Source organism: Eumetopias jubatus, unplaced genomic scaffold, assembly GCF_037043125.1.
Source record: "Eumetopias jubatus isolate StellerSeaLion01/CBP00866 unplaced genomic scaffold, mEumJub1_p1.0 scaffold_9, whole genome shotgun sequence".
In the NCBI taxonomy this organism is placed as follows: Eukaryota; Metazoa; Chordata; class Mammalia; order Carnivora; family Otariidae; genus Eumetopias; species Eumetopias jubatus.
This window is the reverse complement of record NW_028274815.1, coordinates 81906496-82050674: the sequence shown is the minus strand read 5'-3', so window position 1 is coordinate 82050674 and position 144179 is coordinate 81906496. Positions and strand designations below refer to the sequence as shown.

Genomic DNA, 144179 nt, shown 5'->3' with positions numbered 1-144179 from the left:
TCTTTCCTTCAATTTGATTCAACAAACATTTTAAGAATGCCTACACCACAAAAAAAAAAATATGCTAGGTAATTCCATTAAGTTGATGACAAAGAGAAGTTGACGAGATTTTTGTTTTTAATATTTGTACTACTTTTTTGAAAATGTGCACGTGCAAGTTCTTGATAAGACATTAATATCACAGTAAGGATAATGGGATAAAACCCATTTCATATCACTTTGAAGACTGGTGTTTGACCTATTAATAGGATTACAACTTCAGTTTTCAATATAGCTCTCTCTGACATTCACAAAACTTATCAAATTATTATGCTGAGTGGTCCTACATGAAGCAAGCGAGATCACACAATGTCACAGTGGAGTAAAGTGGATTGAAAGAGAGCATTATGGTGATCCTCAATGTGTGTCAGTGAGGAAAGTTCTCAGGGGATGGAACAGAGTCAAACTAGTGACACCTGTTGCTTGGTGTCTCTTATATCACTAAATCCAACCAGTCATTTAAGATCTCACATCTGGGGGCACCTGGGTGGTTCAGTCATTGAGCGTCTGCCTTTGACTCAGGTCATGGTCCTGGGGTCCTGGGATTGAGCCCCGCATCAGGCTCCCTGCACCACGGGAAGCCTGCTTCTCCCTCTCTCACTCCCCCTGCTTGTGTTCCCTCTCTCGCTGTGTCTCTCTCTGTCAAATAAATAAATAAAATCTTTAAAAAAAAACTCACATTTGATGTTTCTTGTATTACTCTTGCCCCACTGAACTTTCCTTCTCGAAATTCAAACAACACTTTTCCCCCCTACCACTTGTCTTTAGATGGAATGCTACATGGCATGATATTTTCATTTGTATCTAGGGCAAAAGGGGGAGACTTTTATCTTCTCCCGCCCTTGGATTGGGATTTACACCATCAGCTGCCTGGTTCTCTGCCTTTGAACTTGGACTAGAATGACACTACAGACATTTATAGGTCTCCAGCTTAGAGAGGGCAGATCATGGAACTTCTCAGCCTCTAAAACGCATGAGTCAATTCCTTATAGTAAATCTGTCTATCGTCTATCATCTATCGTCTATCCATCTATCCTCACGTGTGCCACTGGTTCTATTTCTCTAGAAAACCCTGACTAAGTCACTAGTACCCCCCCCCTTTTTTTCCCCAACTTAAAAAGAACGTTAGGTACATGTATTAGTCTGCTCAGGCGGCCGTAACAAAAGACCACAGACTGGACGGCTTAACCAACAGACATTCATTTTCTCACTGTTTTAAAGCTAGCAGTCTATGATCAAAGTGCCGGCAAATTCAGTGTGGGGAGGGCCCTCCTGTCTTACTGTGTCCTCACGCGGCCTTCCCTCTGTGTGCATGTGGAGGGAGAGCGCTCTGATCTCTCTTCTTTTTCTTATATGGACACCAATCTTATTGGATTAAGGGCCCACTGTTATGACCTCATTAAACCTTAATTACCTTCCTAAAGGTTTCTCATGCCATCGCATCAGGGTTAGGGCTTCAACATATCAATTTGGGGGTAGGGAAGATTCAATTCAGTCCCTAAAAATACATGCCTATTTCATATGAAGACTACATTTCCCAATCTCCCTTGAAACTAGGTTACTAAGTTCTCATCAACGAGACGGAAGTGTCATGAGAAAATTTCTGCGAACCAATTTAAGAAACAGCCCTTTGTTCCAGCTTCTTTATCCCTTCCTCCATCTCGAGCCTAGAACAGAGACTATGGGGACAAGGGTCACACCTTGGGAATGGCTGGAAACAACGAGGGTCCCTGAGGGCGTTGTGGAGTGGAGTTTCTAACTCTGCCTAGTCTATCCCTGACTTTGGAGAGTGTGAGAAATAAGTGTCATTGAAGTCATTACTCTTTGCCGTGTTTCTGCTATTTGCAGCCAAATGTAATCCTAACTAATATACCATATTTACATAGATGGAGTGAAGTAGAGATGTCAGGTAACTCTCAAATGCCTAGAATTTATACTTTAAAGTGGAAAGAAACTTTACAGTTTATTTAACATAGGGGTTTCCAAACTATGTGTCCCTTTGCTAAAACCAACGTAGCGTTAACTAAGAATTTTAACTCTCTTAAGAGCTCACATGTCTCCAGCTTACCTCAGGCTCAAGCCCCCCATCATTAACGCCAAGCTTGCTTTACACATTTCACTACCTGCCTGGCTTCTTACATATTTGAAATTGCAATGACTGATTTATTCTAATCCAAATCCTTTATTTTACATATGAAGAAGCAGAGACCAAGAAAAGCAAAGTAACCAGAGATTACACAAAAAGAAATATTAGCGTTCCAGGCTGCTGACTCTAGCCCAGGCCTCTTTCCATTGTTTGAGCACAAATAATCAATCCCGTTCGAATCTCCCTGGGAAGAAATGCCCACTGGGGGACCATTCTCTCTGTGTCCCAGCTTCCCTGTGGGCCTAGTCCCTTCCCACCAGATCATGTCCAGCAGGTGGGTCAGGGACAGGACACCTGGCCCCTCGGTAGGATTCCAAGAGGGCAGCTGAAGGCATATCCATGCCCGACCACCTGCAGCTTCCCTCCACGTCCGGGCACTACTGGAGAGGCTTCATGTCTATTTTTTTTTTTTTTTTTTTGGCAGCTCTTTCAGCACTCAGTTTTTATCACACAGATTGAGGGACCAGTGTATTACATTCTCAACTCTCTGTCATCTCCTATCACATTAATGTGATATCATTTTTGTCTATTAGAGTGCCATAACAAAAAAAAAAAAAAAAAGAGGTGTTAGAGCATGACAGCACCTGTCAGAAGGTTGCAAATACTCATTTGAAATATTGGATTAAACCAGTTTCGTGTGACATTAGTGGTGGCAACTTGTCCCTGTAGAGTGAGTTCATTTATTTGTACTATGTAAATGAAGGTGTTGCATGCAGGCTATCATTAAAGAAAATGTCCCGTCACAGAGTTATGGAATCAAACAATCAAAGCGTTGAGAAGAGCTTAGAGGCCATGCTACAGCATTCCTCTGCTCGGGTGGCTTGCTAGCTCCTCATTTTTCAGTGTTGACTTCACCAGTCACCTTGTCCATGAATACTTGCTAAGCTTCTCCAGCCAACTGGGTGAACATTGATAGTACTTTGGTTACCTTCAGATAGAGCTTTAGAAATACCATCTGGCTGCATGTGTATTTCTAATGTTTCCTTGACAATGGACTCCTCGAAAGAATAGGGATGATCTTGTCTGCATCCTCTTCAGTATAGCATCCAGGATCAGGCTTTCTTCATACCAAAATCATAGTTCTTATTGACTGATGATCTAGTGCAATCTTTTTTTTTTTTTTTTTAACTGAAACCAGTCAGTGAAAAAAGAATTATTCAACGGGGACAAATTATTTTGTCACATTCTTCAAAGCACACACGTCTTTACTGTACAGAGTAACAGTCTCATTCATGATTTATAAGGATGTATGCAGACTCTAAATTAAAAAATTTTAAATTAGGCCTTCAAAATCTAAAAATGGGATGTGAAGTTATCAATCTGGAATTTGAAGACTTTAGCTTACAGCCACATGATCTTACCAGGTGGTTGAACACATAATATTTACTTTCTTATGTCCCAACTATGATCTAAATCAGTGATGAAATGCTGGGAAGTATCTGCTCTTCCATCTAGTACTGGTGATTATCATGGTGGGGGTGCTGCCAAGGCAACACCAGCCACAGGAAGGCACAAGGGCCTAAGTCACTTTCAAAGCGGCCTGGGCCCTCAGTAGAATTACAGCCAGCTTCTAATGTTGATAACTGTGCCAGCCTCTTTTCCTGGTTTCCATCTTCTCTAACGTGGGATGCGAAAAGCGTAAAAGAAGGAAATTTGAGGTCAGCTCCATGCTCTGGGGTTCAATGAACAAAAATGACAAATTTAATAAAATCAAATAAATGTCATACAGTCTGATAAAGAAATAGAAACATTGCATTTCTTCAGAAGCTCCATTCTCCCCCCATCAAAGGAGACCACTACCCCAACTTGCATGGAAATCGCATCTTTGTTTTTCTTTGTACTTGTACCATATGAGCGTGCATATTGCTAAATACTCAGTTCAGTTTCACCTGCTCTGGAACTTCTTTTGCTCAGCCTTATGTTTGTGAAGTTCATCCATGTTTTGTTTCCAGCTGCAAGTTTGTTCATTTTCAATGATGTATATTATGCCACTATGTGAATATACACTGATTATCCATTTTACTGATGGTGGCAATGTGGGTTATTTTACTGTTCAATATTCATAGTGCTGTTAAAAACATTCTTATATATACATATATAAGAATAGCAATTGTAAAATAAAACAATATAGTTCCACAAAAAATAAGTTGACTTTCATCACAATTGCTTGGCATTCTAGATCGGTTTGGAAACAGTGACATATTTATGAAATTGGGCCTTGCAATTCACAAGCTTGCCCTAGCCCTTCATTCATTTAGGTCTTCTTTGATGGCTTTTTGTAAGATTTTATAGCTTTTTTTGTGTAGAGGTCTTGGACATCTTTCATTAGATGTATTTTTGGGGATAATCATCATATTTTAATTTCCTCATGATCTGTTGTTGGCAAATAAAATTGCAATTTATTTATGAATATTTTGTATATTATATAAATACACTGTATATTCATATATTTGTATGTTTTCTTTATTTTATTTTCTTTATTTATTTGAGAGAAAATGAGAGAGGGAATGAGCACAAGTGGAGGAGGGAAAGGGGGAGGGGCAGAGGGACAAGCAGACTCCTCCGCACCGAGCGGGGAGCCTGACCCGGGGCGGGATCCCAGGACCCTGAGATCACGATCCGTGCTGAAGGCCGACATGTAACTGCCTGAGCCACCCAGGCGCCCCTATTTGTATGTTTTATAGACTAAATGTTTATGTTCCCCTCAAGTTCATGTATTGAAGCCCTAACCTCCAATGTGCTGGCATTTGGAGGTGAGAACTTTGGGAGATAATTAGTTTAGATGAAGTCTCGAGGGTGGGACCTTCATGACGAGGTTAGTGCCCTTATAAGAAGAGGACTAAGAGAACTAGATTTCTCTCTCCCTTTCCCTCCTTCTCTCCTTTCTCTCTCTGTCTCTCAGTTTCTGTCCCTCTGTCTCTGTCTCTCTGTCTCTCTATCTCTGTATCTCTCCGTCTCTCCCTGTCTCGCTCTCTCTCTCTCTCTCTCTCTCTCATTCTGTCTCTCTGAGCTCACACGCCAAAGAAAGAAAGGCCACGTGAACACAGGCAGAAGGTGGCTGTATACAAGTCAGGAAGAGAGCCTTTGCCAAGAACCAAGTCTCCTGGCACCTTGATCTTGAACATCCCCGTCTCTAGAACTGTGAGAAATAAATGTCTGTTGTTTAACACCACCCTGTGGTATTTTGTTATAGCAGCCTAGATTGACTCAGTTACACTGGTCAGCCTTCTTGGTGAACGTATTAAGTATAATTTATCTACAGATTCTCCTAAAATCCCTACATATGTAATCATACTTATTTCGTATCATTGTGGCTTTTCTTAATGATTCCTTTCCAATTATTAGACTTATTTATTTTTCTTACCTGATTCTACTATTTGAGTACATCAAGTAAAAACTGAATGGAAATAGTGACAGCAAAACTCTTGTCATTTTCTGATCTCAAAGAGAAAGCTTTCACATTTCATCCTAAATATGGTGTTTGCTGTAGGCTTTTTATAGATCCTTTTCAAGTTAAGGAAGTTTTATTCTATTGCCAGTTTGCTGAGTTTTCCTAAAATTATAAATGCATGTCAAATTTTATTTTAAAATGTCTGCATCTCTGCAGATGATCATATGATTTTTCTCCTTTATGCTGTTAATATGATGAATTACATTGATTGATTTTCAAATAGTAAATCAACTTCACATTCCTGTAATATACCCAATTTGTCATAGTGGATTATCTGTTTTATAATTTGCAGGATTAGATTTGATATTATTCTGTTTAGAAGTTTTACATCTCTGAGTAAGAAAGACCTGTAATTTTCTTTTTTCATAGTGTCCTTGCCAAGTTTGATATCAAGGTTACATTGGCATCTTGAAATTAGCCCTGGAGTGTTCTCTCTTTTTCCCTCTATTCTCTGTAAGAATGTGTGAAATATTGGTAATATTTATTTCTCAAATGCTTGGTAAAATGCACTTTTTTTTTTTTTTAAGCAGACACCACACCCACCCAGTGTGGAGCCCAACATGGGGCTTGAACTCACGACCTTGAAATCAAGACCAGAGCTGATGACAAGAGTCTGATACTTAACCACCTGAGTCACCCAGGCACCACAGTAAAATGCATTCTTAAGCCATTTGGACCTGGAGTTTTATTTATGTGAAGGTTTATAATTACTCTTCAAATTCTTTTAAAGTGAAAGAATTATTAAGGTTTTAAATTTCTGCTTTAGTCGTTTTGGTAACTTGTGCTTTCCTACAAATTTAACCACTTCATAAAAACTTTCAAATTTATTGAAATAAATTTTTTTTATATTCTGCTCTGATATTTTTAATGATAATAGGATTTTTACTGGAGGATCCTTTGGTATTCTCGTGTTTGTTAATTGTGACTTCCCACTTTGTTTGTAGATCTACTTCACAGTTGTTTTTTAAAGTTCTAAACCCTTTCCAATTAGCTATCTATTATTATATATTACTACTTCAATTAATTATGAATTATTCTATTTTTGCTTTCTTTATATTTTCAGCTTGTTTCTTTCTCCCACTTTGAGTTTAATTTGTTATTCTTTTTCAAATGTTTGGCTTCAAAGTTTAGTTTGTGTATTTTTCAACTCTCTTCTTCTCTAACTGCTATAAATTTCAAAGTGTGACTTTAGTTCTATCGCACAAGCTTGATACGTACAGTAATTCTCTCACTCATTACCTAATTTTAATTGTGATTCCTTTGCTTTGATACACAGATTATTTTGGTTTTTTACTTCCAATTTAGGAGAACTTTGTGGGGCATTTTATTGTTGCTTTCTAGCCTAATGGTTGTGTGGTCAAAAATATACACTGCATGAATTTCAATCCCTTTAAATCTCTGGGCTTTGCTATGGAAACTGAATTGTTGTTTAGAACATGTACTGCTCCTTCCTCTGATGCTCCTCTCTGCAGTAAAATTACCCACCTGCTCCAACTGACATCAGTTTGAAGCCATATAACCTGATCTGTCCAACCATATGTAAGTGGAAGTGATGGGAGATACTTCTGAGATCGCTTTCTCCTCTGCCAAAAGATAGACAGAGACAGCTGTGCCAGCCTGAGTCATATAATGAAGACGTGGAGAAGAGCGAGAGGCATCTTCAATGATGTTTGGGGCCATTTGTGACTATAGCATAATCTAGAGTGGTAGGCCATGTGAGGAGAGCTTTCTATGACCTCTGCCTCCTGGAATGCATACTCTTGTGTAATGCCTCCCCTTGATAATTTAAGGACTTGTTTCCTGTAAACAGAATGCAGTGGGATGTCACTTCTGAGATTAGGTTACAAAAAAACAGTGGCCTCCACCTTGGCTACCTTCTCTTATCCTCTGGTTCTCTCTCTGTCTCTTTCTGTCTCTCTTTTTATCTCTTTCCTTCTTACTCTCTATCATTAGCTGCTGCCATATAATGAGGACACCCAGGCAGCCTATGCGGAGATCTGCATGGCAAGGAGCTGAGGCCTGCCAGCAACTCCATAAGTAAGTCTGGAAGCAGATCTGAGGTAAGCACACAAGTGAGCTAGGAAGTGGATTCTCTCTCTAGCCCCAGCTGAGACTTAAGACGATTGCAGCTCCAGGAAATATCTTGACTACAGCCTCCTAAGATTCTCTGAGCCAGAACCATCCGCTTAGCTCTCCCTGAACCCCTGACCCACAGAAAATATGAAATAATAAATGTTTATTGATTTAAGACACTACGTTTGGGGGTAATGTGTTATGTAGCAATAACTAAATAATACATATTTTGGTATCTGGAAATGGGATGCTGCCATAAAAAAAAAAATACCTTAAAATGTGGGAGTAGCTTTTGAACCAGACAGTTGGTGGAAGCTGGAAGGATTTTTAGGAACATGTTAGAGAAGCATAAATTTCCTTGAACAGACTGTTGGTAGCACCCTGGATTTTGAGGACACCGTGAGTGAGGACTTACAAGGAAATATGACAAACATATTTTTAGAAACTGGAGGAAGGGAGATCCTAGTTATATAGTGGTGGAAAGGTTTGCAACATTATCACCTGCAGTAACATGGAAAGTAGAACATATGTCAAATGAACTAAGGAGATTTCCAAGCAAGTTGTTGAAGGTACCAAATGGCTTCTTTTTGCTGCTTGAATGCAAAAGGAGAGAGATAAATTGTGGGAAGGACTGTTAATCACAAAGGAGCCAGGATTTGAAATTTCTCAGATCTTTAAGATGGCAAGTGATGCTAGAGTTAAGAAATGGCTTGCGAGTAAAGTTCAAATCCAGGGCACTGTTGGCAAAATATGGTCTAGAGATGAAGCTGAGTGTGGTATCATAAAATCTTCTGGTAAGACCTCAGAAAGATCAAAGTTGATGCCCTGGGGTAATATTTGGTCACACAAAAGGCCTTTTAAAAAGATTTAAGGGGTACCTCATAGATCCTCTCAACTGAACAACAGAACCTCTAAAAAGCTTAAGGTCTTATCTGAAAGGGATTTGGAGGTGTGGCTTTTGTTTAATGGAGTGACCCACGAAGAGATTCTAAGGGGGCCCACAAAGTTTTTGAGAGATATGTGTTAGGGAGAAATGTGAATAGCTTCGATCGTACAGTAAAGTCAGAGATGGTACAGAATAAAAAGACATTGCTCCCCACCCCCCAAATTCTATTGGCAGGAAGAAGCCGGAGAAACTACTCAGATGCAAACAAGTGCTACCATTCATGAAAAGGAAGAATGATTTCAAGGATGGAATCAAGAGCCATGAAGAATTTTTTCCAGGTTTGAGTCCTAATCAAGACACTTCCAATATTTTTCCCATCTAGATTTCAAAACTGCTATGGACCAACGACTTCTTTACAGCCTCAATTTTCCCCACTTTTAAACAAGAATATCTGTAGCAATTATCCTCTGCCTGTCTCACTACTGCATGTTGACTGTATGGGAGAACAGATAACTTTCATGCGTAGTTTCATAGATTTGCAAATAGAGAGGAGCTCAACTTGAGGAGTTGTACTTAAAGAACTAAATCTGAGGCACCTCACCTCACCACACCTGGACCTGATTCAGATAATGGCATTCTGAATTTTAAGCTGAGGTTATAATGGGGCAAGACTTTTGTGGGCTTGAGAGGGTGGGGATGTATTTTATAGGTTAGAGGGACAAGAATAATTGGGGGCCACAGGGAAGATTTATTAGGCATCCTATAAGACCTCCATTTCCTGGTAAGCATGCCCTTGTGTAATCCCTTCCCTTTGAGTGTGGGCTGGATTTAGTGACTTGCTCCTATTGCATAGAATGTGACAGAGCTGATGAGATGTCACTTCTGAAAGTACATTTCAGAAAAGATGGTGGCTTCTGTTTCGAACATGCTCTCTCATTCTCTTGGTTGTTGTTATGAGGATATGGGCTGCCATATATGAGATGTCCTATGGACAAGCCCATATAGTAAAGTATTTCTATCTGACCAAGAGCGAGAGAAGACCTGAGGCCCACCAATAACCAATGAGTGATTTTGGAAGTGGATCCTCCCCCAGTAAATTCTTGATATGATTGCAGCCCTGGCTGATACCTTGCTTGCAACCTTCTAAGAGACCTTGAGCCAAAAGCCCCCAGCTAAGCTACTCCCTGATTCTTGACCCACAGAAACCATATAGTAATAAGTATTTGTTATTTTAAGCCATTAAATTTTAGCACAATTTGTTATAGAACAGTAGATAACTAATACACCTAGGTCTAACTCAAGTTAAGTGATAACATTGTTTTATGACCTAGAGTATAGTAATTTTCATTAATGTTACATGCATGCTTAAAGCACACACACACACACACACACACACACACACAGTGCAGTTATTGAATGGCTTTTGAATTGGTAAAAAAAAAAAAAAACCTCTCAGTCATCCCTTTAAATTTTGCTCTGACCCATTTTCTCTTCCCTTTCCTATGGGATTCCAAATCCAACATTTATTAAAACTTCACAGTATAAACTCTATGTCTCTTACCCTCTAATTTTTCTAAAATTTGTCTTTCTGTGGTTGAATCTGCATGATTTCCTGTAAGTTATGACCCAGTTCATTTCTTCTCTCTTTAGCTGTTGTCTAATCCCTTCATAAAACCATCCACCAAGTTTTAAATTTCTGTTATTTTATTCTTTAATTCCAGAATGCCCACTGGTCACTGACAACTCCAATATCCTGACCCCTGGATAGTCTGTTTTTTTCCTTGGTTTCATGTTTGGGTTGTCTTATATCTCCAGGTCTCAATCAGATAAATTAATCAAATTTTTACTATTTCCTGGCTATTGTAGCTACAAAATTACATAGAGAAAGAAGTGTAGGCTTTCATAGATGTTTCATGTTTGCTTTTTCCAGATACCTGGGATTCATCCAGTTTCAGTGGTTGGGATGCTGTCCTCATAAGGATATTTCCCCTCAGTTGTAACAAGGGAGGGTCCAAACCCAAAGCTGAGGTAGTTTACTAGAGTGCTCCCTCTTCTAGCAAGTCCTGGATACCAATGTTGTTGTCTTAGTCCCAAGAGGTTATCAAAAGCAATGCTCAGTCTCTCCTGATTTCAGCCTCCCCCTTAATGAATCTTTATTTGTCCTTTGGAAGAAAGATGGCCAAAAGCCAATGTCAATGTTTTGGACTTCTCTCCTCCCTTTAATCCCAAATCACAATATAAATGATTACATCATTACCAAAACTAATAGGAAGCTCATTTGAATCACAGAGGCAAGGGGGAAAGGAACTAACATTTGTGATAAACTACTAGATGCCTCATGTTCATTTTATGACATCTCATTTATCACTTTTTACAGTGACCTGCAAGGTAATCCTCATCCTTATTTTTGTTATTGAAAAGCTGAGATTCATAGTGATAAATGAGTGGCCTAGGATTAGAGTCAGCCAATGGCAGAAACTAAACTTGTATACCAAGTTTGTCTGACTTCAAAGACCCAGTTTCTACTATGCTGTGATATTGTGAGTTACAAGAAATATATATTTGGTCTGGGGCGCCTGGGTGGCTCAGTCCATTAAGCGTTTGCCTTTGGCTCAGGTTATGGTCCCGTGGTCCTGGGGTCAAGTCCCTCATCAGGCTTCCTGCTCAGCGGGGAGTCTGCTTGTCTCTCTCCCTCTGCCCTCCCCCCCCCACCTGCCTCATGTTCTCTCTCTCTAATAGATAAACAGAACCTTTATTAAAAAAAGAAATATATATTTGGTCATTCAGATGACCAAAATATATCTCATATATTTGGTCTTTGCCCATGGTTCCTGGCTCACAGCAACTAAAACCGTTAGAATTTCCTGGGAGGTAAGAGTCCTAGGAGCATCTTTTGTTAGAATAATTGGTCTCTTGTCCTCAGTTCCTGAAATTGTTTCAGAGCCATAAAAGTGAAATGGGTGGGGGCGCCGGGGTGGCTCAGTCGGTTAAGCGACTGGGATCCAGCCCCACGTCGGGCTCCTTGCTGAGGGGGGAGCCCGCTTCTCCCCTGCCCGCCACTCTCCCTGCTCGTGCTTGTTCTCCCCCACTCTCTCCCTCTCTCTGTGTCAAATAAGTAAATAAAATCTTAAAAAAAAAAAGTGAAATGGGTGCCTTGTTATTCATAACAAGCCCCTTTCTACCATAACTGAGTTTATGTTAATAAGGTGCCTTGGTAAGCACCAGAAGGATGGGTGCTGATCACCAGGGGAACCACCCATGAATAGAGGTTGGAACTTTCAGTCCCACTCCCTGATTTCTGGGGAGTAGGGAGGCGCTGGAGGCTAATCGCTCCCCAGCGGCAAATGATTTAATCAATCATACCCATGTAATGAATCTCCATAAAAACCTCAAAGGAGGGGGCCTGGAAAGCTTCTGAGTTAGGGAGTCAGAAAACCTCCACTTGTCACCATGCTGGGCCTCAGGGTCCATGAGGACAAAAGCTCCTTTGCTCGGGACCTCACCCTATGCATCTTTTGATCTAACTGTTGACTTGCATCCTTTAATATTCTTTGTAATAGACCGGTAATCTCGTGAGTAAACCTGTTTGCTGAGTTCTGTGAGCAGCTCTAGCAAATTGATCAAACCCAAGAAGAGGGTGCAATTTATAACCAGTTGGTCGGAGTACAGGGGTGACAACCTGGACTTGACATTGGTATCTGAACGGGGGGTCAGTCTTGTGGGACTGAACACTTAGCCTGTGGAATCTGATGCTATCTCCAGGCAGACAGTGTGAGAATTGAGGTGAGCTGTAGGACACCCAGCTGAAGTCCAGAGAATTGTTCGTTGGTGTGAAAACGACCCCCCCACACACACATGTTGGAACTGGGTGCCGAGCCTCTATACGTTCTTTATGCTGACCTCTCATTAGGCTCCCATTAGTGTTAGAAAGGAGAGGTATTTTTAATATTTTAGATGCAAAGAACACAATAAGCCACAATCCATTCTGCTGGGACATACACTAGTTACGTGTCTTAGAGTTTGCAACTTTAAAAATCGTTCATTTCATAGCTCTACATCATATACTGTGCCAGTTACGCAGAGCCGCCAACAAGCGGTGGCTCAGTTGGTTAAGCGACTGCCTTCGGCTCAGGTCATGATCCCGGAGTCCCCGGATCGAGTCCCGCATCGGGCTCCCTGCTCGGCAGGGAGTCTGCTTCTCCCTCCGACCCTCCCGACCCTCTCATGTGCTCTCTCTCATTCTCTCTCTCAAATAAATAAATAAAATCTTTAAAAAAAAAATGATTTCATAATAAAGAGAAAGGCAAAGCCATAATTGTGGAATCTGGTCAAGAATAATCTCTGCTTGTGTTACTCAAAGACTGGTCTGCAGACAGCCTGGGCTGCTAGGTGTCTCCAGTGCCCTCTCTGTTGGAGCAGGGTCCACGCTCATCTGGCAGATGCCGAGCTCGTGCACTGAGTCACCTGGGGCCCCGAACCTACTGTCCTGGCACAGTAGGACACAGCAGGACGGGAGTCCATGAAACACGGGAAATTTCTAGAAAGTGTCTTTCATAGGAAATAATCCGAGAAGTGCCGATCATTTGCTAGTGTCGGTTTATGTGCTACTCCAGGTCGGTACCCCTGCCTTCCTCTCTGACTAGAGTCACCCTAGCAGTGGCTGAGTCTTGGACTGGTTATTCCTGCTGCAAGCCTAGAGCCCTAGGAGCCTATGCGTGGAGCCCCCTGGCACACCTGCCCTGGGGAAGCCTGATACCCACGGAGGCTGTCTTCTCCAGCGGCGACCTGAACAGGAAGCTGATTTGACCAGAAGTGGGGGGAACATCCCCGGGGGTAGCCGTAATAAATTGAAGATGAGAGACTAGAGAGAGCTGGTAGATAAATTTCTTTCCCTTTATCTCCCCAGGCAATAAGCTGAGATTGTTACAAAGTGAGGGCCAGCTCATCAGTAAATAGCACACATCCTCCCGTCTGTTTGCCCTCCGTTCCTCCTTTGTGTTTCTTTTTTCCCCTCACACCAGCTTCCCAGGGACCGCATACCCCAGTAAAGTATTAGCATGTAATTTTTTGTCTCAGGCTCTGTTTCTCCAGAAACTGGGCCAAGACATACATACTATGTAAAATAAACTCAAGAAACGCTTTTCTAATGCTTTACGACAATGGTTCTCAAAGTGTGGGCCTCAGACCAGCATCATTTGTGAAATTGTTAGAAATGCAAATTCTTGGGTCCCACATCAGAACGGATAAGTCAGAAACATTGGGGATGCGGCCCAGAGATCTGTTTTAGCAAGCCTTACAGATGATTCTCATGCATGCAAGTTTAAGAACCCCTGTTTCAAACTGGCACTTAGAACTGGAAAAAGTTTCTGCCTTTTAAAGTGTAACAGTATGCTAGAAGCTTAGCTCAAGGATAGATCCTTTCTTAGGTGATATTCATGATGTTAATTTGACAATATCATAATGGCATATAATCTAGTAACTAAAATGCAACATTTCTGTCATAGCAACAGCTCAGTGGAAAAAAGAAATTCTGCCTATCAAATTTGTCAAGACTTCTATTTTTTTTTAATCCCCACTTTCTTTTATGTTGTCTCTTCACTTCATAACTTAGACCAGCACAAAGAAAACACAGCCCTCTAGATCAATGCTCCTGCATTTTTAGAACAGGACCTCCCTTCAGTTGTGCAATTTATTATACCTTCCATTGCATCATTCATTCCTTCTTGCTCTCCCCTCTGAGATAGCTATCTACTATAAGAACAACTTTGTTTTAAATAAAGCATATTAAAACTAATTTTTAGACTTTCGCAACATTCCTGGAGAACCATAGAGTCCCCTGGGCTGTTGACAACATAGAGAACTCCTGCTCTGGGAACAGGGTAGAATCACCTGGGGAGTTTATAAACTTACTTGTGCATTGATCCCAGACCAAAGAAACTGATTTAATTGGTCTAGGGGTGGGACCTAGGTATTGTCTATTTCAAAAGCCCCGAGGGGGTATTCTAATATAAAAAAAGCTTTGAGGCCAATTCTTCTAACTTACAGTACACTTGCTTTTTGCTTCTTGACCCCATAAGCCCTGGGGCAAACACACTATTTTATGTGTTTCTTTCTGCCTTTCAAAGGCAATTTAAGAGGACAGCCCCCCACTACCAATACTGCATAATCATCAGGAGGAGTTCTAGTAAAATTACATTCTGGAAGTTGACGTCAAGGGACAAATCAGAGTCCATTTAAAATTACTCTCAAACTGCACCTCCCACAGATAGAGGATTTGTTAAAAAAAAAAAAAAAAAATCTTGTGGAATTGTTACTGCCCTGCTCCATGGTGGTGTCAGAGGAAACCTGTTCTCAAGAATCCCATCCCAGGGCCTGCAGCCTGGTTCTCTCCAAGGTAAACAGATGGCAGTGTGGGAGGGGTCTGCATGCTTGCCCTGAACAGGATGTAGTCGAAGCCGTAAAACTCCGGGTTCAGTCTCAGAGAGCTGGGGGCTAGCTCCTGGAAAGGTTTTGCAGACACAGGCACCCCTGAGCCGGCACCCCATATTCCACACCCCAGCCTTCGGGCTTCGCCTGCCAGTGGGTTTTTGTGGAAATGTTTGTGTTTGATTCTCACCTTCTATTCCCTTAGTGAAAATCCCATTATCTCTAACATCTGTGTGTCAAGAAAAGACATGAATTTTGTGTAACAACAGAAGGATACCATACTTGTTTTTCCAGGTAGCCTTAGGCAAAACCATTTCATCTCGCTTTCTTCGTTTATAATATAAAGACTTAAACTTGGTGCAGAAAGAAGGTAGATACTTTCGGGTGGGAAACTTTTGAAAGAAGATCTAAATCCCTATAGCACAGAAGGAAGCTTATGATGATATATTTAAAAAACAAAAACAAAAAACAGCCGGGGAGGGGGAAGGTACAAATTTGCCACTAAAATATTATTTGCAATTTATCATTTGTAGATAAATTCATGAAGTGAAAGAAAACCAGGAAGGTGACATACACGGCTTGTGTAAACCTTGAAATTGATTTCAGAGGCATCAGCGCTCACTACAAAAGAACTTCACAGTTTAATTAGGATGGCTCAAATCCAGCGTCTATATTTAGGATAAGCTGGAAATTACAGTGTAGAAATAAGAATCATCCAGCAACAGTTTAAATGGGAGGAGAAATCGATGGAAAAAGCAACACAGCTTTTCTCAGTTAACCATAAATTTCTTAACTTTTGTTTTTCATTGGACACAAATTGAATAATCTATAAGGATTTTACCTGATCAGCTGAGGAACGCATTTTTACTAAAATTCTCTAAATATGAACTTTTAAATCTGCACCTGCACATATTACCCCAATTCTCTTTAATACCTGTATGATCTGCTTAAGTACAGATCAATTTGGCATTTAACATATAACATATCAAAGGCATCTCATTAAAATTCCGAATGTATATAAACATATTTTATACCATTAATATTTTGGCTTCTTTTTTAAAGTGGTTGGCAGAGTTCTCATGGCACTATATCATTAATTCCTTAAATATTCCTGTTTTCTTCTCATCATTGGTATATCAGCAAATAAATTAGTTCAAACTCAAAATGTGACAGAAAGAACCATATGATTGATTTTTTTTATTTATTTATTTTTTTTACTTCAGGAAATGTTTGAACTGATTTTGTACAAGTTATATTGGCTTCACATCCAATAATTTATTAGAGGAGCACATGATTATTTATGACCATAATTATGGTTTTTGGATGTCGAACAGGGCGTTTTTCTTCTTCTTCTTTCTCTTCTTTACAGTGACCTGGGTCTGGGTTTAAATATGCTTGTCAGTAATTTCACTAAAAGCAATTTAAATGCTCTAAATAATACACTCAAAATTGTTAAGAAAATAAATCGCTTTAGTGAGCTGACCTCATCAACAAGGATGCTCTAATGCACAATGACTATAGAGCCAGGAAGACGCAGAAAGAAATTAGAATCACGGGAATAGAGTCTGAAATTCTTTCAAATTAAAGTTACTTGCCTTGGCTGAAGGTTTAATTTCAAATTACAAGGAAGAAAATACTCCAGGTAAAATAGCTCTTACTCACTTGTAACTAACAAATAAATTGCAGATAGCTGGTTTGGAGCTTGAGTGTGTACTCGTCACGTATTAGTGAATTACTTTCTCCTCATTTATTAATTTGCAATAGTTCAAACACTGCCCTACTCTCATTCCAATGTCAGGCGTCTTATTCAATACAATCACTCAAATTTAAAAATGGCCTGAACCTCACCAAACTGCAACTCTGAAGACCCAGGGTAATGAAGTTGAGTTTGCTTGCTTGTATGTTAATATGAATTGATGGCAACTATTTGGCAGGTACACCAATTAACTCATTTAATCCACATAGAGTCACTTAGGGATAGTCGTTCACATTCTCCGTATGAATAAACCGAGGTTAAATATGATTCAGCAATTTGGTGCCAAAGCCTTCATGTTGAACTCACATCCAGGTCAACATTATTGTTTCCTGTCCTGTGCCTGTCGCTGTTCTAGGCCTCTGATGAAGCAATTCTGGAAAGAGAGAGCTGATTGATCCAGGAGTTACCTGCTATTAGGATGAAAAAATGGGCACTTCTTATTTCCCTGAAACTCTCTTAGTAATTGAAGGTGAAACCAACAAAGCTGATTGTCCTCATTTGTGAGGAAAGCAGAAAGGGGAACTGGGTAAGGGGGATCAAGACTGAAATAAACATCTTGGGCTGCCATGATTTTCTATCAAATTAGCTAAAACATCCTGACTGTTTCATTGCTTATTTTAACTCAAACTGAGAATCTTCAGCCTCCAACCAAAAAACTTCCTTAGACTTTTTAACTAACTTTGGAGGAGAGATGGTGATTTCTATGACAGGGCAGGCAAACCAGACTGGTCAGATCTTGCCGGCCATCCTGACTGCAGGCACGGAGCCGACCCCAGGGACAGGGGCTGAGGACAAGATGAGCAGCCAGCTGGCTGGAAGCTATTCATTTCCATGTGTATGTGCTGCTGTGGCTGGCTGGCATCAGGAAAATGCAAAGAACACAAGGTAGAGGAGGGGCAAGGTCAGCGAAAACGTGGAGACTCACAGAGAAGAAAATGGGATGCCTAACACTGCCACCAGGTGGTCTTTCCTGGGAGAGGCTTATTACAATAAAAACAAAAACCTCCTCAGAGGTTTCCTTGCTAATGATCAGAGTCTAATCAAGTCTCAGATCTAACATCAGTTTTCATGTCAAATGGCACTGGGGGATTCAGTCAGCCAAAACCAGAATGCATGAATCTTTAGGACAAATAACCCATTTTCTTGAACAAATTAATGGGAAGGAAAAAAAGAGGGAAAGGGAGGTCCTGGGAAGGCAGGAAGAGAGGGAAAACTACTGCAAAAGATACTGAAGAGATACACCAATAAAATGCACTCAGTGTGTGCATCTCATTTGGATCCTGATTCAAACAAATCAACCATACATTTTTTTTAAGCCAGGTGAAAAGATGTGGACATAGCCTGGATATCAGATGATATTAAGGAATTAGTGTTAATTTTGCTGATACTAGTATTGAGGTTTATTTTTAAAAGAGGGGTGTATTAGGCAATAGATAGTAACCATTGGTGAAATAATATAGTATCGAGACTGTTTTAAAATATTTCCAAAAAAAAAAAGTGCGGCTGGGAACAGATGAAAGGAAATTGGAGGAATGTTGATTATCTGTGGAATCCAGGGAACAGACACGTGGGGGTTTGTTATATTGTTCTTTCTACTTGTGTGTTTGAAATTATCTTTAATAAAGAGGGTTTTTCTCCCAAAATATGCTAATTTACAGAGAAAATTATTGATCATTCTAAATTAAATATAATGCCATATAAAAATATACACTGTTTTTTTAATTCATACTGTGGCAAATTTTCTTGAGCTTATCACCATTCCCTTCACACACACATACGCTAATATCGCCCATGTTAGTTGCTACTCCATGTCACGTGTGTTGTTGTTAAATACTATACATCCAATCTTACAAAAGAAAGTTAGCTTTTGAATCAACAACTTAAGCAAAGCTTCCACAATTCCACTTTACAAATCTAACAGTATTGGGAGTCCATTTTGTCTTTTCCAGCCAAAGGCTTTTCTCAGTGAAACACTTTCAACTGCATAAGGTATATATTCCCCTCTTTACTCATGTCTATGACATGAAAAGATAGAAAACAAGCAAACGAGATGTCCATTTCTCTTTTTAAAATTCTCATTCCTTGAACACATCTTCATATACTTCTGGAGGGCTTGGGGAAAAGCAACTGTCTTTGGGGCGCATGGGTGGCTCAGTCGGTTAAGTGTCTGCCTTGGGCTCAGGTCATGGTCCCGGGGTCCTGGGATCGAGCCCTGCATTGGGCTCCCTGCTCCGCAGGAAGCCTGCTTCTCCCTCTCCCTCTGCTTGCGTTCCCTCTTTCACTGTCTCTCTCTCTCTCTCTCTGTCAGATAAATAAAATCTTTAAAAAAAAAAAAAGAAAGAAAAGCAACTGTCTTTGATAACAATAAAAGAGTATCTGAACTCTGAAAGTGAAATTAACATTTTGTAATTCACATTTTATTTTGTATTCAACTTTTTTGTTATACCCTTACAATACACCCTCATTTACATGTCAGGAAATGAAACAAACCAAAGCATTCTCACCAGATTGGGTACTAGTTCTGGTTTGAATTTCATAAGAATGAGAACTACAACCATAGTGCAATCACTGATTTACAAAAGGCTGTAAATATGAAGGACAAAGAGAATTTTCCAAACAGAGGTAAAAAGGGATTTTTTTTTTTACACTGAACTTTTAAAATTCTACTAAAAAAAAGTGCCTGCAAAAAATATTCTCTCCCTGCTTTATTTTGGTGGGCGGGCAGGGGGTTGGGAGGGGTAAACATAGGGAATATGATGAGTGCAATGGTAAGCCTCCTTGTTAAGAATGCTTTTTCTGTTTCTAAACCAAAAAGACCACTTCAGGTAGTTAAAGGTTGATAAGAAATCATTGGTTATATTTCAGTGTTCCCCAAATTGCCATTTCCCTCAAACCAAGAGAGGGCTTGTTCCTGCGTCCCAGCTGTCAGGAAGTCTCCTCCTCTGATCACAGACTTATGGAGAGGGACTTGCCAGCCCCTCTCTCTGTCTCTCCTTGAAGTGTGAAGCCGATCTATCCTCACCCAGAGGGCCAGGGCTCCTCACCACAGCCTGGGGGCAAATTCCAGCTTGGTCATCTACTAACTCGGTGAGCAGAGAAATTTCTTTTGTCTCCCATTTCCTGCTGCTCTAAAATGGACATAAATTATACCACTGTTGTGAGAATCCAGGAGACTCTACACCGCTAAAGTACTCACGGAAAATAACAGCTCGGAGAGCTCAGACAACCTGCCCACCCAGGCCGGCCCTGCGCACAAAGCAGTGACTATCGGGCTCCGCCTGGCGGCCACACGCCTTCCACCTGCCCTATTCCCACCGCGCCTTCTATTCCTTCTGCCTAGAAAACTTCTGCCTGCTTTGTGTCTTTTCCTGGCTTCACCATCAGCCCCTGGGAAGCTTCCCCTCCTCCCCACTTGCCCACGTAGAGTTAATCCCTGCTCCTGAGAAGGTGAAGTCGCCTTCAACATCTGACAATTCTTGAATTTTCGATTATGTATTGGTGGATGAGAATAGTTGATTGAAAACTAAATACCATGCGGGATTGACTGTAAATTTCAGCCGGGAAGGAAACTGTCTGCCCTGTTTCACTGCCACACTAGCGTGCTTGGCACACAGTAGGTCCTGAATAAACGTATAATAGGAATGTTTAGTCTCTGGAGAATATACCCAGTTTTAGAGAAATCTACTGGGAGGAAGTGCCTTCTTCGAAATTAGCAGCCAGTTGTAGATACTCATAGAGATGCAGAAAGATAAGGACAACACTGACTGCAATTTGTTGATCGCTTATCATGTCGTTTGGTCATCTTATGCTGCTTTTTCTAATCCTTAAAGCAACCCCAGAGAATTAGGAATTAACAATTATTCCCAGTTTACAGATGAGACCATTGAAATACAAGGAAGTTAAGTGAAGGTCCGAGGTCACACTGCTAGTGAGCGATGGAGCCATTCATGGACAAACTTGGGCAAATCGGGGACAGCTCTCCTTACCATGATGCCTGGCTGCCCATCTGGTACGTACAACAGTCTCCATCTACACCTCCATCTAGAGACATAAATCACAAGAGTCACATGGAGAAAAAAGTTCACATCTCCCAAACTATAACATAAGCACTTACTTTTGGGGGGTAATTCTTTCAGCTTGTAGAGCAGGACTATATGTTAATAGGTCCTTGATAAAAAATTGTTAAATGATCAAATAGAAGGCTTTTACCTAACATGCTGCCGAACGGGTTCCTAAAATATCACTGCCAGATTTATATAATTACTAGGAAAGAGTTCATTAGTATAGCATGCTTATAGGAGTACTCTTTTAAGAATTCTTACGATTCCTTTAAGAATACTTATAAAACTTAGAGCTGTGCAACTTTGGGCAAGTTACTTCACTTCTCTGTGCCTCAGTTTCTGCCGCTGAGAAATGGGATTAATAAGACTACCTGTTTTGTGTGGTTGTTGTGAAGGTGAAGTGAGAAAATCCATTGAATACATATGACCCTGAACAGCCATCACTCACTTCTGTACCATCATTTCTCACCCACTAATACTGTATTGAACACTAGGCGCTCAGGGACTGGGACACTGACTGCAAGGGATGAAGAAGAAGAACCCTCTGGATTTCCTAGCGAGCCCAGTCTTTGAATGTCACCTTTCAGAGCCACATTTTTCTGCTCCCAGAACACAGGCAACTTTCCCACCCTGGTCCACCTATTGCTGCTTTCTTCCTCAGGGAAGAGGGGCTGCGTTCTGTCAAGTGATCAGACCAGTTGTAGCCAAGAAAAACTGGAGGGGTCTCCGAAGAAGAGAAACAGAGCAGAATGAATGATGTCCCTGTTAGACTGGAAAGCCTTCTAGTGACTGGACCTTAGTTAAACGCCAGGGGAGTGGGGACCCCTCTCTTCCTCATCAGCTTCCACTCTCTTCCCCATCAGCTTCTGCACAGCCCCCCATCTCCCACCCCCCTGCCATGGCCAACTTTTGCCCTGCAAGACCAGAACAGAGATCCTCAGCCTGAGATGTCAGTCAGCAGCAGGCAAGGCAGGCCCACGCAGAAGACAGCCGGGAGGAAGAAAAGACATTTGGCCCAAGGCACTGGCCTGGCTCCAGCACTGAGTGACTGTCCCATCTCCCAGTCAGGACGGCCTGGTAAGCAAATCAGGCCTCCTGCCTGGATGCAATTAGCTATCGAGAGGCTCCTGGAATCTGTATGCAAATGTACCTATAATGCAACCTTAGTTATTTTCCAAAGCCATAATTTTGTTTTTAAAAAAAATCCTCATGCAGGGATAGAAATATCTGAGAAATGTGGCCTCTGCTGACCACCAGGTCACCATAGCGGTTCCTGGTCACAAACCACTATCCATTAATCACCCTGACAGGAGCAATTACAAAGCAGACGTTCTACAAAGGGAATGTCGCATTTCCCTGCTACAAGTGAACTGATGAGGGAATGGATAATTGGAAGCATTTCTGGAAAAACAAATACTATAACCCCCTGTTCCCTTTAATTATAAATATAAGCAGGTATGTATTTCTTCCATTCAGTCAATAAATATTTATAAGACATGGTATAGTAGGGGAGAAACATTTAAACAATAAGCACTTAGGAATAAGAGTAGCAGAGAAACATTTAAGCATAAGCATTTCAGAGAAAAACATTAAAAAACAAACTCAAGACTTGGGTTCTGCTTCCAAGTGGCTTGCAGCTAATTGGGAAGACGCATTACGTGCAAGCGAAAAGATAAATGGCCATCCAAACCCATATGTGATGAATGTTCAGTGAATAGTTTATACCAGCCGTGGTCTAAGAGCGTGGAGGAACGGGAGGTCCCTGAAGACCAGAGGAGTTTCAGGAAGGGGCTGGGACATCAGGGCTTTTGCAAGGCTTGAGTGACAGAGAGAAGAGGAAATTCCATGTAGAAAGGAGTGAAATTTATTAGGAGAGTCGCCTGGTTTTAGAGGAGAAATTTCTCAGGGAATTGTGAGCAGTAACGTGAATTAGGTAGGTTGGAACTATATCACGAACAGACTGAATCTCCAACAGTGTATCAGATTACGCTCTGTCATTTGCTAACAAGAGAGATTGATTCTGAGTGACTTGAATAAAAAGGAAAAGCAGACTATTTATTGGGGAATGTCAGGATTTCTTACGATGGAGTACACATGCGTAGTCAAGGCTCAGGATGGGCAGAACCAGGCTGCCTGGCAACCTCAGCATCGAGACTTTTTACCCTTTATGGGACTCAGTTTCCATACATCTGAACTCAAAGTCTCTCCATTTCAGATTTCAGATTCTTTGGAAATAGGATCTGTCTGCACACATTGGATCAGAAGCCCACACTCTTGTGCCAACAGCTGTGACCAAGGGGCAGTGCCAGTGACCCTTCTATATATCAGGACAGTCGAAGAAGGGGGCCAGGTCATGCTCCCGGCAACCAGCTAGAAGTGTTGATTGTAAGTGTGTACTAGATACCAGACATTTTGCTACGTAAGGTCATCACCTAATTATGAAACTAAGACCATTTTCTATGAAATGGGGAATCATGAAGATGTGCAGCAGAGAAGGAACAAAATACAAATATGGCTTTAAGAAGAGCATTCTATCAGTGAAGTGTGCTTTGGATTTAAAGACAGAACTGACTTGAGGTCTGAGATGTGTGAGTGATTCCCAACACACTCTGGGGTATACGTTCAAGCCATGTCATCCTGGGCCCCACACTCTGTAATTCTGATGGCATGGATCAAGGATGGGGCCATTTGTGTTTGGAGGGAAGTTCATGAGCATAGTCGGGAGCCAGGGAGAGAGGAAACCGGGCTAGTAATCCTGCCCACAAGCAATGGGAAAGCAGCAGGGGGAGGAGACAGGGTAGCATTCAAAAACGGCATTGCAGCTTCAGGAACCTATCAGGATCTGGCAGATGGCGACGACGGAGAAGTTGAGGTGAACCCAAAATTCAAAACTCAGGGAAAAGGACAGTACCATCAAACAGAATTTTAAAAGCAGAAAGGGGCCATGCAGATAATGATTCTGCATTCACGTCCTAGCAGGACACGTGAGCAGACGCAGTCGGGAGACATTGGGGCCCAAATGAGATAAGTGGGTTGTCTTTCTGGAGGTTATAACTCATACATGGGTAATAACGTATGAATGGAATCTATTCAAAATGAAATTAAAATATTAAGATAATAATGAATTCTAAACAGCATTTCAATGATGCATCTGGATTCAGATTTAACTAACCATACTAGGTGTTTTCATGAATATTATTTTATTTAACCTTCACAATTACCCTGTCATGGAACTGAGCCTCAGAGCTCTAAATTATGTAAATTGTTTGAGGTAACATACTGTGGGGATGGAGAAGCGAGAATCTGGACACCGATCTTTGGGTTCCTGAGTTCTTTCCATGACATCAAGTTACACCTCCCCCCAGTGAAGAAACAAACAAAATTACCTATCCAGACAACCAGCAGATAGGACAAAAATTGATGTTATTGGCACTGTGAAATGTACATATCTATCTTTTTAATATCCACATGGATAACTGTTCTGCTGCTTAAACTTGAAAATCCATGTGAACTACAAAGCTCAGAGACAACAGTCGGGACATAGTCATGGTGCTGCTGTCAGTGGGCGGGGGAGGGGGGCGGGGGGCGGGGAGTGTTTTTAATCCCTCTGTCTTTGCTTTGTGGCCTGTGTGTGATTTCGGTTCAAAGCCTTTCTTTTCTTTTTTTTTTTTTTAAGTATTCTTTTTTCTTAATGGAAGTATAGTGGACATATAATATAATGTTAGTTTCGGGGGTACCGCATAGTCATTTGACAATTACATGCTTTACAAAAGGCTCACCAGGTAAGTGTAGTTAGCATCTGTTGGTTCAAGGTCTTTGGCTTGAGGCTCAGCTCACTGAAATGCAGTTCCTTGCCTTTTTCCTATTTTAATAATTCCACAGTGACACCTGCTGGGGAGAAAGAACTGCTCAGCCCCGGGTCCCCCCACAGGAGAGCTCCATGGGGCTGCGGAGGGCGCTGTGCATGGTGTGGAGCAATGAGCTGCTGGTTCTCCCCGCCTGTCCTTCTCCGCAGAGCTGGTTGTGCCCCACATGAAAGTGCAGCTCTTCCAAGATTAATGCCCAGATTCCTGTTCCCCTCCAGCTGAGCCGGAGTTCTAGCCAGGTCCCCAAGCACTGAGACCGCCAAGGGCCTGGCAAGTGAGGGGGGCACCCTATATTCTATTCTAGCTCCTCTTTGCCTCTGCTTGTAACCCTGAGATCCACCCCAGCACCTGGCCCTCGCCACCACTGTTTGTTTCTCCATGGATCTCTGTGATACTGTTACTTAATAACAAAGCAAAATTGAAAAAAAAAAAGTCCCCTGGCATAACTGAGGAGACGCCTTCCCCAGAAAGTGCCAAAATGTTTTAGAAATAGAGGCAGACAACAGAATCGTCGCGTATTTCACTAGGCAGGATAGTAATTTATGTAATGTATTTTTAACTGTGAGAAGTGATGGGGGAAACCACTTAAATATAATGTGAATTGAAGATTTGTCAGTTATGTAGTTCATGCGGTGGCAGATCTGGAAAATGTTATAAAAATTGAAGGATTACCAACAGCGAATGCCTAAAATCGGAGCTCTTATTTGAGTTCTGACTCCCCCTATCGCTGGGAATTTTCTGCTTTCTGGGAATATTTTGCTTTCTGTGAAAGGAATTGCAGTTATATGCTGTCTGTCAAATGTTCTTTTTTTAAATCGCCTTTCTTCATTCTTGTTTTTATCCCTCAGTTCTGTCTCGGCCTGTCTGTGATACTTAGATGGCCTGACACTAGCTCAGTGCCCTGTTGTCTCTGAGTCACAACGTCATTGACCTGACCCCCACACATTCCCATATTTACTCTGGGTCCTGCCCTGTTTTCGGTGGATGGGGCCTTTGGAACTCAATGGGGCATTCATCCTAATCTGGATCCTCTGCACAGAAGAGTTAATTGGAATAAATAGTCTTTCATTTCTCCTCGAAATATGTGCCCTGTGTATCAAGGCCACAACAATCAGCAAAATACAGTCATCTTAAGCCCTGATGAGCTCACACTTGGGCACACACCTCCTTCCAAAGTCATCCAAAGATACAATCCCATCTCATGGCACTCACCACCACCCCCCCACCACCACCACCCCTCCCTCCCCCGCCATCCCCCAACCTTGAGATGTGCTCAAAAAAGCCCTTTGGAAAGTTCTTGGCTTTTCAACACAGACTTCTTTATAGATGAAATGAGCCCTCTAGTGGCGATTCTTCGAGTTCCAGCATCTCTTTTTAGGACTCTGAGGGTGCTGGTTCAGAATGTTTCTTCTTCCTTCTAAAGGTGCACCAGAGCCAGTTCTCACGATGAACTGATGTAAATCTTGCTCCTGGTTACTGCTTTTCCCCCAGCACCACTCTACATTCCTTTCCCCAGTTTGTGCATCCCTGAGAATCTTTCTTTTATCTGTTACAATCTGGGCAGTTCTGGTCACTGACAGGCTGCCAGAGGATCAGTCTCACTAAAGCTTGTTAAATTGTGGCCACGAGGACCCTCCGTCCCACGTTCCTGTGGTAGAATTGCTGGCTTCAGAAATCGCGTCCTGAGAATAATAGTGCCACACTGGCAATCCGTCAGTGGACTCACGAACACCTGTCTCTGAACAGAAATGTACTCAGACATGCGCCTGCTCACAGAGGATGTGAGTCATAGTTTGGCCACAAACTATAGCTACATTGCATTTGCGTTTCATGGTGTTTCAGTATTTCTAAAAAGTCATATAGTCTGCCATGTCAGTTACATCTACCACCCCCCTTTTTGCCTTTATGGTGCTCCAAACAAACTGGAAAGACACATTTTGACGGTTTAGGACAGGGTGCTAGCAAGTGAAGCCCTTCACAAGGGGTATGATGTGAAGTTGCTAAACGCAGAGAAATCAGAAATCAGTGCTAACTCAGATGTGTGCTGCAGTGGTTGTAAATTGCTCTGTCTCCTTCCAGTCTAAGTGTTTAAATCAATAGAGAAAATCCACACAGCCTTTTAAACAGCTTTGATGTTCTCTTGAATTCCTAATCAGTCAGAAAATGGTATGTATTTAGCACCCGCTGTTTATGCCCTATGAAACAAGCACAGTGACAAGAGCAAAAAGAAGAATATCCTAGTGACCAAAGTATTCATGGTCAAGTGAGAAAGAGAGCAAAGCAAACAGATGAACATCAACTGAGAACCTGTTTACCAGAAACATAAAAACACCCAAGCATATTTCCTACTGGTTACTCGATACTACATGGGGTATTACTAATCACGAATGCCTGGGATGCCTGGGTGGCTCAGTCAGTTAAGCGTCTGCCTTCGGCTTGTGTCATGATCCCAGGGTGCTGGGGTGGAGCCCCATGTCGGGCTCCCTGCTCAGCCGGGAGTCTGCTTCTCCCTCTGCCTGGTGCTCTCTCTCTCTCTCTCTCTCTGACAAATAAATAAATTAAATCTTAAAAAAAAAAAAACAACACTAATAATGAATGCCTGTTGTACTACCTTTGAGAAAAGAGTGGGTCCTTACCAGCTCTTGATTTTTCCCTTCCCTCCACTGTTTTGCATCCACAGTGTATCACAAATTCGTCCTCTCACCGCCCTTCCTCTGCCCACGGCTGGTTGCAGTCTCGTGGTCTCTCCACCTGAACAGCTGCAAGACCTCCCTGGGCTGGGATCCCTTACAGTCATGTTGCCCAGGTGCGATCATCCACAAAGCCCCAGAAGGGCTTCTAAAATGTGCATCTGCCTCATCCCTGCTTTAAAAGTCATCGCTGACTGCCTGGTGACCTCTTCCACAGTTTCCAAAGTGTTTTCAGGATTTTGGTTCCTTGAGATGTTACTACTGACAAACGAGAAGGAGTTGTCTACTTGGGGAATGGCAAATGTGCGCTGTGCATTACCAAGTCGGGCAGAGTGACAGTACGTGGGAGTTTCCACCCTGGAGTCCTCTGGAAAGCCTTCCCTTAATTCACCTGCAGCTGGATGAAGCCCCCTGCCCCCGCACATCCTTAACAGGTCAGACATACTCACCACATGGCATAACACTAAGGTAGTTATGAGATTTTATATCTTGTTAAATAGGAGCCCTTGAGAGAAAGAATCAGGTCCAATCACGGTTGTCATCCACTGCGCCAGGCAGTGGAACTAAGAACAATAAATAAATAAATAAATAAATAAATAAATAAATAAATAAATAAATAACACCTTTCTTGAATCAAGAAACTTAAACCCTAAGTTCACACTGCAGCTGTCAAAAGTGGTACCTGAGCTTCATAGTTTTCTGTTTTGAAACTTAAGACCTACAAAACCTAAATCATATGTGGGAAATGTAAACACAATGGCCCTCCATGGAGGCAGATTGGATAGTTAGGTTTATCAAGTCAAAATCTGTAAAAGGTGACTTGAAAATATTAATTAGTATTTTGTATTAATATTAATTTCACGGTGAAGTGAAATGTAGCCCACGAGCCCATGAAATTCTACTAGGAATTTCTTCCTACTGAAATATAAAGAGCCAGAACAATGCGTCTTGTTCATTTTCACTTAATTTTACCCTGATAAAATGAAGGTGTAAGTTAAGACAGAGGACTGTCTCCTACCTTATACAGATTTGGTACAAAAGTGAGAGAGAGGCTAACACTGGGGACAGGGTCAGCTTTATGGGCGAGTAGCAGTTGCAATCAGACCTGGCCCCACACTTGGACTGTGCTTGGATTAGTGCTCTGCTCTTGAAATTCTTAATAATTTTTCAACAAGGAGCTCCTCTTTTCCTTTTGCCCTGGGCCCCACAGATTATGCAGCCAACCCTGAGTGGGGAGCTCTCAGAAGCCACCTGTTGCCTCCTTCAACTGGCAACTTCCCTGGAAGTCCCCTACCCAGAGAGACTATAATCAGCCAGCATCCTTGGGTTTCTAGAAAGCATGAGAGTGCAACTAGAACCAAATCCACAGGAGACACGAATAGCCAGCCCATCAGCCCCTTTTCTGCTGCCCAATCAAGTGTGCAGCTAACCCACTGCTCTGCCACAGCTCATCACGGGTCTTTTGCTTCAGCCTCTGCCATGGCCTTAGAAACCACATCCCACAGCGGGGACTGGTGGTCCATCAAAGTGGCATTACAGTGGCTCCAGAGTCCAACATAGCCATCTCAGGGTATCACTACAGAAAACAATTCTACAAGGCCTGCACTGGCCGTCGGTGGTAAGAGTCCTCGCATTTTCAAGAGCAGAATCTCCACCTTATTCACAGCAGCAAATCATTCCCCATCCAGAAGTTAGTCAACACTTTACTATTTGCATTTTTCTGTTCTCTAATTCCAGTTAAGAACAAATCATTTCTCCTCTTTGTCTTAATGAGCAACTTTATAATTCTTGACATTTTTGGAATTACAACCCCCTACATTGGAAAAAAACAAAATCCACACACTTCACCTTCTTATGCCGAACATTTGCTTTTAAAACTGAATTGGGTTGGAACTAATGTTCTAAGAATCCTCAATTTTGTATGAAAAAATTAGAAACACCACAGGGTATCATAGAACTGGGAATGGAAAGCCCCTACGAAGACAATTAACAGTGGAGGGAGGTAGAGCAATAGCACAGAGCTCTCAACTGTGGCTGGCGTTCGTGCACAGGGTAGGCAACATATTTCAACTAGATAGCAAGGCGATGCTAGTTTTATGTGTTGCACTCAAGAGAGGTCCTCTGTCTTTAATCTGAGCATGAAATTAAGTACATTTATAATAAGCACTAGATCTGAGAAGCTTGGAATAGCCATCATCTATCAGGATTCCTCAGTATAAACCCAAGGACTGCACACCTTCTACCAGAGGCCAAACCTGACATGATTGACAGCTGAGTTATGTGTGATGCAGCGGACCAGGCTGATAGAGATGGGATTCTCTTCGTACATCTTACTCTAAATGGCCGTGACTTCCAGCGAGTCGTTTCACAGATCTGGAACGAAGGTCCTCCTCTGTAAGGAGGGGGTGAACATGAGACCCAGCCTGTCACAGGAACACAGCTTCACCTTGTGAGGGACTGCCTCTGAACCCTTGGCTTTGTCCTTGTTATTTATGGGACCTTAGGCAAGTCATGTAACCTCTCTAAACTTCCCTTTACTTCTCTGTAGAATAGAAAGACAAAATCATAACACTTATCAGATTTTGTAAAGATTAAATGAGATCATTATAGTGCTTAGCCCAGCGTCTGACACATATTAAGCATACAACATAAAGAGAGCATAAAGAGATACCACTGCGCACGTATTAGAATGGCCCACACCCAGAAAACGGACAGCACCAAATGCCAGGAAGGATTAGAGCAACAGGAACTCTCATTCATTGCTGGTGGTACAGCAAGGCGGAAAACAGTACAGCCACTTTGGAAGACAGTTGGGGCAGTTTGGAGAAGTTTCTTACAAAGCCGAACATACTTTCACCATCTAATCCGGCAATCATGCTCCTTGGTATTTACCCAAAGGAGCTGAAAACTTATGTCCACGCAAAAACTTGCACCCAGATATTTATAGCAGCTTTATTCACAATTACCAAACCTTGGACCCAGCAAAGGTGTCCTTCAGTAGGTGAATGGATAAAACAAACTGCAACACACCCACACAATAGAATAATATTCAGTGCTAAAAAGAAACAAGCTATCAAGTCGTGAGAAGACATGAAGGAACCTCACATGCATGTGACTAAGTGAAAGCAGACAATCTGTGGGGCGCCTGGGTAGCTCAGTTGGTTAAGCAACTGTCTTCCGCTCGGGTCATAATCCTGGAGTCCCGGGATCGAGTGCCACGTCGGGCTCCCTGCTCAGCGGAGGGTCTGCTTCTCCCTCTGACCCTCTTCCCTCTCATGCTCTCTGTCTCTCATTCTCTCTCTCAAATAAATAAATAAAAATCTTTTAAAAAAAAAAGAAAGCAGCCAATCTGAAAAGGCTACATATTGTATGGTTCTGCTTTAATTTTTTAAAGATTTATTTATTTGAGAGAGAGAGAGAGAGAGAGAGAGAAAGCATGCCCAAGCAGGGGAAGGGGCACAGGGCAAGGGAGAGAGAGAATTTTCAAGCAGCCTTCCCACTGAGTGCAGAGCCCACCACGGGGCTTGATCCCAAGACTCCGAGATCATGACCTGAGCCAAAATCAAGAGTTGGAGGACGCTTAACAGACTGAAACACCTAGGCGCCCCTCACAATATGACATGCTGGAAAAGGCAAAACTATGGAGACAGTAAAAAGATCAGTAGTTGCCAAGGGTAAAGAGGGAAGGAGAAATGCATAGGTGGAGCACAGAGGAATTTTAGGACAGTGAACTACTTTGTATGATACTGTAGGGTGGATACATGTTATATATTTGTCCAAATCCACTGAATGTATAATAGTAAGAGTGAACCCTAATGTAAACCATGGACTCTGGGTGATAATGATGTGTCAGTGGAGGTTCATCAACTGCAACAAATGTACCACTCTGGTGGGGGATGCCGACAAGGGAGAGGCTGTGTGTGTGTGTGTGTGTGTGTGTGTGTGTGTGTGTGGTGGGTGGGAAAACAGGGGTTACATGGGAAATCTCTGTATCTCCAGCTTAATATTGCTGTGAACTTAAACTGCTCTAAAAAAATAAAATCTATCAAAAAATGTTTAGCTGGGGCTATTTTTATCAATGATCCTTTCTAACTTCGGATTCTGATGGTATATGTAGCCAATACATATTTGTTGAATGAAGCTAATGTTTACCCAGCATTTGTGTTATCCTGGCCTCTGGTGGTGAATTTGCAGAGATGTCATAATTCTCACTATTGCATTTATCATTTCCATAGCACTTTTCCCAGTTTTGGTTTTCCCTGAGCTGTTATAATTATTGAGCCTTTCCCATCCCCCACCCTCCACAACTGCTTTGTGTGCAGCTGATTACTATTATTATCCTGGATTTCCAAAGAAGGAAACAGGCACAATGGGTCCTTATCTAGGAGGTGTTATTTGAGCATAAATAACACTTCAGTGAAACAGGTGAGGCACAATTTGCATCTTGGCATTAAATTAGGGGTAAACCCCAGGAATATTTTATTCCTGAAATAACAACCACCAAGTGGAAAAGCCAGAGTGACTAAGTAATGTCCCTTGGCTTTTATAATAACTTGGTAATACATTCAGAGTTCGAGGCACCTGCTCATAGACTGGACTTCTCTGGACCTGCCAGGGCCCCGAGCCTCTTTTGCTGGGTGAACTGAGTGTCAAGGCAGCTCAGTGGACTGAGATTCGCAGAACCTGGATCCTCTAACTCTGCATTGCTGTAGCCATATAAAGCAAGTCCTTGAGCCTTCATCAGGGATTTCTTTTGGCAGGGGGATGTTTTTTAATTTATGGAGTAGTCTGACTTTTCTACCTCCCAGGGCTAAGGAGAAAAAAAAGATATATGTGGCATATGTAGATAAAAAAGACAACTCCTAAGATGGTGACTGGATCAGCGCTTTCTTTGTCATGCATAAAGCTCATAAATGGATAATCCTTCAGCCTTAGAGCTGGGGCCTAGGCAAAGTGGGGTCAGGAGTAGACTCACAGACAGCTACAAACAGCCACAGTACTACCAGAGATGCATTTAGACCTATATTTAGACCATGATGATCACAACTCATAGGGCAAGAAAATTAAAAATGCAAGCCCCATCAAGGATTCGAAGCATTGAATTCTTGCTCAGTGCACATGCATACCATTCCAACTACATGTCTATTAAATCGTTAGCATAAGGCTGGCTAGGTTCCTTTGCCAACTCAGGCCCTGTTCACAAAAATGGAATAAGTTATATGTCATTGACTTAGCAGACCCCACTTTGATTAAGGTTACCCTCACCGGTAACGGGGCAGATTAATATCCTGTGTCTCAATGATGCTCTGAGAAGGGTACATTATCTCTGTTCTTTCCCTAAATCCATAGCTCCAATCTGACAAAACATGAGACAAAACCAAAATGAGAGACACCTGACAAGGTACTTGACTGGTACTCTTCAAAAGTGCCAAGGTCATGAAAGACAAGGAAAAACTGAGGAAAGGTCACAGACTAGAGGAGGCTAAGGAGACAGAGCAACCAAATTCAACTAAGAGTCCTAGTTCAGATCCAGGACAGAAAAATACTGGCAGAGGGAAGACAGAGGGAAGACTGGCAATATCCAAAAAAGGTACATAGTTTTAGTTAGTGGTATCGTACCAAGGTTGACCTCTTAAAAGTTGTACTGTGGTTTCATGAGATGTTAACATCGGAGGAAGCTGGTGAAGGTGTGTGTGGGAGTTCTCTATCTTCCCAACTGCTCTGTAGGTTTACATTTATTTCAGATTAAAACTTTTTTTTTTTTTTTTTTTAAGCATGGTGCTTGATTGTCCAGTTCCCGTGCACAATTCCAGGGAGATGCCCAAGCCAGGCCTGGATGTAGTGAGGAAGAGAAAGGACAGCTAAGCTGTTTAAATTGATGCAAGGGGTCAAAACTCACATGGCTTATTTCTACAAAAAGTATGCCCATAACTGACTTATACTAGACTGTGAACGAATAACAGAATTAGTTTGATGAGCGCCTACCGGCACTCTCTGATCCTTAGACCACCACTCCTCCTCCAACCTTCCACCTGCCTGAGAAAGAGGAGCTCCTCTGTGAAAGCATCCCATGTTCCAATTCAACCACTGCAAAGGCACCAGCCTTTTTCTTCTTACATTGTTCTCATGAAGTGTGCCGTTAGGGGCTCAGAATAATAAAGACCGCTGTCATAATTAAGCTCTGGGATGTATTTCAAAGACTCACAGACATTCGAAACGAGAAGGACCCAGCAGGTCATCCAAGCCCGTCTTCCTGCCAGTGCAGGATGGCTGTGTGCAATTTGGCAGATCTGTTATCAGGCTATACAAATTCTAAACTATTCAAAAAATTACCACATCGTATAAATTATGATAAAAAGTTTACCTTATTCCTGGGGGATTCTTGAGGGTAGGGGGGAAAAAAGTAAGTCATGAACAGCTCCCTAAAAACAATTACTGTTCTATTTAGAAAATACTTTCCAAGGTGAAAATGTGGTGATTTTCTGTTCAATGTGACAGCCTATGCTTATTGTTATGCAAGAGTAGCCTCTCTGCATCTGACAATTCAGAATTTAGCACTGACCCCAGCTGTCCCTCAAATGATATTATAAATGTGGTTTGCAATAGTTCCAACTTCTGGCTTATATCTAAGTGCTGGACTTGAACACAGTTGTATGTGATCATGTCTTTGGTTCTCACCTCTTTGTCCCAATGTCTCCATTCCTTGAGAATGAATTCTAGAACGAAACCCTCTAAAGACCTTCTGCACCTCATCAACTTGGGTGAGGCCTTTTCCAAACAGAATCATGAACTGACGGTGATGCACGTTCTGACTTATAAATCCAGTAGAAAAAAAGGCAACAAAAACTAAAATAATTATAAAAGAAGGAAGTATTTTCAATGCATGGAACTTGGGAGACTGAGGAGAATCATTGAAATGGCAGTGTTAATTCATAGCCCAAAAATACATCCTCAATATATGTTTTGATTATGTACAAAGTGGAAACTTGCCAGAATGAATATGCAGGCAAATACAGTCCAGTGAAAAATGTGACCACTGTATCTATCAAGACCAGATGTTTGTCTGTCATTCTTCCATGCGGGGCATAGGGAAATCGGGGCATGCCGACATGAAGTATGCCAATATTTTCCATTTTTCTTGAGTTTTCTCTTAGTATACACAATTCACCTTTGTATAATACATAAGAAAATGTAGTTCTGTGTCCTCTGAAATAAAAGGAGCATAGTATCAAAAACTTTGCCTAGTCCTTCTTTATAAGCACCATATTGTTTGGGCACATCATGTCTATAAGTCATGGCAGAAACTTATGTTTAGAAGCATATCCAAAGAACCAGAAGTTCTACATTTGAAACCCTTCTTCACTCTCCTTTTAACATGACTGCATGGGAAATGTATGCAGATAGGATCCTGTTGATAAGTGATTTGTGTTCCAAAAATTCATTTGTTGATTGGTTAAAACTTAGAATGCACTCTCCCAAAGCTCTAGTGTTGTAAACAATAGCTTACTTCACAGGGCAGCTCACAAAAGATCTTGAACTCATTATTAGAGCTGGTGTCCTGGCCTTGACCACCTCTACGTACAGAAATGCTTAAAAGTTAAGTGCTAAAAGCCCCATTAGTTTACACACCATCGGGGCTTAATGCCAGCAATCCAGCGCTTTTGAATCTGGAGTTCCTAGGCTATAGGGTACAATTGGTCATTTGTATGAAATGGTTGTCAAAAAATTGATGGTTCTTTAAGTCTGAGGATTGTGATGTTGAAAATAATGGGTAGAGGATCAGACACATGAAATTAGCAATAGCCATAAGACACCTACATCACTAATACAATGGCGGGGACAGATTAGAAATCAAATATTCTGTGAGACATAAACGCTTAGATGGAACTGGGTAAATAGGAAACCCTCAGCTGCTATGGCTTTCTTGATTCCCTCCGTGGTAGACAAGCAATATGAACATAATTCCTGTTACCCTTCAACTGTTCTCTCACAAGTAAAATGAACATTGACCTACTGGATGAGAAAAATGCTTCTAAGTTTTCCTTTCCTATTTTGGTTGGCTCTCTGAGTCACTGGAATAGGGACACTCCAGGCTAGTTTAAGTGGAGGAAGGGAGTGTTCAAGCAAAATGCATGGTGCAAGAAAGGAAAATCTTAGCAAAACAGCCAAGAACAGGACACATAACGAGCTAGGCTGCCTGGAGCCTAGAGTCTGGAGCAGGAAGGCAGGAGGCTCAGAGGGCCACAGCAGTAAAAGCCTCTAGATCTCATGGAAACCATCTGGTATTTTTTTTTTTTTTTAAGATTTTATTTATTCATTTGAGAGGAAAAGGATAAGCAGAGGGAGAGGGAGAAGCAGACTCCCCACTGAACAGGGAGCCTGACATGGGGCTCAATCCCAGAACCCCAAGATCATGACCCGAGCCAAAGGCAGACAGTTTACCATCTGAGCCACCCGGGCATCCCGGAAACCATCTGGTATTAATGAAACTCCTCTATGCTCTCCATGTGGATGGCTTTCTGACCTGGTGGCAAAAATCATCATGTACTTTCTGATGGTCTCTGTCCCCCTAAGCCTTCTGACTGAGTATGGCCCATCATTGTCTCCACTGTTCCCATTAACAGCTATTCAGGGGTGCCCGGGTGGCTCAGTCAGTGTCTGCCTTTGGCTCAGGTCATGATCCCAGGGTCCTGGGATCAAGTCCCACATCAGGCTCCCTGCTCAGCTTGGAGTCTGCTTCTCCCTCTACCCTTCCCTCTCTGCTCGTGATCTCTCTCTCTCTCAAATAAATAAAATATTAAACAAAACAAAACAACTGCTCATGTATCTTCCAGGCTTCTGCCCCTACTTCTTCCAAACACCTTTTGATATGTCCCAGTATAAAATTACTGGGAAGGCAACGGTTGGGAGATTAAAGGGAGGAGGGAAAGGAGAGAAAGAAGAATCCAACTGACCAACTTTTGCCCTGGGCTACAAGTCATTCGTCCTGAGCAGGGGGATAGGCTCTGGACTGGCTGTCCCTGGGCCAGGAGCCCCACCTCGACACAATTAGCTGTTCTGGTCCTGTGGCAAAAACCAGGGACCTGCTTCCTAGAAAGTATAAGAGGAGCCAGCTCTGTGACCTTATTGGCACCTTTTTTATGAAGTGTATTTCAACAAAGTCCTCCAAATAAATAAGAAATTCTTAATCCAGTGATGCTCAGTGTAGGTGAAGGAACTAACATTACCTGGTGAGAAACTTCAGCTACCCCATAACCTCAGCCCTTCACTTCAACTTCTCCTGCTGGGAACTGAAGGAATAACCTGCTAATTAGTATACATTAAAAGAGAAAGACAGAACCCAGTTAACTTCTGCTCTGTCCTAACTCTTTAAAGGAATGACTTTTATTTTTCTAAAGGACTATAAATGGGCCACAAAATATTTGCTTAATATAAATATTTACATGCTGCTTCAGTTTCTCCTAAGTGATCAGTCAAAGTGACCTTGCTCTGGGCCAAAATTTCACAACAGCTTGATCCATTCATTCACTTAGCCATTCAGCCATTGTTTATTGTTTATTGTTTATTGAGTACTGTGGACACTCTGTCAGGGAGGAGTTAGCAACACTCCTTACCTTGGGGATCACTCCCAGAATTAACTACCATGACCAACAGGTCACCAATCTGAGAAATGAGCCGGCTGACTTGTTTTTCCAGCTCTCTCAATGACTATTTATATTTTGCCGATAGAATAAAGAAGTAATACCTTTCCTAAGATTATGACGTGTATCAGCCATGAGTAGAAGCAGTGTCCTCATCCCCAATTTCCTATAAACACTAGCAATACTATTGGTTTCCTCCACCAAGGATAACTCTATGTGACCTGGGACAAATGTGACCCTCTCTGATCATTCCTCGGGTAGGCATTTTGATTTCTCTGGTTAACAGCTGTACAGAGCCTTCTCTCTTAACCAAGTCACATTCCAAAACATTTTTATTTCTCTAATCCTAAAACCACAAGTCACTGTTATCCAGTGTATGTACTAGTCAAATCATTTTGGAAGTTGCTTGTTTGTCTTTCTTGAGTATTATGTGAAATATAAATGTTGTATGATAATGAAGGTGAAGCTTGAATCTGCTCTTCTAATACTGAACACTCAGCCGCACTTCCAAATCTTATCTGAGGCTGCTTAGGCAGGGACAAAATGGTTTCTTTTCACGAAACGATCTTCAAAGATCAATGATGCACGAAGTACTTCGGTTCGAAAAGAAAAGAGAGGAAAGCAAAGAAAAAGGCAGCTCAGGATGGAGGGCCTTGAAGCTGGGGAATTTTTTGAAGTTGTTCACAAATGTGGTATCTACCCTTGACAGGTCATTTCATTCCATTTAGCACTTTGTATTCTCCACGTTTAGAAGCTCTTAGGCAAATGTAGAAGGGAGGAAAAGCTCACATATCTGATAATACAGTGTATCAGACTGACAACCCAACTGATTTTCCCCTGTGGTGCAAGCACGACACCGTTCCAAAAAGAAGTAACGCAAAAGAAAGAAAAAAGGATCCTAGAGATCACGCCTTCACATTTAATTTCAGAGAAGGAGACCTGAAGTTGATTTCTGTTTAGATCAGTTGTGTACCAGTTGGAACATGGGTGCCTAGCACTGCAGTGCAGTAATATGATCTGTGCTTTAAATAGCTGCCAAATAGCCATGTGGTGGCTGGCAGCATGCTACATGTTGCAAGGAGAGCGATCTGTTTCAAAGTGAAGTCACATAACAAGGGGACAAGTAAAGCCAATGTGCAGGAGAGCCGTTTTTCATTATCTTTCTGTGTTTTCCTTTTATAGATATTTAAATGTATTCCCCATTTTAAAGGGGCACTAATTCAATTTGGACTTTTTGGGGGGAGCATGGGTGGAGAGGGGTTGGCCGACCACATATGGAAACCCACCCAAGTGATTTCTGAGCTAACTTCTCTTCTTTGGTGGTCCGTTTTCTCTAAAGGGAACGTATTATTACAATTGTCACCCCTTCCCCCAAGTTTTTCTGGCTCTCATCACACTCCTAGGAAATCTTATACAAGGAGAGGCAGTGAAAAGGAAGATGTTCATAAGATGAATATATAGGAATAAGGTGGGGGGAAGGGTCCTTGAAAAACTGTATCCACTGACCCTTGAAAAGTAAAGTTAAGAAATCCTGGATCAGAAATTAGAGAAACATGGTAACTCAAAACTATGATAACAGCAACAATATCAAGAGTAGATAACATTTATTTAGCACCTATTCTGGTTCAGGCACTGTTCTAAACACCTTACACAAACATTTTACTGTCCTTACTTTGTGGGTAAGGAGACCGAGGCATAGAGAAGTCTATAATTGCTCAAGATCGTGCTACTCAGAGTGGAACTCGGATTCCAACCCTGGCCATCTTTCTCTGTCTCTCCAGAGACCTCTTGCTTACCTGGAAGGCCTCCATCCCTGCTCCCCTAATTGGCATTGAGTGGGAACTCTGTTAAAATTCCAGCTGCAGACTGGACATTGCCCTGGGGGCTTTGCCCAATTATATTGTTTGGAGAAAAATAAAGAGGCTCAGTAACTTGCTTGAGGGTACACAGATAGGTTTTAGACTCAGAATTCCACTATCTTTCCTCTGTCACATAGCTGGGTGTTTTCTCCAACACTGTGAGTGATAGCTTTCAATAACAAAACCAGGAAGCCATTTCTGCAAGGCAATATCAGCTCTCCACGTAGCGGTCTTTCTATTTTGTCCCCAGAATGGCATAAGCCTAATTAAAGTGGCTTCAGACTCCTACGGCCTCATACCAGATTGTAGGTCGCTGAGGTCATTGGGCATGTCACAGGGACCCTGACATAGATACTGTAACCATCCCATTTAATTCTTGAAGCCCAAGGACTACAACAAAGTGAGTGGTCAGTGGAGGATTTTAAAGTAGCTCACTTTGTGCGATTTGGTTTATCATTCATGAAACTAATCCAACATGTACCCATTCACAGAAATCTTTCTGTTTTTATTCAGATATGTTCAAAAACATTTTCCAACCGCTATTAGGGAGAAGCCAACTGGTATTACAGAAAGAACCTGGAGAATCCCAAACACCTAAAAACACATCTCCAACCCTTCTTAGCTGTGGGGCATTGGGCAAGTTACATACCCTTTCTGTTACCTTTCCTTCAACTCCCCAGGGGAATGACATCACAGACAATGTACAAAAAGCTACTGGCACATAAGAAATGCTCAAAAATCAGAGTAATCATCGTTCTTAATCTTGTCTTGATTTTCATTCAGTGGAAATTTAGAGAGCACTCGTTATTTTCCTGATACGATTTTCAGTTGTCCACCATTATTTAATTCATGAAAACCCAGGCGGATGGTCCCTACTAGTCCTCCTTTTTAAACTGTGTCCACATAGACAACAAGCAAAGTGACTCCAAAAACACTGACTGGGTTGGCATGCTTTTGAGTTGCACTGGCTTGGCTGTAATTGAAAGAGTGTAGTAATCTTTGAAATATTTAAAGACACAAACCTGTTCCAGCTATAGTATTAAGTAAAAAACTAAGTTTACAGAACTTTATTCTGTATGACCCTCTTCTGGCTACCTATCATAACCACCTATACCACTTGACTCTTCCGGTGGAATTATGGGTGAAATTTGTGTCTTTCTTTCTGCTTATTTACACTTTCTGAATTACCTAATGAATATGTATTACTTTTGTAAAGGAAAACAGCTTGGAGAATTAAAAGATTTCTTTAACGACTTTTTTTTTCCTGTCCTATTGTGTCTGTGAATAGGCAGTAACAGACCTTGGAAACTATTTTTCTGAAAGCTTGATAGGTGGTGAAATTGTAGGCTTTGGGGTTCACCATTTTATGATTAAGATGACAACATTATAAAACAACCAGATCAGTTTGGAAAATCTTGCTATCTATAAAAAATAATGTGGACAGATAAAAGTACTGGAAATCATGAACTATATTGATATTACTCTTGATCAATCAAAAACAACATCTACCAGCGTTAAGATGGAGCCCCTCTTCCTGGGTGCTAGTGGTCAGTCAGGCCAATTACAAAAGAGTAGAAACATACTCCCCTTAGAAAATAAACTCCTCTAATGTTACTACCAATGAATTAAGAAACACAAGAATCTCTTAGAATCCAAACAGAGTCAATTTTAAAAATCTTCATTCTGAACATTTTATCAATCTTCCTTCATATACTATACTTTTCCTTTTTATCTTAGGGTATTGTCCCAGATCAGAAATGGACAACCTAAAACAAATAATGTGGAATCCAGATCCAGGGTTCTAATGCAATATCCAGTATGTGTGTTGATTATTCTTAAAGCAGGAGGCTGAGGATTTCCCATCATGCCAGCAGACGGCTTTCTAACAGTCACGGGGATTCTTCTAGATTGGAACAAAACTAAGGCCATCAGATATAAACAAGAAATCTCCTTCTCAAATACTTATCTAGGGAAGCAAGTCAGGAAGCACCTAACTTCACTAGCGTGATGGAATCTTCTGGATAGGCAGCAACATCCTGACATACTGATTCTGCTGTCATTTTCTATTCCTACTCAAAATACTAACAGATCTATCTTTCAACTGTGTTCACTCCCTGGGGTCTCATTCATATGCTTGGCTGATAAGCAATGAAGAGTATTACATTTGACCTATACAAGGTGATTTGCTCAACTTTCTGTAACCCTGACACCTAACATTGGGACTAGTACATGGTAAACGTACAACAGGATTTTTTTGTGTGTTTGTGGGGTTTTTTTGCCAAGTGTAATATAGTGAGTGCGTTCTCCATCCTGGGTAACTTCAAATACATGACCTCCTTTAAGGGGAGGCAGGTACACTGTCCCTGCACACATTCATCAGCATGCCTCATGACCCCACTCTCATCATGATCCTTTCCCACAGCATCGCCCTCTATGCTGGACAGAATGATTTGCAAAATAGCCAAACTGGCTCTCATTTTCCCAGGTCTTAAGAATGCTTCCTCTGGACTTCATACTCCCTTCTCCCGAAGTTCATGACCCTTTGCTCTCCTTGAGGACAGTCTTCTAGAAGCTGCCCAGCATGTGTTCACATTCTCACCTCTCATCAGCTCCTCACACCAGTCAGATCCAGCTTCTGTCCCCACCACTATGCCAAGACTTCTGTCGTCATTGTCAAAAACAACCTCCAAGCTTCCATAGCCAGAGGTCCCCTTTCTTTCCCTGTCTCAGCCATCTTCTCAGCAGTGTTGGTAAAGTTCAAAACTCAGTCCCTTCTCAAAACATTCTCCCCCCCCCAGGTATTCCCCCACCACATTTCCTATTAATGCTTCCATGTCTCTTTCCGGCCTCTCTTCAGGCTCCACCTTCTCTTCACCCTATAAATGTTGGGTTCTCCAGTGCAAAGAGTTCTTTCTCTCACTAGCCATCTGCCCTCGCCGCCTCATCTTTCCCATGGCTTTAAATGTGGTGACTCCCAAATGTGAGTCTCCAGCTCAGATTGCTCCTCCGAGCTCCTGACTGCCATATACTAATGTTTCAACTTGGATATTTCATAACACCTCAAACATTACATCATCAAAATGGCCCACGGATTCTATTCCTTTCTCCCTCACACATATTCCCCCCTGACTTTCCTATTCCAGACTTCTCCATCTATCCATTGGCTTAGGTTAGAAATCTGAGTGATTTCTGGCTTGTCCCTCTCCTCATCCCATATCTGCTCCACCAGCAAGTTCTTTCAATTTTCTGCTTCAAGATATACTATAACAGCCACAAGGGGTCTAAATGATTGGGCCTTTACTTCTCCAACTTCATAACGGAACTCTCCCCTTCAATGTCCAGCCACACGAGCCAGCTTGCTGTTCTTAGAACACGTCAAGCTCTTTCCACGCTCAGACCTTATGCCACTAGTTTCCCTCCCTGAAAACCTCTCAGGCCACCATTCACCCCGATGGCCCCTTCCTCTCTTTTATGTATCGGAATACTCAGTGTTCTCTCCAATTCAGAATTCTCTCCTGACAAAGACCCTCCCTGACTACAATCATGGTTTTATGTCATTATGTCCTATGTATTATTCATTAGAGGACTTACAATTTATAAATCACAGTGGGGTTTTTTTTTGTTGTTGTTCATTTGCTTGTTATCTATATTGTTTCCTTGAATCCTAGCGTGAAGAATGAAAATACCACATCTGTCTTGTTTAGTAATATACACCCAATATTCAGCACCGTTTGTGACACATAGTATGCACACAATTATTATTTGCTGAGTAAACTAGTAAATATTTTAGATGAATATACTGAGCCAAAGTAAGGTGGAATAACTTGTCAAATTGTAAGTTTAAAATCCAGGGATTGGATTGCAGGTCTTCAGATGTAGATTTAAAAACCTTTCCCACCACACCAGAGGATCCTCCCTATAAGTGACCCAAATAAGGAGTTCATGAGGCATCCAGGTGGCTTACCCTTCTGCAGGAGGATTCAAAAAATTCAACCAAGGCATGCTGCTTTAGAAAGGAATTCTTTTATCTGGCAAAATTTACTACTATTAAGTAAATATTAATTAACAACTAGATATCAGTTGTTAGAAGGTGTTCAAAGACAGGGTCATTGCCATTAGGCATGCATAGGGTCAGACACAACCAATCCACCTGCATCATCACATATGCCCTGGATCCAAGGAAGAGAGGCTGTGATAGCATTCACTAAGTCTTCCCTGTATCCCTCACTCACCACTGGGATAGGCTTGCATTACCATAAAGATAAAATGTGCCCTCCCCTTCAGCAAGCCTTAAGAGTTCAGGAATGCCTGAGACAGATATTTGCGATATGCACATATAATATAAAATAAATATAGGTATTTATTATATATAAACATATATATTACATATACAAAATATTTTTATAAACACACATGTATTATATATATGTGTGTGTGTGTGTTTGTGTGCACATTCACACCTGTCTATTGACAAATACATATGTATTGTTATCTAAATCCATATATACACATGCATAAATATAAACATACATATAGGTATGTGGGTATTACAACACACACAGAGGTTAATCCAACTTTCTGTCTGACATTTCTCCAAGCATTTACATATACCCATAAAATTCTTGAGAAAAAAAGTCTTGTATTTTGGGAGAGTAAAGACGATATGTCAATACTGCATATAGTGTCTATATATGCCACACCAAAATATGAGGCAACAAGCATTATTCTTTATATATCATTCTTCTTAAAGCTGTATTGATCAAATACCTATTTGTTTAGCTAGCTTTCAATGACAATTCAATCTGTAAGCATTGGTAAATTTTTTAACAGTGGCAGTTTTTGTTTAGAATAAATGGAAAAAGAAATGCTAAGAAAAATAAAACCAATTGCCACATAAAGGGGGAACTATTTACATTTTTAGTGCATTATGTCACAATAACTTCTGGACTCCCAGAAGAATGGGAATATTAAAATTTTTGCGGCCTGTGTACTTATTTTATCCCAGTGAGACTTCTCTCCCCTAAATTATCTTCATAATAACTCAGCATCAGTACAGGATGCCAATTACTCCAACCACACCTATTTCATAAAGCCAATTTAGACTATCTCTGTCATTTGCGTAAACCAGAAAAACCATTACTTGAATTCAAAATCATTCTAATTTATTCACTTATAGAGGCCTTACAAATAGAACAGAATGGTTAGACATACCATATGATTCTCTATATCCAAAGGCACATCATTTTATAAAGCTCAACCAGCCAATTGCCCTTTCAATTGTTCGCAATCACAGCAACACACTAGTGGGAAACATGACCCTTCAGAAGCCAGAGCGGGACCCTTAGTACTCCCCCCGCTGTCATTTCCGACTTATTCTCTCCAATACTTCCCACCCCTACAGACTGGTCCAGGCTGATCTTAATGTTCCTGGAGACAGAGGTCCTAGCACCTCAGAAACTCTAAGCTCTAGTTGGATGTTCGTTCTTTCTTTCCTCTTACCCTGCTAACCGGGTTAAATGTTCCTGTGCTTGCTTTATGCTCATTATAATACATATGATGTTTAATATTTCCCCACCCTCCTTGGCTTTTAACATCTAATAAACCATCTTCTTAAGTTTTTGTTGGAATTTTTGTACCTACACTAGGTCATCACTGAGGAAATGTCTCTATGTATTTAATGCTTTCAGACAATCAGCAAAAATGTAGTTTCTATTTCGTCTCTGCTGTATGAGCTCCCCCTCATTCCTGGTGGCATCCCACCAAAATCAAATTGGGGACTCATCCTCTTAATATATTTCTTTCCATATAATCCCAGCACTATGGGTCTTTCCCCACAATGCTACCCCCATGAAGATGTATGTACAGCCTATTTTTACCAGCATCCCCTATCTGTCTAATCCTTAATGACATTCTAAGCCTCTTTGTAAGCCTAATTTGGTTTCTTTCATGAAAATATAAGTCAAATTATGTGTTGAACTGAATTGACCATCATCAATTGAGTAAAACAGTTTAAGTAGTACTCAGGGACATAAGCTCTGTTACTGTCCCCTGAAACTGATTTTTTAATTTTTATTTCTCTCAATTACATTGATTTCTTTTTTTATCTTTTTTATTGTTATGTTAATCACCATACATTACATCATTAGTTTTTGATGTAGTGTTCCATGATTCATTGTTTGTGCATAACCCCCAGTGCTCTACGCAGAACGTGCCCTCTTTAATACCCATCACCAGGCTAACCCATCCCCCCACCCCTCCCCTCTAGAACCTTTAGTTTGTTTTTCAGAGTCCATCGTCTCTCATGGTTCGTCTCCCCCTCCGATTTACTCCCCTTCATTCTAATTATATTGATTTCTATCATTCACTTTATCTCTTTCTATCCAAATTTATAATCCTGGGTAGATACACACACACACACACACACACACACACACACACGTACGTATGTACATATGAGTTGACAGATACATAGGTAAGAACCAAATACTGACACCTCATCCATCATATGCCTTTATAAGTGGATTTAATATTCAAATTCAATAAATACATTTCATACTTTAGTCATAAAAGTGACTAAAATGGCCAGTAATAGCATACTAGTAGAATTTTTTTTTTTTTTAGAAAAAATTTTTTAAGTCCTACTGTCAACCTCTAAATTGAACACTATTATTCAGCTTCTCTCTATGGTTTTTCCAGCTAGTCCCAGTGTAATGTTACCTGCTGCCCAACTGACTGAACCCCTAAACAAATACAGTATGGAAAGATCACAGCTTTCCCCAAAGTCCAAGGGCATGCCTCACCACCCTCTTACTTCACTCTTTCCAGAATATCACCAAAAAGGTATCTTATTTGTTACACTGGAACTTTATGATGCAAAATCAACACTCTTCAAAAAGGTTTTGGAAGCGCCTGAAAATTAGTCAATACACAGAATAGAGACACACATACTATCCTAAATCAGACATAAGGCTGTTACAAGAATATACTGCATATTTCTGCTATTTTCAAGTATATCACTTATTGACACAGCACATACAACTCACCTTCCTTCCTTCCACGGATTGCTGGTAAGTAGATCAGGAAATGCATCTGAATTAATGTGACTGATGAATTACAACTATGAAATACTTCCAAAGTATGTATCTGTGTAAAAGTGTCGTACACATCAGATATTCAGCCAATTGCCTTATGATAAATATATGGTAGCCACATAAATGCATTAGAAAATGAGGATAACCATCTGAAATTTATAAATATTCAAACCTTTACTGAAAGCAGCTTGTATGTGAAATTTAAATGACATATAATACACCAGAAAAAAGGCTCCATTCCAAAGTTCTACAAAAAGGAATTATATTTACAGATGACATGAACTAATCAAATACAGCTAGTGTTGTCGGGAAAACTTAATGGCATGCCATAACTTAATATCACAGTAAATATGCATAACAGAACCCATAATTATTTTTCTAATAATCAAGCCAAAAGCAAAGAAGTAAATGGAGCAATATAAAAATGAAAACAGAAAAAGACAAAGGCAAGTACCACAAAAAACATTTATAACTCAGATGGCTTGAGAAACCAGTTAAACCCCTGAAGCTTTTGGTTTTTTGTCTATTTTTGTGTTTTGCTTTTATCACATGCTAGTCTTCTCTGCCCCTAAATGCTAAAATGCCCTCATGATTCTGTAGATACCTCAGAGTATGGCCATTCCTCCAGAAATTCCTCCCACTGAAAAAGGTTAATGGAAAGTACAGATGTGTGGGGAAGACAGGCAATCTCTCCATCAGGGGAATGGCTGAATGGAAAGCAATAGCCCCCCTTCCCCCAGCATCTTCTAGGTGGTCACTCTTAATTTGCATCTGAGTCCTGCCTCAGATAATCACAACAGCTGCAGAGTAAAACACTGTGCCCAGAACAAAGCTCGCATACCATGAGGGTTCTCTGTTCCCTCACCAACACCAAACTGCTCCTTGGTGGAGGTTTCCAAAATGCCAATGCAACGTGGGCTTCTCAGATGGATTTGATTTCAATCACAATTAGTGCCAAACATCTTTGATATGCAAAATGTCTGCATGTCTACACTAGCAAATAAGAAGTATCCACCAACCAGCACCAAGTTTTCTTCCAAGATGTTAAAGTAATTAGCATATCTATAAATGTTAAAATACCTGTTGTAAAGATGAAGAAACTGAGAGTCAATAATTAAGGGAATCAAATGATCAGAAGAACTACAACCCATAAAACCTTGGGAAAAGTTAATATTTCATAGTCTTTAATAAAGCAAGGCTATTATCATTTCATATGGAAATATTTTGAAAGTTTATAGCTAGTGCATATTAAAAGCACATTTTATCAATAAATTTTCACATGCTGAACATATTAGCATATAATTTTAAGGAGGAATTTTAAAATATCAAACAGAACTAAGTACTAAGCTAAGGTGCCTGGTTTTTACATATTTTCAGCCATATTACATATAATTAATCCACTGAGCTCCTAAAAATCCAGTCTGCATTATATGTAATTTGGTGAACAGATTTGCCACTTTTAAACATAGTTTAAGGTTATGTAAGCATGCACAATTAAGGGAATAGAATTAAGTGACCAAACTCCTGTTGGTAAGAGAGTGGAGTAAGTACATGTCCTCAGTCAGGTTGTGGTCCATTTGAACTGATGGGTTTGCCTGGCTCTTGCCACAAGCACACTGTTATTTATTTTTAAGTCATAAATAATTATCTTACAGGAGTCAGTAATGTGTATGTGGAGATGCATGTGTGTGGAGAAGAAATGGGGTAAGTTCTCTGACAACATTTGTTTTCTGTTCTTAATTATTCCCCAAAGATTTTTTTTTTTTTAATAACAGAAGTGAATGCCAAGAAGGAAGCTTTAAATCAAATCTTCACTAGCCCAGGTGGTGGTGTCATGCCATTATCAGGCCTTTGTAACCTGTGTGAGCTCTAACAGTTGCAATGAGAGGGAAGCCCATGTTACCTGCTCCTTAGAGACCTAGGTTCTTGATAGCACCTACAGAGGATGGAAACGTGGATGTCTGGAAAGATTCTAAGACTTTCCTATTAGCAGAAATCACAAGTAAAATGTAAAAGCAAAATTCAAATACTAACTAAAGAGCTCATCTAATAATTCTACACTGGGATCACCAGAACAAAATGGAAAAAAAAAAAAAAGTGCTGTTTTAAAACCTCTCAAAAAAACGGTGGTGGCAACGGTTTGATTAGTGATGTGTCTGTATATGCCGTCCAATAACTAGAAACAGTAATCCAGCTAATAAAGAAAAAAATATCCCCGCTGGGGCCAGGAAAAATGACCAGCCATACAGAATAGAAGGGGTGAACTCCAAGCAGTCTCTCATTTTCATATTTTTGTAGCCTTCCATGTCAGCCACTGCCTGGACCCAGACGACATACAGCATCACCACCAGGGAGAACAGGATGCCTGAGAAGGACAAAACAAAAGACCTTTAGTCTTTCTGAAGATGTGTCCCAAGAACACTAACCAATCATTTGCCTGATGATATGTCTATAAAAATACCATTCTAGCCAAATCACCTACTTTGTGTCACACCCTTTATTATGTGTTTTATATGCACACTGCTTAGCTTTAATTTTAAAGCATTGTGATGGCAACATAAGAACAATGGCAACAGCTGACATGCCTTCATTGAGTACTACTCTATGCCAGGCTCTGTATTAGGTGTTTATGAACATAAGAGTCAAAGATCCGGCCTAGTGGAATTTCTCCTAACATTTCCCATCTGTACTATATGCCTGGTTTGGAGTGAGCACTGTAATACATTATTTATTTCAATTTGTACAATGAATTGATAAAATAGGTACTATTGACCCTCGGTTTTAAGGATATGCAAAAACAACCAGTAGTTTTCAGAGCCGCTTTTTAGCTCAGGTCTTTCCAACTATTATTATATTATTATAATACAGCCTAACTAGTGCTATGGGTAATTTTGTCAACGAAAACCAAAGCCAAAGTAAGTATCAGACAAAAACAGAGATGAAAGCACTGAACTAATTTAAAAGAATAGACATGATTCTTTCAAATTGAAATACAGATGCTGAAGATTGATTATAGCATAAAGGCAACATTGCCTGGAAAGAATGAGGAAAAAATTAATGAAAAAATTCTGTGGAATGTAAAACCACAGGTATAAGACCAAGAGCCTTATTAGACAAGAGAAAGGAACAGAAGAAGAATGGAGGGATGCAGGGAGGGAGCAATGTGACCAAAGAGCTTCATGAATGCTAAAACTTGAGAATACTGCAAAGCATATACTTTTCCACGTGGTGGTCACTGAAATAACAGAAGGGAGCAGCCCCACTGTGCTGAGCTGCAAACCCAGGAGAGTCAGCCAAGCTGATACACGGGTGAGTGAGTGACAGGTCCCACACACAAACCACGCAGCCTGAGGGATTCAAATTTGTCCCTGAGCAAAATATACTTGAGGTCATTTGCTAGTTTCCAAAAGTTCAATCCAAACATGTCAAGGACCTATTATAGTCTTGAATTAATGAACGAAACCATCAGGCATAAAATCTCCATATTCTAATTGCGAGTCAGTCTGAAAGGTAAACATAACCCTGTGACTAGGAGCAGAGAGGGAGGCATATTGGCAGGACAGAGTAGCTTTTAAGAGCCTAGCCATTAATCACCCTTCTCCAGTTAATTGTGCTCCCACAGTATTTAGGATGTCTTCTCTCTCTTGGGCCATCCACTGTGTAAAGAATCCTGAGAAGTACACACAAAAGAAGACGGGCTCATAAATATGCCAAGGTGAGTCTTAAACTTTCTCATAATCGTGATACAAACACAAAGCAATGAAGAATCAACATAGATGCTTCACTAATAAGAAACATCCTTCACACTGTGGTCTGTAATGTAAATGCAAATACTGGAGCACAGAAGAGTGCAATTTAACCACTGAACAACAGCTATGTCAGAGAGAAATAGTAAAGTCATAGCCGGCGAGCAAACTCCTTGCAAAACCGTACCTCAGATGCTGACAACAATATGGCAATGCCATGTGTTGTCGAGCAACTCTGTGCATTTCAATACATTTTTCTGCAAATATATAGACACTGCTCTCCCCTAATGTAAAGGTTTGGCTTAGTTATTTGCATACTATTTCCCTTATGCAAACACACTGCAAATCTTTGTTATTATTTGTTGATATGTTTCTTATCTCTCTTGCATCATGTGACTCTCTTGTGCTTTCAGATAGTTTTATAAAAACAGAAAATTGCCTTTGTGAGAACCAGTAGCCTTATGCATATTTTCTTTCAAAAGTTGCAAAACCCATTACTGAATTTAGAGTATTTAAAAAAAAATGTATTGTGGGGCGCCTGGGTGGCTCAGTCCTTAAGCGTCTGCCTTCGGCTCAGGTCATGGTCCCAGGGTCCTGGGATGGTGTCCCACATGGGGCTCCCTGCTCAGTGCGAAGCCTGCTTCTCCCTCTCCCACTCCCCCTGCTTGTGTTCCTGCTCTCGCTATCTCTCTCTCTGTCAAATAAATAAATAAAATCTTTTTAAAAAAATGTATCACAAGTAACCATGTGGATGATTCTTAATAAGGAAGAATGAACTTATATTTTAAAATTGCTGTTATCTGAAGAGCATTTACATCCTGAAAGCAATGAAAATAGGCGTTTCTATCACTACAATCTTTAACTTGTTCACTAATTGAAGATACTGCCATTTAATTCATATCATATCTGTTTATAATTACATCTTCCCATGGGGTAAAAGAGTGTTTCCCTACCTATTAAATTGCCAGTGTTTTATACCAGTGTGTATATGTGTGCATGTGCGCACTCACATGGAAAGAGACAAACAGAAAGTAAATGAACTAACAGACATTGGTAAGTATTTACACCAAAGGCCAATGGTTTAGCTGACATGACAGCAAGAATTTATGATGGGGGTTTTACATAATGCATCTGGCCAACAGAAGAGTCAGGAGACTATTACCTAGAGGTAGACTGATCAAACAAATAAATATATTGAGGTTAATTGGAGTCATGTTCTTCACTGCCTGAAAAGGGAGTTACAAATTTGAAAAGGGGGAAAGCTAAAATAAAGTCTATGGTGTTTGTTTGGAATTAAATGTATCAGTGTGAATTTATGACTCTAGATAGATACATAGATATAGAAGTAAAAGTGTGTGTGTGTGTTAAGATACACCCGTGTGTATACACCTACATATATTTCCTGGCTCTGTGTCCTGGGAGGATCTGGGAGCAATAACACCTCAGTAGCATGGAGCACACCAAGTATCTGGATACTTGGCTTCTAAATATCAGGAACCAGGCATCTCAAAGAAATAGGTGAATCCAGGCTGGGACAGAAAGTACAAGATAAGTCTGGAATGTCAGATATGCTCTCAGAATGGTGGGGGTGTTTCAGAAGCTAGCTCGAGAGGTTCCCCCTAGCCAGCTCTGAGGCAATCAGACTATCAGACCAATAATGATAATGGCACATGATACCTCACTGAATAAAAGAGAAATCCATGAGCCCACAGTGATATAAATAAATGAATGAATACATTAGGCAGGGAGAAGGGAAAGCTTTTCCTTAGAGAATGCTAACTTATAAATGTAGAAGGAATAGTTCAATTAGAAATCACCATTTGGCAATCATTTAAGTAATAATACAGGCAAGGGAAAAAAATGGATGCTAAAACTAGTAGATGAAATTTAGATGAGAAATAAATATTTACACAGGCTCAAAAATCTCTTCCCACAAAACACTTACCAATTGTAAAGGGGAAAACAGTAATTTCATACTGAAGAAACCTGGCAAATAGCACCTTACTCAAATGATCAGAGGGCATGTCCCCGGTGGCATGGCATGCTGATGTCACTAACCACCTTGTAAGATACAATGAGAATAACACAGCATCACTGCTATGATACAGCCAAAAATGAAGAGCCTAAATCCAATCAGAAGGAAACATCAAACACACCAACTCAGGAACATTCTAGAAAATCACAGGCCTGTACTCTTGTAGAGTCGAGGTCATGAAGGTCTAAGTAGGACTTATTCTGGTCTGATGGAGATTCAGATAACATTACTACTAAATGCAAAGCATGTTCCAGGACTGGAGGCTTTTGCTAGAAAAGACACTGAGATAGTTAGTGAAAGGTGAATGGAGTCTCTGGGTGAAGGGATTTTTCAATTTCTATGTACATCTGAAAATATTTCAAAACAAAAGACAAAATGAATGAATTAAAAAACACAAAAAAGCATGGTGGGAATCTGTGGTTATGTGCGTTAGAAAGGACATATACTGGCGGGAATGGGAGGAGAGTATGTGTGTTCATACACCCAGAAAGACACATTTTCTTTTGGTGGGCTATTGTGATGATTAATGAACAGTAATATTGCTGATTTGGTTCACCTACCAAGTGGAGAGTATCATTTGGGGGAACACTAATGGAAAAATACTATGTTAAAATCTTAATTATTATCCCTTGATTTCTTAAAGGACTCTCTCTCATTCGTGAAAACATAAGTAATAACTGTCCCTGAGTAACAAGTGAGTTACATGTCAAACCCACTTGCCACTGTGATTTTAGCAGGAATAGAAAATATTGCTAATATTCAGGTAATAATTTATTTTTAAATTGTTATATTTAAATTTGGTCATATTTTGAAAGCATAATTTATTTCCAATTAAATTTAAAAATACCTAATTGTTTGAAGACCAAAAAAATTCATAAAACAGCTCACTGCAGGCATAAAGTAAGATAGCAAATCCCAAGAAGATTTGTGATAATAAAACCATGGACAAATAATTAAGTCACAAGAAGAATGCATTGGTTCTCTTACTAATTAGCAATGTGTGGAAGAGCCACTCACGATTTTACAACTCTTACGAAGTTGGAAACTTCTCCTTCTAAATATCATGAATTCAATTTGGAAAGCATTTTATCTGAAACAAAGGTCACGTAGTCACAAAGGGCCATTAGGAATGCAATTGCTAATGATAAACAATATGGAAATGTTCACAATGTGGAAAAAAATACCAAAGAATTTCACCAACATCAAGTCACAGACTAAAAGTAAAACTGCATGTCCTCAATATTTTATGGAAGCAAGTATGGAAAAATAAACCAGATTTAAAAACACATTCTTAAGAAAATAAAATAAAATAATAAAAAAACATTCCTAGAGAAAAGTTAGCCACAGAAATGGAAACTTTTCAAAAAGACAGGCGAATATCCGGGGCAGAGCAAGATGGTGGAGGAGTAGGAGACCTGGATTTCATCTGGTCTCAGGAATTCAGCTGAATAGGGATCAAACCATCCTGAACACCTACAAACTCAACAGGAGATCGAACAGGAGAGTAGCAACAACTCTCTGAACAGAGAAGCGACCACTTACTGGAAGGTAGGACGTGCAGAGAAGTGAATCCGAGGCAATATTCGGGAGGATAGACGGCGGGGGAGGGGGCTGCCGTCAGCCACTTCTGGCAAGCGATAGAGCCCCGGAGAACAAAATCGGAACTTTTAGAAGTAGGTTCCGCTGAGGGACATCACCCCAGTGGCTAAGCGGGAGGTGGAAACCTTGCGGGACAGTGTGGACTCAGGACCCTCGGGGTCACAGAAAGACTGGGGCTGCCTGTGTGCGGCAGAGCTCCCAGGTATCAGAGCGGGGAAGCCGGCTGCAGAGACGGAGCCGAGGCGCGGGCTCTCAGCTTGGGGTTGCCATAAACTGTGATCCGCGGCCCAGTTGGGACCCTGAGCCTCCAGCAGGGACCCAACAAGCAGCAGAGCCGGGGAGACTCCCCTTCCTCCCCCAGGAGGAGCGGCGGGGGAGCAGCACCGCAGGGGTCTGCTGGGTTTAGAGACTCCACACGGGGTCAGGTGCCACAGATAGAAATGCTCGGTCACAGGCCGGGTGAGCACGGAGTGCGGCCAGAGACCAGGGAGACGGGAGTGATTGACTGCTGTTCTCTGGGGGCGCACTGAGGAGCGGGGCCCTGAGTTCTCAGCTCCTCCAGGCAGAGAGTGGGAGGCCACCATTTTCACCCTGGTCCTCCAAAGCTGTACCGAGAGCTTCCAGGGAACAAAATCTCCTGAGAGCAAACCCGAGCAGCTTGCTTAGCCTGGACCGACAAAGGGCGGGGCAATTCTGCCTCCGGCAAAGACATCTGGGAACCACAGCAACAGGCCCCTCCCCCAGAAGATCAGCACGAAGAGCCAGCAAGCCAAGACCAAGTTTACCGATCAAGAAGAACGGGAGAACTCCAGCGCTAGGGGAATAGTGCACATAGAATTCATGGCTATTTTACCATGATTCATTAGTTTTTCAAAGTTAATTTTTTAACCGTTTTTTGTTTTTTTTTTAATTTTTCTTTTTCCCTTTTTCAACCAACATCTTATCAATCCCTTTTTTAAAAAAACATTTTTTATTTTTCATTTTTAGAGTCATATTTTATCCCTTCATAGTAGTTACCCTTATTTTTGGCATATATATATAAGTTGTTCTTTCTTTAAAATTTTGATATAAGTTTCTTCTAACAGATCAAAATATACCCTAAATCACTAGTGTATGGCTTTGTTCTAGTGTCCTGACTGATCACAGTCTCTCCGATTTTTTTTCATTTCTTTTTTTGTTTTTAAATCTTCTTTCTACTTTCAAACAACTTCTTATCTTATCAATTCCGTTTATAAAACCTTTTATAAGTTTCATCTTTACAGTCATCTTCCATCCCTTCATTGTATCAACCCTTATTTTGTACATATATGTCTTTCTTCTTTCAAAATTTTAGGAGGCACTTTCTTCTAACAGACCAAAATACACCCAAAATCTAGTGTGTGGCACTGATCTATGCACTAGCCTGATCATTTTTGATCATATTCTGTTTTCTTTGTTTTGTTCTGTTTCTGTTTGTTTTTATCTTTTTCTTTTTCTTTTTTTTTTCTCTTTCTTTTACCTTTCTTTCCCTTTCTTTTCCCCTGGTTTCAAGTCTTTTCTGATGTGTATAGAGTATATTTGCTGGGGACGTTGTTAACCTGTTAGCATTTTGTTCTCTCATTCATCTATTCTCCTCTGGACAAAATGACAAGACGAAAAAAATCACCTCAACAAAAAGAACAAGAGGTAGTACCATCTGCCAAGGACCTACTCAATACAGACATTAGTACGATGTTGGACCTAGAGTTCAGAATCATGACTTTAAAGATACTAGCTGGGATTAAATAAAGCATGGAAGTTATTAGAGAAACCCTTTCTGGAGAAATAAAAGAACTAAAATCCAACCAGGTTGAAATCAAAAAGTCTATTAATGAGGTGCAATCAAAAATGGGGGCACAAACTGCTAGGATAAATGAGGCAGAAGAGAGAATCAGCGATATAGAAGACCAAATGATGGAAAATAAAGAGGCTGAGAAAAAGAGACAGAAACGACAGGATCACGAGGGCAGAATTCGAGAGATAAGCGATACGATAAGATGAAACAACATTAGAATAAATGGGATCCCAGAAGAAGAAGAAAGAGAGAGAGGGGCAGAGGGTATATTGGAGCAAATGATAGCAGAAAACTTCCCTAATGTGGGGAAGGAAACAGGCATCAAAATCCAGGAGGCACAGAGAACCCCTCTCAAAATCAATAATAATAGGTCAACATCCCGACATCTAATAATAAAACTTACAAGTCTCAGAGACAAAGAGAAAATCCTGAAAGCAGCTCGGGAGAAGAGATATGTAACCTACAATGGGAGAAACATTAGATTGGTAACAGACCTATCCACAGAGACCTGGCAGGCCAGAAAGGACTGGCAAGATATCTTCAGAGCACTAAACGAGAAAAATATGCAGCCAAGAATACTATAACCAGCTAGGCTGTCATTGAAAATAGAAGGAGAGGTAAAAAGCTTCCAGGACAAACAAAAACTAAAGGAATTTGCAAACACAAAACCAGCCCTACAAGAAATATTGAAAGGGGTCCTCTAAGCAAAGAGAGAGCCTAAAAGCAGCATAGATCAGAAAGGAACACAGACAATATACAGTCACAGTTACCTTACAGGCAATACAATGGCACTAAATTCCTATCGTTCAATAGTTACCCTGAATGTAAATAGGCTAAATGCCCCAATCAAAAGACACAGGCTATCAGATTGGATTAAAAAACAAGATCCATCGATATGCTGTCTGCAAGAGACTCATTTTAGACCCAAAGACACCCCCAGATTGAAAGTGAGGGCGTGGAAAACCATTTACCATGCTAATGGACACCAAAAGAGAGATGGGGTGGCAATTCTTATATCAGACAACTTAGATTTTAAAACAAAGACTGTAATAAGAGATGAAGAAGGACACTATATCTTACTTAAAGGGTCTATCAAACAAGAAGATCTAACAATTGTAAAAATCTATGCCCTTAACATGGGAGCAGCCAATTCTATAAGGCAATTAATAACAAAAGCAAAGAAACATATTGACAACAAGACAATAATAGTGGAGGACTTTAACACCCCCCTGACTGAAATGGACAGATCATCTAAGCAAAAGATCAACAAGGAAATAAAGACTTTAAATGACACATGGGACCAAATGGACTTCACAGACATATTCGGAACATTCCATCCCAAAGCAACAGAATACGCATTCTTCTCTAGTGCCCATGGAACATTCTCTAGAACTGATCACATCCTAGGTCACAAATCAGGTCTCAACTGACACCAAAAGACTGGGATCATTCCCTGCATATTTTCAGACCACAATGCTTTGAAACTAGAACTCAATCACAAGAGGAAAGTCGGAAAGTACTCAAATACATGGAGGCTAAAGAGCATCCTACTAAAGAATGAATGGGTCAACCAGGAAATTAAAGAAGAATTAAAGAAATTCGTGGAAACCAATGAAAATGAAAACAAAACTGTTCAAAATCTTTCGGATACAGCAAAGGCAGTCCTGAGAGGAAAGTATATAGCAATACAAGCCTTTCTCAAGAAACAAGAAAGGTCTCAAATACACAACCTAACCCTACACCTAAAGGAGCTGGAGAAAGAACAGCAAATAAAGCCTAAACCCAGCAGGAGAAGAGAAATAATAAAGATCAGAGCAGAAATCAATGAACTAGAAACCAAAAGAACGGGAGAACAGATCAACGAAACTAGGAGCTGGTTCTTTGAAAGAATTAACAAGATTGATAAACCGCTGGCCAGACTTATCAAAAAGAAAAGAGAAAGGACCCAAATCAACAAAATCATGAATGAAAGAGGAGAGATCACAACCAACACCAAAGAAATACAAACAATTAGAAGAACATATTATGAGCAACTCTATGCCAGCAAATTAGATAACCTGGAAGAAATGGGTGCATTCCTGGAGATGTATCAACTACCAAAACTGAACCAGGAAGAAATAGAAAACCTAAACAGACCTATAACCACTAAGGAAATGGAAGCAGTCATCAAAAATCTCCCAACAAACAAAAGCCCAGGGCCAGATAGCTTCCCAGGGGAATTCTATCAGACGTTTAAAGAAGAATTAATACCTATTCTCCTGAAACTGTTCCAAAATATAGAAATGGAAGGAAAACTTCCAAACTCATTTTATGAGGCCACCATTACCTTGATCCCCAAACCAGACAAAGACGTCATCAAAAAGGAGAATTACACAAGAATATCCTTGATGAACATGGATGCAAAAATTCTCACCAAAATACTAGCCAATAGGATCCAACAGTACATTAAAAGGATTATTCACCATGACCAAGTGGGATTTATCCCTGGGCTGCAAGGTTGGTTCAACATCCGCAAATCAATCAACGTGATACAATACATTAACAAAAGAAAGAACAAGAGTCATATGATCCTCTCAATAGATGTAGAAAAAGCATTTGACAAAGTACAGCATCCTTTCTTAATCAAAACTCTTCAGTGTATAGGGATAGAGTGTACATACCTCAATATCATAAAAGCCATCTATGAAAAACCGACAGCAAATATCATTCTCAATGGGGAATGCTGAGAGCTTTTCCCCTAAGGTCAGGAACGCGGCAGGGATGTCCACTATCACCACTGCTATTCAACATAGTATTAGAAGTCCTAGCCACAGCAATCAGACAACAAAAAGAAATCAAAGGCATCCAAATCGGCAAAGAAGAAGTCAAACTCTCACTCTTTGCAGATGATACGATACTGTATGTGGAAAACCCAAAAGACTCCACCCCAAAACTGCTAGAACTCATACAGGAATTCAGTAAAGTGGCAGGATATAAAATCAATGCACAGAAATCAGTGGCATTCCTATACACCAACAACAAGACAGAAGAGAGACAAGTTAAGGAGTCGATCCCATTTACTAACTGCACCCAAAACCATAAGATACCTAGGAATAAATTTAACCAAAGAGGCAAAAGATCTGTACTCAGAAAACTAGAAAATACTCATGAAAGAAATTGAGGAAGACACAAAGAAATGGAAAAACGTTCCATGCTCATGGATTGGAAGAACAAACATTGTGAAGATGTCAATGCTACCTAGAGCAATCTACACATTCAATGCAATCCCCATCAAAATACCATCCACTTTTTTCAAAGAACTGGAACAAATAATCCTAAAATTTGTATGGAACCGGAAGAGACCCTGAATAGCCAGACGAATGTTGAAAAAGAAAAGCAAAGCTGGCGGCAACACAATTCCGGGCTTCCAGCTCTATTACAAAGCTGTCATCATCAAGACAGTATGGTACTGGCACAAAAACAGACACATAGATCAATGGAACAGAAGATAGAGCCCAGAAATGGACTGTCAACTCTATGGTCAACTAATCTTTGACAAAGCAGGAAAGAATGTCCAATGGCAAAAAGACAGTCTCTTCAACAAATGGTGTTGGGAAAATTGGAAAGCCACATGCAGAAGAATGAAACTGACCATTTCCTTACATCACACACAAAAATAGGCTCCAAATTGTTGAAAGACCTAAACGTGAGACAGGAGTCCATCAAAATCCTAAAGGAGAACACAGTCAACAACCTCTTCCACCTCAGCCACAGCAACTTCTTCCTAGAAACATTGCCAAAGGCAAGGGAAGCAAGGGCAAAAATGAACTATTGGGATTTCATCAAGATAAAAAGCTTTTGCACAGCAAAAGAAACAGTCCACAAAACCAAGACAACCGACAGAATGGGAGAAAATATTTGCAAATGACATATCAGATAAAGGGCTAGTATCCAAAATCTATAAAGAGCTTATCAAACTCAACACCCAAAGAACAAATACTCCAATCAAGAAATGGGCAGAAGACATGAACAGACATTTTTCCAAAGAAGACATCCAAATGGCCAGCAGACACATGAAAAAGTGCTCAACATCGCTCGGCATCAGGGAAATCCAAATCAAAACCTCAATGAGATACCACCTCACACCAGTCAGAATGGCTAGAATTAACAAGTCAGGAAACGACAGATGTTGGCGAGGTTGCGGAGAAAGGGGAACCCTCCTACACTGTTGGTGGGAATGCAAGCTGGTGCAACCAGTCTGGAAAGCAGTATGGAGGTTCCTCAAACAGTTGAAAATAGAGCTACCATACGATCCAGCAGTTGCACTACTGGGTATTTACCCCAAAGATACAAAGGTAAGGATCCGAAGGGGTACATGCACCCCGATGTTTATAGCAGCAATGTCCACAATAGCCAAACTGTGGAAAGAGCCAAGATGTCCATCGACAGATGACTGGATAAAGAAGAAGTGGTATATATACACAATGGAATATTATGCAGCCATCCAAAGGAATGAGATCTTGCCATTTGCAACGACGTGGATGGAACTGGAGGGTGTTATGCTGAGTGAAATAAGTCAATCAGAGAAAGACATCTATCATATGACCTCGCTGATATGAGGAATTTTTAACCTCAGGAAACAAACTGAGGGTTGCTGGAGTGGTGGGGGGTGGGAGAGTTGGAGTGGCTGGGTTATAGACATTGGGGAGGGTATGTGCTATGGTGAGCGCTGTGAATTGTGCAAGACTGTTGAATCACAGATCTGTACTTCTGAAACAAATAATGCAATATATGTTAAGAAAAAAAAAAGAGGAAGAAGATAGCAGGAGGGGAAGAATGAAGGGGAGTAAGTCGGAGGGGGAGATGAACCATGAGAGACGAAGGACTCTGAAAAACAAACTGAGGTTTCTAGAGGGGAGGGGGGTGGGGGGATGTGTTAGCCCGATAATGGGTATTAAAGGGGGCACGTTCTGCGTGGAGCACTGGGTGTTATGCACAAACAATGAATGATGGAACACTACATCAAAAACTAATGATGTAATGTATGGTGATTAACATAACAATAAAAAAGTTAAAAAAATACAGGCAAATGTCAAACCTCTATATTCTTGCCTGAAATATATATACCTGTATTAAAAAACAAAAGCCTTTTGGAGTTACTGAAAAACAATAACCTTGATATTTAACTGCTTAGATATAACTGAACTGCCTTTGAAATGTGTTTTAACAACTTCAGTCATGGGCAGCTATTGGTTACTTGGGGAAGAATCATAAATTCAAGATGATTCCATTGGCCTCTTTTAGTCATGCTTGCACACAAATTCAGGGACAACTCATTTCAGCTTTCTACGGGCACAGGAAAGACCATGAATTCCATAGTCAAAAAAATGCATAATGAATGAAGTTAAAGTGAACAGTGAACAGTGAATTAGAATCAGAAAAATATTGCCTTTTCTCTAACTGGAGGCTGCATGCACTCTAGAGACAGGGCAATATTCAGCAAGAGCATGTAGAGAAACAGAGCTAGAATGTCAGCTTCATAAAATCTTAGGGATGATAGCAGCAGCTTACTCCTTCTGTCTATTTTCAGAGGATGAAATGAGGTCTGCAGTCACAAGGTCAAAGTAGCCTGTGGCATAACTCAAACGGACACCCTGATAGCAGATACAACACATTAGGATGAAGACATTCACAGACACCCTACAGTGGGGAAAAATTCCAAGGAGGTGGCAGGCAACGAGATTACTTTTGCAGGTGGAGCTCCCAGGAAGGTACACAGAGGGTTCACGCTAACTATAGAAATGAGGAAAAAACCTGGAGTGTGGGTAAGGGTACAAAGGACAACTGTGTTAACGGAATGGTGAACCTGGATCTGACATGCCCAGAAGAAAGAACAAAAAGGAAACTTGATAAGCTATGTATTTACTATCATTTTTGAAAAGGAAACATAGCAATTCATTAAGAAATACATAACGAATGCCTTCTCAGACCTGCAGAGGAGCACTGAGCAGCATAAGTGACCACGTCCCCACAGGGGGCCTTGGCAGAAGATCGGTAAACGGTCTTCATATAAACATTTCTGAAATTAGTCCATACTAATATTTGAAGGTATTATATTAAGCTCCAATAGTTTGAAGGTTGTTCTAATGGGTAAAAAGCATTGCAGGTTCATTGTTTCTCTTTCTCATTTTTTTAACTGAGGTATAATTTACATAGAGCAAAATGGATGAGTTTTAAGTATATGGTTTGATGAGTTTTGATAAATGTAAACATCAGTATACCCACAATCCATTAAAAATAGAACATATCCATCCCTGTCACTCCAGAGAGGTTCTTCAGGTCTCCTCACACCCCTCCCCCAAAGCATCTATAGCAGAGCTTTGCCCTTAGAACCTTGTAGAAATGAAATCATGACCATGTGCAGTCTTTTGTCTCTGGCTGTTCATACTCAACATGATGACAGAGAATTCACCCAGGTTGTGCATGTATTAGTAGTCCCTCTTTTTTACTGCTGAGCACCATTCCCATTGTATGAGCAGACCACAATTTGTTTATCCGTTTATCTCTTGATGATCATCTGGGTTCTTTCTAGGTTTTGGCTATAATGAATTAAGCCACAATGAATATTTTGGTTTGTGATGTTCTAACTCAAACAAAGAGTCTTGAAATGACCGATACATTTCCTTAGACAAATGGTTTTAAAAAAGGAAATAGGCAACAGTATCTTTTCTCAAATTTTATTTTATTATGTTATGTTAATCACCATATATTACACCATTAGTTTTTGATGTAGTGGTCCATGATTCATTGTTTGCGTATAACACCCAGTGCTCCATGCAGAACGTGACCTCTTTAATACCCATCACCAGGCTAACCCATCCCCCACCCCCCTCCCCTCTAGAACCCTCAGTTTGTTTCTCAGAGTCCATAGTCTCTCATAGTTTGTCTCCCCCTCCAATTCGCCCCCTTCATTTTTGCCTTCCTACTATCTTTTTTTTTTTAACATAGAATGTATTATTTGTTTCAGAGGCACAGGCCTGTGACTCAACAGTCTTACACAATTCACAGCACTCACCATAGCCCATACCTTCCCCAGTGTCTATCACCCAGCCACCCCATCCCTCCCAACCCCCACCACTACAGCAACCCTCAGTTTGTTTCCTGAGATTAAGAATTCCTCATATCAGTGAGATCATATGATATGTCTTTCTCTGATTGACTTATTTCGCTTAGCATAATACCCTTTAGTTCTATCCACATCACTGCAAATGGCAAGATTTTGTTTTTTGATGGCTGCATAATATTCCAGTGTGTGTGTGTGTGTGTGTGTGTGTGTGTGTGTGTGTGTGTGTGTATACACACACCACATCTTCTTTATCCAGTCATCTGTCGATGGACATCTTGGTTCTTTCCACAGTTTGGCTATTGTGGACATTGCTGCTATAAACATTGGTGTGCACATACCCCTTCGGATCACTACATTTGTATCTTTGGGGTAAATACCCAGTAGTGCAATTGCTGGATCGTATGGTAGCTCTATTTCCAACTGTTTGAGGAACCTCCATACTGTTTTCCAGAGTGATTGCACCAGCTTGCATTCTCACCAACAGTGTAGGAGGGTTCCCCTTTCTCCGCATCTTCGCCAACATCTGTCATTTCCTGACTTGTTAATTCTAGCCATTCTGACTGGTGTGAGGTGGTATCTCATTGAGGTTTTGATTTGGATTTCCCTGATGCCGAGCAATGTTGAACACTTTTTCATGTGTCGCATCAGCATATTTTTATGAAACATGATCTTATGCCAAACTGATAAAAGAGATGCTGGGCTTCCAGAGGCTGTGGCAGTGACCTGCAGTGCACCTGCTCAGACTCTCCCCCACCCCCCTTAAGAATACAGTCTTCCCTTCCTCAAGCATCAGTTTTGTCAACAAAACTTTTGACAGCTCTTGAATTTTGTTCACTGTGCAATTAAACTCTCCAAATGCTTGGAGCACCGGGATGTTTTGTGACTGTTTTCTGAGTCAGAGTTTTGTTTTTTGTTTTTTTTTTAAACTGCATTTTTGTATCATTTGAAATACACAAAATATGATGTATAAATGAATGTTATGAAGCTTCATTATAAAATGAAACCCTGCGAATTGGTCCCCAAAGTAGGAACCAGAATGCCACCCTGCATCGTTATTTTCTGAGACGTCTTTAGAAAGGCAGTTGCCCCTCAGGTATGTAGGGAGCATCTCTAGCCTTTAATTTAGAGGATATAAAAGCACAACCAAGGAGAAAGAGCTAGACCCTTTCTCAGAATGGGCAAGGGTTTAACCTCTTGGGATGGAATAACAGTGCTCCTTCATGATATGGATGACACTGGAGTCTATAAGCAGTATGCTTTTGAGGCCCAAATCCATAAAAGACTTTGGATAATGTCTGCAAATGACTTTATATATAGGGTCATTACATTTATGTATGTGTTTTAAAAACATAGAGTATTAACTTTTAAAAAAGTAAGCGCTTAGTGCCACAGTATTTGCAAATGAGTTTGGCATATGTTAACTTTTAATACAGTAGGAATCTTAAAAATTGCAGTGTTTGAGACCTTTCTCAAATTTTAAGAAAGCTTATGTGTCAGGCTAAAGGAGGAAATGTGGCCATTAGTGTAGGCTATTCTCACAGATCCATTCCAGAATCTAAAATGCATACTTATTTTTCTAAACATTACATGGGGAAAGGAAAATTTGCTAATTCTACATTTTCTCAAAAGTAAGACTTACTGCACCATAACATACTTTCAAAGTAGTTATGTATCTGTTAGTTCATTCACTAAAGTTTTTTTCGGGAAATACACTAGAAGTTCTTAAAAATAATTGTACTTTTGTAATAGTCCTTCTTTACATTAAAATGCTATTCCTTTCTCTTTCAATTATATTATGTTCATTTTTACATATCATTTCGCAGAAATTTTAAAACTGCTAATGCATAATGATCAACCATAAACAATTTTCACTCTTTATTTTCTCAGACTCACTTTCCACAGATTTTTCTCCAATTTCCTGAGATAGCCTGAATACCTTATATAGTTATAATTTCATGCCTGTATCTTCTCATTACATCTCTCTGACTTCCAAATATTCATAACTGCTCACACTTCACCACACTACTGTCCAAATATATTAACTGCCTCTTCCCTTTCATTTTCTGGCCTCATGTTTTTATTTAGTCAACCAAACCTATATAATGTCTATTGGATTTCTCAAATACTTATTACTTTCTTAGGTTGGCATAATCTTGGTAGGCATTCAACATCCTGCCTATCCCATACTCTGCACTCCCTTGAGAAACAGTTATTGACAGAAAATGATCAGGAGGGTTTATCCATCTGTACACATCATTAGGGACTGCATCTGGAAAGCGGATTTTCATTTAACACCAAGGAAGTGTTTACTCACAGTAGATGAATTTCACAAAGCAGGAGGTGGCTGAAGGGCACAGGACTGGCTTCTGACTGCCCTGGTTTAAATCTTACCTCAAAGGTGTACTGGCTGGAAAGCTTTACACTTGACGAGCTGAGTAACTTTGAACAAGTTCTGTACTTCTCCGTGTCTCAGCATCTTTGTTGGTAAAATAGAGGTCATGCAGGTGCCTACTGCAGAGAGCAGTCATAAGGAATTAATGGAGATAACGCACTTAGCAAGGTGCCTGGAACAGGGCAAGCGCAGAATAAGCATTGGCTAGTTTTGTTATTATCATTATTTTTATTGAGCTTTGGCATGAACTACTGCTAATGGCTAGCAAATATTATTCTCTGAAATCTTTTAAAGCATCAGAGCTTCTCATAGGACTGGGCTATTTTAGAGCTAGTCAAGAGGCAAGGGGATAAACTGCCACAGTGCCTTCCAGTTCCGAGATTCCGTGAGAAGTGAGGGAGATTGTCTGTCCATGTCTTACTAGAATCTTCCACCAGGTGGCACCAGTCACCCCACAGGCCCATCACTGAACATTTCAGAAAGGGTAACAGGTGAATCCAGACTTGCGCTCACTTATATATTTTAAGGACATTTTCTGTCTTAAGTGTCCAGTGAGCAAACTTCCTGTCCTTCCCCAACAATCTTTTAGTTACAGGAAGTAAAAATTCTTTCTAGGACAGACTTAACATATGTCAATCTGGTCATTCAGGGGAGTCTATTACTAATGTGTTTCTCTTTTGTACAAGTAAGTATAATGGGTGGGGGGAAAGGCCTCCGAAAATGCATAAAAATTTCAGTTAAAAAAGCAGTGTGCCTTATCCATTCACTACTAGTTATTTCTGAGCAAATTGACTATTTGGGGGAAGGGTGTGGAATAAAACAGAATATTTGCAAAGAAATTAAATGCCTTCTGGAACTAAGTTAATAGTAGATGTTAATGATACACATACTTTAAAGAAGGAGAGTGAAGCAGATGAAAATTCATTCTGCCTTTCCACCATACTAAACCCTAACCCCAAACCAGGGATGCTATTTATAAAGTGGAAAGCATCTTGTCACCCTACACATCTGAAAACTCCCTTTCAGTGTGGTGGTTAATTATATCCCATAATAAAATACCATGTGAGTAAAAGCATTCATTTGCCAGGACCTATAGATCTAGTTCTCCAAAAGAACCACACAGATACATTTGTAAAAGGGGGTGGGGGCCATTTACTCACGTTTCTAGTTCAAGGTTTTCCAGAAAGTTCCACTAAAGCTATTACTGAGCTGACCTCTCATACCCTAGATTCATCTGGGCAGGGGCTGGACCATCACCCAGAATGTCTCCAATGAGAACACATGTGCACACCAAGACCAGATAGGGGTAGAGACTCAGGAGCACACCAGCTCTCTCCAGAGAAACCACTCTGTGTCTCTTCATACTCCTCAGCCCTTCCCCAGCCTTCACCTGGCTGGGCTGTTGGAGGCTCACAGGACTGGGTCTCACTTGTCCCTTCTGAATTCTTCCTCTGGGGACCTGTCTCTTCACTGGAGCATCATACCTCTATCATACTGGTGCCCCATTCCAAACTGAGTGGGGATAAGTCTGATCCAACAGCCTGTTATGCACATTCTAACTGATAAGCAATGTGGGGAAAAATACTTTGAAGAACTGAGAAAGAAAAGTTATAGGATTTAAAGTATTTTTGTAAATAAAAATTCGTCAGAACTCTTTCCTCTTGAATACTGACCAATGTTGACTAATTTTAGCACTTGACATTTTGATGAAACGACATATGGAGGAAACTAAAATTCCACATCAGAATTTGAAGAGAGGCCTTCGACATTATTATGGTATCAATATCCAAAACAATACTTTTCCTGAACAAATTCCCAAATATGACAACTGAAGGCACAAAGCCAGGGTACAAAGCAAGTACTTCTAGAAACATAAGGGTAACTGGTTCTTCCAGAACTACTCAGAAAGCAGATCTAGTGTACAAAGCTTCTGGACTGAGCAAAAGAGAAATCCAAACTGCTGTTTTGTGTTTCATAAAAATCAGAGACAGTCACTACATTAAAAACTAATGATGTAATGTATGGTGATTAACATAACATAATAAAATTTAAAAACAAAAATCAGACAGGAATTCTACTACAACAAGCACATCTGGCTAATGTATCAGTAACCTACAGTTCTCATGAGTCACCCTTTTGTCTCCATGCACGCCTCCAACAGAACAGACCTGTGAATAAAAATGTGAAGTCCTAGACTTTGGTGAAATACTCTGTTCCCCACTAGGAGGTCATGCTTGTGATTTTCTCCTGAAAGCCTCCTTCAGGTGCACTAAGAAAGACACAGAAGCTTTAGAAAAGCCGTTCTGGCAAGAATTCACTGACCTTCCAGGCCTGTCCTGCTAGCACAGAGGCCCCTTTGCTTGTCCAGGGTAAGTGGCTGTTTATAGTCTGGATCTCTCATGATACAGACATGGAGACAGCAGGTGCAAGCAGGGAGATGCGTGTGCCTGTAAGTTTAGAACGCCTGCCTCTAGGCTGTCAGCAATTCTTCCCTAATCCCTTCCTGCTCATGGTCTTCTGTTTCCTCCACATACTCTTCTCTTGCTTTGCTTTATCTAGAGACGTAAGGAGCAAGGTATGATACTGAGTGCTTCCTGGAAGCCACGTGTTCAGTCTCAGCCAAAAAAAAAAAAAAAAAAAGGAACATCTGAAATATGTCCCTTGGCTTCTGTGACTGATTTTTTCTAGGATTTAGGTGAAAAAGTATCTTGCAGTTTGCATCCATCACATCTATCTTATTTCATATAGAAATAAATGTGGTTTGCTGATGAGCTACTACAAATTCCATTGCTCTTTTGAAAGAAAAAGGAAAACAAACCACAAGTCCAATTTTCCGATTCAGTAGTTTATATGATATTTTGTACTCAGAATTTTATATTCCCTTCATCTCCTCCCACCTTTCCTATGCCACTTTTTTAAGAGGGTTCACATCACTACACTTTTAGAAAGCATTGTCCTCCAGATCCAAAGGGAACAGGGATGAGCTGTGGAAGGATGTGCTTCCAGCAGTTTGTCCCACATGGCAGAGGATTTATAAAATTCACCCCAACTCACTCAGCTTATATCCCTGGTTACCAGTAACGGCTTGAGCAACAGCTGTCTGGGCAAGGAGCATCCTCTGTGGTCACAGAACGGGGCAGGAGTCAAATCACTACTTTGCCCCCAAAGGACAAATTGTTCCAAAGGACCAATTACACTGCAGAGGTACCCTTGGCTCCCATTAATACCTCCTGGGTCTAGAATTAAGAGCAATGGAATTTGTAGTAGCTCATCAGCAAACCACATTTATTTCTATATGAAATAAGACAGATGTGATGGATGCAAACTTCAAGATACTTTTTCGCCTAAATCCTAGAAAAAATCAGTCACAGAAGCCAAGGGACATATTTCAGATGTTCCTTTTTTTTTCCTTTGGCTGAGACTGAACTGCTATATTCCTCTGACTTACAAGATGTCCATGTAGTCTCACCAACATGAGGGTCCCACAAAGGATTTAGCCAAGATCCAGAAACTTTTCAGGCACCTCCACACAGGAGGGACTCTGTCTAGCTCTACATTCAGCTGAAAAACGTAAACCCACTTTGTCACTCAGGAAAAAGTGATTTCAATTACAAAAGAAAAACCTTTGCACCATAATATCTTGGTAAAATGCCAATTTTAAGTTTTATGGCTTACTACCCAGTGATGTCAGTATCCCAGAATTTCCAGATCACGTCATTATTCTTTCCAGTACATTTAGAAGTCTTACTCATGCACAGCAATTCCTGTCTTGACCTCGCTTTGCCCAGACACTAGGAAGTTTCAGCTATATAATAATTTCCTCCATATACTTTAAAAGTTTTGTAATGCTATGCCTACCCATTTTAATTTCTGCATCTTTCCTGTCATCTCTAACATCACAGGGATAGGAGAAGACAAGCGTCAGCCCCTTTGGATCTGAAAGTTCTCTGGGAGTCCACATTAAAACAAATTTCAGCATTTGTTTAGGCTTTGTAGAGTGTGTGATGAAACCCGTTGCAAAAGGGTCGGCGTTATAACATCCTGACAATTACCATATTCATGTATGTACCGTATGAGTACATACCAAATGCTTGTTCCAGAACTGAACCTCATCGGAGAACACACGGCCTAGCCTGCCTGAAGAGGAACTTGCCCAACTGCAAGGAGTGGCAACATATGCCCTCCACACTTTGCTCTGAGCCTGTTGACAGAGCAAGAGGAATACCCTGGACCCCGCCCCTTATTCACACGGACAACTGTGACATCAGCATGACTCAGCCATGCATGGAATGCTCAAAAACAGTCTTACTGCTAATGCCAAAGAGTCTTTGTGCATGCACATACCCAGCATTGGCCATTTGGAATTTGGCTATTCCCCGTTCTAAAGCCATCTGTCCAAATAAAGAGAGAGTGTACAATCTTGTTTGTGGCATTGATAAAGCTGCCACAGCAACCCCAGGCCCAAGCTGCACCTGTTCCTAGCTGACCAGCAGAGCACAGAGCGTTGGCACAGGGCAGCACGGGAGGCTCAGTGAGGCAGGGAATGACGAGGCAAGCCATAAAAAACAAAGAGATTCTAGAATACTAGGCCTATAGAATGGGATCTCTTCATTTTGAAAATATAAAATCTAACCAAAGAAAGCATTATAAATTCAATTCAGTTTAACTCAGTAGATGACTATATGCATGGTTCCATATTAAATGTGGCACACAAAAATTTGGCTGGCCGAAAAACCTAGCGTTTGCTACATATTTGCCAAGTGTTCATATAGCATAGCATGTAAGTTTCCACCTTCGACTCTGAAAGGCTAAGTTGCCTATTAACATTACCTGAGAATTTTGGTAATAAACAATGAAGAGACTTTAAAAATTCTTCTATCAAGAAGTACTGAAGCTGAAGGATGATTTATTGGCCCCATAACTGCCTTACAGAATTGTGTTTCATTGTGGAAATTGACACTAGACTATAAACTTCAATTATTCCTGAGAACATCACTTTTTCTGCCCAAGCTAATTTTGTCTCATCCAACAGAATCTCTCTCTGTGTTCTGTGGGAACAAATGGTCCTATACAAACAATAAAGAATTCTGCCATGAAGGAAATTAAAAGTCAAGTTTGAAAGGAAGTGTCCTCATAATTGTCCAGGTGGTTGTTTGCAGAATGGGTCCCAGAATACCATGGACACCTCTCAGTTCCCAGGGGGCTTTAGAAGAAGATCTGAGCAAGGGGAACCCCAGCCCCATTCCCACACACAGCAAAGATTCATCACAAAAAGAAAACCCACTGGTCACTGGCCTATGAGTACATACCAAATGCTTTTACCTTCCTACAGAGTTCTCAGCCAAATGTAATTCTTTGGATATACTACCTTCTTGCACAATTTAAAAATGACCAACTTTTGGGGCACGCGGTGGCTCAGTCGTTAAGCGTCTGCCTTTGGCTCAGGTCATGATCCCAGGACCCTGGGATCGAGCCCCGCATTGGGCTCCCTGCTCAGCGGGAAGCCTGCTTCTCCCTCTCCCACTCCCCCTGCTTGTGTTCCCTCTCTTGCTGTGTCTCTCCCTGTCAAATAAATAAAATCTTTAAAAATAAATAAATAAAAAATAAAAAGATAAAAATGACCAACTTTTTTTTTTTCAAAAGCATGAGACATACACACAGACACACAATTCTTTGATCAGACTAAACCAAGGATCAGAGCATTTCTGAGTTTGAAACAACCATGCTGTCCATGATTTGTACTAAACTCATGGTATTACAGTTGACACTTGAACACTGTGGGGTTAGGAGTGCCGACCTTTGTGCAGTTGAAAATCTGCCTGTAAATTTTAACTCTCCCAAAACTGAACCACAGTTGAAAATTTGCCTATAACTTCTTTTTTGCCTATAACTTTTGACACCACAAAAACTTAACTGTAGTTGAAAATTTGCCTATAGCTTTGACTCCCCTAAGATTTCATGACAGCCCACTGTTGACCAGAAAAGTCTTACTGATAACATAATCAATTAACATATACTTTGTAAATGTATTATACACTGTATTCTTACAATAAAGTAAGCTAAGAAAAGAAACATAAGAAAAACATAAAGAAAAAATAGATTTACAGGACTATACTGTAAATTTACAGGACTGTACTGGAAAAACATAAAAAAGAAAAAACAGATTTACAGGACTGTACTGTATTTATCAAAAAAAAAAAAGTCCGTGTATAAATAAATGGACCCACACAGTTCAAACCCATATTGTTCAAGGGTTAACTATACATATTTCCTTTATTGGAAAAGATTTAAAAAGAAAGGTAAGGAATGAGAAGAAACAAATATTTATACACTCTAGCAGACAGCTGTTATTTCTTGGAAGACCATGGAAAAATATGCACCTTCACAAGACCTTGGAACAAAGCAAAGGTAGAATGTGGTTTGGAGAAGGTAAAAACAGTCAGCTCAGAAAACGCTCAGTTTTCTGACATATAAGGGATTTGGTCTTATGGAATTATGAATTAAAGAAGAGAGATTATAAACTGAGATTAAAGTGAAAGAAGCCTGACACAAAAGGCCACACACTGTCTGAATCCACTGATATGAAATATCCAGAATAGGCAAACCCACAGAGATAGAAAGTAGATGAGTGTTAACTCAGGGTCGGGGGGAGGGAAGGAGGGGAGACAATAAGGTCCCTTTGTGAGGTGATAAAAATATTCTGGAATTAAGGGCACCTGGGTGGCTCAGTGGATTAAGCATCTGCCTTCAGCTCAGGTCATGATCTCAGGGTCCGGGGCTAGAGCCCCACATGGGGATCCCTGCTCAGTGGGAAGCCTGCTTCTCCCTTTCCCTCTGCCTGACGCTCACTCTGCTCACTCTGTCTCTCTCTCAAATAAATAAATAAAATCTTTAAAAAATAAATTCTGGAATCAGAGAGTGGTAATATTTGCACAACTCTGGAAATGTACTAAAAAACATTGCACTGGGTGTTATACGCAAAAAATGAATCATGGAACACTACATCAAAAAATATGATGAAATGTAAGTGATTAACATAACATAATAAAAAAATCCTTTAAAAAAAAACCACTGCATTATGTACTTTAAAATGGTGAATTTTGTAGGTAAATCCAGGCCCTTGAAAACAAGGTCCTTGAAAAAACCAGTGAGGAAAGGAATTGAATAAAAGACAAAAGAATGACAGAATAGGTTAAATAGGACTCTCATTCACAGAATGGGTTTTGGTTTTAGTGGGTTGTTTCTTTTTCTTTTTTCTTTTTTGAACTCTTTGAACAGAGGATACATATCTGATTATTCTTTTTATTCCCTCTACAGAATTAAGCACAATATTATGTAATAAGTGTGCTTAAAGGAACTGTTAATTGGTCATTTTATTAAATGATGATGGACAACATCAGGAGCTGTCTCTGCAATGATTTAGAGATGACAAAGCTATCCATTCTGTTTCTTTACTATCACTACCATTTCATACAGAAACACTTTGTCCTTCCGATTTGATGTTACAATATAGCATAGCCATGTACAATTTGGTCTTGGTCATAGTGATGTTTGTCTCATTTTCTAGAACTGTTATCTTTACAAATCACCTGTGCTTATATGTTTTCAGATTAATGTTCTGGCTTTTATTTTCCAATTAAACGAAAAACACTTGATATTCCTAAGACATAGCTAGTCAATTATTTTTCTATTTATACTATGATCACTGTAAAGGCATTAAAAAGACTAGTTGGAAAACTGACTAAAACAAACGCAGGTTTTGCCAAGGAGAGAATGTGTTTATATAATGCACATGAACCACAATTAAGAAAAGTGAGTGGTGACATTGTAGAAAGAGATGTTTTTTACCTGTAATAAATAAATCATGCCAGTTGGTAATATCATCTTGAGGCTATCTCTTTAAGAGTGCACAGAAAAGGTCTGGTCTCAGGAATTCAGCTGGATAGGGATCGTTCTGAACACCTACGAACTCAACAGGAGCTCGAAGGAAAGAATAGCAACAACTCTAAGCAGAAAAGCAACCACTTTCTGGAAGGTAGGCCTTGTAGTAAAGTGAATCCGAGGCATTATTCAGGAGGATAGATGGTGGGGGAGGGGGCCTCCGTTGGCCGCTTCTGGCAAGTACTAGAACCGTGGAGCACAAAATCGGAACTTTTAGAAGTCGGCTCCACTGAAGGACGTCACTCCAGTGGCTAAGCGGTGGATGAAACCCTCGCGGGACAGTGTGGTCTCAGGACCCTCGGGGTCACAGAAAGGCCGGGGGTGCCTGAGTGCAGCAGAGCTCCCAGGTATCAGAGCGGGGAAGCTGGCTGCAGAGATGGAGCGAAGAGGCAAGCCCCTCAGCTCAGGGTTGCCATAAACTGTGATCAGTGACAGTCGGGCCACTGCTCCTCCAGCAGGGACCCAACAAGCACCAGATCCGGAGAGACTCCCCTCCCTCCCCCCGGGAGGAGCGGCGCGGGAGCGCACCGCAGGGATCTGCTGGGTTTGGAGACTCCGCACGGGGTCAGGTGCCAGAGATAGAAATGCTCGGTCACAGGCCGGATGAGCACGGAGTGCTGCCGGGGACCAGGGAGATGGGAGTGACCAACTGCTTTTCTCTGGGGGCACACTGAGGAGTGGGGCCCTGAGCTCTTGGCTCCTCCAGGGCAGAGATTGGGAGGCCGCCATTTTCACTCGCGTCCTCCAAAACTGTACCGAGAGCTCGGAGGGAACAAAAGCTCCTGAGAGCAAACCCGAGCAGATAACTTAGCCGGGACCCAGCAAGGGTGGGGCAATTCCGCCTCCGGAAAAGACATTTAGGAACCACGGTAACAGGCCCCTCCCCCAAAAGATCAGCATGAACAGCCAGCCAAGACCAAGTTTACCGCTGAATGAGAACGGGAGAACTCCAGCGCTAGGGGAATACTGCACATAAAATTCATGGCTTTTTTACCATGATTCATTAGTCTTTCAAAGTTAATTTTTTTAACTTTTTTTTATTTTACTTTTTCCCTTTTCAAACCAAATTCTTATCAATCCCTTTTTTTAAAAAAAATTTTATTTTTCATCTTTAGAGTCACAGTCTATCCCTTCATAGTAGTTACCTTTACTTTGGCAAATATATATAAGTTGTTCTCTCTTTAAAATTTTGAGATACAGTTTCTTCTAATATATCAAAATATACCCTAAATCTCTAGTGTATGGCTTTGTTCTAGTCTCCTGCCTGATCACATTCTCTCCCCTTTTCTTTTCTTTCTTTCATTCCTTTTTTTTAAAACCTCTTCTTTATTTTTTCAAACACCTTCTGATCAATTCCTTTTTTAAAATTTTTTATAATTTTCATTTTTACAGTCATATTCCATCCCTTCATTGTATCAACCCTTATTTTGTACATATATAAGTCTTTCTTTCTTTAAAATTTTAGGAGGCACTTTCTTCTAACAGACCAAAATACACCCAAAATCTAGTGTGTGGCACTGATCTATGCACCAGCCTGATCATATTTGATCATATTCTGTTTTTTTTTTGTTTTGTTCTGTTTTTGTTTGTTTTGATCTTTTTCTTTTGCTTTTTTATTCCTCTCTTTCTTTTTTCTTTCTTTCCCTTTCTTTTCCCCTGGTATCAGATCTTTTCTGATTTGTTTAGAGTATATTTTCTGGGGACGTTGTTAACCTGTTAGCATTTTGTTCTCTCATTCATCTATTCTCCTCTGAACAAAATGACAAGATGAAAAAAATCACCTCAACAAAAAGAACAAGAGGTAGTACCATCTGCCAGGGACCTACTCATTACGGACATTAGTGTGATATCGGACCAGGAGCTCAGAATCAAGATTTTAAAGATACTAGCTGGGCTTAAATAAAACATGGAAGTTATTAGAGAAACCCTTTCTGGAGAAATAAAAGAACTAAAATCCAACCAAGTCAAAATCAAAAAGGCTATTAATGAGGTGCAATCAAAAATGGGGGCACTAACTGCTACGATAAATGAGGCAGAAGAGAGAATCAGCGATATAGAAGACCAAATGATGGATAATAAAGAAGCTGAGAAAAACAGAGATAAACAACTACTGGATCACGAGGGCAGAATTTGAGAGATAAGCGATACGATAAGACGAAACAACATTAGAATAATTGGGATCCCAGAAGAAGAAAGAGAGAGAGGGGCAGAAGGTATATTGGAGCAAATGATAGCAGAGAATTTCCCTAATGTGGGGGAAGGAAACAGGCATTAAAATCCAGGAGGCACAGAGAACCCCTCTCAAAATCTATAAAAATGGGTCAACACCCCAACATCTAATAGTAAAATTTACGAGTCTCAGTGACAAAGAGAAAATCTTGAAAGCATCTCAGGAGAAGAGATATGTAACCTATAATGGTAGAAACATTAGATCGGCAACAGACCTATCCACAGAGACCTGGCAGGCCAGAAATGACAGGTTGGATATCTTCAGAGCACTAAACGGCAAAAATATGCAGCCAAGAATACTATATCCATCTAGGCTGTCATTGAAAATAGGAGAGATCAAAAGTTTCCAGAACAAACAAAAACTAAAAGAATTTGCAAACACGAAGCAAGCCCTACCAGAAATATTGAAAGGGGTCCTCTAAGCAAAGAGAGAGCCTAAAAGTGACATAGACCAGAAAGGAACAGAGACAATATACAGTAACAGTCACCTTACAGGCAATACAATGGCACTAAATTCCTATCTTTCAATAGTTACCCTGAATGTAAATGGGCTAAATGCCCCAATCAAAAGACACAGGCTATCAGATTGGATTAAAAAACAAGATTCATTGATATGCTGTCTGCAAGAGTCTCATTTTAGACCCAAAGACACCCCCAGATTGAAAGTGAGGGCGTGGAAAACCATTTACCATGCTAATGGACACCAAAAGAAAGATGGGGTGGCAATTCTTATATCAGACAACTTAGATTTTAAAACAAAGACTGTAATAAGAGATGAAGAAGGACACCATATCTTACTTAAAGGGTCTACCCAACAAGAAGATCTAACAATTGTAAATATCTATGCCCGTAACATGGGAGCAGCCAATTATATAAGGCAATTAATAACAAAAGCAAAGAAACACATTGACAACAATACAATAATAGTGGGGACTTTAACATCCCCCTGACTGAAATGGACAGATCATCTAAGCAAAAGATCAACAAGGAAATAAAGACTTTAAATGACACACGGGACCAAATGGACTTCACAGACATATCCAAAGCAATGGAATACACATTCTTCTCTAGTGCCCATGGAACATTCTTCAGAATAGATCACATCCTATGTCACAAATCAGGTCTCACCGGGTACAAAAGATTGGGATTATTCCGTGCATATTTTCAGACCACAATGCTTTGGAAACTAGAACTCAATCCCAAGAGGAAAGTCAGAAAGAACTCAAATACATGGAGACTAAAGAGCATCCTAGTAAAGAATGAATGGGTTAACCAGGAAATTAAAGAAGAATTAAAAACAATTCATGGAAACCAATGAAAATGAAATCACAACTGTTCAAAATCTTTGGGATGCAGCAAAGGCAGTCCTGAGAGGAAAGTATATAGCAATACAAGCCTTTCTCAAGAAACAAGAAAGGTCTCAAATACACAACCTAACCCTACACCTAAAGGAGCTGGAGAAAAAACAGCAAATAAAGCCTAAACCCAGCAGGAGAAGAGAAATAATAAAAGTCAGGGGAGAAATCAATGAAATAGAAACCAAAAGAACAATAGAACAGATCAATAAAACTAGGAGCTGTTTCTTTGAAAGAATTAACAAGATTGATAAACCCCTGGCCAGACTGATCAAAAAGAAGAGGGAAATGACCCAAATCAACAAAATCATGAATGAAAGAAGAGAGATCACAACCAACACCAAAGAAATACAAACAGTTATAAGAACACATTATGAGCAACTCTATGCCAGCAAATTAGATAACCTGGAAGAAATGGATGCATTCCTAGAGATGCATCAACTACCAAAATTGAACCAGGAAGAAATAGAAAACCTAAACAGACCTATAACCCCTAAGGAAATGGAAGCAGTCATCCAAAATCTCCCAACAAACAAAAGCCCAGGGCCAGATGGCTTCCCAGGGGAATTCTACCAAACATAAAGAAGAATTAATACCTATTCTCCTAAAACTGTTCCAAAAAATAGAAATGGAAGGAAAACTTCCAAACTCATTTTATGAGGCCACCATTACCTTGATCCCCAAACCAGACAAATACCCCATCAAAAAGGAGAATTACAGACCGATATCCTTGATGAACATGGATGCAAAAATTCTCACCAAAATACTAGCCAATAGGATCCAACAGTACATTAAAAGGATTATTCACCTTGACCAAGTGGGATTTATCCCTGGGCTGCAAGGTTGGTTCAACATCCGCAAATCAATCAATGTGATACAATGCATTAACAAAAGAAAGAACAAGAATCATATGATCCTCTCAATAGATGCAGAAAAAGCATTTGACAAAGTACAGCATCCTTTCTTGATCAAAACTCTTCAGAGTATAGGGATAGAGGATACATACCTCAATATCATAAAAGCCATCTATGAAAAACCTACAGCGAATATCATTCTCAATGGGCAAAAACTGAGAGCTTTCCCCCTAAGGTCAGGAACGCAGCAGGGATGTCCACTATCACCACTGCTATTCAACATAATATTAGAAGTCCTAGCCACAACAGTCAGACAACAAAAAGAAATCAAAGGCATCCAAATCGGCAAGGAGGAAGTCAAACTCTCACTCTTTACAGATGATATGATACTTTATGTGGAAAACCCAAAAGATTCCATCCCAAAACTGCTAGAACTCATACAGGAATTCAGTAAATTGGTAGGATATAAAATCAATGCACAGAAATCCGTGGCATTCCTATACACCAACAACAAGACAGAAGAGAGAGAAATTACGGAGTCGATCCCATTTACAATTGCACCCAAAACAATAAGATACCCAGGAATACATCTAACCAAAGAGGCAAAGGATCTGTACTCAGAAAACTAGAAAATACTCATGAAAGAAATTGAGGAAGACACAAAGAAATGGAAAAACGTTCCATGCTCATGGATTGGAAGAACAAACATTGTGAAGATGTCAATGCTACTGAGAGCAATCTACACATTCAATGCAATCCCCATCAAAATACCATCCACTTTTTTCAAAGAACTGGAACAAATAATCCTAAAATTTGTATGGAACCAGAAAAGACCTCGAATAGCCAGAGGAATGTTGAAAAAGAAAAGCAAAGCTGGCGGCAACACAATTCCGGACTTCCAGCTCTATTACAAAGCTGTCATCATCAAGACAGTATGGCACTGGCACAAAAACAGACACATAGATCAATGGAACAGAATAGAGAGCCCAGAAATGGAACCTCAAGTCTATGGTCAACTAATCTTTGACAAAGCAGGAAAGAATGTCCAATGGAATAAAGACAGTCTCTTCAACAAATGGTGTTGGGAAAATTGGACAGCCACATGCAGAAGAATGAAATTGGACCATTTCCTTACACCACACACAAAAATAGACTCCAAATGGTTGAAAGACCTAAATGTGAGACAGGAGTCCATCAAAATCCTAAAGGAGAACACAGTCAACAACCTCTTCCACCTCAGCCACAGCAACTTCTTCCTAGAAACATCGCCAAAGGCAAGGGAAGCAAGGGCAAAAATGAACTCTTGGGACTTCATCGAGATAAAAAGCTTTTGCACAGCAGAAGAAACAGTCCACAAAACCAAAAGACAACCGACAGAATGGAAGAAAATATTTGCAAATGACATATCAGATAAAGGGCTAGTATCCAAAATCTATAAAGAACTTATCAAACTCAACACCCAAAGAACAAATACTCCAATCAAGAAATGGGCAGAAGACATGAACAGATATTTTTCCAAAGAAGACATCCAAATGGCCAACAGACACATGAAAAAGTGCTCAACATCACTCAGCATCAGGGAAATCCAAATCAAAACCTCAATGAGATACCACCTCACACCAGTCAGAATGGCTAAAATTAGCAAGTCAGGAAATGACGGATGTTGGCGGGGATGTGGAGAAAGGGGAACCCTCCTACACTGTTGGTGGAAATGCAAGCTGGTGCAACCCCTCTGGAAAACAGTATGGAGGTTCCTCAAACAGTTGAAAATAGAGCTACCATAGGATCCAGCAATTGCACTACTGGGTATTTACCCCAAAGATACAAATGTAGGGATCCGAAGGGGTACGTGCACCCCAATGTTTATAGCAGCAATGTCCACAATAGCCAAACTGTGGAAAGAGCCAAGATGTCCATCAACCGATCAATGGATAAAGAAGAAGTGGTATATATACACAATGTGAGTGAAATAAGTCAATCAGGGAAAGACATGTATCATATGACCTCGCTGATATGAGGAATTTTTAACCTCAGGAAACAAACTGAGGGTTGCTGGAGTGGTCGGGGGTGGGAGGGATGGGGTGGCTGGGTGATAGACATTGGGGAGGGTATGTGCTATGGTGAGTGCTGTGAATTGTGCAAGACTGTTGAATCACAGATCTGTACCTCTGAAACAAATAATGCAATATATGTTAAGAAAAAAAAGAAGAAGAAGAAGAAGATAGCAGGAGGGGAAGAATGAACGGGATAAATCAGAGGAGGAGACGAACCATGAGAGACGATGGACTCTGAAAAACAAACTGAGGGTTCTAGAGAGGAGGGGGTGGGGGGATCGGTCAGCCTGGTGATGGGTATTAAAGAGGGCACGTTCTGCATGGAGCGCTGGGTGTTATGCACAAACAATGAATCATGAAACACTACATCAAAAACTAATGATATAATGTATGGTGATTAATATAACAATAAAATAATTACAAAAAAAAAAGAGTGCAGAGAAAAGTTCACCCATATCCTGATGTTACAGAGAGACGTGCTATGAACCCATTTTACAGATAGAAAATAAATAGGTTAAAAGAGGCTAAAGAACAGAGCTTTCCCTTCTAGTGCCCTCTTCATACAATGTGGATACAGTGAGCAAATGCTGTGGAGCACGTGGAAAATGCAAATTCCCTGGGAAGGGTCTGCATATAATGGGCACTCAAGCAAAACTGCATATGAATTCATTGTATTACTACTACTAGAGGCCTGAAACCTGAAACTAGAAAAGGAAAATATGTGGCTATCGAGAAAAACCATGGCTGGAAATCATACCCTTTTCCTTGCACATACCTGCAGCAATGTACCCGCCTCCACCGGCTTTATAGAGAACGTGGCTTGCGAAGGGGGCTGCACAGATGATCAGAAAGCTCGCAGTCACCACGGCGACGACCCCCAGAAGCATCAGGACTGCCCAGAAACCACGGTAAACTGGAGACCCCACAGGGAAAAGGAGAAACGAAAGCCACATTTAGATTGTGAACCCCACTTAGATTGTACCACACAGTCAGTTTCTTTCCTCTTTATTGTTCTAATTTCAGTCATGGCACAGCTAGGCAGAATCCCAAGCCATGGGTCCTGAATGACGATCCAAAGGAAACCTTACTAGATAATTTTGTACTTAGTGATGTCAACCTTCAACTAACTCATGCTTGTTATTTGCACCACACACATGCTCAGTACACTCTTGGAGCTCATTTTCCTGACCATGTTTTCCATTTTAGAAGTGGAAATGTTCTAAAGTTTTGGAAAGAGTTCCCTTGAGTAAGTACCTAGTTGGGTCACAGCTAGGTGTTTCATACCAAACACACAAAGACATGAAAAGGCATTCACGTTTACAAACATTGCTTCTTACTACCACTGTCATCCCCTAGAAACTAATAATCACCTCAATCCCCTAACAAAAAAGTATACTTCTATTTAGATTGCGACTCTATTGGAAAATAGTCTTCAGGTAAGAAAAATGGCAAACAAAACCAAAATGAAAGGTTTGTATAGACTGAGATTTTAAATCAGATATATTTAAGGCACACTACTTTCTACCAATATTTTTCTTAGAAAGACTCGAAATGAGGGCACCTGGGTGGCTCAGTTGGTTGAGCGACTGCCTTCGGCTCAGGTCATGATCCTGGAGTCCCAGGATCAAGTCCCGCATCAGGCTCCCTGCTGAGCGGGGAGTCTGCTTCTCCCTCTGACCCTCCCCCCTTCATGCTCTCTCTATCTCATTCTCGCTCGAAAGAAAGAAAGAAAGAAAGAAAGAAAGAAAGAAAGAAAGAAAGAAAGAAAGAAAGAAAGAAAGAAAGAAAGAAAAGAAAGAAAGAAAGACTCGAAATGAGAAGTTAGAGTAGTCTCTTATGCATGGACCAGCATGGCTGAATTAATGGATGCAGCTGGTGACAAATGGATTGTGGGTTTGGTGATACATAGTAATCAAATAAAGAGGAATTCTAATGATCATTTTTGAGCGGGATAAGTACTGATCTATTAAACAAATTCATCATTTCCCAAGGGCTAAAACACTAACATAAGTTCCTTTTGGTGTAAATGAAGGAAAGCCCCATAAAGCATATTAGTCAAATTATATTTTTTAATGAAAACATAGAACTTTATATAAGAAAGCAAAAAAAATGATTTTTTTCCACAAGCCCACCTGGCAAAGAAAAAACTGTGTCCATCAGCTGGAATCTTAGAGCAAAGAGTATAGGAAGGTGGAAATTTGTGAGGAGGAGGCATTGCATTTAAATTGGAAATGAAGGCTGGCAAATGTGTGGACACATGTGAAAGACAGGGGTAAAAGGCCAGCTCATACCCCACATCCCATGCTGTTTGCCTGACAGTGGTTTCCAGGTTTGGGGTGCTGGGAATATTCTGTGGCTGCATTCAGGCTCCACAGGGAGCCAAGCAGTGGAGAAGTACTGATCACCTTTGAGTGTGGGAAGAGTGGCAAACAGTGAGCCAAACACATGCCATCCGGGTCATATAAGAATTTGCTGGAGAATTGGCAAGCGTCACATTTTACATCTTCATTCACACACACACAAAGATTTTCTTCACATTGGTGAGCCTCACATTTTACACTTGTATTCCCTTCATTTACTTAATTGTCTATCCATGTGGTAGGCTCTGTGGCAAGTACTAGGGGTGAAAACATGATTAAGAGGCAGTCCACAGAAAAAGAAGCCCATTCTGTGGCTCCCCTGACTTCAGCTAAAACGTGGGCACACTTGGCAAACAACTATCTGAGGAGTCTGAAAAGTAAATAGCAAGTGGATTAAGGAGAGAAGTCAAACCCTACGGAAAGATAAAACAGGCTACAAAGAGTTTTCTGAGTTTTTCCTTTTTTTCTCCTCCTGGATTTGGCCTGAAGGCAAGCCAAATTGGGAACTTTATAAAAGGTGCAAACAGCAAAACACAAAAACCAAAACAAAAAACCTGGACTTAAGATCATCATTCCGGATAGATCAGCAGGAAAAGCTGTCCCTCTAAGCCAGAGTCTGGGGAAAGTCCCCGTGTTAAATTTTCTCTTTTTATTCTCCCAGTCCTGCCTCGAGGCCTGAAAAGTAGATCTGCACTGCTACCCCAGGGGAGGCATGGACACCTAAGATCCCAAAAGACGATTCAACCTTTTGGCTATTTGAAGCAGAAAAATGGGGTGCCTGGGTGTTTCAATGGGTTGAGTGACCAACTCTTGGTTTTGGCTCATGGGATGGAGCCCCACATCGAGCCCCCCTGCATTAGGCTCTGTGCTCAGCAGGGAATCTGCTTGAAGATTCTCTTCCTCTGCCCCTCCCCCATCCACATTTTCTCTCTCTCTCTCTCTCTCTCTCTCTCAAATAAAAAAATAAACCTTTAAAAAAAAAAAATAGAAGCAGAAAAAGGGACGTCCAGCTTGCAAAGAGTGAAGGAACCACTGCTCTGGGGGTTTTCCTCTTTTTTTCACTGCTTTGTACTATGGTACAATTGCATGAAACTGGGCCATGGCCCAGGAGGCCAACTCTGAGAAACTAATCTTTCCAGCCAGGAAAACTGGAAAAGTGGGCTCTGGAAGCCTGAGGATGTGGAAGAAACCCCACAGATGAGAGAGAACCAGAGAAGAGAATCTTTAATTCTGTGTTTGAAACTACACAAGTGATGAGCTCACCCTCCAAATTGTACCTGCACAGAAAATGTCCAAAGAAGTACAATGAAGGCTTTGAGAACGGAATTACAGTATAAACATCACCCAAGTACCAGAGCAAGCCCTGAGTGATATACATGCCCCAACAGACCCAAACAGCACCTCAAAGTCTTTGAAAACTGAACTAACCTTGAAGGACAAATCATGCAGGTGGATTCCTTGTTCAAACAACAAATCAATATTCTCCAGAGAAGTTTCACAGTGTGCAAGGTCTAACAACATAATATTCAAAATGTCCAGGCTATAATCCAAAATTACGTGATATACTAACAACCATGAAAATCTGACCAAATCTCAAAGGAATGAGCAATCAGCAGTTGTCAAGACAGTTCAGATGTGTGAATTATTACACAGACTTTAAAGCAAATACTAGAATCATTTTCTATGAACTAAGGTGAACACTCTTGAAATGAAAGACAGAAATTCTTAAAAGAGAAATCGAGTCTATAAAAAAAAGAACTAAATTGCAGTGAAAAATATAGTATCTGAAACTTAAAATCCATGAAATGAGCTCAATAGCAGAATGGAGATGAGAAAGAACAAGTGAATTTGAGAGAGCAGAAGTTATCCAATTTGGGGCGCCTGGGTGGCTCAGTCGGTTAAGCATCTGCCTTCGGCTCAGGTTGATCCCAGGGTCCTGGGATCGAGTCCCACATTGGGCTCCCTGCTCCGCGAGAGGCCTGCTTCTCCCTCTCCCACTCCCCCTGCTTGTTTTCCCTCTCTCGCTGTGTCTCTCTGTCAAATAAATAAATCTTAAAAAAAAAAAAAAGAAAATATCCAATCTGAACAGAAAGAAAAGAAATTGAAATAAAAAATGACCAGAGTTAGGGATGGCCGGGTGGCTCAGTCGGTTAAGTGTCTGCCTTCGGCTCAGGTCATGATCTCAGGGTCCTGGGATCGAGTCCTGCATCGGGCTCCCTGCTCTGTGGGAAGCCTGCTTCTCCCTCTGCCTCTGCCTCTCCCTTTGCTCATGCACTCTCTCTTTCTTTCACTCACTCTCTCTCTCAAAGAAATAAATAAAACATTTTAAAAAATGGCTAGAGTCTCAGAGACTTGAGAGAAAATATCAAAAGATGTCACAATTGTGTCACTGGAGTCCCTAAGGCAGAGGCAGACCATATTGGTGCCAAATGAACATTCATAGAAATTATGCCTGAAAAATTCCCAGATTTGGTGAAAGATAAATTTATAGATACAAGAAACTCGACAAACTCCAAAGAACAAAAGTTGGGGGTAAAAAATCAGCCTAGACACATAATAATAAAATTACTGAAAACCTTAGATAAAGTTTTGAAAGTAGTCACAGGCAGGTAGGGGGGAAAACATATTGAATACAGGGGAACAGCAATCCCAAGGACCACATTTTCTCATCAGATACGTTGGAAGCCAGGAGAGAGGAGAACAACATCTTTAAGGCAACAAAAGAACTATCAATCTCAAATTCTCCTTCTAGTGAAAATATCTTTGAGGAATAAAGATGGGGAAAAAAGCCATTTCTCAAGGAGGAAGACAATTTATCAAAGCAGATTTGTTCTATAAAGACATAGGAAAAGGAATTTCTTTAGGTTGAAAGAAATGACACCAGGGTTCACTTGAAACTTGAGGAATAAAGGAAGAGAAACAGAAAAGGTGAATATCTGCATAAATATTACCTAGTATTTTTCTCATCTTAATTTCTTTAAAATATTCTTGACTGTTGAAATACAAAACTATATTGTCAGCACAATATGGTATAGACATGAAGGTTTTCAAATCAGAGTAACCTCAGTTAATTAGCACTTACATGTGATGTTACCTTGGGCCAGTTACTTAAGCTTCCCGAACAACTATCTCTTCTGTAAAATGCAGATGTTTGTATCCATCCTTCAGGGTTACTGGAAGAATTATTAATAATGTATGTGAAGTGTGTGACATAAAATAAGAAATCAATGAATGGCATTTATTTTGTGGTTGCTTTTATTTACATTATTATTTAAATTGCATGAACACTACACAGCAGGTGGTACTGTGTTCAGTAATAGGAAAGTGAATTATTTCCCTCAGAGAGCCTTGTATGCTGCTTTTATGCACCATCGACATTTGGAAATCCCTTTAGATTCCTGCACAAAGCGCAGTAGAGAAGTTGTGTTTGACACACTATCTTCCATGGGAAGTTTCCTTGTCCACTAACCTCTAAGAAGGCGTTGGCCATGTTTTAGAACATGCGACTCTACTCCTAAATACCCAAAATACAAACAAATGGGGTCAGATACCTAACACAAAGACAGCTCCAACACAGTGACCTCTGATCCATGTCTTATGACCTACGTTTTGTAAAGATGAGTTGGGCTAATCATTGTGATCCCTGGAGAATTGGAAAACTGGAAACATGAGGTGATTGGTAGCAAGGTTGAAGTTAAAAAGAAGCACTGGTCGCTGGGTCCAGAAGAGCCATACGCAGACAAGAGGGCAGGCATTATGAAGCAGGCCACAGAGAGGACAAAAACAGCAGGACACGCCTCTACACAGAGAAAAGAAAGACAGACTGAAAGAAGGAGAGAAAGCACCTGATGAGGGAAAGAGTAAAAGAGAGAAAACAGAAATGTGGATGGATGCTCCTCAGAGATGCTGTTGTTCCTGACAGCTGCCAGTTCCTGTCCTGTCCTTTGCTCTAACAAAATAGGCTGACTTTCAATTCTGAGTCCCTGGAAAAGGTAAGAGCAACAGATCTGCATTTAAGGGAAGGGGGAACCTCGCTGCCTGAGAGTTGTGACCATACAGAAATTGCTTCCAAGAGAGACTCCTTATTGCAGATACTGTGTGCTTTATTTTTCTGCTTGTGCTTCAGCATTCAAAAGTGCATAACTTCAAGCCTATTTCAAAATTTTGTGGAACTTCCTGTTCCTTAGCTAATTTTGTTACCTAGTTTGCATATGTGGCACACTTTGATTCCAGAATTAAAGTGCTCACTTGTAATTCAGAATCGTCCTGTGGAATTGGGTAGAGTTCTTCTCTGCCTCAGTAATTAGGCAATCAGAGATTCTTCAACATAAAGTTAATGAAGTATATGTGTTTTGAGAGTCAAACATGATACTGGGGTCCTTCCACTAATTGTGTGACTCTGACAGACCACAGTTTTCTAAAAGGAAAACGATACACTTCACATAAGCTTATAGAAAGAATTGAGAAAATACAAGGAAAGTAGCTGCATACAGTAAGTACTCACATATATTTGCTATTACTATTACTAATTTGTACTCACTCTGTAACAAAATGTCCTTGTCAACAATGTAGTTAACACATAAAACGTATCTATTAATCTCATGGATCTAGGAATCTAGGATGGGGACAAGTTTTAGTTCTAATATATCTACACCTTTGAAATTTTGGCAGGGAGGATGTTTGTGTTTGGTTAGTGGTTTGTACTGTTTAAGACCCCTAGATCATGAATATATCTCAGAGAATACTTCATTCATTTTCTTGTTCCTTATAGGAGCCGTAAAAACTGTGAAGTTTTGTCTTTGAAACCTTTGGACTGTGCCAAGTGAAAACATCTCTAAAAACCCATTTGTACCACTAAGTACAATTCAATTAACTTAAACAATATTGGATTTCTATTAATTCCTTCTAGAACAGGAAGCAAGATTTACAACGTAAATAGATTTACATGTAATCTATATCATCACAATTTGGGTTAATTAAAAGAAAGCATCATCTGAATCTGTGAAAGGCCAGAATTAATGACTACTTTCAAAGCATTGAAGTTCTGTTGATTCTAAATAAATTGGTGAATTGACCTAACAAAGTGCTCCTTGCTCGGGTGTTGTAATGAGGATGAGTAGTAATTACTCTAACAACAGATGTTATAGAAGTGGTTCTTCTAGAGCATCCAGTTCATTTTCCTAAATAGATTAAGCTTTTACCCTTACAGTATTTCTTTCACTACCAACTTACAGTATTTCTTTCACTACCAACTAACTTCATCCTTATAGATCTAGATTAAAAACCATCAGCCCAGGGTATCCTGAAATGTCCTCTCAGTATATTCCATATATGTCACTTCATATTTTTATAATGTTTTCACTAACATACAGTATTTTTCTAGTTTTCATTTGAGGACTATCCTTTTGCTTTTTCATGAAGCAAAGACACATCAAGTCATTAGAGATTGTCTAGTTTATTAAATAAGAGTGTATATGGAATGCAAAACTTTGTCCACAATGTGTTTTACTCATAAAAAGTATCTAACATAAAGAATATTAATGGCACTGCAAATTCAAATTTCAGATTGAAACATACATCAAAAGGAGTTCATAACTTGGATATACCTAAAAGATCAAATTCCAAAGTGACATAATTAGGAAGTGTAGGGAGACATCTATTAAGCATCCTTCAGGGAGGAAACATAAAAATCATCCCAAACTGTAGGACAATGACGGCCATGAAATAAAGCAGACTATTAATTGCATACATCAATATGTGTGCACAGGTATGCGTGTGTGTGTGTGTGTGTGAGTGCACGCACACACATTTTTGCATGTGTGCAGATTACCATGGACCACAAACGGGAAGCTAATGGCAGAATTATTATTTCCTCCAAAATCCATCTACAAGGTTAGAAAATAAAACCCTACGGTATTTCTTTTTCCACTAAGAATGTAATAAACGTGCCCTAAAACACATTAATTTTGATGATGCATAGAAGCAGCCTGAAGTTTTAACTCTGGATTATTTTATAAGAAGTTCCATTCCCAGCCATTCACACCCATCCAGCAATTCAAGCCAGTGTCTCCCAAGGGACCACAAAGAGAGACCCTGCCAGGCTTGCTTGGCAAATAGGTGTGTGGTTGACAACCATAAGTCACTTAACTTAGCAAACATACTTCAATGGCTCTCTAAGCACCAAAGACTGCTAGAGTAAGACATAAGCCTTGTCCTCACAAGTTCAGTCCAGTGAGGGAAAAACAAGTAAGTTTAACACTGGGTGATAGGTGCCCCAGCAAAGGCATGCACAGCACTTCACAGAGCCAGATGGACAACTGTCCTGAGAAGCCACTATTTCAGAGCCGAATGGTCATGAGTAAAGCCCTACTACAGTTCTGATTATAGTTGAACTGGCAGAAGGCAGGAGGAAGTTCAACCCAATCGGAGTAGGAAAGAGTTCCATGGATTGGGAAATAGAAAACAGCTCCCTGCAGCTGCCGCCCGTGTGGATGAAGGGACCAGGAAGCGCGGGACAGAAAGGTAGTCATGGTCTCATGCGCCACTTAGAAAGAGTTGGTCCTTATCATACTGGTCCTACGGAGCACCTGAAGGTCAGTTATCAGCAATGATAGCCATATTGGTATCCGAATACCACTCCTGTCGCTGTCCAGAGAATAAACTGGCAGGAAAAAGAACAGAACACAGAAAACTAGTTAGGTAGTTACTCTAGTTACCCAAGTGGGGCCTAAAGCCGGGAAGTCGGGATAGAGATGAAATCAACTTTAGTGATAAGCTCTTGTTACAGGAGGTGAGAAACCAGCAAGAATAAACCCTGTTTTCATGGATATTTTCATTTGTATGCCAGAACAGTTTGTTCTGTTAAGATATTGACAAATCTCCTCTTGATTCTGTAATATTATAATGTACACAACCAACCTTCCATACAGAGTATAGAGGGAAAAAGTCAACCCAAATGATCACAATTCCAAATTCGTAGTGTTTTGATAAATTATTTTATTGTGTATATAAAAATGTAAATATTGTATTTGCAGTTTAAAGATAAACTTAAGTGTTATTCATTTTTCAAAACTTGCTATCTTGCCTCAGACACCTCACAAAGCTAGTTCATAAAGCTAATCCTATGTTTCGACACATCCTCGAGCACACAGTGTGAAGTGCTATAAAATGTTTTATAAGAAGCCAAAACAAAACACGCCACCCCCCTCCACCATCCTCAGCAGCAAATGAGAACCTCCAGCATATGTTGCCGTAGCTTTAGGCAAGACGCTTCTGTTACACAGGCCAGCAAGCCTGTCCTGCATCTCCATACACTACTTGTCTTGGCAGCGTTGGGCAGGTCTAAAAATACAGTCATGCCTTCACCAAAGCAGAAGGACAGGCTGTATAGTGTGTCCGCATCTGAGCTTCACAACTGTGGACGTGCCAAGCCAAGTCACGTGCTCTCCATGGTCCATTGATTTTTTTTTTTTTTTCAGAACAAAAAGAACATTGAAAGGCCTGATGGAATTTATTTACCTCCCTACTGCAAACGCGGGCAGTGAAGGAATAGCTGAGAGGAAGGAGTGTCTTGGCTAGGTGGGGCAGAGGCTTCACCTCCCATGCTGGCTGTGACCTTGGCAAAGTCCCTGCAGCAGGAGAAGCGTGGGTTTCTTCACATGGTTTCAAGATCTTTCCAGGCTTGAGAGTGCATCCATGGTCACTATCTCATTTCTCCTAACGATCTTGGGGGGTAAGGAGGGGAGGCTTGCTGGCTGCAGGACTTTGCAGTATTAGAGGCAGAAGGGGTGGTGGCCATGGTAACAGCAGCATTCATACAGTGCAGCCTGATCATAGGAGCAGCTGGCCAGCTCAAGTTCACAGGAGTGAGGAACTAGAGGCACTCCAAAGTGAGGTGAAGGGGATCAGAATGTGTCACCCCAAAATATGCCACTTTGGGTAGATTATTTTGAGCTAGAAGCAAATGAGAATTAGTGAATGCAGAAAGAAACCTGTGGGGAGTTTTCCTTTTCTGACTAAAAGCAGAAATTCTTGAGAAATGAGGACTGCCACAAGTCTACTCTTCTGGGGGGAGTTTGATGGCCGCAAAGAAGAGAGCAAGTTGGGACCAAGGTGTGTCTGCAAACAAATCTACCAAAGTACCCTTATTGCCCCCAACATCCCCCATATATTTCCTAGTCACTTTCCTACTTTGCCACCCCATGCCGAAACCCCTTTCTCTTCTGTCTTGTCACATCACCACATTCATCATTCTTTGTCAAAAAGGCGTATAAGCTCTCAGGCCTATCTGCTTCTTTGGCTCTTCATTTCTCTATGAAGACTTCCATGTACCTTCATACTAATAAACCTTTTCTCATCTTCCTCTGTCTTTTTATAGTCTATTTTGCAGGGTCACAGTCACTGAACCTAAGGGGATAGAATAAAGTGTTTTCCTTCCCTACAGAGATATTATATACAAAGACACTCAGATCCTAATACAGGGGATCAGATTAGCCTCCAGCTCCAAGGTCTTCTTCTGACCCCTGCTGCCTCAGAGGGCCTAGATTGGCAGCCTCCATCCCTGCCTGAGCATCAGAGTTGCCTGGAGGATTTTAACATCATACCCAAGCCAGGATTCTAACCCAGTCCATCTAGGTGAGAATCTCTCAGGGTGGGCACATGTAATCATATTTTTTAAAGCCCCCTAGGAGAAAGGAATGTGCAGCCAGGTTGAGTTAAAGTTAAAATTAAATAAAGTTAAATAAAGTTAAAGTTAAAATTCCTCCTTATGGAGGAATTAGAATTTGGTACTAGGGGAAACACTCCAAAGATAGCTTTGAAGAAATTGTGATGGTGTCCCTGAGAAATTTATGGCTCTGGACTCTTGGGTCTCTCTGGAACTGTCAACTTGACTGTGAAGGTGCCGTACGCTATGCAGTGGCTCAGCCTTTCCACAGGTTTCCTCTGTCATCACAGCAATCCCTACTCTGTAGTTTACCCATAAGGCTGGAGAGGCTAAGGAAAGTTCCAAAAATTAAGTAGCCAGTAAATGACAAGGTCAAGATTTGAACTCAGGGCTGTCTGAGCTCAGTCTCAAACACCATTAGTTTCTGTATTCATTGTGGTATTTTTTTGTTGTTGTTTTTTCCAAATAAACTGGCATTCCTGCATCGAAGCCCTCCAGGCTGAAATCCCTCCCACTCTGGCTCCTCTCACCTGATCCTCCAGAAATGCTGAAATTTTACCAAAGTTTCCTGGGGGGAAATGCTCTTATGCCTCTAGGCTTTGATAGTCCTGTTTCCCCTCACTAGAATGAATAAGGCTTCCTACTTGTCACTTGAGATCCAGTCAACCTCTCTCCCTCCTTGAAGGGACATAGTGGAGTTACATCCTCATCTCCACCAAAAGGCAGGAGAGCGTAGAACCACTAGCAGTGTAGCTAGACTCGAGAGGTGGAATACCCTATACTGGGTGTGTGACCTTGAGCAAGTTATTAGCCTCTCCATGCCTTAGTTTCCTTCCCCAACAGATGATAATAACAATACCTATCTTATGGTGGAGGAAAAGCAGGTGTGTGCAAGGAGCTTAGTGTGAAGGCACAGAGAGAAACTTTGGTGGCAGGGGAAGTGGCTAGAGAAAGAAAGGAGGTAGATCACAATGGTCCATGTATGATACAGTCATTTTCCAGTGGAACATTTTTGGCCTATGTTATGTGAAACTTCCCCTACAAATGATATGAAAAATCACTGATTAAGTTAAATCAAATAGGCTTTTTGTCCACATGAAGCTTCTATCTATTAATAATCCAACCACTGGCAAGAGATTTGCAGTCTGGTTTGTGGGGGCAGTGTTTTCAGTGAGAAAGACAGACAAAGAGAAAAAGAGAAAAACACATACTCCATTTTCTTTCTTATAGAAATTTGTATTTTCCTGATTTTTTTTTCCCCTGAAGGAATAAAATATTATGATAAAGCCACCAAAAAAATCTGATGATACCTCATGGAAACCACCCTGCCCTGTGGGGAAAATGAAATGGACAAGGAAACCTTATGGAGGAATTAGAATAAAAAAGAAATGAAGCTGCAAAGTTTCTAGGAAGAAAATAAAGGTATTGAGATGAGAGCAATCACCAGCTGCTGAGGTGAAAGGGATGTGCAGGCAAGTAGTGGCCTGTCCCTGCTAGCAAATGCCTGGGAAAAATACATGGTCAGCTGAGGAGAAGGACCTGCACAGTCTGGGATGGGAACCACGCATGCGAGGAGTGCTAACTAGCACAGCCAGTGAAGAGGAGAGTCGCGTGGGGACAGACAAGATAGCTGGGACACAGCTGGCATCTCCGGCAGGGCAAAGCCTCATTTTACTCCAGAACAAACGTTCACACTTAGCTTGTTCATGAACAGACTGCCAGTCATATTTCCTCCACTTAGCAGGAAACATGCCCTTTGGTGTTCAAAGTCGGCATTCACCAAGTATAGTACATAAAACCCTCCTGGGCATCTTTCCCTGACTTGGCCTCTTCTAGCAGTCAATCTGAAGGAATGTGGCAGAAATGCCTACTGGCAGCCTTGAGTTCTCACCGACCTACCAACTATTTGCTGTGTGTTCCTTAGAAGCGAGTTACTTAACCAGCCTCCCTAATTTGCTGTTTGATTCTTGATAAAAAGGCAGTAGTCTCAGAAGTCACTTCCAGCTCTTCTGGTTAGAGTCCCAGTAAGTAGATGGTCAATATTTCCCTTTGATAATGAACTGCACAGATTGAACTTCCAAGTCTCCGCTTGAAAGGACCACATTCCAAAACTGCCCATTTTAAGCAGAAAATCATTGAAAAGATCAAACATAGCATCCCCATAGCTACTCTGTACATGATCTAGTGGGGGATTTGGTTTTATTTATTTATTTGCAGTGATGGGATCCATCTTTGGAAAACTTCCCTCTCTAGCTACTTAACACAGCAAACTGTTAAGCAAATACCGTCCATATTGCATAACAACAGCTGTTGCTCTGGAAACAAGTTAACACTTTGTTTTCCATAAATGTATCACTTCACTTAAGGATACTAAATCAATGCTTCTGGATGTGAAGAATAGCCTTGGCCATTCATAAACCTGATGTAATGAATTTGGTACTAGGGGAAACACTCCAAAGATCAATCATATTTTTAAATAATTACATTTAAAAGTCACTTTGATTTTACTTCTATACCCCTAAACTTGTTTGTAAAGAGTAATAAGTAGTAAAAGAAAAACTGACATTGACTCGCCATACCGAAACTAAAAAGTGAAATGATAGAACTTACCAATTCTTCTCTAATTAACCAATGGATTTTGCTTTAAGGTATATATATTGAAACATAATTTCCCCTACAATATTATCAGGAAGGTGGTTATGGAAATGCAAGCAGCTCATCGCAGAGCATGATCTTTGGATTGAGAAACCTAAACACTCACAGTTTCCTTGGCTTTGAAATGGCAGAAATAAATCCTACCTCAGTGCTGTCACCCGATCTAAGGGACCAATATATGTAATATCAAGTAAGGTGGGCTAGCACAAAGATGGCACATAGTAGGGGCTCCACATATGCTCCCCTCAATCCATTTAACTTGTAATAAGAAATGAAGTAAGCCATTCTGTTGTGATATCTTTGATTTTTAATAAGATAAATAAAATGTTGGGGCACCTGGGTGGCTCAGTCATTTAAGCATCTGACTCTTGATTTCGGCTCAGTTCATGATCTCAGGATTGTGAGATCCAGCCCCGCATTGGGCTCCACCCAACGTGGAGCCTACTTAAGATTATCTCTCTCTTTCTCCCTCTGTCCCTCCCACCTTTCTCTCCCTCTCTAAAAAAAAAAAAAAAGTAAAATGTTTCTTTTTTATACACCTGTTAATAGATTAGTAGGTTTAAATAAGCAAAAAAAAGAAATAACGATAGAAAAAAATAGCTTTGAAGAAATTGTGATGGTGTCTCTGAGAAATTTATGGTTCCAGTTACTGATAAATTCATTGGTTCTAATTCCTCATGCCAGCAGTGGAATTTATCAAGCAATATTTGTGCTTATCATTTACATATTATGACTTACAGATGGAAGAAAGAAAGAAGGGAGTGCAAAAACTGTAATCTGTTTAAAGGGAAATAAGAGTAGTGAGTCTTCGAGGAAGGAAACCCAGCTTGGGAAATGGGAGGTAAAGTTCTGGGGGCAGACCATTCAGCCCAGTGGTCAGACCACAGGCCATACCTCACACTGCCTCTTGGCAGCACTTGACCAAACTTACCACTCTCTCCTCTGAGAAGAATTTAACCATAGAGCATCCCTGGGCTCAGTCTGTGGACTGACCCCCTCACTCCCCAAATGGTCTCACCTTGTCCCATAGTTTTAAATATATCTCCACACAATGACTCCCTAAGGTGCAATGCCTGCCCAGACCTCCACCTTTAACACTAGATTCTGTGATCCAAGAGCCTACAAAACATCTGCACTGTGCAGCCTCAACTTGACATGTCCAAAACCCACCAAATCTTCCTCTTAAAAACCAGCTCTACCTCGGCCTTCTGCATCTCTAATAATAGCAGCAGCATTCCTCTGGTTGGTAAAGACAAAAAAGGGTCACCATTGACCTTGCTCTTTCCCCTCACACCCCACACCCAATCCATTAGCAAACCTGGTCAGCTTTTCCTTCAGTATATAATTAGATATAGTGAACTTCTGCTTTCTTCAATCACAACTAAAATCCCTGGAGATTATCTATGAAATAAACAGAAGCAGCTTCAGAAAGATAAATAGAAGAGGCAGACCAACTAGGGAGCTTGGATCCCAAGTAATGGCACAGTGGGGAGTTCTCTGAGTTTTCTTTTCACCTCATTCATCTTATACTTGATGCTAGAGATTAACCAGAAAATGGCAACAAACACAGGTCAATCTAGACAAAGTGCCAGGAAAGGAATAGTCCATCATGACAGAAAATGTTTAGACAAACACCACAGAAGAAGATTTCAACAAAGTCTGAGTGAGGAGCCTAGATTCCCTTCACCAGACTCCATGGACCACTCCAGCACCCATGCTAGGTGGTGTCTGGGAAGAAAGGGAGGTAAGACTTTCATTACCACCAGATGGTACCATTCAGCCCCCATCCTGTGGTGTCCATGGAGATAGAAAAGCCAGTAACCTGGAAATGACAACAATCACAGACAAGAAGAGCCCCAACAACAATGGTTTATCTAAAGGACAAGGTGAGGGGCTGCCTAGAAACTTTTAGGAAATATGCACTACTACACTAGTAAAACACCACAGAGTAAGACTTTTGCTCTCAACTCTACTCTCATCAGCAAGGACCAAGAAAGGAGTCTAGAATTTGACCCTTGACAGGCTATAACAAGGTGCCCCAAACCCTCCCCTTTACAAACACACACACACACATACACACACACACAAACACATACACACAAGGATGAAGGATGTGTTGGAAAAGGCTAAATAAGTAATCAGAACTTTCATCTCTGCAAGGATAATGAGGTGACCAATAACAGTGACAGGAGAGACCATGTGTGGAGCCTGGACTTTCACCCCTCTAAGGTGAAAATGAGACACTTCTTCCACCTACGGTGCTATCAGAGGAGGCCTAGCAGAGAGTCAGGACCTAAACCAACACCAAGTAGTAAGGAGAACCCCCCTGCATACTCCTTATGTCAGTGGAAGTCATGGAAGAGGCTGTAATGATTCAATCCTACCCCTTCTGGCCAGGATTACATGGATGGAAGCATAGTGGAAAGCCAGAACTCTCACTGCTGCCCAGCAGGACCACAGCCTCTCCTCATGTCAACACATACTAAGTGGGGAACCTGGAATTCCACTCCTACCTGATTTTTATTGAGGCAGTACCCATGCCTTCTCCTGCAGAAGCAGTGTGAAAAAGCCAACCAAAACAGAAGATCCAGAGTGTCATAACACAATAACCCCAAATGTCAGATTTTAATTGAAAAAAAAAATGACTAGTCATACTGAGAACCAGGAAAATCTCAACTTCAATGAAGATCACTCAGTAGATCCAGCAATGGCACTATACTAGGTATCTATCCAAAGGATACAAACATAGTGATTTGAAGGGGCCCCTGCACCCCAATGTTTATAGCAGCAAGGTCCACAATAGCCAAAATATGGAAAGAGCCCAGAGGTCCATTGACAAATGAATGGATAAAGAAAATGTGGTGTGTATACACACACACACACACACACACACACACACACACAATGGAATATTACTCAGTCATCAAAAAAAAATGAAATCTTACCATTTGCAATGACATGGATGGAGCTAGAGGGTATTATGCTAAGTGAAATAAGTCAATCAGAGAAAGACAACTATACTATGATTTCACTCATACGTGGAATTTAAGAAACAGAACAGATGAACATAGGGGAAGGGAGGGAAAAATATAAGATAAAATCAGAGAGGGAGACAAACCATAAGAGACTCTTAACTATAGGAAAGAAACTGAGGGTTGCTGGAGGGGAGGTGGGTTGGGGGTGGGTGACAGGCATTAAGAACTTGATGTAATGAGGAGTGGGTGTGATATGCAACTGGAGAATCACTAAAATCTACCTCTGAAACTAATAATACACTATGTTAATTAATTGATTTTTATATAAAATAAATTTTTTAAAAAAGATCACTCAGTAGATGCCAACAGACAGAGTTAATATTAGCTAACAAAGATTTTTAATGAGCCATGATAAAAATGTCCCAAAGAGAAATTATGGACATGCTTGAATTAAGTTGAAAAGAAAAAAAATCTTGGCAAAGAAATAGAAGATAAGAGCCAAAAGAAAATTTTAAGAATGAAAAAATATAATAGCCAAAAATAAAAACTCAATGGATGGTCTGGAAAGTGGAATGAAGTAGAAAAAGGAGATATATTCAAAAACACTAAAGATAAATCAAAATGGATTGGAATTCTAAGAAAATTCAAGTGGCCCACAGTAAGGCAGGAAAAAGAAAACAGAAATAAAAAACAGAACAAAGAGAAAATAAACATCTAAATGGCAGGGTTAATCCCTAACATATCAATAATGGCATTAAATACAAATAGCATAAATACACTAATTAAAGGACAGCTTTGCCTTAATGTATATATGCCTAACAAGACAGTGTAAAACTACTTGAGGCAGAAACTGATAGAACTGAAGGGCGCCTGAGTGGCTCAGTTGGTTAAGCGACTGCCTTCGGCTCAGGTCATGATCCTGGAGTCCTGGGATCGAGTCCCGCATCAGGCTCCCTGCTCAGCGGGGAGTCGGCTTCTCCCTCGGACCCTCCCCCCTCTCATGCTCTCTCTCTCTATCTCATTCTCTCTCTCAAATAAATAAATAAAATCTTAAAAAAAAAAAGAAAGAAAGAAACTGATAGAACTGAAAAGAGAAAAACTCCACTATTACAGTTGGAGACTTTAACTCCTCTCTATAAGAAATGGACAGATCCAGCAGGTAGAAAATCAGTAAGGTCATATCTGGGTTCAGCAACACCCTCAATTAACTGGATATAATTGACATCTATCTACAGACTACTTCACCAAACAACAGCAGAATACACAGTTTTCTCAAGCTCATATGGAACACTCACTAATATAGACCATATTCGGGACCGTAAATTACACTTCAACAAATTTAAAATAGAGATCAAACAATATCTGCTTTCAGACCACAACAGAGTTAAATTAGAAATCAATAACAGAAAGATAACTGGAAAATCCCAGTTATCTTTAACTGAGATTTAAAAACACACTTTTAAATAACACAGGGGTCAAAGAAGAAATCTCAGGAGAAATTTAAAATATTTTTAAACTAAATGAAATGAAAACACAACTTATCAAAATATGTGGAATTCAGGAAAAGCAGTGTCTCATGGGAAATTTACAGTACTAAATGCATATACTAGAAAAGAAGAAATATCTAACATCAATTACCTGAGTTTAACCTTAAGAAACTAGAAAAATGTTGAGTGAATTAAATCCAAAGGAAGCAGAAGCAAAGAAATAATATGAATTAGAATAAAAAATCAATGAATTTGAAAACAGAAAATCAACAAAACAAAAAGATTGTCTTTGAAATGATTAACAAAATTGATAAGCCTCTAACCAAGCTATCTAAGAAAAAAAAAGAGAACACAAATTACGAATATCAGAAATGAAAGAGGGAACATCACTACATTTTTGCATGTATATTAAAAGGGCAATAAAAGATAGCTAGATTTATCATGGTGATCACTTCATAATGTTGAATCACTAAGTTGTACACCTGAAATTAATATAATATTGTATGTTAAATATACTGCAATAAAAAATCAATAAGCAGCCAAAAATGGGATAATAAAGGAATACTATGAAATATTCTATGCCTACAAATTTGATAATGTTGATGAAACGAACTAATTCCTTGAAAGACACAATCTGCCAAAACTCAATAAAGGCCAATATCTATTAAAGAAATGGTATTTACAATTAATAATCTTCCTAAACAGAAAGCACCAGGCCCAGATGGGTTCACTGGTGAATTCTACCAAATATTTAAGGAAAAATTCTAACAATTCTCTACAATATCTCAGATAGAAACAGAGGTAATACCTCCAAAATCATTCTAGGAGACCAGCATTATTCTAACACCAAAATCAGACAAGAAAACTAAAGACCAATATCTCTCATGAACACAGATGCAAAAATCATCAACAAAATATTAGCTAATTGAATCCAACAATGTGTATAAAGAATTATGCATCATGATCCAGTGGGATTTATTCTAGATATGCAAGGCTGATTCAACATTTAAAAAATCAATTAATAAAATCCATCACATCAGCAAGTTAATAAAGAAAAAAATCACATGATCATATCAATAGATGCAGAAAAAGCATTTGACAAAATCCAATATCAATTCATGATTAAAAAAAAAAAAGACAATCTCAAGAAACTAGGAAGAGGGCACCTGGGTGGCTCAGTCAGTTAAGCATCTGCCTTCGGCTCAGGTCATGATCCCAGGGTCCTGGGATCGAGTCCCACATCGGGCTCCCCACTCAGCAGGGAGTCTACTTCTTTCTCTGCCCCTCCCCCCCGACTCATGCTCTCTCTCTCTCTCTCTCTCTCTCTCTCTCTCAAAAATAAATAAAATCTTTAAAAAATAAACTAGGAATAGAGGGGAAATTCCTCAAATTGATAATGCATATGTACAAAAATCCTACATCTAATGTTTAATAGTGAGAAACTTGCTATTCCACTAATACTCAAGGATGTCCCCTCTCACCACCCCTTTCCAACATCACACTGGAAGTCCTTGCTAATACAATGAGATGAGAAAATAAAATAAAAGGTATATAGATTGGGAAGGAAGAAAGAAAAGTATCTTTGTTCATGGATGACATGATATAGAAAATCTATATAGAAAATCTAAGATTCTAAAAAAAAAAAACCTCAGGTACTAATAATAGAAAGGTTGTAGTAAGATTCGTACAAAAAGTCAACTGATTTATTATATACCAACAATGAACAAATAAAATTTGAAATTAAAACCAAAACACCATTTATGTTAACACCTCTAAAATTAAATAGTTAGGTATAAATTGAACAAAATATGTACAAGATCTATATGAGGAAAACCAAAAAATGCTAATGAACAAAATCAAAGTACAAAATAAATGGAGAGATGTTCCATGTTCATTGGTAGGAAGACTCAGTATAGTCAAGATGTCACTTCTTCCTTACTTGATCTATGGATTCTATGCAATCCCAATAAAAATCCCAGCAAATTATTCAGTGGATATCAAGAAACTGATTCTAAAGTTTATACAGAGAGGCAAAAGACCCAGAATAGCCAGCGCAATATTGAAGCACAGCAACAAGGTTGGAGGACTGACACTATTTGACTTAAGATTTACTAAGAAGCTATAGTAATGAAGACAGTGTGGTACTGACAAAATAATTGACATATATAGATCAATGGAACATAATATACAGCCCAGAAACAGATGCATATAAAAATAGTCAACTGATCTTTGATAAAGGAGCAAAGACTATAAAACAGAGCCAAGGAAAATACTACTGAAACAACTGGACATCTGTATGCAATAAAATGAATATAGATACAAAACTTACACCCTTCATGAAAATTAACTCAGAATGGATCATATACCTAAAAGTAAAACACTAAAACTATAAAACTCCTAGAAGATAATATAGGAGAAACCCTAGATGTCCTTAGGTATGGCGATGACTTTTTGGATACAACACAAAGGCACAATCCAAATAACTGATAAACTCAACTTCATTAAAATTAAAAATTCTTTCACAAAAAAGTTAAGAGAATGAGAAGACAAGTCACAGAGTGGTAGAAAATACTTGCAAAAGATACATCCAATAAAGGACTGGGATTAATACACAAAGAACTCTTAAAAATTAGAAAACAAAAAAATCCAATTAAAAAGTAGACAAAGATCTTAACAGAAACAAAGAAGATATAAAGATGGCCAATGAACTTATGAAAAGATGCAACACATTATTTGGAATCAGGGAAATGCAAATTAAAGCAATGAGATACCACTACACACCTATTAAAATTGCCAAAGTCCAGAACATTGACAACATTAAGTTCTAGAGGATTAAAGCAGTAAGAAATCTCAACACTAGTGAGAATGCAAAATGGTTCAGCCACTGTGCAGGAGGGTTTAGCAGTATTTTATAATATGAAAGAAACCCGGGGGCGGAGGAAGATGGTGGAGGAGTAGGAGACGTGGGTTTCATCTGGTCTCAGGAATTCAGCTGGATAGGGATCAAACCATTCTGAACACCTACAAACTTAACAGGAGATCAAAGAAAAGAATAGCAACAACTCTCTGAACAGAGAAGCGACCACTTACTGGAAGGTAGGATGGGCAGAGAAGTGAATCCGAGGCGATATTCGGGAGGATAGACGGCGGGGGAGGGGGCCTCCGTGGGCCGCTTCTGGCAAGTGATAGAGCCGCGGAGCACAAAATCGGAACTTTTAGAAGTTGGCTCCTCGGAGGTACGTTGCTCCAGTGGCTAAGCGGGGTGTGGAACCCTCACGGGACAGTGTGGTCTCAGGACCCTTGGGGGTCACAGAAAGACCGGGGGTGCCTCAGTGCAGCAGAGCTCCCAGGTATCAGAGCGGGAAAGCCGGCTACAGAGACGGCGGCGAAGCGTGGGCTCTCAGCTCGGGGTTGCCATAAATTGTGATCGGTGACAGTCGGGCCACTGCTCCTCCAGCAGGGACCCAACAAGCGGCAGATCCGGGGAGACTCACCTTCCTCCCCCAGGAGGAGTGGTGCGGGAGCGCACCGCAGGGATCTGCTGGGTTTGGAGACTCCACACGGGGTCGGGTGCCAGAGATAGAAACGCTCGGTCACAGGCCGGGTGAGCACGCAGTACAGCCAGAAACCGGGGAGACGGGAGTGACTGACTGCTCTTCTCCAGGGGCACACTTAGGAGCAGGGCCCCGAGTTCTCAACTCCTCCAGGGCGGAGATTGGGAGGCCACCATTTTCCCTCTCGTCCGCCAAAGCTGTACAGAAAGCTTGCAGGGAACAAAAGCTCCCGAGAGCAAACCCGAGCAGATTGCTTAGCCCGGACCCAGCAAGGGCGGGGCAATCCCGCCTCCGGCAAAGACATTTGGGAACCACGACAACAGGCCCCTCCCCCAAAAGATCAGCAAGAACAGCCGGCCAAGACCAAGTTTACCGATGAATGAGAACGGGAGAACTCCAGCGCTAGGGGAATACTGCATATAGAATTCATGGCTTTTTTACCATGATTCATTAGTCTTTAAAAGTTAATTTTTTTAACTGTTTTTTTCTCGAATTTTTCTTTTTCCCTTTTTCAAACAACATCTTATCAATCCCTTTTTTAAAAAAACATTTTTATTTTTCATTTTTAGAGTCATATTCTATCCCTTCATAGTAGTTACCCTTATTTTTGGCATAAATATATAAGTAATTCTCTCTTTAAAATTTTGAGATAGTTTCCTCTAACAGATCAAAATATACCCTAAATCTCTAGTGTGTGGCTTTGTTCTAGTCTCCTGCCAGATCACATTCTCTCCCCCTTTTTTTTCTCTCTTTCTTTCCTTTTTTTTAATCCTCTTCTTTCTTTGTTTCAAACATCTTCTTATCAATTCCTTTTTTAAATAAATTTTTTATAATTTTCATCATTACAGTTATATTCCATCCCTTCATTGTATCAACCCGTATTTTGTACATATACATCTTTCCTTCTTTAAAATTTTAGGAGGTACTTTCTTCTAACAGACCAAAATACACCCAAAATCTAGTGTGTGGCACTGATCAATGCACCACCCTGACCATCTTTGATCATATTCTGTTTTTTTCGTTTTGTTCTGTTTTGATTGTTTTTATCTTTCTTTTTTCTCTCTCTCTTTTTTCTTTCTTTCCCTTTCTTTTTCCCTGGTTTCAAGTATTTTCTGATTTGATTAGAGTATATTTTCTGGGGACGTTGTTAAACTGTTAGCATTTTGTTCTCTCATTCATCTATTCTCCTCTGGACAAAATGACGAGACAAAAAAAAATCACCTCAACAAATAGAATAAGAGGTAGCACCGTCTGCCAGGGACCTACTCAATATGGACATTAGTGTGATGTCGGACCTAGAGTTCAGAATCATGACTTTAAAGATACTAGCTGGGCTTGAAAAAAGCATGGAACTTATTAGAGAAACCCTTTCTGGAGAAATAAAATAACTAAAATCTAACCAAGTCAAAATCAAAAAGGCTATTAATGAGGTGCAATCAAAAATGGGGGCACTAACTGCTAGGATAAGTGAGGCAGAAGAGAGAATCAGCGATATACAAGACCAAATGATGGATAATAAAGAAGCTGAGAAAAAGAGAGATAAACAACTACTGGATCACGAGGGCAGAATTCGGGAGATAAGCGATACAATAAAACGAAACAACATTAGAATAATTGGGATCCCAGAAGAAGAAGAAAGAGAGAGAGAGGCAGGAGGTATATTGGAGCAAAGGATAGCAGAGAACTTCCCTAATGTGGGGAAGGAAACAGGCTTCAAAATCCAGGAGGCACAGAGAACCCCTCTCATATCAATAAAAATAGGTCAACACCCCGACATCTAATAGTAAAACTTACGAGTCTCAGTGACAAAGAGAAAATCCTGAAAGCAGCTCGGGAGAAGAGATATGTAACCTACAATGGGAGAAACATTAGATTGGCAACAGACCTATCCACAGAGACCTGGCAGGCCAGAAAGGACTGGCAGGATATATTCAGAGCACTAAACGAGAAAAATATGTAGCCAAGAATACTATATCCAGCTAGGCTGTCATTGAAAATAGAAGGAGAGATAAAAAGCTTCCAGGACAAACAAAAACTAAAGGAATTTGCAAACACGAAACCAGCCCTACCAGAAATATTGAAAGGGGTCCTCTAAGCAAAGAGAGAGCCTAAAAGCAGCATAGACCAGAAAGGAACACAGACAATATAGTGTAACAGTCACCTTACAGGCAATAAATGGCATTAAATTCATATCTTTCAATAGTTACCCTGAATCTAAATGGGCTAAATGCACCAATCAAAAGACACAGGCTCAGATTGAATGAAAAAATAAGACCCATCGATATGCTGTCTGCAAGAGACTCATTTTAGACCCAAAGACACCCCCAGATTGAAAGTGAGGGGGTGGAAAACCATTTACCATGCTAATGGACACCAAAAGAAAGCTGGGGTGGCAATCCTTATATCAGACAAATTAGATTTTAAAACAAAGACTGTAATAAGAGATAAAGAAGGACACTATATCCTAATTAAAGGGTTTATCCAACCAGAAGATCTAACAATTGTAAATATCTATGCCCCTAATATGGGAGCAGCCAATTATATAAAGCAATTAATAACAAAAGCAAAGAAACACATTGACAATACAATAATAGTAGGGGACTTTAACAACCCCTCACTGAAATGGACAGATCATCTATGCAAAAGATCAACAAGGAAATAAAGACTTTAAATGACACACTGGACCAAATGGACTTCACAGACATATTCAGAACATTCCATCCCAAAGCAACGGAATACACATTCTTCTCTAGTGCCCATGGAACATTCTCCAGAAATGATCACATCCTAGGTCACAAATCCGGTCTCAATGGGTACCAAAAGATTGGGATCATTCCCCGCATATTTTCAGACCACAATGCTTTGAAACTAGAACTCAATCACAAGAGGAAAGTCAGAAAGAACTCAAATACATGGAGGCTAAAGAGCATCCACTAAAGAATGAATGGGTCAACCAGGAAATTAAAGAAGAATTAAAAAAATTCACGGAAACCAAAGAAAATGAAAACACAACTGTTCAAAATCTTTGGGATGCAGCAAAGGCAGTCCTGAGAGGAAAGTATATAGCAATACAAGCCTTTCTCAAGAAACAAGAAAGGTCTCAAATACACAACCTAACCCTACACCTAAAGGAGCCAGAGAAAAAACAGCAAATAAAGCCTAAACCCAGCAGGAGAAGAGAAATAATAAAGATCAGAGGAGAAATCAATGAACTAGAAACCAAAAGAACAGTAGAACAGATCAACGAAACTAGGAGCTGGTTCTTTGAAGGAATTAACAAGATTGATAAACCGCTGGCCAGACTTATCAAAAAGAAAAGAGAAATGACCCAAATCAACAAAATCATGAAGGAAAGAGGAGAGATCACAACCAACACCAAAAAAATACAAACAATTATAAGAACATATTATGAGCAACTCTATGCCAGCAAATTAGATAACCTGGAAGAAATGGATGCATTCCTTGAGATGCATCAACTACCAAAATTGAACCAGGAAGAAATAGAAAACCTGAACAGACCTATAACCACTAAGGAAACTGAAGCAGTCATCCAAAATCTCCCAACAAACAAAAGCCCAGGGCCAGATGGCTTCCCAGGGGAATTCTACCAAACATTTAAAGAAGAATTAATACCTATTTTCCTGAAACTGTTCCAAAAAATAGAAATGGAAGGAAAACTTCCAAACCCATTTTATGAGGCCACCATTACCTTGATCCCCAAACCAGACAAAGACCCCATTAAAAAGGAGAATTACAAACCGATATCCTTGATGAACATGGATGCAAAAATTCTCACCAAAATACTAGGCAATAGGATCCAGCAGTACATTAAAAGGATTATTCACCATGACCAAGTGGGATTTATCCCTGAGCTGCAAGGTTGGTTCAACATCCACAAATCAATCAATGTGATATAATATATTAACAAAAGAAAGAACAAGAATCATATGATCCTCTCAATAGATGCAGAAAAACCATTTGACAAAGTACAGCATCTTCTTCGTCAAGAAGTATAGGGAGTGTAGGGAAAGAGGGTACATACCTCAATATAAAAGCCATCTATGAAAAAACCTACAGCGAATATCATTCTCAATGGGGAAAAACTGAGAGCTTTCCCCCTAAAGTCAGGAACGCAGCAGGGATGTCCACTATCACCACTGCTATTCAACATAGTATTAGAAGTCCTAGCCACAGCAGTCAGACAACAAAAAGAAATCAAAGGTATAGAAATCGGCAAAGAGGAAGTCAAACTCTCACTCTTTGCAAATGATATGATACTTTATGTGGAAAACCTAAAAGACTTCACCCCAAAACTGCTAGAACTCATACAGGAATTCAGTAAAGTGGCAGGATATAAAATCAATGCACAGAAATCAGTGGCATTCCTATACACCAACAACAAGACAGAAGAGAGACAAGTTAAGGAGTCGATCCCATTTACAATTGCACCCAAAACCATAAGATACCTAGGAATACATCTAACCAAAGAGGCAAAGGATCTGCACTCAGAAAACTAGAAAATACTCATGAAAGAAATTGAGGAAGACACAAAGAAATGGAAAAACGTTCCATGCTCATCGACTGGAAGAACAAACATTGTGAAGATGTCAATGCTACCAAGAGCAATCTACACATTCAATGCAATCCCCATCAAAATACCATCTACTTTTTTCAAAGAACTGGAACAAATAATCCTAAAATTTGTATGGAACCAGAAAAGACCTCGAATAGCCAGAGGAATGTTGAAAAAGAAAAGCAAAGCTGGTGGCATCACAATTCTGGACTTCCAGCTCTATTACAAAGCTGTCATCATCAAGACAGTGTGGTACTGGCACAAAAACAGACACATAGATCAATGGAACAGAATAGAGAGCCCAGAAATGGACCCTCAACTCTATGGTCAGCTCATCTTTGACAAAGCAGGAAAAAATGTCCAATGGAAAAAAGACAGTCTCTTCAACAAATGGTGTTGGGAAAATTGGAAAGCCACATGCAGAAGAATGAAACTGGACCATTTCCTTACATCACACACAAAAATAGACTCCAAATGGTTGAAAGACCTAAATGTGAGACAGGAGCCCATCAAAATCCTAAAGGAGAACACAGGCAGCAACCTCTTCAACCTCCGCCACAGCAACTTCTTCCTAGAAACATCGCCAACAGCAAGGGAAGCAAAGGCAAAAATGAACTCTTGGGACTTCATCGAGATAAAAAGCTTTTGCACAGCAAAAGAAACAGTCCACAAAACCAAAAGACAACCGACAGAATGGGAGAAAATATTTGCAAATGACATATCAGATAAAGGGCTAGTATCCAAAATCTATAAAGAACTTATCAAACTCAACACCCAAAGAACAAATACTCCAATCAAGAAATGGGCAGAAGACATGAACAGACATTTTTCCAAAGAAGACATCCAAATGGCCAACAGACACATGAAAAAGTGCTCAACGTCGCTCGGCATCAGGGAAATCCAAATCAAAACCTCAATGAGATACCACCTCACACCAGTCAGAATGGTTAAAATTAACAAGTCAGGAAATGACAGATGTTGGCGAGGTTGCGGAGAAAGGGGAACCCTCCTACACTGTTGGGGGAATGCAACCTGGTGCAACCACTCTGGAAAACATATGGAGGTTCCTCAAACAGTTGAAAATAGAGCTACCATACGATTCAGCAATTGCACTACTGGCTATTTACCACATAATGCAAATGTAGGGATCCGAAGGGGTAAGTGCACCCCGATGTTTATAGCAGTAATATCCACAATAGCCAAACTGTGGAAAGAGCCAAGATGTCCATCGACAGATGAATGGATAAAGAAGAAGTGGTATATATACACAATGGAATATTTTGCAGCCATCAAAAGGAATGAGATCTTGCCATTTGCATTGACATGGGTGGAACTGGAGGGTGTTATGCTGAGTGAAATAAGTCAATCAGAGAAAAACATGTATCATATGAGCTCACTGATATGAGGATTTTTTAATCTCAGGAAACAAACTGAGGGTTGCTGGAGTGTGGGGGTTGGGAGGAAGGGGGTGGTTGGGTGATAGACATTAGGGAGGGTATATGCTATGGTGAGCGCTGTGAATTGTGCAAGACTGTTGAATCACAGGTCTGTACCTCTGAAACAAATAATGCAATATATATTAAGAAAAAAAAAGAAGAAGATAGCAGGAGGGGAAGAAGGAAGGGGGGGAAATCGAAGGGGAAGACGAACTATGAGAGATGATGGACTCTGAAAATCAAACTGAGGTTTCTAGAGGGGAGGGGTTGGGGGGATGGGTTAGCCTGGTGATGGGTATTAAAGAGGGCACATTCTACGTGGAGCACTGGGTGTTATGTGGAAACAATGAATCATGGAACACTACATCCAAAACTAATGATGTAATGTATGGTGATTAACATAACAATAAAAAAATTAAAGAATGAAACCCTTGCCATTCTAACCAGCAATCATCCTCCTTGGTATTCACCCAAGGGATCTGAAAGGTTGTGCCCACATAAAAACCTGAACGCAGATGATTATAGCAGCTTTACTCATAATGGCTCAAACCTGGAAGCAACCGAATTGTCCTTCAATACGTAAATGGATAAATAAACTGTGGTACAACCAACAAATGGAATATTCAGTGCTAACAAGAAATGAACTACCAGGCCATGAAAAGACATGGGAAAAAATTTAAATGCATATTACTAAGTGAAAGAAACCAATCTGAAAAGGCAGCATACTTTATGATTCCTACAATATGACATTCTAGAAAAGGTAAAACCATGAAGAGAGTAAAAAGATCAGTGGTTGCCAGGTGTTGGGGTGGAGCAGAGGTGAATAGGCAGAGCACAGAGGATTTTTTTTTTAAAGATTTTATTTATTTATTTGAGAAAGGGAGAGCAAGCATGAGAGGGGCAAGAGACAGAGGGAGAAGTAGACTCCCTGCTGAGCAGAGAGCCTGATGTGGGGCTCGATCCCAGGACCCTGAGATCATGAACCGATCCCAAGGCAGATGCTTAACTGACTGAGCTACCCAGGTGCCCCAGCACAGAGGATTTTTAGGGCAGTGAAATTATGTTCTATGATAATGTACTGATGGATACAATACATGTCATTATACATTTGTCTAAACCCATAAAATATATAACATCAAGAGTAAGCCCTAAGGTAAGTTATGGACTTCTGGTAATTATCAGGTGTCAATGTAGCTTCATCAGTTGTAACAAATGTACCACTCTGGTGGGGGATGTTGATAATAGGGACAGCCTGCATGTGTTGGAACAGTGGGTATATAAAAAAAATCTCTGTACCGTCTCTCAATTTTGCTGTGAACCTAAAATTGCTCTAAAAAATTGTCTTTAAATAGAAAGAGATAGCTTAGCAGACTTGATAAAAAAAAAATCTTGCAACTATATGCTCTTTTAACTCACTTCAAATATAATAATTTAGAAATATTGAAAACAAAAAAGTGAAAAAATATATACCACATAAATATCAATTCAAAGAATGAAGGAGTGGCCATATTAATATGAGATAAAATAGATTTTAGAATAAAGAAAATTACTGGCAACATTAAATAATGATAAAAGGAAGATTCTACCAAAAAGACATAGCAACACTAAATGTGCATGTATCTGACAAAAAAGCAACAAAATATGTGAAGCAAAAACTGATAGAAATGAAAAGAGAAGCAGATAAACCTACAGTTATAGCTGGGGACATCTATATCCCCTCTCACCAATTACTAGAAGAGCTAGACAGGAAATCAGCCAGAATACAGAAGAACTCAATAATGCCACCAACCAATAGCCCCTAACTTTCACAGCACATTCCACTCAACAACAATACATTTTTTCAAATGTCATGAAATACACAGAAAAATAGACCATATCCTAGGTCACAAACCTTATTAAATTTAAAATAATTTAAATTGTACAGAGTATGGTCTTTGATCACAAGGGAATCAAACTAAATATTAATAACAGAAAGGTTGAAAGGAAATCTTCAAACTCTTGGAAACTAAACAATACACTTCTAAATACTCTGAGTCAAACAATCAGTCTCAAGGGAAATTAAACAACACACTGAGTTGAATGAAAATAAAAATAAAACGTATCAAAAGTGTGGGAAGCAGTGGCACCTGGGTGGTACAGTCTGTTAAGCATCCAACTCTTGGTTTCTGCTCAGGTCATGATCTCAGGGTGGTGAGATCAATCCCCACATCAGGCTCCATGCTCAGTGAGGAGTGTGCTTAAGTTTCTCTCTCCTTCTCCCTCTGCCCCTCCCTCCCCTCACTAAAATGAATCGATAAATCTTAAAAAAAAAAAAAAGTGTGGGAAACAGCAGAAGCAGTGCTGAGAGTGAAATCTATACCCATAAGTTCTTATATTAAAAAAGAGGATAAAATATCAATAATCTAATCTTTCATCTCAAGAAAGTATAAAAAGAAGAGCAAGACAAATCCAAAGCAATCATAAAGAAGGAAATAAGAAAGGGCATAGGTCAATGAAATTTAAAACAGAATACTAATCGAAAAAAATAATGAAAAAAAAGCAGGATCTTTGAAAAGTTCAACAAAATTAACAATCTTCTAACAATACTGATGAAATAAAAATAAGAACAAATTCCCAATATCAGGAATGAAACATGGGACATCGCCATAGATACTGCATACATAAAATATAAAATGGGAATTTTTTTTTCATATTTATTTATTTTTTTTTACAGTCTCTCAACTAGTTCATTCTAATGTTGTAACTGGTTGGTATTTTTTTTTTTTTGATGTAGTGTTCCATGATTCATTGTTTGCACATAACACCCAGTGCTCCATGCAGAATGTGCCCTCTTTAATACCCATCACCAGGCTAACCCATCCTCCCACCGCCCCTCCCCTCTAGAACCTTCAGTGTGTTTTTCAGAATCCATAGTCTCTCATGGTTCGTCTCCCCTTCTGATTTCCCCCCCTTCATTCTTCCCCTCCTGCTATCTTCTTCTTTTTTTTTTTTTACATATAGTGTATTATTTGCTTCAGAGGTACAGATCTGTGATTCAACAGTCTTGCACATTTCACGATGCTCACCATAGCATATACCCACCCCAATGTCTATCACCCAGCTACCCCATCCCTCCAGCAACCCTCAGTTTGTTTCCTGAGATTAAGAATTCCTCCTATCAGTGAGGTCATATGATACATATCTTTCTCTGATTGACTTATTTTGCTCAGCATAATACCCTCCAGTTCCATCCACGTCATTGCAATAGCAAGATTTCCTTTTTTTGATGGCTACATAATATTCCATTGTATATGTATACCACATCTTCTTTATCCACTCATCTGTTGATGAACATCTTGGCTCTTTCCACAGTTTGGCTATTGTGGACATGGCTGCTATAAACATCGGGGTGCATGTACCCCTTCGGATCCCTACGTTTGTATCTTTGGGGTAAATACCCAGTAGTGCAATTGCTGGATCATATGGTAGCTCTATTTTCAACAAAAAGGGAATATTTTGAACTATACATGTAAATTTTACAACTTAGATGAAACGGACCAGTTCCTAGAAAAACACAAACTATCACAAATCACTTGTTAAATACATAATCTGAATAGCCCTGTAACTATTGAGGAAATTGAATTTATAATTCTAAATTCCCTGAAAGTTAAATCTCCTGATCCAGATGATTTCATTAGTAAATTCTATCAAATATATACATTTAAAGAGAATTAACACCAATTCTCCACAATCTCTTCTTGAATACAGAAAAAGAAAAGACACTTCCCAATTTACTTTATGAAATCATTATTACAGATACTTAACCTAGATAAGCAGTAAAAAAACTACAGACCAATATCCTTCATAAATACAGATGCAAAAATCCTTAATAAAATATTAACATAGAATTCAGCAATGTATAAAAAGAATTATTTATCATGAACATATGGGGTTTATTCCTATGACAAGAGGCTGGTTCAGTATTTGAAAATCAATAAATGTAATATACAATATTAATATGATAAAGAAGAATAGTATTGTGACCATATCAATTGATGCAGAAGAAAACATTTAACAAAATTCAACACCCATTTATGACAAAAAAAAACTCTCAGGAAATAAGGAGTAGAGGGGAACATCCTCAAGTCAATAAAGAACATCTGCACAAAGAAATCTATAGCAACATCATACTTAACGAAAAAATACTGAATTGTTTCTCCTGAAGACTAGAAATGAGGCAAGACTGTCTGCTCTCACTGTTGATATTCACCAGTTACAGCCTATGCAATAAGGCAAGAAAAGGAAATAAAAGGCATACAAAAAAGCAAGGAAGAAATAAGACTGTATATGCCAACGACATGACTCTTTATGTAGAAAATCCCAAATAATCTACAAAAAATAAAAAATAAAACAAAACAAAACCTCCTAAAACTACTAAGTAAATTCAGCAAAGAAGGTCTCAGAATACAATGTAAACATTAAAAAATCAATTAGATTTCTATTATTAATAAACACATAGAAACCACAATTTAAAATATAATAGCAGTTATAATTGCTCAAAAAATTGAAATACTTAGATGTAAATCCAATAGTGCACATTCAGGATTTGTAAGCTGAAAACTACAAAATGCTGGTGAAAGAAATTAAAGATCTAAATAGATGGAAAGATATATTGCATTCACAGATCGGATGACTCAACATAATAAAGATACAACATAATAAAATTAATTCTTCCCAAATTGATATAGGCAATTCTATCATCCAAGAAAGATTTTTTTATAGATATAGAAAAGACTATCCTAAATGTCATAATGAAATGCAAAGGATCTAGAATAGCTAAAATAATTTTGAAAAAGAACCTAGTAGGATGAATCATTCACTCTAACTTCAAGATATAGCTAAAGTAATCAGGATGGTGTGGCACTGGCAGAGAGACAGACATATATACATCAATAGGACAGGACACATAGTCCAGAAACAGTCCCACACAAGTATAACCAATTATATTTTAACATGTGTACAAAAGCAATTCAATGGGGGAAAGAGAGTCTTTCCAACAAATGGTGCTAAAGCAGTGGAACACACATTTGAAAAACTGTAAATCATACACCTTACACAAAAGTAACTCAAACTGGATCATAGATTTAAATGTAAAACATAAAACTAAAAATTTTAGAAGAAAAGAGGAGAAAAATCTTCAGAACCTGGGGCTTGGCAAATATGACACCAGAAGTATGATCCATAAAAGAAAAACTCCATAAATTGAACTTCACCAAATTCACAACTTTTACTCTAAAAATTTTAGAAGAAAAGAGGAGAAAAATCTTCAGAACCTGGGGCTTGGCAAATATGACACCAGAAGTATGATCCATAAAAGAAAAACTCCATAAATTGAACTTCACCAAATTCACAACTTTTACTCTGTGAAAGACCTTGTTAAGGTGATGAAAAGATAAGCTACAGATTGGGAAGAAATTGTTTGGAAAACACATATTCAGTAAAAGACTCATCTAGAATATATAAAGAACTTTCAAAATTCACAGTAATAATCATTTGATTAGAAAATGTGTTGATAATTATTGTGCTCACTTTGGCAGCACATATACTAGAAAATATGTTGATAATTATTGTAAATGTTTGGAAATTTCTACAATGAAATACTTTTTAAAAACTATGAAAAGGGGGCACCTGGGTGGCTCTGTCATTAAGCATCTGCCTTCGGCTCAGGTCATGATCCCAGGGTCCTGGGATCAAGCCCCACATCAGGCTCCCTGCTCCATGAGAAGCCTGCTTCTCCCTCTCCCACTCCCTCTGCTTGTGTTCCCTCTCTCACTGTGTCTCTCTCTGTCAAATAAATAAATAATCTTAAAAAAAAAAAAACTACAAAAAGGGAAAACTGATATTTTAAGGTACGTAGCAATCTGGACTAAGAGTTTTGTTTTGTTGTGTTGTGTTACTGGTATTGTCCACTTTGTAGATTTCTTACTGGTTGTTAAATAATTTTAAAAGGACCGTGCCAGATTCAGACAAATCTTTACTTCCTAATATCTTTGTGTTAGCCATCTGGAATACAGCAAACCTCCTAATCGGTCCACCTGATTCCACATTTGACTTTCTACAGTCCATTAACAATGCAATAACTGGAGGAATTCTTTTACAACACAAATCAGGTCAAAACCATCCATTAACCCCCTTTTCCTCTCATTCAGAACATGAGCCAAGGTCCTTACACTGGCCCAGCCTCCCCCTACACCCTCACCTCCCTCACCATCTCCTCTACTCTACCCACTCCATCTCTTCCTGCTGTGCTGACTACTTTTGTGTTCTTTGCACACATCAGGCATGTTCTAGCCTCTGGACTTTACATCTCATGTTCCCTCTACCTGGAACACTCTTCTGGATATCACATGGCTCACTCCCTCACTTCCTACAAGTCTCCACTCCATATCATTTTCTCAGAGCCAAGCTTCCCTCTGACCACATTACAGAGTTTTTATTACCCTCACTTCTGTCAGCCCCTCATCTCCAGCCTCTTTCCCTGTTTTGTTTTTCCAGGGCACTGTCATCTTCCAATATGCTATATAATTGACTTTTTTTATCTTGCCTTATGTGTATGCCCTCTCCAGAATGTCAGCCCTACAAGGACAGAGATTTCCATCTGTTTTGTACCCTGCTGCTCCCCAGAACCTAGAACAGTGCCTGGTACATAGTATGTGCTCAATAAATATCTGTTGAATGAATTTTAATCAAAATTACTAGATAAACAGTGGCAAAGCTTGGCTGATACAGATGTTAATATTAACTATCTTGTACCAGGATGATGGTGATCATGATAATGATAATGATAATGAACACTACTTTTGAAGTCCTTATTCTTTACCAGAAAATCTATCAAGGACTTGATGTGACTGCACACACACATACACACATGTACACACTTCCACTTCAGAGAGCAGGAAGCATTTCACTGGGGAGAAGCTATGATGAATTCACATGTCCTCATGAGGACTTATTTCCAGTGCTCTAAATTGGTATATTGCTATAAAAATAGCTGACATTTATTGAACACCAACTACAGGGCAACTACTCTGCTAAGCATCTGTATTATTATCTCTTCTCATTTTAACAACTGTGTGAGTTAATACTATACTAATCTCCCCTTTACCAACAAGTACAGTGAGCTTTGTGGAGGTAAAGAAGCCAGAGCCAGGAAGCACTGGTTCCAGGTAGTGAACACAGACATACTGGCTGAAAGTTCAACTTGTAACTCCCATAGAACCCTTACCACAAGCCAGCCCCTGTGCTAAGTACTCTCTGTACAGCATCCATCTAGTCCTCAAAACAGGGATCAAGGAACCATGGCAAGTTAGCTGGATGACACAGCCCCATTCAGTCAGGGCTGGCAAACTCAAAACAGACATCACCTCTGTGGTCACCTTATTTAATATTGAGATTGCCTCCACACACACACTATCCTCTTTTATTTCCCTCCAACTACTTGACTGACTTATTTTGTCTATCACCTGCCTCCGCCCCCCTACAATGAAAGCTTCATAAGGGCAAGAATTTAGGGCTGACACTAAAGCACCCAGGACAGTGCCCAGGATACAGTAGTTCTTCAATATTCTTCCCCACTGGATTGAGTAAATATCTTTCCTAAGAACAGACCCACAACTTGGAGCAGAAGCAGTAATATTTAAAGATGAGAGAGACCCAGATCAGCTCCATGCTCCTTTTTTGTCTGCATATTCTGCATGGAAGAAGGAAATAATCATTATTTATGTGCTTTTGAGCCTTGGAGACATGGAGCTGGGCACAGAATGAGTCTAATTCTGAAGAAGAGCTTGGGTCCTCAGAAGTGTTAGCAATGCATATCTAGAGTGTCCCACAAAATCACCACAAATCAGAGGTGATTTTGTGCCCACCCAGCCCAGAAAATTTGGCTATGTTAAGAGACGTTTTTGATTAGCACAACTGAGGGGTGCTAATGGCATCTAGTGGGTAAAGGCCAGGGGTACTGCTAAACATCCTCCAATGCACGAGACAGTTCCACAACAAAGAATTATCTGGCCCCAAATGTCAATACTGTTAAGGCTGAGATAGCCTGGCACCAAGAGGTTCTCTATGATTGGAGGAGATTTCTACTTCTGAGTGTGACTGACATTTTAAGAGATATCACCAAAAGCCTCTGTAGAGTCTGGAGCCTGTCCTCTGTGAAGGGAAGCCAAGCCACAAACACACAGTCTTGTTTACAGAAGGTAATCTCCCCCATTAGTGCAGGGATGTTACATAAGCTGTCAATCAATCCTTAGATGTACATGAATAAATTGTAGGGAACACAAAATAACACCCACTGAAAAAGTGATTTTTAATTACAGCTTTGATATTGGGCCCTGGAACTGGAAAGCCAACTGTATCCTCATGAGCTACAGCTTTGGAAGGCTGAGTGAGCTGCCCTATGAGTGCCCTCCAACCTGAATGCAATAGAGCCTTCCCTGGGTAACAGATAAAAAGTCAGCCAGAAATCGGAAACTGCGGGCACCCTGTAATATCACACTGTTTCTGTCGCCATGGCTGTGTAATCCCAAATGTCTGAATGAATAGTAGGACATTGAGTGGATGTTAAGGTATCTCTCAATATCTAGGTACTTGACATTTATGACCAAAAAAAAGAGGGACTGTATTTTCCATCATATTTTGCAGTGTAGGTTTTTTACTATATAACTAAAGCAGAATGGAAGGAAGTTTGGTAAATTTAAGACAATGTCCAGATTCACCATATTTGAACATGAGAAAATTGGTAAATACGACCCAGCTACACCAGCATTATTGATCAGGAAGCAGGAGGTCATCCCAATGAAGTAAGATACCTAGGACATGTTGCTATGTCTTCTTAGTTATTTAAGTGTTTACATTAACTTTAGACTCAAATCCTAATTCATTTCTGTGCTATTTAAAATTGTCAAATATAAGGGTATTTATATTTTATTTTGCCTTGTATAGTAAAGCAAGATGGTGTGCCTGTGTGTGTGTGTGTGTGTGTGTGTGTGTGTATGCGTGTGTGTGCATGTGATTGTTTTTATAAGGACTTTGTATTCTCTGTAAATCCTGTGCTCTTTTGGTAGCTACTCCAAGTTCAAGTGCTGGCTAAGCACAAAGGTCTCAACTTCCTTGCTGCCCATTCCCTAAACATCCCGTATGAGGGTTCACACCCCCATCATTCTGTTGCTCTGCCGCCTTTATGAGCATCTCTGCTTTCTGACCTCTCCTTTTGGGAGAGGAGAAGGAGGAGGAAGCCTGGGGTAGGGTTATCGTCAGGTGACAGAATGTGCAGGAAAACAGAATGGTTCCCTGGGGGAGGAAGGGCATTGCCAGGCAAAGGGCAGGGCCCTCAGGTCCAATCCAAAGGAACAGGCAGTAAGCAGGAGTGGGGTACAGAGCAGCAGGCCTACAAGTCTCAGGCCAAACCAGCAGGGCATGTGGGTTTAGGTTTAGAAAGAGATGCCTCTGTAGCTGAGTCTTCGGTGGGGACAGCTATCAGTGACCACCAGAACTCTTGCATTATCCCATCTTTCCAATTGCTTTGTGCCCCTCTCTTTCCCACTCACTCTGCATTTGTCACTGAGGGCTACCACCTCCTTCCCAAGAATCTCTCCATCACCAAACCCTCTGACTGAGTGGACAGCCTGCTGCTCATCAGCTTGCTTCTCAAGGCTTCTTTTCCTTTCAACTTTGTGGACTGTCTTTGCTTCTTTCCTTCTCCGCCTAAGTATAATTGATATTTTACCACCTCCTTTTCTATGACTTTTTTCTTAAAGATTATATCTGATATCAAAAACCACCTCTGTAATTCCTCAACAGTATCTGCTGTTCTAATTAATGTCTTTTAGGGAAGTCAGTTTTGCACAGCAAGCTACATGCTGAAATATTTCGCAATGGTGTTTTACCATCAACCCAACTTTAAAATGTTGAAATCCAAACTAAATCCCCATCCTCCACTTTCAAATGTGACCCCTTCCTCCTAGTGCTCATATTTCTGTCCTCCTTACCAAATGTTCTTAGCTGAAATAATTCACAGTTCATTACTGGTTGGCAAGCAATGTGGTACAATGGCATGATATAACAAAGAAAACCTATTCCTACCTTCTGATTCACCATTCACACTTATGTAAATATAATCCAAAGAGTTAATGCAAATTATGAAACATGTTACACGCCTAAAATTATTTTTATTTTTAAAGTTTTTTCACGTTTATTTTTTTCACAAAATTAGTTTTAATGTGGAGGTAGCAACTAACATTTAAAATTTAAGAAATCATTAGGTAAAAATGTGGAGATATGCTTGCTAACTTAGCAAAGATACATGTTTATAATAATTAAAACTATGTACAATATGCATATAAAAGGATTGGCAAGAAATACCCTAAAATAGTATTTATCATTGGGATGGAGGTGATTATCTTACACTTTATTGCACATTGTTTAAATTATGAATTATGCCTTCTTCAAAAGGGAATTTCTTCATCATCCTAGATTCCTCCAGCTTTCTTTTGTTTGGCTACCAAGTTTTACACATTAACTCTTTTTTTAATTTTTTTTTAAAGATTTTATTTATTTCTTTGAGAGAAAGAGCACAAGCAGGGAAGCAGAAGGCAGAGGGAGAGGGAGAAGCTCCCTCCCGAGCAAGGAGCCCTGATGCAGGGCTCAATCTCAGGACCCTGGGATCATGAACTGAGCCAAAGGCAGCCGCTTAACCCACTGAGCCACCCAGGCGTCCCTACACATTAACACTTTAAATATCATCTATTTCCCTTATTCCCTTTTCATCCTTGCTGCCCTGTCCTCATTCAAGCCCTGAGGATTTGTTGATCTTTCAAGGGATCAACACTCGTTCCCAGCCCTTCTCCCTTCTCCTCCTCTAACAGAGAGCCAGCAACTCCAGGTCCCAGCCTACAGTGGCCACATGACACTGTCCTGATGACTAGAGCATTGGCAGAAATCTACTGGAGAATTCTAGGGACACTCTGCTCTTCTGAAGATGGAAGACCATGGCGGCAATTGTGCACCTCCCAAGGATGGTGGGAGGAAAGCCTGAAAGCTCCCGGGGACCTGACAGCATCATTGTGGCCCCTGCTTCTGACCTTGTTGTGGAAGGAAAACTGTCCTTATTTTTTAGCTCATTAGTTTTCTGTCACTTACAACCTAACACATGGCTGACTAGTGTGCCTACCTGCCTCCTTCCTGTTCTAGTCTTCCATAATCTGCTTTACCCTACAATTTTGCATTAAGGGTGAAAAAAAAGAAGACCAGAAAATAATACAAAATAAATAAACATTGAAAATAAAAGCAAAGAACAGCTGACATGTGACAGCAGTGTTGAAGACCTAAAAATTATTTTTAAAAGTATGAAAAACAATTTAAGAGTAATCTAAGTCCATTTTGTAAAGGTTTGAAAAATTCCTACATGTACCAACAGTTCCTTAGGGCATCAGTATTAGTACCACAGCATAGGGTAGCAAGGAGACTCTCCCAAAGTATTCATTTAGCATTCAGTCTATAGTGGGTACACCAGTGAGCCAAACACACAAGATATCACTGCCATGGAGTTTAGAGTTGAACTGGGAAGGAAATTCAAAATTACACAAGTAAACAAAATCTGTGCTATGGATAGTCAAATTAAAGAATGGCTCAGTCAGTAAAGCATGCAACTCTTGATCTCAGGGTTGTGAGTTCTAGCTCCAGGTTGGACATGGAGAGTACTCAAAAAAAAAAAAAAAAATGGTCTTGATAAAGGAGAACCTGGTCCAGCCCCATGTACTAGTGGAGCAGAGGGCTGGAAAGGAAGTCTTCCTTAGAAAACTGAAGTATGTACTAGCTTGGAGGATGAGCCTGCTTGTTAGAGAAATGAAGGGGGGAGTGGTGGGGAAGAAGGAAAAGCATTTGGAGAGGAGGGACGCCATGTACAAAGGCCCTAAAGCATGAGGGCAAACACTGATTCTGAGAAACTCAAGGAAGGTCATGGTGTGTGTGTTTGTTCCAACTCACCAAGAAAAGGAGAAATTATGTTCAATATATTCTGCTTAAGAGGAAAGCCAAAGAGTTTTTGCACTAAGTCATTCCATAGAGATATGTAAGCATTTACTAAGTACCATGCACGATACTAGGTTCTGGTTCTGGGATATAAATATGAGTAAGATACATTCTGTGCCTTTAGGGAGTTCCAACAAATAAAGAAACTAAGGTAAACAATTACAGTTACTTATAATGAGTACTTTGATATAGATGTGGCCAAAGCCTATGGGACACCAACAAAATGACTAATTCACTCAGGGGCTCAATTATCTAGAAAATCAATCTATGTTCTGTACATCATTCCAAATGATACGGAATACACGAACTGTGATTGAGTTTAATCATGAAACAAACCAGAAAATCTAAATTCTGACAGATATCAAAAGGTAATGGAATTGTTTAAAGGACTTCGATATACACAATCCTACTTTAACAACCTCTCTAGGCTTGGGCAACCATTCAAATAACTAGATTTGAGCATAACCAAATTTTAGAATATGTATTTGAGGCAAAAATAAATAAAGGAAACACTAAATTAGACCTTATCAGGATCAGATAGAAAAGTAGAAAAAGCCAACATAACGTTAGAATTGTTCTTTTGCTGAGATCCAATGAAAAGACTTATACTTAAAAAGATTTAACGGCAAACACTAAAATTTGCCTTTTCATTCACTGTAGTTTATAAGATTATCAATAAACAAAATCCAGAGACTTGGGCCTTTGCATTAGTTCTGCCAATGATCAGCTGTGTGAAAACAGTGCCACGTGGTTTATCTGAGTCTCAGTCTCCATGTTATGAAATAGAATAATTTCATCAGTAGCACCCAATGATTGCAAAATAGTCTTTCCAGAAAAATTATATACCACTGTATTATTTTCACTGATTTCAATACTGGCTAACTGCCCCTGCAAAAACTCAGGAGAATACAAAGCCATTTTACCAATTATTTGCCAGGCTGGAATGCACCAGATTTTACAAACAATACTTTGAATTTAGCCAAGATAAATTAGCAAATGTATAATGCCTGATCATTATAAGGCTACATGAAGCCAAAGAGTGGCTATGGAGTCTATTAAAGACTAGATGGCCTCACTAACTAGGAAATACTCACTTTCAATCAGGTAAAACTCTTCTAACGATATCTATGTCCCTTCTCTTGGATAAAGGAAACCATAAGAAAAAATCACCCAAATATAATGTTAGATATCGCTGTACATTAGTATGAAGGTAAATGAAATATAGTATATGATATTTCTGTTGTAGGACATACTTCTTCCCATCTCAGTTATTTTTGCTAAAGTGTTTGATAAAGTTGCTTAAAGTGAATAGGGAGTTACAATATGTGAGCCAAAGAGGAGTCTGATAATTTAAAACAAAAAAAAATTGGAATATGTTTTTGTCATCAGATCCAAAAAATGACACAGTAATTATATGCAGTGCTACATAATAATTCTAAGCATAATTGCAGTATAATTTTTGTGACACGCACTTACTATCCATCTCCATCATAATTATTATGCTTAGATCATGTCACCTTGTTTTTCAAGTTCTCTTCTATTTCCTTGAGGTGCAGACTTTTCAAATATGTAGATTCATTTTAAAATATATATTGTCCATGATACCTATCTCATCATAGGACCTGAACATATGAGTATCAACAACAATCCTAATTATGCAAATGCCTAATGCTGTGGAAAGTCAACCCTGTACCATTTCTTAGTCCATTTTACAAAAATAAGAATGTCAGGGGAATACTTTTTTTGCAACTTTTTGTAATACAAAATGGTTTCTCCTACTCTTTGCTATGCCATCTCTTCTCTTATCAGTGACAAGGTCCATGTCACACAGGATGCAAAGGGCTTTGACAAATGGGAACTGCCTTGTGCAGTTTTCAATGGGAAAGAGCATCCACACTGCACATTCTCAAGGCCAAAAGCCATAGCCATTTGAAGCACAAGCAATTTTGATGGACAGGCATGGCTGTGTGTCAGCTCACCTATTTTCCTATCCAGACCCCATATCCACTCCATAATATGTTGTGTTAATCATGTGATATAAGCAGATGTTATTGCCTTCAGCGAACTTAGAATTATAAGGTATAGAAATACATATTTTTATAAAAAGATGAAAAAAATTATGCATGCTGTAAAGATTTATTAAGTTTTGTGATGGTTAATCTTATGCATTAATTTGGTTAGACTTCCCATAATGGGGGTGAGCCTCGTCCAATCAGTTGAAGCCTTAGAACAAAGACTGAGATTTCCTAAAGAAGACATTCTACCAGAGTTTCCAGCCTTCAGAGTCAAGACCGCAGTAGCAACTCTTATCCAGTCTGCAGCCTTATCCTACAGATTGTAGACTTGCCAGCCTCCACAATGGCATAAGCTGATTCCTTAAAATCTCTCCATCAATCCAATAAATCAATCATTTTCGCTCCCCAACCCCCACCCCCACCTGTATACCTTTTACTGGTTCTCTGGAGAATACTGACTAATACAACTTTATTCAGAACATTAAATACATTACTTATTATCTTTGAAAAAAAAAGTATTTTTGTCCCTGTTTATGACGTTGGTAAATTCTGAACCAACTCTTAATGTTAAGATTATGTTAAACACCCTTTATTAAGAACTTCATGAAACCAGCTGAGAATAAAGCTGACACACTGAGCTCAAATACTTTCTATAAAACTAGATTTAAGCATATATTATGTATTTTCTGTACAAACTAAGTTTGTGTACTTTCCCTAGAACAAACAGTATGAAAATATAAAAGAAACTAGGTAATCATGACTCTCAGTTAATGATATTTGACTATTCTTCTTCTATGAGTTATCACATATAACAAAGTTCAGCCATTTTGTAGAAAAACGGTAGTATAATCATATTTGTATGTGCAATAGCTGCAAAAACAATGTTGTAAAGGTAGGGTGTATATTACAATTATTTTTCATTGTAAGACTAGTTTCAGGTCAGTTAAACCCATAAGAAGAAGTTGTTCCTAATAAACATCATTATTTCCACATCAGAAAACACATGTAAAAAATTATCTTTATAAGTAGCAAGTAAATTAAAATGGCTTTCCTTTTTTTTTAAAAGATTTTATTTATTTATTTGATACAGAGAGAGAGAGCGAGAGCAGGAACACAAGCAGGGGGAGTGGGAGAGGGAAAAGCAGGCTTCCCACCGAGCAGGGAGCCCGATGCGGGGCTTGATCCCAGGACCCTGGGATCATGACCTGAGCCAAAGGCAGACGCTTAATGACTGAGCCACCCAGGCACCCCTCAATGGCTTTACTTTTAAACCTAAATTATATTCAATAAGAATTATAAATGGTGTATTAAAAATGGCATCCTATTATTTTATATACAACAGATTGATACAAGAGAAAATGTTGAAATGATACATGTTAAATTATTTTTTTCAGAAAAACAAGTCCCTCTCAGAGGCATTCTATGGACAGAGGTACTTACTAATAGCAGAATCATAGGAAGTTGAGTTGTGCTCGCCCCTCATGAAGGGATATGGTGACAGGTAAGCATGTGCGCAGTTCTTGGATGGTGGCTGATTGGCTAGAAAGGCGACCAAACAAAGGTAGTTATTATTGAGAGAATGAGTGAAGACTCATTCCTAACAGAAGAGAAATGTGGAATCTGTATCACACAAGCTAAACAAACTGCAGGTTAGATCAATAGGTTCAAAGAACTGTTAAATGAAGGGGAAAAACATCAAGCAGCTCAGGGGACCTGGAAAGTGGATTCATCCAAAACATCTAGCTCATTACATAGTTCAGTGCAGAGAATGCCCCTAATATCACCTTAAAATTAAAGGCACTACACTTCATTTATTTTCACAACCATATCCTCCAGTTCCTAACATGATGCCTAGTGCATAGTAAGTATTCAAAAACTAATTGTTTTAAAAATCTAATAAACTTAGATTTAACCTTGATCAGTTCTGATTAACATAAAAAGTATTCTATATTCTATTTTTAGGGAACAAATGGAAATGATAGGTCATACAAGTTAATAATTCAAATGCATTTTTAGTATTTGGAGAAAATACAAGAAAAAACTTTTATGTTGTGAAAACTTGAAGATTCACTGTGTACCCTTTAAGGAGGAGTGAAATTCTTCCTTTCTCTAAGTCCTTGGCAAAGTCTTCGTCTTGCACAGTCTGACTCACTCTATCAAAGTCTAAATACTTTTTATTGGCAGATTGCATGCTTTTTCTCTTCCCCAAAATGACTATAAGAAACCTGTCAACTATTTCTTGCAAAATTCCATTTCATCATTACTTGGTTACTTTTACACATGCCAACTTGCTGTCAGCTTGCTTGTCTTCTAAGATCTCATATTTTTATTATATATTATTATATGAGTAAATGCCATATTTTGATATATCACAGGAGTATTTGATAAGGAGACTAATAATTTCAACCTACAATAACCTTCAGGGTAATAAGCAGTTCTTTTATTGTTGAATGCAATAAGATAAAAGCTAGTGATTTTCAGTGAATTGATTTTCAAAGATTAATATAATATAGGAAATACAGTGAAAAGAATGAATCATATTTTTAAGAGGTTATTCTACTTCAAAAGAGAACTTTCAAGTTTCTATAAGAGAATGCAAACATCAAAAGCCAGGCATTTCTTGATATTGCCTACAAATTTGGTTAAAGCCCAAAGAGAGTGAGCTTTCATCCACTGTTGCTGGTAATTAAGTTTCATTATACAAGGATTTTTGTTGTTGTTGTTGTTAGTGTATTTTAAATAAGAGCAAGGAAACAGCATATAATTTGGTTTTGCCATAAATATTCAGACTCCTACTTTAAGTTAGAAAATAAAATAATTATTCATATAGCCATTTCTACTTACTGAAAAAGAATCACTTCATGAGTCTTTTGAAGATGTCCTATCAAGATTCTACAGTTAAGAATCCAATCCTATCTTGTAAGTGATCTGTACTAAATAAGAAGCTGTTCATTCTTATTTTAATGACAAGGGGGAAAATAAAGCTAAATTGCACTTACTGTACCAGAACTTCCAGATACTGGAATCATTCTCTTCAGCAATCCCATTAAACCAACATCTCCAGAAGAATCCTTCGTGGTGGAAAGTGACGTTCTCTATCTACACAGAACACAAATGAATTAACTTGCTGTCAACACAAAGTACATAACCTAAATTATCACATCCAGGAAAATGTTAAAGCAATGTATTTTATCCCAAACAATAATGGTCAGTAGCTTTCTACCTATTTCTTCTGTGAAGAAATAGGCACTCCACTACTATTCTCTGATTTCAAGAGGATACATAAGGCTATCTTCATCCCTACCAAGTATATCAGTATTTGGAAGAAGAAACGCACATTCTGTTCACCTGAACACTTCCCCACTTCAGTTGCAAGAAGCCAATAATCCGATCCAAAAGCCACCAAAAAGAGTAAAACCCCCAAAGCACCGAAGAGAGCCCCAAAGAAGATGGCAATATTTAGTCTCATTTTCAAGTCACTAGTTTCTCTTTAAATAAAATAAGAAATTAAAAAATGGCAGACACCTAGCTTCTCAATTAAAAAAAAAAAGAAGAAGAAGAAGAAAGATTTTTTGAGTAAGTCTTCTTGAGAAGCCTCTCCTAGCTCATGTTGTGGTGGCTTCTCATGTAAGTGGGTGGATTTGTGTTCCCTTTGCTCTCCCCTGGAGGGACTCCAGCCCAGCAGCTGAGAATGGCCAGCTATTTTAGGATACTGATTGAGAAGCTGTCTCTCTCCCATGGGAATCAAAAAATAGCTGACCTTCCCTTGACTGTAGAGAGGAGTATCAGGAGCTGGCTAGAATGACCATTATTGCTGTTGGGTGATCCATAGAAGTGGAAAGAAGATGGGAGTGGTGTGAAGTCATTGGCAGTACTGGTCCAAAGTCTTAAGTGTCTGAACAAGCTCCTCTTAGTCTAGAATGACCATTACAACCCCAAAGCCAGACACTTAAGACTCTCTTTGAAGACAGATAAATAACAGCTATAAGAAACCACAAAGAGTTCTCTTGAATACAACTGAAGTTATAATTAATTTCTTAATTCCTTTTGGATATTTTTGAGATACAAAATAATCTATGGGTCAAGTGGTCTAATGTAACACATAACACAAAGTAGAGTCCAGGTTTATAAACTAGACGTTCAGATGTATACTTAAAAGATCAAGAATAAAGTAACAAACTATTTAAAGTACAAAAAAATACTTTCATGCTACATATGCCATTTACATAAAAACAGCACTTTCTATAGCAGCTCCCAGATCTTGTACAAGTTACTTCAAATAACCATCCCCAAAGTGGATGGGTTAAAAAAGTCTCAAAATATGTCACTTTATGGATTAAGATGAAAGAATCTAGTCTACTCTTTCTTTTGTTCCCTTCATTTTAAATAGCCAACTTCCTCATGAGTCGTACTTAATTCTTACACAAACCACCTAATGAATCAACACTTTCTTCATGCCTTGTCTTCTACAGTTGTTCTCTTTTCATGTCTGAATATGCCAGAGAGTATTTTTAAGTATTTTTGTAGTATTTTAAAATTTGTACTATCTCTATGACTACTGTTTTCTTTTAAATATATATTTTCTTTTTTTTTTAAAGATTTTATTTATTTATTTATTAGAGAGTGAGAGAGAGAGAAACAGCATGAGAGGGGAGAGGGTCAGAGGGAGAAGCAGGCCCCCCACCGAGCCGGGAGCCTGATGCGGGGCTCGATCCCAGGACTCCGGGATCATGACCTGAGCCGAAGGCAGTCGCCCAACCAACTGAGCCACCCAGGCGCCCCTAAATATATATTTTCAACAATAATATGAGTTACTGCATCTTCTGAAGAGGCATCAGCTCTACCAGCTTCCTTCACCACTTCTTCTGCTTGGTATGGGACACATCCTTAAATACAGATTCGGTGAGGGCAAGAAATGACTCTTCAGTAAGGATGTAAGGCCTTGGCCAGTTCTAGCTACACACAGTCAGAGGTGTCTGAAGGTCATGAATGGTATTCTACGTCACAGAATTGGTGTCTGTAAGGCTTAAAAGGAATTTGACAGTCCACCTGAGCTGTACTAATGCTCAAATCTCTTTTGTAAGACCCCCACGTCATTGAGCCATGCCATTTCTAGCCTGCTATATTGAAGGACATCATTAATGTCCATACAACCCTGCCTTAATTTCTTCCAAGAGTTGCTTCCCTGAAGTTTCCGAGATTAATCCTATTCAGTCCTCTGAGATTGCACAGCACAAGTGTGCAATCCTGTTAGGCGGCAGAATTTTCTGATATTTTGAAGAAGCGGTCATTTCGTGCCTCCTCAAACCACAACTGCCACAGGACCCCGAAATGTAGGTCTTCTCTTTGCTAAGCTAAGTTTCCTATTCCTTTAAACATCCCTTAGATTGGCACAATTCCAAATCTCCCTGCTGTTCTGGTTCTTTGCTATAATTTTCAAGTATTTGATTGAAGTGAGACATAGTAAAATATTCGGGGTAGAGTCTAATATCTTATTACTACCACCTTTCTGATTTGGAGGCTGTGATAAGCAGAGTAATGGTCCCCCAAAGATGTCCACACCCTAGTCCTAACTGCAATCACATAATCTGTGAATAGGTTACTCTTTATGGCAATATCTTGGATGATACAGGTAGGTCCAATCTAACCACATGAATCTTTAAAAGAAGAGAATCTTTTCTAACAGAGTGGTCAGAGAAAGAAATGTGACAAGAAAAAGGGTCAGAGAGTTGCTGGTTTGAAGGGGCCACAAGCCAAGTAATGTGGGTGGTTTCTAGTTCCTGGAAGAGGAAAGAACACAGATTCTCCAGAAAGCCTCCCTGAGGAAGAAATATAGCTTTACCAACACTGATTTTGGGGATTGCTGACTTCTGGAACTGTAATGACAGTAAATTAGTATTGTGTTAAGCCACTAACTTTTTATCATTTGTTACAGCAACAATGAGAAACTAATACAGATGCTCTTCCATAATTAATGCAATATCAGATCAAAGGAAGGGTTTTTTTTTTGGGGGGGGTGTTGAGGAAGGAAATACATCTTGAAGAAGTACTTATTGAGAACTTGTGAGGGTCCAGGCATTTTGCCAGATATTAAAGTTACAGTACACAGGCCCTCACCTAGAGGAGTTCATGCCCTAGTGGGAAAAAATGATTCATTAGAATGAAGCACATAGAGGGGCACCTGGGTGGCTCAGTCGTTAAGCGGCTGCCTTCGGCTCAGGTCATGATCCCAGGATCCTGGGATGGAGCCCTGCATCAGGCTCCCTGCTCTGTGGGAAGCCTGCTTCTCCCTCTCCCACTCCCCCTGCTTGTGTTCCCTCTCTTGCTGTGTCTCTCTCTGTCGAATAAATAAATAAAATCTTTAAAAAAAAAAAAGAATGAAGCACATAGAGGTTGTAATAATGAGCTTCTGGACAACCTAGACATATTCTACTGCTCCCCACCCACCCCTCTCCCAGCATTGGTGTGGTTGTGTAGTTGTAGGTACCAACACTGTTCTTTGGAGAGAAGGAGGAATTTTTTCAGGAAGGTTTTATTTTATTTATATCACAAAAGTTTATAGTAAAGATCCATGCATTAACACTAAATCTTTAACATACACATTCACAAACATACAGACATACAAGCAATTAAATTTTTAAAATAAGCAGAAAGGAGTGTAGGACTTTGTTATTGTTAAAATTTATCTCAATTTTGGTCTTTGTCACACACAAAAAATCACCTTTCTGGATTAGGTCCATCAATAAATAACATTTTCTCAGCATTCGTGGTTTATCCAAAAATGTATAAGCATCATTATAAAATGTGTCTTTATTAAATCAATTATTAGTAACCAAACTAATTATTTCCACCATTCACTTATACACATCTATTTGTTATCACAGAGTACTTCTGACATCATGAAACTGAACTACTTTAGCTCCATTATCCCCAGTGCTTGTCACAGTGCTTGACACACAACAAGCACTAAAATAAAATAAAAATCAATTTGTATTAAGACTCTTGGCTGAGATGCAAATACATGACCTTCTGAGCTATCCAACTGGCAATCCATCTCAGAAGAAATGGCCCTTATCTGGCATGGCCTGTTCTTTGTGAAACTTGGAAGAATGGATTTTAGCGGGGAGTGTGCTTCCTCTGCAGATGCTCACAAACCACCTTTTTGAGAATTTCCATCAGACTCTTACTGAGAAATGAAATGGAACTTACCATCCAGGGGTCAAAATGTGTCTCTCTTCTTTAGAAAATCAGACCATTTGCCTGTCATTTGCAACTCCTCTAATTTTGCATGATTCCTAAAATATTTCTAACAGCTATTCAGCATCTCTTCCTCGGGTTCTCTTGGCAGCCTGAAAAATTACCCACGCACCAGGAAGATGGCTAAAAAGCTGCTGGGTTCTCATCATCTCTACGGATTTGGGCAGAAGGTCTTTTTTCCCTTCACACTTCTTTCTAGTGAAAGGCCAGGAGATGAAGAGAGACACACTCACGCACCAACTCTAACTCATAATAATCCTATAATAAAACAACTTCATTGCCTATACTTTATGTGAATATCGAATCTACTTTTATGTTGCTATGATTGTCACACTGAATCTGCAAGGCCACAAGCATAAGTATGGTGTTTCAGGTTTGATCCCCTGAGAGAGCTTAATTGTCAAAAATATGAACTGAGGTGAATAATAAAGCTGATATTCATGAGCATCTACCATGTGGCAGACACAAACTTAAGCATATTAAATACCTTGAATACAAGTCAGTCTTCAGTAGACAAAATATGAAACAACCCCTTTCTCTGTGGGCATTCACTCTCTTGGGCAGGGATCTTAGCCTCTAAAAGTCTTCTTGATGGTAGGAACTAAAGATGTTATTGCTCACATGAAGATGGCCAGAGGTAAGCCAAGAAAAATCTGCATGGGGTCTCACCGCCAAAGGCAATTCACAATAAACAATGGGTTTTATGTTTATACCCTACACATTACCCCATAGCTTTGTTACAGCTTTCAATTGTTCTCTGTGTCCCCAAGGCTAAATGAGGAGGCAAGGTGGCTGAGTGCAGACTTGGGACTGGTTCTCCAGAATACAATGAACCTGGGCACAAGGACAAGATCTGCTGGTACCAGCTCCCTTCCCCAAGTTCTCCCCCATTTTTAGAATGAAGAGTTCACTGAATTAAGAAGAGTAAGAATTTTCTTTCATAGACAGTGATCTTGGGCGAATCATTCAAATCTCTGAACTTCAGTTTCTTATATGGAAAATAAGAAAAATACTTGAGAGGATAATGGGGGTGATAGGTAAGAGGATGTGTGTCAGGGCGCCTGGGCGGCTCAGGTCATGATCCTGGGGTCCTGGGATTGAGCCCCACACTGGGCTCCCTGCCCAGCGGGGAGCCTGCTTCTCCCTCTCCCTCTGCCACTCCCCCTGCTTGTGCTCTCCTGCTTTCTCTAAAATAAATAAATAAAATCTTAAAAAAAAAAAAAAAAAGGATGTGTGTCAAGAGTTCTTTCCTTTCGGTGCTGTGGCCCCAGCCATGAGTATGCTCAGGCTTCAGAAGAGGCTTGCCTCCAGTGTCCTCCACTGTGGCAAAAAGAAGGTCTGGTTGGACCCCAACGAGACAAGTGAAATCGCCAATGCCAACTCCCGTCAGCAGATCCGAAAACTGATCAAAGATGGGCTGATCATCTGGAAGCCTGTGACTGTCCATTCCCGGGCTTGGTGCCGTAAAAACACTTTGGCCCACCGGAAGGGCAGACATATGGGCATTGGTAAGAGAAAAGGTACTGCCAATGCTCGAATGCCTGAGAAGGTCACCTGGATGAGGAGGATGAGAATTCTGCACCGACTCCTCAGAAGGTACCGTGAATCTAAGAAGATCGACTGCCACATGTATCACAGCCTCTACCTGAAAGTGAAGGGGAACGTGTTGAAGAACAAGCAGATTCTCATGGAACACATCCACAAGCTGAAGGCCGACAAGGCTCGCAAGAAGCTTCTGGCTGACCAGGCTGAGGCCCGCAGATCTAAGACCGGGGGGCTCGCAAGCACCGTAAAGAGTGGCTCCAGCCCAAGAAGGAGGAAATCATCAAGACTCTGTCCAAGGAGGAAGAGACAAAGAAATAAAACTCCCTCTCTTTTGTCTGTACATAGTGGCCTCGGCAGTAACACAGATCAGTTACTCAATAAAACCAACCTTTATCTGCTAAGAAAAAAAAAAAAAAGATGTGTGTCAAATGAGTTGGTGCATCACACATATTCGGTTTCTCTTCTATCTTGCCTTTAGCTGAAGATCAGTTTTTGATGAAAAAATTAACAAACGATCATAATACTAAATAAAATTCCCTGTGCTAGCATTCCAGATAGGACTCAGGTTTATTTTAACAGACTAACGTCTCACCAAGTGCCCCCAGTGCTCGCCACATCCACACATATCATCCTCCTTCCTGGGCCACCAGCAGCATTTCCCCCAGTCCTTTCCTATTTTGCCCCCTTCTGATTAGAAGGCTCTTCTTTTCCATCTGTCTGATGAACTTTTCCTAAATCCACTCAGCAAATAGGTACCAAGTCACTACTATGTGCTACATGTTCTTCTAAGGGTTGAGTACCAGCAGCACTCCACAAGGAGACTATATTATACAACCTATAACACTTTCCCGTATTTGTTTAATTACACTCTTGCTCTTCTGTAGACACTTTTTGAATCCCTGTGTCTTGGGAAAACTTGGATCAAGAAATGTATGCTCGATGAACAAATTAATAAAATATAAACAAATAAATGAAAGCTCCACATAAAATTTGCCCCATTATTCTTCAAAATGTTACCAAGAATGTTGGTCCCTGCATCTACAGTGTCTTCTCATGAAGACCAGGAGGAAATTTCTGAATGCTAAAAGAAGTTGTGTTTCCACAGACCAATATTATTTTTAATCTTACAGACACTATAAATCTTTATTCATTTAATACATATTTATCACATGCCTGTTCTAATACATATTGCTGTGTCGCAGAATGGTGACAGTGAGTCAACTGTGCTCTCCAACTTCGATGAGCTTATATTCTCATGGCACTAAAACTGCTTCTCTTCTAACCTGGGCACCTGGAAGGCTCAGAGGCAAAATGTACAAAGGTGATGTCCCAGCTTCCCACCCCTTTCCCTCCCTTCCTTCCTTAGTTTTCTTCCTGTGTGACCCTGATTTTCTCTTCAACACATACTTGTTTAACCTGTTATTTTATATATGTTTATGTAAGCTGCCTCAAGTACTTTTGAGAATAACATAAAGACTTAACAATGAAGCAAACAAACATGGACACGTTCTGAAATCAGATATTAGAAGGCACAATGCACCCAGCTAAGAAAGCTGGTCTGGTTTTGTTGTTCCATTCTGAAAGCTCTATGAACTCTTTGGTCATCCCTGCCATTTTCCTCTCATCCTGATCATTTCTACTATCATAATTTCATTTGGAGATCCGCCTTACTTCCTGGAAATAACTTCCCTTTTAGAGTCTTTTGTCACTTAGAGAAATTGTGACAAAAATATTTTTTTTAATTAAAAAAAGCTTAAAAATCAATCTTCTAAAACCTAGAGTATATGAAGAGCATTAGCACTACATTACCACCAAGATACTGTGGTAAATTTCCTTCATGTTTTCTACAAGTTAAATAAAACTTGACAACCAAAGGCTTGATGACCAAAAACAATGGAAGGCTTTGATTATTTTGATCCAGTGTCTTTTTTTTTTTAGTTAACTGTGTTTTTTAATTGGTAAGTATACTGAAACTTAGCAGAAATCCCAAGTCATGTTTAATTTATGAGTGATAATGAGCAAAACATTCATTTTTCCAAGGTCATAATTTCCAATCCTGATATTATAATAGTCTTAATTATCTCAAAATATCTAATTAAATTAAACATTCTCAAAATGAAATTAATTCTGATTCACTTAAGTTTAAAAAAATTCAAGGACAATACCCAGGACCTAACAATACTGAACAAATTTGTAAACAAACACAGGCATATGTCAGAGATACTGTAAGTTTAGTTCCAGAGCACAGCAATGAAGCAAACAAATATCACAATAAAGCGAGTCAAATGAACTTTCAGGTTTCCCAATGCATACAAAAGTTATGAGCTTATATTCGCACAGCACTGAGAGTGCTTCTCTTTTACACCATACTGTATGTAGTCTTGTAAGTGTGCAAGAGCACCATGTCTAAAAATGTAATGCATATGCCTTAATTAAAAAATGTGAATCATTATCTGAGCTTTCAGTGAGTGGTTATCTTTTTAGTAGTTGGAGGGTCTTGCCTCCATGTTGATGGCTACAGACTGATCAGGGTGGTGGTTGCTAAAGGCAATTTCTTAAAATAAGATAACAGTGAAGTTTGCAACATGGATTGATTCTTCCTCTCACAAATGATTTCTCTGTAGCAAATGATGCCCTTTGATACTATTTTACCCACTGTAGAACTTCTTTCAAAATTGGAGTCCATCTTCTCCAACTGAGGCTGTTGCTTTATTAGCTAAGTTTATGTCATATTCTAAATCCTTTGCTGTCATTTCAACAATCTTCACAGCATCTTGACCAGGAGTAGATTCCATCTCAAAAAACCACTTTCTTTGCTCATTCATAGGAAGCAACTCCTCATCCATCAAAGTTTTTCATGAGATTACAGCAATTCAAGTATAATAATAATGAAAAACTTCAAAATATTGTGAGAATTACCAAAATCTGACACAGAGACAAGAGTAAACAAATACTCTTGGAAAAATGGCACTAACAAATTTGCCCGATGTAGGGCTGCCACAAAGCGCCAATTTGTAAAAAAAAAAAAAAAAAACACAGTATCTCTGAAACACTATAAAGTGTTCTGCAATAAAACAAGGTATGTATAGAAATTAAACTCTCACAAGCTTCTAGAGACTGAGAATCCATTTTCCAGAAAACTGGAATGGTTTCTTGGAGATTTTTGGGTTGGATTCATTTTTGTCATAGAATAATTATTATAGATCCACAATAGTTACCTGCCATCCCAAAATCTCTGAAAATAAAAACCTATTGGCAAAACAGACCTAATTGGCATAGGGATGTATATAAATTATAGTATGAACTTTCATGTATTTTATTGACTAAGTATGAATGTATTTGATTACCGGGTTTCCCCAGGTTACATTGGGGGTGTTAGGTAATATATAATATATTGCTTTTCCAAAATCCCCCAAATTCTGACTTCTAAACACATCTGGGGTTACAGGTGAGGGACTCTGATCCCACAGTCCTAAACATAAGACAATAGACTGCGTGATGACCCTAAATATCAGTTGCTTACCTATGATTATTATTGAAGCAGATTTTTACTGCCAGTGAAACACTGTCATCTATCTCTGTGACTCTACTGACTTTTTGTGGGGGGTAGAAAGAGATAGAGAGAGCGCAGCGGGTGAAGGATAGAGGAAGAGAGAGAATCTTAAGCAGCGTGGAGCCTGACATGGGGCTCAATCTCAGGATGCTGAGATCATGACCTGAGCAGAAATTAAGAGTTGGACGCTTAATGGACTAAGCCAGCTAGGCACCCCTCTACTAACCTTTTCAAATTTTGTTTTTTATGCTGGTTCTTGGTTCTTGTGTGTGTTCCTCCCCACTACCTCCCCCATCCACCAGTATGACAACAGGACCACATCCTGAAGTTTTAAGAGATTATTTAAAGGCCTTCTCATCTTACAAGTAGTATGGAACAACAAATAAACTCTATAGGGGTGATTAGTGGTTCTGTTTTTGTTTACTGCCACATCCCTAACACCAACCAGCTCTTGAGGTAGGTGCGCAGAAAAAATTTAGCTGACCAAATAAGCAATCTTAGGGAGTTGAACTGAATTGGGTTGAACACTGCCATCTGCTGGCCACAAGTAAAATTTGCATAATATGGTACACTATGGTCAGTTGTCTGGATTTTTATATAACACAAATACTGTAGTGCAAAGATTTGCTATTTTCACAGGATTTGATGCTGAGCAGCAACTAAGACGACACCACCAAAGTATCAAGGCCCTTATGAATAGCTCACACTGCAGTAAGATCCACTGGCTCATTCACCTCATTAATTTAGCAGTTTATACTCCATTAAATTGAGAGCTATTTACACAAGTAACTCACACAAAGGGAGTTTTATTACATTAATATCCTTTACTTTGAAAAAGAGTTCACTATCTAGCTCCAGATTAAATTCCATAAAGAACTCAATTAGTGAACTTATTGTGCATCAACTCCTGAGAGAGGTAAAAAACTTAGAATTTGTTTTAAAAAATCTGCCCTCAATTACAATCAAAACACGACAAAACATTTCAGTAACAAAAACTGGGGACCAAAGGGGACATTTTTTGATACATAAAACTAGAACTCAAACTGATGTAACTTAGCAGAAGGTATCTATTATACAAATACACATCTTAAAGGTTTGCTATTTTGATTTAATTCACTCACCCCTTTGCTCAGTAGTAATTCTCTCTTGAAGGTACATGCTACCCTCCCTCCATGTGCCAGAAACCTATGAATGAAAACGTTCCCCTCTCCTGTCCCTTGGTTGTGAAAGTGTTTTCCATGAATCGTGTGTTCCATGACCTGAATTTTAATATAAAGAAAGACATTTTTACTCTTGGCTCTGGGGTGTGTTGCCTTTTCCTTACATACCTTTGCCACTGGGTCTTTTTTATCACTAAAGATGAAGATGGACTTTTAATTCCCACCTCAGATGACTTTTCCAAAGCAAGAGGCTCAAATGTGCTCGGTGTCTACAAGCCAGTTCTGGTTATGTACCCCAAAGGAGAGACAATCCAATCCATGGGTCAGAGTGCAAGGCAGGAGACACATCCATGTGACCTTCATGCTACCATGTCTCCAAGAGGAGAAAATAGTTGGTGTTGCACTGGTTTGAAAATCCAGTCAGAAGCTGTCCAGAAAGAGGCCATTGTCTGTAGGACTGTTGAATGTGCTGGTAGTTACTGCATAGAGAGCTCCACAGACTTCTCTTCATGCTTTCCTCAGCCAAGTCTATTAGGTTCTAAGTTCTGTTAATTTAATTACATATGCAGTATGGAGTAAGCACTTGAAAATCAGGACTTATCAGGATACTCAAATAACACAACAGCTAAATAACAAAAATGACAACAGTAACAAAATAATAACACCCAGCAGTACATAGCACTCACTTTGTTCTAAGCACTATTCTAAGTGCTTTGGGCTTATTCACCCTCCCTTCACAATAACACACTACAATAAGTGCTATGATTTTCCCTATTTTATCAGTAAGGAAACCGAGGCAACTCTGCATCTCTCTGTGGCATGGTTTCTTATTATGCTGATTTGTGTGCCCCCCGCCAAATTCATATGTTGAATCCCTAACCCCCAGTGTGACTATATTTGGACACAGTGCCTATTAAGAGATAATTAAGATAAAATGAGGTCATAAGCTTAGGTGGGACCCTAATGTGTTACCCCAGAACACAGAACTAAAGCCAGGAGTTAGATGCTCTATGGAGATTTCAGTTCAACATCAATTGTTAAAGAATTATAGCAATATAAAATAACTTCCATTTTCATCTTAGAAGTGTAGAGCACTGGAAAGAACATTCTATCCACATTTCCTCAAACAAAAGGTTAGACAAACTTCACATGAATGACTTTTCTTGAACCCATGAGAGAACTGAGGTCTAAGGTAAATAACCCTACTTGTGCCCTCTCTATCTCTCTGTCAAATAAATAAGGTAAATAACCAACCAATTTGTATCTCTGGGGAAAAGCAAGTGCCCATAGGAAGAAAAAGGACCCAAGTATTTGCTAACCTACTGTGGATGAGGCTGAGTGGCATACAAGCTCCTAAGAATATTCAACTAAAAATTTGTGAATTGCTATAGGCCAAATGTGGCAGGCTACAAACCCTACAGGTCCCATACACAGAGGGATTTGCATCTACTTATTCACATCGACAAACCCTACCAGATATTTAAAAAGACTGGGGGGAATCTTGACCATCCTCTCAGTCTCAGTATTGCCTGAGTGCATAGAAAAGTAGCCACTGTGAAACTCAACTGACCTGCCTCCCCTCTGGAACAAAAGCCTTAATCTGCATGGAGAAGAGCAACAAAATTGTCACATTAGGGCACTGGTGAAAACTCTGTAGCTGACCAAGACAAAAGGTTTTTTTTTTTTTTAAAAAAAAAAAAAAAGCAAGAAAGAAAGGGAGGGGAAAAGAAAGGAAGAAAGGAACTTTTACCCAAGAGAGAAGCAGGAATAAGCACACAGTATGAGAATTGTTAGACTGGCAAGGCTATTCTGTATGAAACTATAATGGTGGACACATGCCATTATGTACTCGTCCAAACCCATCAACTGTACAACACAAAATGAAACCATGGACTTTGTGTGACAGTGATGGGTCAATTTAAGTTCGCTGATTATAACAAATATACCACTATGGCACAGAATATTGACAATCAGGGAAGCTGTGCATGTATGGAGGCAGGGGATATATAGGAGCTCTCTGCTTTCCACTTATTTTTTTCTGTGAACCTAAAACCAATCTGAAAAAATAAAATCTACTCATGAAAATCTCTCTTTTGGGGTATCTGGGTGGCTCAATAAGTTAAGTGCCCAACTCTTGATTTCAGCTCAGGTCATGATCTCAGGGTCATGAGATCAAGTCCCACATTGGGCTCTACACTAGACATGGAGCTTGCTTAAGATTCTCTCTCTCTTTCTCTCTGCCCCTCCCATTCCTGTTCATGTGCCTTCTCCCTCTCTCTCTCTCTCTCTCTCAAAAAAAAAAAAAATCTTTCTTCCTAAGTTGAGAAGTAGAACATGTGGTGCCAGGCCCAATACTACAACTGAATGAGAATATGAACACTTGTGAAGGCCATACCCCCAAGCCTCAGATTCATAGTACCTGGCTAAGACATACTCTGATCATTAGAGAATGCTCCCCTCCCCTGCCAACCACCAATATATTAACATGAGTCAAGTAGAAATAACAGTGAAATATACCTAGGAACTGCAAGAGAAAGACTATCTCTGAGGGACAGTGTGAAGTCAGCCAAGAGGGAAGCAGACAGAATGGAAAACACTCTAGCAAACTACCTGAAACATAAGGTAGCACTAGAGCAGTGTTTCCTAACTTTGGTACTATTGACATTACGTACTGGATAATTCTCTTGTGGATGCTATCCTGTGAGTTGTAGGGTGTTTAGCAGTATCTCTGTTCTCTACTCACCAGAGATGCTAGTAGCACACTCCCAACTGTGGCATTCAGAATTGTCCAAGGCAAAATCACCCTCAGCTGAGAACCCCTGCACTCTAGAAACATCAAGCCTATGGTGCACTGAGAATAACCATCAGGGCAAACACTGAGGGTAACAGGGCAACAACAAATTTCAAGCTCAGTCCAACTCTTTACTAGATTAACACACACACCCTCATGCTGAAGGATCAGCAGAAGGAAAGTTAGGCTCACCTCTAAGTATATAAGCAAAATGTACATATATATTTATATTTATCTCATTAACTAGTGTCCTATAGAATATGCCAAGTTTTCAAAAAATATTACAGAACATGTGAAAAGCAGGAAAAAAACAGAGCCCGAGTTCTACTTCAAGAATGGCAGCTTGCAGAACTTCATGGATACATTCCCTAATAACACAAGCATAACTAGTAAAAGCTATTTAAAACACCCAACGATTTAAAGTCTAAGGAAATTGTCCTAAAGGCATACACCAAATGTAGAAACATTTAGCCAAAAAGTCTACTAAAAATTTGATAAAAACAGCAGGAATCCTTGACATTTAAGCTATGGCCCACTCCCTCCCCCCTGCTTCTCAAAATATATACAAAAATTTAATTTGATCAAAGACCAAAATTTAAGAGCTAAACTATAAAATTTTCAGAAAAAAAATGGGCATAAATATTCATGACTATGGATTAGGTAATGTATTTTTAGATATCACAACAAAAGCACAAGCAACAAGAGAAAAAATAGACTGGACATCCTCAAAGTTAAAACTATTGTTCATCAAAGCACACCGTCAGAAAGTGAAAAGATAACCTGCAGAATGGGAGAGTTATTAGTAATCCACATACCTGATTAGAGATTTGCATCTAGAATATATAAAGAACTTTTATAATTCAATAACAAAAAGACAACTCAATTTAAAAATGGGCAAAGTATCTGAATAGACATTTCTCCGAAGAAGATATCCATTGCAAATGGCAAACAAGCACATAAAAAGATACTCAATAGTATTAGCCATCAGCAAATGTAAATCCACACAACTACCATTGGATAATAAGTGTTGATGAGGATGTGGAGAAACTAGAAGCATTTTCTTTTTTTAAGATTTTATTTATTTGACAGAGAGACAGAGAGAGCCAGAGGGCACAAGCGGGGGGAATGGCAGAGGGAGAAGAAGCAGGCTCCCTGCTCATGAGGGGCTCAATCCCAAGACCCCGGGACCATGACCTGAGCCGAAGGCAGATGCTTAACCAACTGAGCCACCCAGGCACCCCAGAAACCATCTGGTATTAATGGAACTCCTCTATGCTCTCCATGTGGATGGCTTTCTGACCTGCTGGCAAAAATCTTCATGTGCTTTCTGATGGTTTCTGTCCCCTAAGCCTTCTGAGTATGGCCCATCACTGTCTCTACTGTTCCCATTAACAACTATTCAGGGGCGCCTGGGTGGCTCAGTCGGTTAAGCATCTGCCTTCGGCTCAGGTCATGATCCTGGGGTCTTGGGATTAAGCCCTGCATTGGGCTCCCTGCTCAGCAGGGAGCCTGCTTCTCCCTCTCCCCCCAGCTCATGCTCTCTCTCTCTCGCTATCTCTCTCTCTCAAATAAATAAATTAAATCTTAAAAAAAAGAAGAATGGAAAAATATACCTACACAAAAATTTGTACACAAATGTTCATAGCAGTATTATATCCACAATATCCCCAAATTGGAAATAACCCAAATGTCTATTAACCAATGAATGAATGGATAAATAAAATGTGGTATATTCACACAATGAATGTTATTGGCATCCATGCTACAATAGGATGAACCTTGAAATTAATATGGCAATAGAAGCTGGTCACAAAGGAAAACATATTGTATAATTCCATTTACTATGAAATGTCCAGAATAGGCAATTATGTAGAGACAGAAAGGAAATTTCCCCTCCTAGGGTCTAGGAGGTTTGGGGGTTTGCCACGTGATATCTAAGATGTATAGGTTATCTTTTTGGAGTGAATAAAATATTCTAAATTGATTGTGGTGATGAGTATTCTAAAAGCTCTTGAACTGTACATGTTAAATAAGTGAATGGTATAATATGTAAATCACACCTCAATAATGTTGTTTTAAAAAGAGGGGTGCCTGGCTGGCTCAGTGGAAGAGCATGTGACTCTTGATCTTGGGATTATGAGTTTGAACCCCACATTAGGGGTAGAGATTACTTAATTAAATAAAACTTGAAAAAATAAAAGAGAAAAAAGCACAGTTTAAAGAGACAAAACAATCATCACAACCAAGCCCAGACATGACCCAAGTATTGAAACTATCATAATATGGAGTTAAAATAACTATGATGGGACACCCAGGTGGCTCAGTCGGTTAAGTGGCCACCTTTGGCTCAGATCATGATCCCTGGGTCCTGGGATCAAGCCTAGCATCGGGCTCCCGGCTCAGCAGAGAGCCTGCTTCTCCCTCCCCCTCTGCCTGCCGTTTTGCCTACTTGTGCTCTCTCTCTATCTCTCTGGCAAATAAATAAATAAAATCTTAAAAAAAATAGCTATGATAAATGTTAAAGCATGTAATGGAAAAGGAAGACAACATTTAAGATTTGATATGTATCTTTAACAGAGATATGTTAAATATAAGAATCAAATGCAAATTCTAGACATCAAAACACAGTAAGAGATGAAGACTGCCTTTATCAAATTCACCAGCAAACTAAACAAAGCCAAGGAAAGAATCAGTGAACTTGAAGATAGATCAATAGAGGTTACCCAGGCTGAAATGCAAAAAGAAAAAAAGAGGAAAAAAATAAACAGAACACATCATTCAAAATCTGATGGGCAATAATAAATCGTTTAATGTATGTACACTGGAGTCCCTGCAGAAGACAGAAAATGAGGAAGAAATACTTGAAGAGATAATGGCTGAGAATTTTCCTAAATTAGAGATATACCAAACAGATCAAAGAAACACAGAGAATATTGAGTAATATTAATACCAAAATAGGAAGGAAAAAAAGTAGGTCTATCATATGCAAACTGCTGAAAACTAAAGACAAAGATAAAAATCTTAAAGGCAGCCAGGGAAAAGAAGTCAAATTACCATAGAGGAATAAGAGTTACAGCAAGACTTTTCATTAGAAAACATGCCGGATGAAAACGATGGAGTGAAATCTTTTAAGTGCTGGAAAAAGTAAAACTCACATGCCATTCCAGAATTCTATACCCTTTAAAGTGAAGGAAAATCAAGCCTAGTCATACAATAAAAAGAGAATTCACCGCCAGCAGATCTACTCTATAAGAAATGTTAAAGGAAGTTCTTTGGGAAGAAGGAATGTGATATGTATTAGAAAAAACTTGGTCCCAAAGAAAGAAATTAAAATTTTCTTCCTTTAGTTTCCTAAAACATAGGCTTAGATTACTGATTTTACATCTTTCTTCTTTCTGATATGTGCATTCAATGTAATAAATTTCCCTCCGAGTGCCACAGTTGTTGCATTTGACAATTCTGCTTAAGTTGCATTTTCATTTTCATTTAGTTGAAAATATTTTTTTTAATTTATTTTAGAGAGAGAGACCACGAGCAGGGGAAGGGTAGGGGGAGAGGGAGAATCTTTGAGCAGACTCCCGGATGAGTGGGGAGTCCATTGCCAGGCTCAGTCGATCCCAGGACCCTGAGATCATGACCTGAGCCAAAACCAAGAGTTGGACTGCTTAACTGCCTGAGCCACCCAGGTGCCCCAAAAATATTTTTTAAATTTCTTGTAAGACTTCCTCTTTGAGCCATGTGCTATTTCGATGTGTGTTGTTAATCTTCAAGGGTGTTGAAAATCTGATAATTTTCTGTTATCAATTTCTATTTTTTCCATTATGCATTCTTTTTCTAGTTTCCTAAATTTGTTAAGGTCTATTTTAAGGCCCAGAATGTGGCCTCTCTCGGTGAATGTCAATGTGAACTTGAGATGAATGGATATTCTGCTGATGCTAGATGAAGTATTTCATAAATGTCAATTAGATCCAGTTGAATATTGGTGATGTTCTTTGGTTTTCTGCATTTTGAATATACAGCTCATGTAGGGTTTTTGGTATTTATCCTTCTTGGTATTCTCTGAGCTTCCTAAAGTATGGTTTCTGTCATTAATTTTGGGAAATTCTAGGCCATTGTTACTTCAATTAATAATTCTCTTTCTTCTTCTGGTATTTCAATTATGCATATCACATACTTTTGGAAATTGTCCACAGGTCTTCAATATTCTGATATTTTTTTAAAAATTCATTATAGTTTATCTTTGCTTTTCACTTTGGGAATTTTCTTCTGACCTATCTTCAAACTCAATGATTCTTTCCTGGACTGAGTCAAGTTTACTGATAAGCACATCAAAGGCAATCTTCATTTCTATTACAATGTTCTTGATTTCTATCATTTCCTTTTGATTACTTCTTAGAGTTTTCATCCCTGCTTGCATTGTCTCTCTGTTCTTGCATGTTGTCTACTTTCCATAAGAGCCCTTAACGTATTAATCATAGTTACTTTAAATCCTTTTGGGGGGGGCGGAGCAAGATGGCGGAGGAGTAGGAGACCTGGATTTCGTCGGGTCTCAGGAATTCAGCTGAATAGGGATCAAACCATTCTGAACACCTACGAACTCAACAGGAGATCGAAGAAGAGAGTAGCAATGACTCTCTGAACAGAGAAGCGACCACTTACTAGAAGGTAGGACGTGCGGAGAAGTGAATCCGAGGCGATATTCCGGAGGATAGATGGCGGGGGAGGGGGCCTCCGTCGGCCGCTTCTGGCAAGTGCTAGAGCCGTGGAGCACAAAATTGGAAAATTTAGAAGTCGGTTCCGCTGAGGAACGTCACTCCAGTGGCTAAGCGGGAGGTGGAAACCTCGCCGGACAATGTGGACTCAGGACCCTCGGGGTCACAGAAATGGGGGTGCCTGAGAGCAGCAGAGCTCCCAGGTATCAGAGCGGGAAAGCCGCCTGCAGAGACGGAACCGAGGCGCGGGCTCGCAGCTCGGGGTGGCCATAAACTGTGATCCGTGGCCCACTTGGGCCACTGCGCCTCCAGCAGGGGCCCAACAAGCAGGAGAGCCGGGGAGACTCCCCTCCCTCCCCCAGGAAGAGTGGTGCGGGAGTGCACCGCAGGGATATGCTGGGTTTGGAGACTCCACACGGGGTCGGGTGCCAGAGATAGAAATGCTCAGTCACAGGCCAGGTGAGCACGGAGTGCGGCCAGAGACCGGGGAGACGGGATTGATTGCTTTTCTCTGGGGGCACACTGAGGAGCGGGGTCCCGAGTTCTCAGCTCCTCCGGGCAGAGAGTGGGAGGCCACCATTTTCACCCTGGTCCTCCAAAGCTGTACCGAGAGGTTGCAGGGAACAAAAGCTCCTGAGAGCAAACCCAAGCAGCTTTCTTAGCCCGGACAGACAAGGGTGGGACAATTCTGCCTCCAGCAAAGACATTTGGGAACCACGGCAACAGGCCCCTCCCCCAGAAGATCAGCACGAACAGCCAGCAAGCCAAGACCAAGTTTACCGATCAAGGAGAATGGGAGAACTCCAGTGCTAGGGGAATACTGCACATACAATTCATGGCTTTTTTACCATAATTCATTAGTTTTTCAAAGTTAGTTTTTTTAACTGTTTTTTGTTTTTTTTTGAATTTTTCTTTTTCCCTTTTTCAAACAACATATTATCAATCCCTTTTTTAAAAAAACATTTTTTATTTTTCATTTTTAGAGTCATATTTTATCCCTTCATAGTAGTTACCCTTATTTTTGGCATATATATATATAAGTTCTTCTCTCTTTAAAATTTTGATATACAGTTTCTTCTAACAGATCAAAATATACCCTAAATCACTAGTGTATGGCTTTGTTCTAGTCTCCAGCCTGATCACAGTCTCTCCCATTTTTTTTCTTTTCTTTTTTCTTTTTTTAAAATCTTCTTCTTTCTTCTTTCAAACAACTTCTTATCAATTCAGTTTATAAAACCTTTTGTAAGTTTCATCTTTACAGTCATCTTCCATCCCTTCATTGTATCAACCCTCATTTTGTACATATATGTCTTTCTTCCTTTAAAATTTTAGGAGGCACTTTCTTCTAACAGACCAAAATACACCCAGAATCTAGTGTGTGGCAATGATCTATGCACTAGCCTGATCATATTTGATCATATTCTGTTTTTTTTGTTTTGTTGTGTTCTGTTTTTGTTTGTTTTTATCTTTATCTTTTCTTTTTCTTTTTTTTTCTCTTTCTTTTTTCTTTCTTTCCCTTTCTTTTCCCCTGGTTTCAGGTCTTTTCTGATTTGTATAGAGTATATTTGCTGGGGACATTGTTAACCTGGTAGCATATTGTTCTCTCATTTATCTGTTCTCCTCTGGACAAAATGACAAGACGAAAAAAATCACCTCAGCAAAAAGAACAAGAGGTATACCGTCTGCCAGGGACCTACTCAATACTGACATTAGTATGATGTTGGACCTAGAGTTCAGAATCATGACTTTAAAGATACTAGCTGGGCTTGAAAAAAGCGTGGAAGTTATTAGAGAAACCCTTTCTGGAGAAATAAAAGGACTAAAATCTAACCAAGTTGAAATCAAAAAGGCTATTAATGAGGTGCAATCAAAAATGGGGGCACTAACTGCTAAGATAAATGAGGCAGAAGAGAGAATCAGCGATATAGAAGACCAAATGATGGAAAATAAAGAGGCTGAGAAAAAGAAACAACTACAGGATCATGAGGGCAGAATTCGAGAGATAAGCGATACGATAAGACAAAACAACATTAGAATAAATGGGATCCCAGAAGAAGAAGAGAGAGAGGGGCAGAAGGTATATTGGAGCAAATGATAGCGGAGAACTTCCCTAATGTGGGGAAGGAAACAGGCATTAAAATCCAGGAGGCACAGAGAACCCCTCTCAAAATCTATAAAAATAGGCTAACACCCCGACATCTAATAAAAACTTACGAATCTCAGAGACAAAGAGAAAATCCTGAAAGCAGCTCAGGAGAAGAGAT

General features: G+C 39.8%; 1 protein-coding gene and 1 pseudogene across 1 annotated transcript; one reads left to right on the top strand and one right to left on the bottom strand.

Annotated features, from left to right (window-relative positions):
* Window positions 1–48129: 48129 nt before the first annotated feature.
* TMEM182 (transmembrane protein 182) lies at window positions 48130–124366 on the bottom strand. Its single transcript, XM_028104031.1, has 5 exons — window positions 124235–124366; window positions 123897–123996; window positions 122338–122436; window positions 79884–80021; window positions 48130–48350 (listed from the first exon to the last, which is right to left on the bottom strand). Exons 1-5 carry the CDS (start codon window positions 124364–124366, stop codon window positions 48130–48132), a joined length of 690 nt encoding a protein of 229 aa, XP_027959832.1.
* Window positions 124367–129427: 5061 nt separating this feature from the next.
* On the top strand, window positions 129428–130037 carry LOC114209819 (large ribosomal subunit protein eL19 pseudogene; annotated as a pseudogene).
* Window positions 130038–144179: the final 14142 nt, after the last annotated feature.

What these genes read in the sequence shown, in the direction of transcription:
- TMEM182 (XM_028104031.1), bottom strand. Translation starts at nt 124,366, where the DNA reads ATGAGACTAAATATTGCCATCTTCTTTGGGGCTCTCTTCGGTGCTTTG. An exon ending in AGTGTTCAGGTGAACAGAAT is followed by an intron (nt 123,997 to 124,234) that starts GTGCGTTTCTTC and finishes TGTTCTGTGTAG; the next exon opens with ATAGAGAACGTCACTTTCCA. An exon ending in TTCCTATGATTCTGCTATTA is followed by an intron (nt 80,022 to 122,337) that starts GTAAGTACCTCT and finishes TGGGGTCTCCAG; the next exon opens with TTTACCGTGGTTTCTGGGCA.